General features: G+C 32.9%; 2 protein-coding genes across 2 annotated transcripts; both read left to right on the top strand.

Annotated features, from left to right (window-relative positions):
• The first annotated feature begins 42,754 nt into the window (after positions 1 to 42,754).
• Positions 42,755 to 74,721, top strand: LOC129223000 (uncharacterized). The gene is made up of 10 exons (XM_054857564.1): positions 42,755 to 42,837; positions 44,186 to 44,303; positions 46,787 to 46,990; positions 48,841 to 49,063; positions 50,564 to 50,795; positions 54,861 to 54,984; positions 56,058 to 56,240; positions 70,000 to 70,009; positions 72,381 to 72,710; positions 74,504 to 74,721. The coding sequence occupies exons 2-10, from the start codon at positions 44,190 to 44,192 to the stop codon at positions 74,719 to 74,721; spliced, it is 1,638 nt and encodes a 545-aa protein (XP_054713539.1). The 5' UTR covers positions 42,755 to 42,837; positions 44,186 to 44,189.
• A 1,726-nt stretch (positions 74,722 to 76,447) lies between these two features.
• On the top strand, positions 76,448 to 100,087 carry LOC129222742 (uncharacterized). Its single transcript, XM_054857273.1, has 10 exons — positions 76,448 to 76,511; positions 82,129 to 82,248; positions 83,182 to 83,385; positions 84,066 to 84,288; positions 84,893 to 85,127; positions 87,772 to 87,895; positions 91,095 to 91,280; positions 92,409 to 92,424; positions 97,499 to 97,721; positions 99,515 to 100,087. Exons 2-10 carry the CDS (start codon positions 82,132 to 82,134, stop codon positions 99,861 to 99,863), a joined length of 1,677 nt encoding a protein of 558 aa, XP_054713248.1. The 5' UTR covers positions 76,448 to 76,511; positions 82,129 to 82,131; the 3' UTR covers positions 99,864 to 100,087.
• The last annotated feature ends 44,092 nt before the right edge of the window (positions 100,088 to 144,179 follow it).

Raw genomic sequence — 144,179 nt, 5'->3', positions numbered from 1 at the left:
TCCTTTGATCTTCCGAGGTAATATTTTGCTGAGTAGACTACTTGTGTTACTACATAGTTAAAGTATTAGCAGACAGATGGCAAACAGTAAATACAGTCAATTCGCGATAACTCGAAGTCCGATAACTTAAATATTACTACAACTTGAAGTTTTTACTAAGTCCCGACCCCATTGTCTTTAATTCAATGCTAGTTATTTCCAATATCTCAAAGTTAACTTTCTTTAACTCGAAGGGGTTTTTTTTTTTTTTTTTTTTTTTTTTTTGTTTTTTCAACATGACTCGAAATTAATTTTGAAAGAACGAAAAAAAAAAAAAAAACAATTGACTACGAGAGAAAAAAATTTCCACCTTCAATTGCAATTCCTGCACAATAGACCTCTAAAAGCAAGAAGAGCCAAAGAAGAGCACCTGTTGAGCCAATGTGCGATAAAGGATTTACACATGCAGAAATGAGTTAACTTGTTTTCTTTTGTCGTTTTGTACTGTTTACACTTTGACATGTCGCTGGATTGCAAATTTGCTTTTAAGCTGTCAAGTTGTCAAGTCTGGTACTGACTGCACCTTTAAAGGCTGACCTATGTTAAGATGCGTTCCCCTTCATTCTTTAGTTCGATCATTTGCTAATAAGTTCCTGAGAGATAGAGTGAGCTTTCTTTACTATTAAAGATGTCTGAGCGAGTACTCTGTCAGTGTATTAAAAGAAAAAGAGAAACTTCTAAAGCGGTAGAATCCATGAATCCGAATTTGAAACGAATGAAAATGTGCACCTTTCCTGAAGTAGAATCAGCTCTATTCAAGTGGTTCCAGCAGTATCTAAATCAAAACCATGCTTTTGATTTTTTTCTCTGATTTAACTGTTCATATTGTACTTATAAACGTTTAAGTTCTGTAAGTTCGTCAAATATTAAACATTAATTAAAATCAGGGACGAAACCAGAAAATAATTTCGGGGAAGGTTTAAAAACTTTCATGCAGAGCTTACGAACTATAAAGAAAGTTGTGCTTATGTTCAAGTCGTGGGGTTGTCTTTTATGAAAGCGTTTAATGCAATTAATATACATATGACAGAAACTTGAGTTTTGGAACAATATTTTTTGGAAATTTTTAAATATAAACGAACATTTAAATGTCAAACCGAACTTTTCACCCGTCCCCCTTGTATACGGCTCTGATTAAAATATTCGATGGTTTTTAATATTAAAATATTGAAAACTAAAATTAGTGATTAGTTGAACTTCCGGTAAGTCGAAGTTTTTCGTTGGTCACTTTAGGTTCGAGTTATTGCGAATTGACTGTATTTCACTTTGCGCAGCTAATTCACTTTGCTCCAAATTCCCCTACATCGTCAGGTTTTCTCTGTAGTTTTTATTGTTCAGAATTGACCTTAGCTCAAGCATATGTTTAAGTTTCCATTTATTAATAGCTGACTCAAAAGATAAAATATTGTTCTGTGAGTATAATTCTAACAATTTCATTTGTTTTCATCTGCGTTGGCCCACATTGATTATCCGTTAATTTGATTACTTTGAAAGGTTTTCATAACGTGTTGCCTATTTGCCTGTGGCACAACTATGTTTACGTAAAGTATGAGATTATACAATTTCTCAAAATAGCATACTTCAAATAGAAAACAGTCACTTATTGCTGAAAACCTTACTGATGTTTTCCAGTGAGAGGTCCTTCCTGTATAGTTCAATTTTTCTATGATTTTGAATTCAACGAAGAACGAGAAGAAACTTTATGAAAGAAATTGTTTCAGTTTTACCCATCAAGCAAAAGGTAAGGCCAGGGCACAGAAAACAAAATACACTATTTAATCCCAATTTTTCGTAGGTACAAGAATTTTTAAAAAATACTTAAGCATCCTTTATTAAAAACAAGCCGTTGTTTGATTTTTGTCTAAAACTTTAATTTAGATTCTGACCGTTAGATGAGAATGTGGTAGAAAAAAAAAATCAGTAGTTCGAATTTTACTAATCACAGCATTTGTTAAGAGTAAGCTTTTTTTTCTCTAAAAAATATCAGTCGTTGTACATAACTTCGCAACTTCGAAACACTTGAAAATACTTGTAATGAACGGGAGAATATACAATTTATGTTGGTGCTAAGTACTGTAAAATGCTGACTACTTTCAAGAAATTCACACCGAAGTACTCTAGATGTTCACTTGATTCTAAAATCATTCAAAGTTCCATAGACTCTGAAATCACGTGTGAACATTACACTTTACATCAGGTAAAGTACTGAGACCTTAAAAAAAATTCCGGAAATATATTTGTTTTATTATTTCAAGTTTTTTATGACTAAGAGATCTACGGCTTTAAGCATTTTCACTTGCCCCTTCCTTTCGTGGCTCAGTTTAGGCTCGTCACTGGCATTGTTGTCTCCCAAAATACCTTCATCGTTTTCGAATTATTTTAAGTCCTTTCTGCAGTCCTTGTGGTCTGGGTCGGATCATGGATGCTGACCATCTCTTCATTTACCTTGCTCTTTCCAAACGCTCTCTTGCGGACGGCTAATGGGAGGCCAGGAGGCTTTTAGAATCACAGTGGACTCTCTCTATTCTGAACAATCATGGAACCGAACAAAAGCGTCCAGATCATGGAGGTGTTCAGTGTTAGTGGACTATGTTCAGTACTTAGTAAAGTGAGCTATACCAGTTACTAAGATAGAGGTGCTGAATGTTGGATCGGTGGGTAGTGCAACGTCTAATTCAACACAGTAGGACCTTGACTCATGCATTTATTTATTTATTTATTTTTTCATTTTAAAAAATGAACGTTTCATTAAACAATAAAATATTACAATACAGCTATCGATACAATAACTGAAAAAAAGACAATATTTTTAATCTGTTTTTGTATTGTATATTTTTTTGCAAGGTACGAGTTATCATCCGGGCGAAAATGCTTCCGGGTGATTCTCAGCCGCATTTTGCTTTCAGGTGATCATACTTTAAAGATATTGAATGTAACTGAATACAATGGTTGGATTTTTGAAATATAGTTCAGTGGCAGAACTTTCATGCTCATACTGCTCAGCTAAATGATTTCATGTGATGCAGTAATATCTTGGAAATTAATTACTCTTCTTCATCTCTTCATCTTCCCTTTAATACCCTTCAATAATTGTGTTCATTCATGGGAATTCCTGAGCACCTATTTTGAACTTGTTCAGTATATAGAGAGATAATAATATAACAAGCTTAAAAATGGCGTTCAGAATTCTGGGGTGCTCATATTATAGGATGTTCGGAGTACAGAGAGTTCAGCCTATGCTAAGTTTATGGAGTTTCGCCGGGACCATCAAAATGTGTTCAGAATATCGGGGTGTTCACATTAGAGAATGCTCAGATAGTCCACTGTATAGATTTTTGCTACAGAAGACTTTCCATTCATGTATATTTTTTGTATCTTTGTCTATTTGTTCATATTCTTATTCCAGTTGCTCTTTTGTATCTGCAGTTGTCTTACAATTTTGCCATTAGAAACAAAAACAAATTCAAGTTTTTATCTGCAACAAAATCACAACAATAAAAGGCAAAAAATAATTGAATATGGAAATACACTTTTGTAGATAAAACTATACCATAACCTTCTGTAAACTTGCATTTTGGATACTAATCATATGCAGTACATGACCTATCAAACAAAAAGACATATTTAAGTTGCCAAAAACTTTTCATGACGCATCATGAAGAAAAATAATAATAAATTGGCAGTGAATTAAAACTTTTGTTATACGGAATTCCATTTTTCAACACTTTCTTTCAAGAATGTTAATTCCTGTGAGTAGACACAAATAGGTGCAAAAGTATATAAACAAGATATTTATTGCACTTCCGTTCATAAATAATTCAGTTCCATACCGTGGTATGAATTATTTATCAGATGTCTTCCTTACAGAAACCAATAACTTTATTTTTATGAATCAAGAAATGATGCGTCCAAGCATAAAATAGAATGATTTTTTAAACACAAGTTACACACATATTTTTTTCAATTACAAATTTAAATTAGTCTTTCAGAATTTCTTCCAAACTAGCCGCCTTGCATGAAGAAACCTATGTTGACTAAATATCTTCATTTTTGAGTCGAATTTTGTTGAAGGTGATTCCTAAACTTATATGTCAACATTGATATATTTCCAATATAATGATATAGGTAATTAGCCCTTTAAAATATTAATTAAAGTAATTAGTGAAGTGTAATAAATAAAAGCTGTTGCTCCAAGATCTCTAAGGAGGATCGTTAAATTGACAGATTTTTTGCGTGTCAGTGACACAATATTTTCAGTTCTTATCATACTATTTAATAAAACATTGTGGGTTCATTAGTAAAATTTGTGAACAGTTTTCAAAAATGTATTTTTATTTACAGTTTATATTATAACATTTCTATTAGACGTTCCTTACAAATGCTGAAACTGAACAATTATTAACGCGTTGAATCGTTATGTTTTGTAAATTAAAAGGAAATGCGAATTTAATTTATAATTCATAATGTTTATTTATTTACAGTTTATATTATAATATTTCTATTAGACGTTACTTAGAAATGCTGAAACTGAACAATTATTAACGAGTTGAATCGTTATGTTTTGTAAATTAAAATGAAATGCAAAAATATGTACGAATGTTTTTTATTTTTTCAAAAAAAAATCATTTGGCGGTTAAACTTCGTAAAGACATAATAATGGGAGTGTTTAATTAAAATTGTGGTCATGTCTTTGAATAACAAAAAGCTAAGTCCACAACAGTTCTGTAAAATTGAAAATTTTGAGCTTGGTAGTTTTTTGAGAAGTTGTAAAAATGCTTTGTGGTTTTATCAGAAACATCAATACATATCTTTATGCAGGAATCTTTAAATTTCAGGAATCATTTTTGCTATCTTCATTGTTAAAACGTATAAAGTTAAATCATAATAAACTCTTCTTCCTGTTTCAAGAAGCTTGCAATTAAATAATATTTAAAAATAGTGCATCATGCTGAGGTGAAGTACACAACCTAAATCATTTTAACTGCCGAATTTATTTTCAAATGTATGCAATTATATAGTGATCAACTCTGTGTCCTGTTTCAAGTATTGTGCAATCAATTCATATTTAAAAATAATCCACCATACTATGAAGCATGCAGCTAAATCATCAAAGCTGCATCCGAATATAAGAAAATAAATATATTAGAAATTTTGTTAAAAATAACTGCTCATCAATAAAATAATTTTTCAACACATTTAAAACTTGATTTTAAATATTTTCCAGTTTCAATTTCATGAAATTTAATCAAATTCGAATCATCGAATTACGACTGGAGATGAATCATTTTTATGAGATCAAATTCTTAAACAATTATTACACTTCAATATTACAGTTGTATTTGATTTTTTTTAACTGAAATTCTAGAAAATAAGCGGTTTCATATTTTTTATCGGAAATGACTGACTAATGATTTTTTAATCCGTCTGCCCTCACCATTAGGATGTACTACAACTCAAAAACCTTATCCAAACTACATTACCCAAGACGCATTTGCGAGACTATTTCATGCTCTATTATGCATACTGACAGATCATATGCCTTTCATGCTAAGAATATACAAGTAAATTATGGTAAAGGTATTTTTTATGACAAAAATTTCTCAAGGTAAAAACAAAGAAAACTTATACAGGTAAGATTTTCGACTTGTACCACTTTTGTTTTGACACACAGTCTGCTGACTTATAAATGTGATCAAGAAAAATTAAAACATAGATGCTGTTTCGATCTTAGAAAGTTTTAAAGTACAGTTCTTCTTTTTATTAGCAAAATAATCCTTACATTACAAGATGCATTTGAAAATGAGAAAGTAAAAGTTAATCTTCTATGACATAAGGTACATCTATTTCACGTTCTGTCGTTTAATGCTTCATTAAAACTATTTTTACGTGAATAAGTAAATTCTTAATAAATTGTGAAATGAGAAGCTTTCAAAAAGCATGTCTTTATTTTTAAGGATCAAAAGGAATTTATTTCAGAATAATTGATGTTCTGTTTTTTAAACATTACGGGGGAGATCAGCAAATCGGAAAAGGCAATTTACAATTTACGAAAAAATAACATCCCCATGAAATTACAGTCGAGTCCGCTTATTAGAATATCGGATAAAAGAATATCCCGCTTTATATAATACATTTTCAATGTACCAAACCAATGTAATGTGTTATTTTGATCCCGGTTAATCGAATATCCCGCTTATTAGAATATTTTTCCGTGGCAAAATGGCTGTTCCATTAAGCGGGTTCGACTGTATTTATAACTTTTTTTTCGCTTCTTTTCTAAGAGAGACTTTTAAAACAATTTGAAATATTTTTCTAGCTGTAGATTCTAATTTTCAGCGATTTCACGCTGAAAACAACAATTAGCAAACAAAAAAACTTTGAAAATAATAGTGTGGACGAAAAGATGAAGTAACAAAAATTCACAGGTCGGCACAGAATTGAGGATATTTTTTAAACTACCAAAGGAATCGAAACCACACGCAAAAGAAAAAAAACTAATAAATGGTTTTTTTATTGTCAAGAACCTTCAAAATGTTAAAGCGCCCTAGATTTCTCTGAGAAAGAAAATTTTTGCTGATTAAAACATATTTTAAAATGTCTTTGTAACTTATTTAAAAATTGACAGAAGTCCTGATTTTTTCCTCTTTTGAAAAAAAAAAGGAAATTTTCCCCATGTCTTACATTTTAAAGAGCTATCTACATCAGCCCAAACAGAAGGAATTGTTTTTCTGCAATTAAGAGAACATTTAGGATAACTTTTAATTTAATTAAGATATAGAGTAAATTTTGAAAATAAATACATTTGGCTTCAACATGCTTTTCCTTTAATGTTTTATAATCGACGAAAGCTATGTGTCCACTTTCAAAGCATTAAAAGAATGACTACTATGACTTACAAACTGTGTTGCTTGCATTAAAAAAGAAATGTAAACAACTGCTTGCCTTAGTACCAATTTTAAAACCATGTCATTTTTTTAACTATAATGAAGGAATCATTATTAGTTCAGAAGTTTCCTTTGAGTTTTCAATTGCTTCATTGTTACATAAATGATTGGGTCATACTCAGTGTCAGAAAAATTGATTTATTATAATTACTTTATAGGAATACTCTTTAAAAAAATATTTTTGGTAAGAAGTACATAGTTTTGTACCTCGGATGAGTACAAGCAATTGTTTACGTTATTTTAACTATGAAAACAACATAGTTTGTTGTACAGACATTCAACACATATTGTACACATCATTCTCCTTCCGCTTTGAAAGTGAATCGAGATACGTATAGCTTTCGTCGATTATATAATGTTTAAAAAAGGCATATTTATGCGGATTACATTTGTTTTAAAAATTTACTTTATTTCTTAATTCAATTAAAAGTTATCTTACACTTTATTGTCTTTATTGCAGAACAACTTACTGAGCTTCCTTTAATACTTTCTGTTGTTTGAGATTTCTTTTCAAGACGTTGTCAGATGGAACACATTTCCTTTGTATCAAAAGATGAGAAAATTAGAATTTAATGAATTTTAAAATAAGTTTCAAAAATATTTTAAGCTATAGTTCAATAGTTATGTAAGAGGAGCGGATATGTTACATGATCCAAAGAAGATCACGTTATGAAAACTTTTCAGTCATTATTTATTTATTTTTTCCATTGTCTTTTAATGTCGTAAAAAATACAAAAAAAAAAAATGGCCGTTAGAAATGTTTTTTTAAACAATTCTTTTATTTTAAAATTGTTTTGTGTTTTTTTTTTTTTTTTGTTAAGTCTGGAACGGAGGTTTTTTCACAATTATTTTCCAAAGTGAAAATTTTTAAACGATTAGCGCTTGATACAGATCGGTTGTTATTCTTCGGTTAATTGCTCTGAAATATTTTTGGGCTTTTTTGATCTCAAAAGGGTTTAAAGTTATTAAAAGCTTGTATTTGAAGTAAATTTTCTGCAATAAGAATTTAATTTTTTCATTTCGAAACAACAAAAAAAAAAACTTTCTAATTTTTTCTACGTAGTAAGAGAGTGATTAAATCACAGTACAAAAACATTTGATGCAGATATTAGTTGGTTATCCGAAGATATGAATTATTAAACTGAAAAAGCATAAAAACTGACTTTAGAGAAGGAGTGACTAAACTCCACTACTCACAGAATACTTCCTCTTGTTTATGGATCATTCTTCAAAAAGTGCAATTTTTCTGTCACACCCCTTTTACAGTAAAAACTTTAAGGAACAATTCATTTAACAATGGTTTTTAATTCACAAAAAAATGTACCTATTTAAACCTGCCAACAAATTTTTTAATAATAATTTTTATTTTAGTATATTTTTGGTTCACAACATGTGAATTCTCACCTCCGTGGCATGTCACATATCTTGTGTGACTGTTTATGCTGCTCAGTAACTTGTTTAGTTAAAAGTGCATACTTATTTATTTATTATTCCATTCACAAGTGTCTCAAACACGAATTGTTCAAGTATATTTAATTTTTTAATATTGTGTTTTAGTTCGTTTTAGAAGGACAAGGAGTCATATCACACAATAAATTCTAATCTCCGTTACCTAAACACAAAATGCCATTCCTCATTCACACGTGGCAGTAATGACATCAAATTTTATTTTCCATGATACATGGGAGCCCCCTTGTCTTTTTTTTTTTTCTTTTTTTTTTCAGCCATAGTTGAAATTGTGAGATTTTTGTGGAAAAACAAGAAGATATATTTTGTTTTAGAAACTTAATGTGGTTTTTCTGACTTCTCAATTCCGTGAATTTCCGTGTCAGACCTTATCAATGTCTTTATTTCTGAAGTGAAAATAACTGATGGAGGGGAAATACATCAATAATAGGCATTCTACTAAAATTATAAATTGCCAGTATATCCTCAAATTAACTGAAGATTTTTTTAAACATACATTTGAAACTACTAATTAGGTCGTACTTTAATTAATAGAGAGATTAATATTATATTCATACTATATATAATCATTAAAATAGCTGATTGTTCGCACAATTCACAAAATTACTACTTTGATATTAAATTGGCCTCGATTTTTAAATATTAAAAGTTTTTTTCCTTTTTTTTTATTTCACTGAACAAAACATTTTTTATTTTTTTTACTTATGAGTAAAATAATTGGTACTTAGCTGAGCCATTGTTTATGGTTACTCTTTCATGTAAGAATAAAAAAAGAAAGAAAACAAAATGTGTCGAAATTGAAAAATATTTGGGTTCAATAGTTACGTTTTCTGAAGAATGATCCTTATACTAACAGAGAAAAGTATTAGTTTGAAATTGATTCACAGGTCTGTTCTGGGAATTCGGCACAGAGTTGAGAATATATTTTGTGCCGACCAACGAAATCAAAAATAACAGGCAAAAGAAAAAAACTAATAAAAGTTTATTTTGGTATTGGAGTGAGCCTTCAAAAAGTAAAGGCGAAGAATTTCTGTTAAAAATTATAAAACAAGCTGTAGTTGTTTTTTTTTGGGGGGGGGGGAGGGGATACTACAAATCAGGGCTTAATTTCAGGTTGGTAAGCGGCCATTCATTAATTACGTAAAGATGATTTTTAACCCCTCCCCCATGTAAGGGTATGTAAGATTTTTCAATCCCCCCCCCCAATCTTATATAAAATTCAATTTCGTTTTAATGAAATAACGATTCTTACGTCATTGGAATCGTTATTACATTCACTGTTGTTGATTTTTTTTTTAAACCTTTTTGTGAAAAGAAATAATAGCTAAATTACTTTTTTGGACAAATATTTTTTATTTGATGCGAAACTGATTAAAAATAAGACACGCTATAGTCTTATTTAGCAGAATGGGATTCTTTTATTATATTTTACCCTATTCATTTTTTGAAAAACAAGTAAAAAACTCTTCTCAATAGGTTTTTTACCTTTCAGAAGCAAATGAAATGTAATCCCTGCCAACCACTTGACCGCGCGATTTCTCGACTTGGAAAATATTACGTAAGAATGGGTCTGAGCCCCCCCCCCCCCCAAGTAAGGGTATGTAGAGATTTTTCTAACACCTTCCCCCTCGGGACCCTTACGTAATTAATGAATGGCCCCTAAGCACTATGTTGACGTGGATCGGTAAAGCTCAATATCTCTAGAAATGATGCTCTGAGGTACTTGAAAAAATGTCACAATAGTAACATGTTGGAATTTCACACTTTTAGCGTACTTTATTTTCAGCATAAACTGCAGAACGTGCAGATACTTCGCTTTACATTTCCACTGCAGCCTTTAAAACTTAATAGGGGGACTGGAAAGTAATGTCGCTTTTTTTCCTACAAATATAAGTTTCATCAATATTCCAGAGACCATCGATTGTCATTAGAAAAGACGTAATTCTGAACTTGATTATGCTAAAACGCGTTTCTCAACCCTGAAAACTGGATTGCCTCATCCACCACATTTGCCCGACATTGCGCCATCTGATTTCATTTCCTCTTACCACTATGAGATTTTTAAAATCTTTTAAAATTTTCTGATAAAAAAATGCTATTCCTTAAAAATTTTCACTAAAATCAGTGGAATTTTAATGACCCGGGTTTAAAAATAGGCACACTACATGGCAAAAGGTTATTGGTAACGACACGACGATACTTGCGCCACTGAGAAAAAATAAAATGTTGCTAAAAGTTTATTTACTTGACCAAAACGGCATTACTCTTGGATTACCCAAACATCTATGGGTAAATAGCCTGAAATAAGTCCAATAAAATTTTACATGCAAAACAAAATGCAGTACTAGAGCTCCCATACAAAATAAGCACTCTTAAGCATTTTTACACCTTCTTAAATAGTTAATTATAAGTATTTATTTATTTCAAAGCTAGAATGATCCTTAAAATTAAATCCCTCTATGTATTACTTAGTGAAGGTATGAAGAAATTCCAGAAACTTCGCAGTCTGAACGTCTTGAAATCGGTACGTTTTCGAGTTTAATTACTTCCGAATAGAAAAAAAATTTAATTGTTAGATTTAAATGTCTGAACAAACAAAAACTGTCTCCAATTTAAAATTCTTTACAACAGACTGATCATTCCTATTTCCTTCGAAGTTCAAAAAGGAAAAAAAAAAGAAACTTTTTGTTTCGTCGCAATTTCTTACAAAATACAGTTCAAGTAACCCGCCTGACACAAAGACTTTACAAAAATTCTCAGTGGAATAGTTTTGTATATAAAAAAAACTTTCTCTTGGCTTTATAACTTAAACACTTGCTGTTTTAAAATTTAATCTAAACTTCTTTTATTTCTCAAAAGAATGTTCCGTTAAAGAAATTTGTAGCTGCTGATCTTATTTTTTTTCTTTTTTTTTTTGGGAAGTATTTAGTTTAAAAAAAATGAGAGTTTAAAGCCCTTGTAAAAGGAATTACTTTTATTTTATACCTTGTGAAATAGGATTTTAATTAATGGAAGTATTTAAATGAATTTGTGCGTTTGTAATGAATGTTTTATTTTTATTTTCAGTACTCAACAAAACTCGATGGAAGTAAGCTTTATTTCATTACCTTATCTCACTTATCTCTCTCTCTCAGGCATACGCATCGACTAACTTGCTCATAACGAGCGCGAAGGGACCGCAATATTTTTTCGTAAAAAATTAGTGATTCCAGTTAACGAGTTCGTAGAAAATGGTGATGAAAACCCATAAAAACGTGTTTTTATAACCCCATTGGGTAACAAGGAAGGAGGTTCTAAGTTCGACATGTCTGTGTATCAGCAGGGGCGTTTAGAGGGAAAAGAAGGGACACCTGTTGGCCCGGCCCAAGCATGAAGGAGGCCCGAGATTTTTAAAATGAGGGGTAAAATATATGTAGGGCCGTAGAGGTAAATAATACGGAGGGGGGTGTAAAACTCATTTGTGACGGACCCCAAAAATTTCTCACCATGCCCAGTGTACCTCTCTGCGATGCCGTAGCTACTAAAAGGATGAACCAATTTTGATAATTCTTTTTTTGTGCAAAAGGAGACTGGACCAAAAGTGTTCTAGGCTAGGTATCGCCTTTGTATGACTTTAATTAGCATACGTAATGATGTAAAATCTCAAAATTATAGGTTTTTTTTTTTTTTTTTTTCAATTTTCGTTCTGAAATCATGCTCGCAAATTTAATGTATTATTATCAATCAAAAGAATGAATTATTCTGTTTTTGGCGGAATTTGTTTAAAGCTACCAAGTTATACAAAACTCAAATTATAGCAGATTCGAGTAGCAGATTAGAGTGACGGCACCAGTAACAGACAAAGGTCCAGTAATAGACAGTCATAAGTTTGGATTTAAATAATACGAATTTTAGGCGGGTTAAACTGATGTTGCTGTGGCCAATGAATACAGTGCAGTCATCTAGTGTTATCAGAGTGAATTTCATGAGTCAGTTGGTATTTACAAGGCAGTAGTGGAAGGTTATGAATAATCACCACGAGATTAGCTGGTGTTTCATGCTGCAGAAAACTGTTTACGTTAAGGTGAGTGTTTTCAACCATCATTTTGCATTGTAAAATGTCGATTTGAGTGCATGATGGAGTATTTTTAGTGTTTGAACTATGCTCTTTTCGGTTTTCACATCGTTTTTCGTGTACAATCACTTCTTATGTGAATTTTATATATGTCTGTTACTCATTCCCAGAAAACTCATTTTTATAGTAGCAGATATCCATGTCTGTTATTGATCCTTGAAGCCTAACTCATTTTTTCCTTTTTTTTCGCGCCAGAAGAGATTATTGATTGATTTGATTGCACCCACAGGTTCAATATTGAAAATCGAACAACGTGACTAGTCTCAGAGAGGATGTCTGTTACTGCTCCAAAAGGGTGTCTGTTACTCATACCATATTTTTTGGAACCTCAGAATAGTGAATACACCTCTTTTTTCAGTTCAGGATGCCCGCTCCTCCCCCTGCCAGGAAATTCTGTTACAGTGAAGAACAAATGCGCCTTATTGGATGTAAATAGTAATGGTATGAGTGTTGTTGTTTCAACAAGGAAAAATAGAATCCCACGAGTTAAAATTTTAAACAAAATGAAATGGGTTTATCCTAACATCAACAGAGTGGGTCCGGACCCAGTGCTTTCCAGCGGAGAAAATACTTACTCTGGATAGCCTCATCATCTAAAGCAGGGTTTCCGATATTAAAAGAAGAATTTTTCGAGAGTGTGCAGCTGCTCTCAAATGAATTGGGAAGAAATAATTTCCTGATGGAAGACCTGGGAAATCATGGTACAATGGTTTTCCTAAACGGAACCCTTCAGTCCCTCATAGGAGTAGTGAAAACCTCACATTTTCCCGTTCAAAAGTAATTACAGAAAGCTTAGGCAACTGGTTCAAAACCGTTTACGACTATTTAAAAGACAACAATCACCTTGGCACTTTAGAATATCCAAATCGAAATTTTAATTGCTACGAAACTGCATTTTTTCTCAACCCAAAGGGATTCCTTGTGCTTGCAATTAAAGATGACAAAAACGTTTACGAAGTTGTGAACAATGTTGAAAAATGATGTGTCACAGTTTTATTCACTGCAAACGCTGCTGGGCATCATCTCAACAGTGGTACATAAAAACGTAAGAATCCCAGATAGCATTAAGTGCATTATGCCCCATGGTTGGGGATTAAAAAAGTCGGATTCAAGGTGGATAACAAGCAAGATGTAGTTTAAATTTCCGGTCAATGTATTTCAGCCATAGATAAAAAGTCAAAAGGTGAATAGAGAACCAATAATTTTATTTGTAGATGGACATGTGTCTCATTTAAAACTTGAGAATAGCAGATTCTGTGACAAAGTGAAAATAATTTTTGATTGCCTTACACCCCCCCCCCCCCCCCCCCCCCCAATGCTACTCATATTTTACACTCATTGGACGTTTTTGTGGATTATATCCAGCTCCTTCAAAATAAGTCCTTGTTTGGACTCCCGCAGCTTCTGCTCTTACCAAGAGTGTAAATATAAAATTTAATAGCAACAATAGAACACAAGTAGTAGTTATTAGTTCAGAAGAGTGGCAAAGCGACGTGCTGAAAAAAATCAGAAATACAAACAGGAACAAGAAGAGGCTAAGAAGAAACGGGCTGAAGCAAGACTTCAAAGAAATCAGGAACAGGAAGACATGAAGAAAAGAAAAGCAGAAAGAAAGATGACGAAAGTGAGATAACAGAAAAAAACAATAAAAAAGTCACGAAGTTACAGAAAGAGGAATGCGTCATCATCTATAGAAGAAGAAGAGTGCCGTCCATCTTCGACTTCAGAAAGAGGTGAAGAATTATGAGGAAGACTGATTACCTACGCATTTTTTTATTTTCACATTTGCATAGTTTTGTAAAGAGGCTGCTAAAGAAGCTGCCTTCCTACTTAGGGGAGACTAGGGATACATGATCCCACAGCCAAAAATGTACCAAAATCATTAAGTAGAGATTTGAAACCTGACACTTATATTAAAGTTATACTTGTACAAAAAACTGGCAACATTTTTTTTTTTCGGCCATTTTGCTTTAGTTCAAGAAAAGATTGTCCGAATGTGACAGGGGAAACTTTTTTTTAGGAAAACATTCCGCAGTTGCTTGCATCCGTTAAATATAATCTCATCAAAAACAATTGCGTTTGGTGATTGTTCACTGTGAGCAATTATTAGCGACACGTGAATTGTTTATTAAGTAAAATATTATTTTCGGCAAATTTGGCGAAATACGAAACTTTGCTGTGGTAACCCTAGCAGTGAAACAATGAAAAATCCGATCCAAAATGGCTAAACTTAAGCTGGTGGTCGGCCTATCTATACAGCGGCTCTATCTCAACCTATTCTCATAAATATAGTTGTGAATTCACTGATTGAGTAACGCTGACGTCATCAGCAATGAAACTCGCACCATAGCATGATAACTTGATAATATTTTTTGGTAATGTTTGACATCAAGGAATATGCTTTATTTTGACAAGGCTGATCTGGATCCGGTAACTTAACTGTTTTACTGGTAAAGGTAAAACTGATTTTAAGAGAGTCAAGAAACGAAAAAGTGATTAATAATGAACGCTGGAGTTTAAAGTTAATCCACTGGAGTTAGGATTAAAATTTTGCTTTTAAAATATCTACAAACAGACAATTGCTTCGTTTAAATGTAAAAGCAATTTTCACCTATCATACCTTGACGAGCGATTTTCTAGTTCATAAAAAAGCTCATTTTAAAAGGTTTTTTTTTTCTTTTTTTTTTTTTTTTTTTTTTTTTTTTTTTTTGCCAGTTTCTATCTGTTTACCAATAAAATATTTGAAACGCTTAAAAAATAAAAGCTTTTAAAAATATTTTCAATTTTCCTTCTTGTTCTTACTTTTGCAACGAGAAAACTTTACCAATTGTGATTATTTCGCCTGCTCCGTGTTTCCCATGTCACCTAGAAAAACCTAAATACATGCTGTTTAATTGACTAAAAAGTTTTTCTTTAATTCATGTTTGAAAAACAAAAATTGAAACACTAGAAGCATATATTCTCAAGGGATTTATGCTGCACTGATTTTTCGACAAAATCAAAACGAGAATAATAAATCACCATTAAAAAATAAATAAATATATAACGTAAAAAAAGTAACATCAAAGATGGAAAAGCTTAATATAAGAAAGCAAAAATTAATCGCCCATCAAGAAATACTCAGAAGTAATAATTCTGTTTGTCATACAAAGAATATTTTGAATGCATTTGTCAACAATTGAAATCTTATTTCCCGTTCCCGTTATCATTTTCCTTTTTATCCCGGAATGGCTGATGTCAGAAACATGCGTTTATGGTACATGATTCATAAATCGAAGACATTATCAGAGCTGTTGGTAATGTTTCGGAAAATGTTGCAATGACAGCTTTTATTTTTAACTCAAAACTTGGTCTTTTCAAACACTTTCTACTCCATTTTTATTTTAAGAGTAATGTTATGAGAGATAATGTAATTCGCATGATTCGCATCATAATAAATGGAGTTAACACCATTTACGTTGTATATATGTCAGCGCCATGTCGGCATAATTTTTGAAACTAGTCGAGTGGAACAAATAATATTTTCACTTTTCAATATTTCACTGATATTTCTTGTGACATACATATGCATATTTATTTATTTATATACTAGCTGCGTCACCCGGCTTTGCACGGTCTACCTTGAAAATAAAAGTTACGTCAAAATGATTCATAAATAACGTCACGGGAAATCTTAATGTATCGAATAAATTAAACGCAACCCTCCAGTAATACAACTAAAATCCTTGATCATTTTCTGCTGGCAGCACAAAAAGAGAGAGAGAGATAAATGGCCAAAAGTTAACCAAAAGGGGAAATTTTTAACTCAAAGCAAAGGCAAGAATTTCTTTTACTCTCAGTCGAGAGGGAAAAAAATGGCAACAGATCTTTTTTCACAATGATTTTATTAACTCTAATTAGAACTGAGCTCATTGCAGACGAGAAATTTCCGATTTGATATTGATGTTCTATTACTCGAAAATACCTATAATGTTTCTCCTGCTAATTTTATAGACTTTTTTTTTTTTTTTTTGAAATTCGAAGGAAGTAAATCTATTTTAGGGGTATTTTTCTCATACTTTCGAATGAGACTGAAATAAAAAAAATCGTCTGAATATTTCGGTTTTGAAAGAGCCATTTAATGCTACTTTCTTATCCTAAAATTGAAATTTGAACGGTTCAGCACTTTTTGGACATTCGAACGCCCCTTCCCTCTTTTAGAAGTACTTTTCGCCGTACACAAACAACCTAGCGTAATGCAAAAAGATCGCCCTCTTGTTTTCACAACAATAAAAATCCTGGATAAATTAGCAACTAAAAATGAAAATGTTACTATATAACTAAAATAAAAGTGTCTCCCGGTCATCTGCTATTAAATAAAATTTTAAATTTCAAGTCTACATTTACATATACAGTTCCCGTAAAACCCTCATATTTTTCAAATGCCTCTATAATCAGGCATACTCAAAAACAAAAGATTTCCTCTTATGGAAATGAAGCACTTAATAGTACAGATTAAGAGTTTAAAAAATATATATTTTTTTAATTAGCTTTTTTTTTTTTTTAAAAAAAGAGGTCGTAGACAGAAAAATTGATCACATACGTCCAAATCGTGCATATCATTCTTAAGATAAAGTCACTAGCTGACCCATCAAACTTTTTTCTGTTATATAAATATTTTCTAGTGCATATTTTGGTTGTAAATTAAGAAACACAAATCTATTGTAAGTTTAAGGGGATAATATCTATGATAGAAAGAGGGATGGAGCGCTGTGTAGAAGATGATCACCAATAAAAACAAAAAAAAAAAAAAAAAAAACAAAAGCCATTCATTTTCTCAATACAGTAATACACACACACACACAAATAGACAAAAAAAAGTTCTATCGTTCAAAATTTGGCATGCACTGCTTTGGGTTACTAAACAAATGCATAATAAAATGTCAAAATGACACAATGCTCCAGCAAAACGTCGGAAAACTCTCAAAGATTTTTTAAAAATTATGATGTAATATTCTGTTGGTCTACAAATAAAATGTATATAATTCAAGCAAGGCTTTTACAATGATTTTCTGATTTTTTCTTAAAGATTGCAGCTGAAGAATCATATTTACTTAATTACTTGATAATGATTAGTTTTGTTATTGATTTAAAAATCAAAAATATATAATACATGAACTTATATTTTGCTTTTAAATTTATAAATGCAAAATAAATAAGTAACAATCTGTGTAAAGCACATTTATAGAAAATTTACACAATTTCTGTAGCTGTTTGAGACTTTCCAATAAAGGCAATCAACCGCTGACTGCGCATAAAATAGCTTCTAAACATTTTTTCAACGCATACTTCAGTTATTCAAAAATGATCAACATTTAATTAACAGGTAAATCCAGACTTAATATGAAAAATTTGCAATTAACCATGTTTTTGAAAATGATAAAAACGTTTTGCAACATTTACTGATTATCTCATTATGTAGCTAATGAGGGTGCAATCGATTTTCTGCTTCATTTATCTAATGCGAAGAGAAATACGTATTAAAAAAAAAAGAAAAAAGAGTTTCCTTTTTCTTCATTTTGCCAGCATAAAATATGCGCTGCAAATTTTACTCTTCTGCTTAAAACTGTTTTTTTAATTAAATCGTTATTATAGGTTGCACTTCTTAATAAAACTGATAGAGGGTTAGAAAAATTGGCAAGAATTTATTTAAGAAATGATACAACTTGTCGGTAGAGTCCTTAAAGGTTTTTTTAATTTTAGGAGAGCTTATTTGGCACTTAAAAAACTTTTCGTAATTTTGGATCTCAAGTTTTTTTTTTTTTTTCGCTTTTAGACTGCATGTTGTAAGCATGTCTGTAATGTTTTGAATGTAATCTCCACATTTGATGTAGGAGAAGCAAAAAAATATAAGTGGCAAAATTAAATTTGGAGAAAACCAGTACAAATGATAGGTGAACCTCTCCTCCTGAAGATAGGGGGCAAGAGATGACTGATAGGGGCAAGAGATATTACTAGTAGCCCTTGTAGGCTGTACACCATGATTTCGAAAAACTTTGTAGTGAAATCCTACCTAGGACCTTATCTTTGAACGTGTTTTACTCAAAACTTGGAAGTGTCCACTTACATCCCTTTGCTTCTCACTGCTTCATATGGTCAGCACGTGAACAGGCAATAATAATGTCCTTATTTAACACGTTTTAGTATCCATTAGAAAAGTAAAAAGTATTCATTTAAGCATTTTGCAGATTGCAGTTGAGCAAAGAACATTTTGGAAAATGCAAACAATAATTTAACCACCGGTATCAACCGATATGAATCTAGTAGAAAATATTTGGGACACAATTGTAAGGTAAAAAGTCCAACCTCCACAACACTTTTACAATTATAGATCATTATCGAGTCGGAATCAATTAACATTTCTTTAGGCAGCTTCTGACGAATTTTGTAGTCGACGCCTTGTCGAGTATATCACGTTGAGTCACGGCTGTAAGTAAACATTCTAACTCTGAATAAGTGTACAGAGAAAAAATAGCGAGAAAATCCTTGATAGCGTGCTGTTTCATATTTAGTTATTCAAAAAATAATTTGAGCTCAAAGCAAATGTTACATCGCCGGCTCAATGCTATAACTAAGTAACTGAAAACGTGGAAATAATAGAATGCTTCAGTTTTGATGAAAACAATTGTTCGAAATACGACATAAATCTTTCTAATTAAGTAAAATTTAGAAGTGGTTGTCGAATAACATTTAAATCGTGCATTCACATTCCCTCAAATTCGTGAGCAAACATTAATTTCTTGACTTTTTCTAAGAGCAGCAATAGGAAAACTGAATAGCAGCTATTTACTTATACCCCCAGTTATTACTACGCTACATAACGAACATACTGTGCTCCTGCAAAATAAAGACGTGTCTCAAAAAGTTGTGATTCTAACAATTTGAAGTTTCTACTACTAAGTTTTATTTAATCACTGTAAGCATATTTCCAGCAGCATTTTATGTGTTATAACTCACGGAGAAAAAAGAAAAAGGAATACCTCAATAAAACATTTATATCTCTCCCTTCTTGCTAAAGAGAGAAAGCAGAATACATCTAAACCAATTCGTTTCCCGATTTTCGTTCAGCAAACATGAAGATTTCATGCAAATCTTTTAAATTGCTCATTAAAAGTTTGGCTAGACTTGTCATGCAGTTAATTTCACTAAAATGCTAATTTGCCAACTAGAATATTTTTAATAAAATAAAAATATTGAATATATTTTCCATAAATAAAATTTCTGACAGTATAATTTTTTGCTCCATTCGAACGTTGAATGAAATAAATTTCATTTTATTTTTCTGCAGTACTGAAAAAAAAAAACCCTATAAAACTATAAATATGATATCCTCTACAGCAGCATTTCTCAACCTTTTTCGACCAGCGAACCGGCAAAAACTTTTGAAAAAAAATCAAAGAGAGGTGATTTTTTTTTTCAAAAAAACTTTTATCTTGAAGACCGTTAAATATTTGGGGAAAAAATTGTGGACAACTGAAGTTTTTCCCCCACTTTTTACAAAAAATATAACAATAATACGTACTAAATGATTAATAAATATATAAATAAAACTTGTGTGTGGGTGTTAAAAAACTGTTTCAAAAAATATTTAAATGTTAAGAATAAGGTATGTAATTATTGTAATAATTATATAGAAATAATAAGCATTGCCGAAAAGCCATAGAAAAATACGAAAATTTATCACAAAATTCAAGTCCAAGATGTCGTATAGGACATTATTTTTGTTGCATGGTGGTCCAATGTTTTGGACTAAGGAATTTTTTTTAACGTGGACGAGCAAAAATCTCTTAAGACCGACAAAATTTTCTGCTAACCGGTGCCGGTCCGTCGGACCACCGCACAGTGGGGCGAAAACACCAAAAAGCGCTTAAAAGTGTTTTTAAACCTCTCTCGCTTGTTCGTTTACACAGGCATGTTATAATGGATTTTCCTCGATTTGTTTGGGATCAGGGTTCAAAGTTCGCAGGTTTACGCAGTTAATTCCTTTTCAGGGTCATTCTACAGACCATTTATGACTCAATAATATTAATTTCTAAGAGAACATAAGAGGACATTTTTTGTAGTGTTTTGAAAACAATAACCTTGAATTCCGAAGTTTTTGGTGCTGATCAGAACAGATTCTCGGTTTGAGAATTCGATTACTCTTTTTTTTTTTTTTTTTGTCCTATTACTATCGTTGGACACGTAAGAAATTAAATATACCCGACTTTAATAACAATAATAATAATAATAATATATATATATATATATATATATATATATATATTAGATAGCAATATAAGGATTGAACAAGAACGAAGAAATCTTTTAAAAGAAGGAAAAAATGAAAAAATCCCAAAATACCCTAGGGCCTCATCAGGGGGTACTCCCCAAGGGTAGGTAAAAACCATGAGATGTTTCGCGAGTGCTGCTGGCGAAATGTGCCTAAAAAAGCAGCACTAGTCCCCGACATCTCACAAAACAAGCAAGTGGGTTACTGAAAGTCCAGAATTTCAGCATGACATGAAATACAAACATTGCAACTTTTAAAACGAAAATAAGATTTATATAAAGAAAATAGAACAACATTTAAAACACAAGAGAAACAAAATTCATACCTGAACTCAAAATCAAAAGAACGAACGGGCAACCATCAAATTCATGGAACAGAAAAATTAAGGAACTGTTTATTGACTATCGCTAGTCCTCCACAAGACTGCAAATGAAATGCTTCGTAAGATGCTCGGGATATTGGTTTTCAGTTAGGGTAGCAGTTAAAATTCAAATCGCTGTTTTCAGATTTGTTTTATTATTGCATATTTTTTTATATCTAATAATTTGTGAAATGATAATATTTTTGAACACTTTTCTACTGACACAACTGTGAAAATGAATTGAAGAATACACTTTAAAATCAAAATCCTGACGTTTATCATACAAAGCTATACTGGGAACTTTATTATTCATTTGAATATTGAGATCAAGGAAATTAACTGACTCATCCTTATCTCTTTGTTTCAGCAGTAGTTCATTTGGGTAAATTTCTTTGTGTAAATTGTGAAAATCATTGTTATTAAAAATAATAATGTCATCAATATATCTAAATGCTTCTATATTGTTGTTTATTAAAAAAATAGATTCATAAAAATGAAAAAATAGGTTTGCAAATGCACTAGAAAAAGATGTGCCCATCGGTATTCCATTGATCTGTCTGTAGAAATTGGAACCATTGTATAAGTAATGCTCAAAAATACAAAATTTAACAAGGTTAATCCAAGAGTGTTTTTCTAAATTGATGTGTTTTTCATATCTGTCAAAAAGTCTATTTGAAACATCGATTATGAGTTTGTGGGGAATGTGAGTGAAACGATTTTCAAAGTCAAAAGTATTAATACTATGAATATGGTATTTACCACTGTTTATGAAATTCAGAACTTTCTGGTTATTCAGAATTATAAAACTTTTTTCTTCTGCAATTTTGGCCAAGATATTTTTTAATTTTTCGAAAAAAATGTTCTATGTATCTAAATATTGTTCTGTTTTCTTTAGATAAAACTTGTATTTTTCGTTTTAAAAGGTTCAATGTTTGTATTTCATGTCATGCTGATATTCTGGACTTTCAGTAACCCACTTGCTTGTTTTGTGAGATGTCGGGGACTAGTGCTGCTTTTTTAGGCAAATTTCGCCAGCAGCACTCACGAAACATCTCATGGTTTTTACCTACCCTTGGGGAGTACCCCCTAAAGAGGCCCCAGGGTATTTTGGGATTTTTTCATTTTTTCCTTCTTTTAAAAGATTTTTTCGTTCTTGTTCAATCCTTATATTGCTATCAAATGTGTTGTCTACCAGTATCATAGAGCAGCCTGTGGCGCCTATTGAACTGAGTAGTGAAGTTCATTTCGGTTGACTTGTCCAGATTATAAATACAATATATGATAGTGTTTCTATATAATATATATATATATATATATACTGCTTAAAAGCAATTTTTGTAAATTCCCGCACTCATGGTTCTTCAATTTTCTAAAGGCTCCCGTCAGCTTTGTAGTGGACGAAGGGCTCTAAAATTCCAGTTCTGATTGCCTAAGGTAGGCTTGTGCAAATTTATTGTTCCTCAATTGGTTTAGTAAAGGAAAAAAAACATTTATGAGCGCTTTTTGGAGTTTTCGCCCCACTGTGCACCGAGTGGGAAGAGGTATTTTTTATTGTTATTATTATTATTGTGTTTTAGGTATCATTTAATTCTATTTTCACAAATTAGTAAAAATATGACAAATTATTTTATAAGCAGCATAAGAATAAAACATAGAATTTTCTTTTTTTTTTTTTTTTTTTTTTTTAACATTAACTAAACAAGATGCGCACCTTGGATTTTGTGTCGAGCACTGCCCTAGTCAAATACATTGCCACATATGCTCAAAGTTTTCCATCCCCAGAGATTATGCTGATTCTTCAACTACTGTTATCGCTTTAGAAAAACCTTTTATTTGTCAACATTACTTTTCCGTTACATTACAAAACCAGTCATGAATGAATTCCACTTTCTGTGTCTAAAGCGTGTAGTTTAGAATTTCGCACAAACAGCAAGTCTGTTCTTATTCATTCGAAGCAATTTATTTTATTGGAGAAGAAAATACCGCGTCACATTTCTCCCAAAAAGCCACGTAATCCTAGAGTTTTTAGCAGGGTTACTGTTGAAAGCGAATGAGCGAGTTTCCTAAAAAGGAAAAACATTTTTAAAATTTTTATCTTTCAGATTTTGCAGTTTCAGAAACACTGAAAGGAAAATTGCAAGTGAAGCATTTTGTTTCTGAGTTTGAGTTAAGCAAAGCAAAATATTGTGTATAGTCATTGCATGAAACTCAAACTTTAGAACATGATGTATTTATAAAACCGTATTGCTGCAGATGGAATTGCTTTTATGTCTGCTTTATCTCGAGTGAATGTTAAATACAACAGGAAAAGGTAATCCATCACAATTTTGTACCATCAATCTTCGAGTTGAACCGCACCACTGCTGCGGTCGCTCATCTGGTTTTCTAATTCTGCATTAGCTACCAGTTTGTTTGGCTCTCTTGGCTCCCTTAAGAGGTTTTTCACCTCCAGCTCATGTGATTCCTATTCCGGGCTGATGAGTGCTATAAAGCACGAAACTGCAGTCTTCGGATGGAATAACTGAGCTGGCGGTGTATTTTAAGAACCCATCACAATGTTTCCTCGACGCGACGATATGAAATACAATTGTCGTTTTTAAGTTTATACACTAATATTGATTTTCAAAAAGTTTTGTTGATGCTTACATATTTTATAAATTACTAAATCCTTTTAAGAAGTCTAAAATATTTATTTTTTTATTCTAATGTGTGTATATCTTACATACATTACAATGGCTCTTATTTACCAACATTATTTTTTAAAGTTCGCTTCCACCTCCTTTGTATCAAACAACAAAAACCGAGGTATGCAAATATTGGCTCAATCGGACAACAGCGTGGGGTACCTCACTGTACATGTACATGTTTTCGAATTTTTGCCGAAACACTCCTTTTTCAGTCTTTTTTCAGTTATCTTATCTTCTGTAAGACTTGCAGTTTCGGCGGCCTTCTTTCATGTCATGCGTTTAAATCTACGGAAAAATTTCATTTCTGTCTCATTGTAGGCGTTTTCCCACCTTTTTCTTTCTCTTTTCAAGAGACGAAGTGGACGATCTCTTTCATTTTACACTATGCAGATGCTTGGGACAGATGGAAAAGGGAGAAGATGATAATTTCTTAACGATTGAATTCCAAAAGGGACGATTGGGCACTAAGATTGGCGCATATAAGAAACCAAGATGCATTATGATGAAATTTACCAGGGAAAAGGGAACTTTTGAATAAATGGAACGACAACTTGATTAGTTATTATCTGACATCAAAACATCCTGAATTGTGGTGGTTTCGACAACAGTAGCAAACTGTTCTGTCATCAAGAAGCAAATAGTACCAGTAAATTGTACAACTGTAGTAATGTTTCCAAACAAAGAGACGCACATTGCAACATTTCATTTCCCGCCTTTCTAAAGCATTTTCATAGTTCTAAAACAAATGACGCCATAGAAGCGTTTGGCTTGATACTGGAGATTTGATCAGAAAATTTATCTTAAGCGCTTTGTAAAAGAAATTAAGACATGCACATAAATTCTTTACAAATGTAACCTAAACTAACTTAATCTAAACTACCATAACTAAAAACTTATGGTGACCAGAACAGGACCTCCAGTTATGTACGAAACTGGAAGAATAATCAACGCCTTAAGAGACAGAGTCCACTTAGCTTTGCTGAAAGTGAGGATTTCCTTCTTAATGAAGTTGAATATGTTTCACTTACTTGTGGTCTGGATGCTGCCCCATCATTATATGAACGAGTTTTCTTCAAACCTCACTTGTGCTCGTACACCAACAAGAGCTCCCAACACCCGGAGTATCTTAGACAACTTGCTTTGGAGGTTATTCACCAAATTCCATGTGATGCATTGCAAATATATACCGACGGTAGCAGGGGTGACGGCGCTATCTCCGGTAGCGGTGTTTATATCAGGGAAGGAAACGGCATTAAGATTTGTATTAAAAACCCCGATTTTTTCTCCGTCTTCCGGGCCGAACTTCTAGCTATTGAGGAGGCTCTGAATTATTGCGTCACAGAGAGTGTCAGTACTGATATTTGGATCTTGAGTGATAGCCGAAGCTCTATTCAGCATCTGTCTGAATGGTAGAAACAAGGTGACAAAACAACTCTGAACATAATCCAACATCTAAAACACTTGAGTAAATGTCTCACCATTAATTTTCAATGGATACCGTCACATGTTGATGTATTTCGAAATGAGATTGCCGATGGGCTAGCTCGTCAGGGGAGCCAAGAGATTTCTCCTCATAACGGCTGCATTTCTTTTTCAGAAATTGCAACCCGTGTTAAGCAAGGCATCAGTTCCTCTTGGAGACAGCCCCCTATACATGAATGGTACAAAGCATCCCGCCCTGGTGCTGCTTTACTTCGGGCAAGTAGTAGAGAACATCAAACCGTCCTGGCCCGACTGAGAAGTGGACACACTCGAGCACAGCGACCTTGTGCCCAAAATGCAATTTGACTCAGGCTGCTCCCGCCCATATTTTCTCTTGCATCGGCTGTGACCTGAATCAGCTGTATTCCGACCCTTCTGCTGTTTTGGCGGGACTTTGTTCGCACGACTTCATGGACTTGGTATGATGTTTCTGTCTGCCAAGTGGGACAAGCAACAACAACAACACTACGAAGAATTTGGGTTGCACTGAAATAATTGCTCTCTGTAGTCTAAACGTTGAAAAATTGATAGACTAGCTGTAACCTTTCAAATCAAGGAGCAGTTGTTAGGGTCTCTTATCTTCAGGAAAAGATAATCCAATGACTTTACCAAGTGTGAAAAATAGTTCTGTTTGCGAAATTTTCTACCCCTTCAATCTTGTCGACAAAAACTCTTCGACATGGAAGAATGACAGGTGCTGCAAAAATTGAATAAAGAACTCATTAAATTGTTTCTCACATTCTCTTTTTTCAAGAGTATTATTGCATCCCTAACTTTGACTCTCAATTCTAAGGTATTATTCACAAAAATGTTTTCGAACTTTTAATTCAACTTTTGTAAACAACATTTGTTAAAGAGCAATTTTGTGGGTTGAGTTTTGTTCAAAAATGAATTAATTTGATACTTTATATTTTATCTCACAAAAAACACTCGAACCAGAAAAAATCGAAAAGAGTCGGTTTTAATAATTACGGGTAAATATATCAATAAAAGTTTTACAGTCATGTATGCGGAGATTTTTAATTTAAAATGATCTTATAAATTTCTGAAATTGAAATTGAGCTTAAGGGCGATTCCACGTGACTCACGTTACCGTTTGACGAAGTTTTACAAAAGTAAATGCTATATATATATTAAAAATATACCATACCTGACTTAAATATGGGTATTTACAGACACCTGGCATACAGTAAGAAACTAGGGATATCATTATTTTAAATACAACCAGCTCAGAGCTCTTGGTACGCAAAATTGTACCTCTGTTTACTTCGAAAATTGGCGTAATAATCAAAGGCTCAGAAGGAACAGTCCCTTCTCAAATAGCAAAACCTTGACTTGAGGATTCAGAGGAGAAACCCTAATTACTGCTCTGTGTTCCGTAGTGAGCTAATAACCACTGATGAAGCCCTAGACTCTCTAGAGCTTCTCCCCCACGAAACCGAAATTTGAATTCTATCTGATAGCAGAAGTGCAATACAGCACCTGACCAGATGGCAAAGTGTGAGAGATAGTGTAGGAGTTTCAATACTCAACAAACTAAAACAACTTTCCGTCTATCATCAAATTCACATGCAGTGGATCCCTTCCCATGTGGAAATGGAGGGTAATAAGATCGCGAATACCTTGGCGAAAGCTGGTGCTGCTGAGGTCTCAGAGCCAACGGCATCACTCACCTTTCAGGAGATCCACTCAAAGATTAAACACAGGGATAATATCACTTGGATTGTCCAGTCAGAACACCATTGGTACAGATGTTCACGACCTGGTGGCTCCCTGACCCCTGGGTTTGACAGACAAGAACAAACAACTTTTGCCCGTTTTCGTAGTGGACATCTTAAAACTTTAAAATTTTCAGAAGGGTCGAAAACCTTTCAGACTTGTTCCAAGTGTTCCGTTGAGCACTCCTCGCCTGACCATATACTGTCGTGCGTGGGGCTCTCCAAGAGGGATTTGACTGAACACCAAGTGACGGTGCTGGATTTCTTGAGGGTAAACAAACTCATGGACCTGGTCTAGCTCCGCTGACCATGGGGGCATGCAACAGCAGCAACAACAACATTATTTTAAATTTCAATACAAACGGATGGTATTAAAACCTGAGTTTAGTACCGTGACTCACGTTATAAAAAAAGGAACTCAAGTTTTGTGGACTACTAAAAACTTACAATTTCTGCTCTTTAAGAATAATAATATCTGAAAAAACTGTTTCATGGAATAAAATACATTTCTAAGTTATGATGTACGCAAAAATTTCATTCATTCTAAAGTTGCTGATTATGTTAATCAATATTTTGAGCGTGACTCATGTTACATTTCCAACTTGAATCTTCGACGTGGAAATATTACTGATTTCAAAACATCTTTTTTTTTTTTTTTTGTAATTTGTTTTGCAATTTCACTTGATTTCATTGTAACTAATGGCTAATTGCCTATTTCAGTGAGTCAATAAATTTTAAAAAATTAATTTTGAGTTAAAATTTTATAAATATTAAAGTAGGTTAATGCTACTAAAAGTCACTTTTGAAAAAATAAAAAAAATACAGTTATGCTATAAAAAGAACAGCGGTACAAGTGTAAAATATCATCTTGAATTAATAAAATTTGAGTTTTTAGTGCATTAATCAACTTAGAGTATAAAATATTCTTTCCTTGCTTACATGCCCGCCCAGTATTTTCGTATTGTTTGCATCGTAGATGATTTCAAATGCCACCTTGATCTTGATACAACTGGGAACTTTTGCAGGTTACAATACACTATAACATTCCAGCTAATGCCAATTACATTTAATATTGCGTAATGGTTTTAATAATTGTAGGCTGTTAAAAGTAGTTTCATCAAGGAAATTACTTTCATCAACTACGACTGATGAATAGTGGATATTAAACACCTCAAATAAGAATAAATGAGATGTTGAGCTTGCTTTTCAAAGTTTTCACAAAGCTAATCTCTGGTTAATCCATTTCTTTCCTAAAATTCTTAAATTCAGCTTCGATTTTCTTGGGATAAAGAATTTTCTTTGGATGAGTTCTCTGGAAACTGAAACCTTCTTCTCAAATGCATTTACTGATGAATAACTTTCTCGCGATTAGAGCTTTGAAGCGATGAGAGTTGAACAAATGTTTACTTGTTTTGGATTGTGCCTCTCCTTGTGTACTTGTTGAGGCAATTTTAAAGAATTTAGCCACTCTTTTACTTGAAGTTTTCTTTCTTTATATTTGAGTTTATCTTGAATTGCTTGAAGCAACTTCTTCAGCTTTCAACTTTCATCTTCCTATACTCCTTCCTCTCGGGACAATGTTTCTGTTTATATGCATTACAGTTTTTTCGGCAGTACTGCTGCCGTTCTGCTGCTGATGCTCCTTTGTTTAAAAACTTCTTTCATATTGGTATATTGGTGGGAACAGACTTTTAAAAGTACAGAAGACAAAAATCTTCATGCGGAACACATAATATAAACAGATTAGCAATTTGAGGGCAAAAGTATTGACTCTTGCAATAATTAAAACATTATGAGGGTGATTCTCGAAAAAATGTCTCGTGCGTAACGCTAAGTTTTTTATTTTAATCAAGTAACTATTCATTAAATATGGGATTAACTGTTATGTTTTAATAGTACATTAAATCATGTATTATTCCCCAAGAGCAATATTTTTTGAAGGCTTTGGTTAGCTGGAAAAAATAAAAAACTTAGCGTTACGCACGGGACAGTGTTTTGAGAATCGCCCATGAAGCAATAGACCGATTAAAATTATGCTATTTAAGTAATGTCAGTTGCATTATTGATCATATCTATAGGCGTGTATATAAAGGCCAACCTTTCATTAGCCCCAAAAATAACATTAGGGTACATAATATATCACTAGCAAGTTAATGTTATCTTGTATTGACTGTAACACAAATTACGCGTGACTCGCGTTACAAGATAAATATGCTTATTTTCAAAATATAATATTAAAAAAATTAAAATTGGTCGATAATTTCTTTTTAGTTACATAAATGAGTAGAAGCAACAGTAAGGTTGTTTTAATTTACAAGCTATAAAATTATAAATATTAAAAAATTCAATATTTCGTGACTCACATTACATATAATTCAATGATTTTACAATCAATATTTGCTTATAATCCTTTCAAATATTTTAGGAGAAATTTTAAAACCTACTACAAATATGGCTCCTTGTAGAATGAATTTCTCAGGAAAAAGGTAAATAGTTGGCAGAAACAGGCTAAAACAATAAAAACATGCCAGTTTAAAATTACTTGTAGCAGAGAGAGAATTCACTTGAATGTAAGCTCATAAACCAAGCCCTCTCACGAAAAAAAAGCCGTTCACCTGGATTTACCCGATCCTAACTTATAAACTTCAGCTAATACAGAGAACATACAAAAAAATTTGGGGCATTTTTTCAAGATTTTTTTTTAACACAAAGTTCCCATGTTTTGTGGAATTGTCCTTAAGTGTCGTTTACTGGCTAGACTAGTCTAATATGTATTCCAACGTTCAACTATTATCATTTATGAATGTGTGGTGTAGGTTTTTTCACTCTTTTATTTGAAACAAACTTCTAAGCACAACTATTTTAAAAACTATCGGAAGCAAAAGTGTTATACAATGGTGGGCATAGTTATGAGACACCTATCTAATTTTACAAAGAGTGAAAGAAACAATTCAGAACTTCAAAATGTTTTATCAAATACGTAAAAAACATAAATTTATTCTGTTATCACACGCAATAGTTTTACAGAAATGATATTTTCATAGAGTTTAATGAAACAAACTAAAAATACCATGGATAAAACTATAAGACACCCTAACATTTTAATTAAAACAGCTTCTTATTTTTCTTCTAAAGCAGACGATAACCGACTTCACGCATTTACAAACATGCCACGTGGTGCAGAATTAAAAGAAAGTGAAATTCGCGGACTTTGGAGATAAAATGGAACTTGTGCTTCAACTTGTAACATTTCAGAAGTTATTAAACGCTTTAGAAGTGCAATTAGAAATGATTTGAAAAGAGGAATTAATGGATCGATGATTAAAAGATCTGGACGTACTCCATGTCTGTCCTCAAGAGACGGACGCCATGCACTTTCGCTCGATACACAGAATAAGATACCAGTAGATTCAGTTTCAAAGCAATAAAAGTGCTTTGAAACTGCATTGCTCAAAGAGAACCATTCGCAGGGTGTTGCGAAATTTTCACATGAGAAATACAAAAAATTGAGGAAAAAAAAAAACACCACTTCTAAGCTGGTCAAAATAGAACCTCCAAATGGTACTCTGTCATTTTTTGATGAAAAAAAGTTTAACCTGGATGGTCTTGACGGGTTTCAATATTATTGGTATGATTAACTAGTTTAACTTTAGTCTGTAGTAATGAGCCGCCAAGTGGATGAAGGCTCAATAATGGTTTGGACTGGTTTTTCAGCTCTAGGGAAAACAGACATTGTTTTTGTGCATTCAAGAATGAATTCCGAAAAGCATAAGAATCCTCTTAAAGATCAACTAACAACATACGGAAAACTTCTTTGTTGCGAAAACTACACTTTCCAGCTCGATAACGTGCCGATTCATGCATCATACGAAATAAAAAAGTGGCTTTCAGAGCAAAGTATCAATGTTCTCCCAAGGCCTTCTCGCTCCCCAGACTTAAATCCCATCGAAAACTTGTGTTTGATCTTAGCTCGTGCGGTTTGCCAAAATGGCAGGCAGTTAATTTGTATCGAAAACCTAAAGATTGCTATAAAATGTGTTTGGAAAGAACTGTCTTGCGACATTTTATTAGGGTTGATAGATTCGATAGCGAATCGTATCTTTCATGTTAAAAAAAACAATGGCTACTCCACCAAATATTGAACAACCATGTTAGAGGCTTTGCTTTTTGACCAATAGTGTCTGCTAATTATGTAGACCACAGTATTTAGGAAAAACGGTTGGTGTCTTATAATTTTGTCCATTGTGTTTTTAAGTTTTTTCATTAAATAGTATGAAAGAATCATTCTTAAAAAATAATTGTATATGATAACAGAATAAATTAATGATTTTTACGCTTATGATAAAACATTTTTAAGCTCTGAATCTCTTCTTTTATCTGTCAAATTAGATAGATGTCTTATAATTATGTCCACCACTGTAATTATATAATCTCATACGTATGGTTGCACACAATTACAATATTTTGCTCTTTTTCTTCCCCTATCTTTCTGTCTTTCTTTCTTTTTCTACTTTTTTTTTTCTTTTTTGGAAAATATCTGAAAATGATATCGCTATAAAATATTACAATTTTGAATTTTTATTTTAATGGGATTGAAAAAAGAAGTCAGAAAACTTTATAGAACTGACTTAATATCTCACTCATTTATGAAACCTTTGGTTCCAACTTTTTTTGATTCAGCATCTGACTCATTAAAAACGGGGAGGGGGGGACATTCCAGATAGAAATGAAATGTTTTTCAGTAGTTTTAAAGTCATCAACTCTGAGTAAGAATTACCTCACGTTGGGTTGAACCGTTGAAAGCCAAAAAGTAATATAAAACTAAAGATAAATAAAAATTTCTTTGATATCAATACAAAACATGTCAACACATTTGATAAACTCAAAAACATCATCAAAAATTAGATCTTTACTTCAATGGAAATCAGAAAGATAAAGCGTCACATATGCCCAGACAACCACCTATCTTTAAAAGTTATCTACAAGAGATCCACTAGCCATAGAACTGGATATGAGCCAAATACAAAACATGTGCATGGGATGTCCGAATGTCTAATTGAATATCCACCAGTGGTCGAAAGGTTGAAAATTTTTAACTTCCAGTGACATCCAAAATATCCAGACGTTCTGCGGCGATCTCAGAGATATGAAGGGGATATTCTGGATAGCTCATGCACATGTAGAGGATATTTCTTTCCTATTCATAGGATGTAATGTCCAGAAAGCTTTTGGATGTCTTTATAACTGCTTTTAGATATGGATTTTTGATCATATAGATGTATAGGAGATATTAGAATCGATGTTTTATAGATTTCATGTTTTTAAATATATTTTAAAGCTGGAAACAAATTTACAGGTTTAAAACACGCAACTTTTTGTGTATTAAAAAATAAGTTATTTGGAAAATATCTTAAATTTGCTTTCTCAATGCAGTGACGATCCTTTTTACTGATAAATATGAATTAAAGTGTTATATTTGCAAATAACTTATTTATTGATACACAAAAATTGTGATTTTGAAACCTGTAAACTTGTCTACAGCTTTAAAATATATTTCAGAAAAATTAGTAATAAGTTTTAAATAAAGTCTTCAGTCATAAAAGTCATTTATAAACTTTTCTTCTTTTTTTTTCAATCTTCAAAGGAGGAATTTTCATTCCATACCTACCTATAAAAATTTTTTTTTGCATACTGTTCTAGATTTTTTTCACCGATTGTCATGAATATAAGTGTTATATTTGCAAATAAATTAATCTATTGATATAAAAAATTGTAATTTTTAAACCTGTAATCTGTTTACAGCTTTAAAATATATTCCACAAAATTTAGTAATAAATGAAGTCTAGATTCATAAGTTATTTACAGACTTTTCATTTTTCAATAATCATCAAAGGATGAGTTTTCATCCTGTGGGTACCTATAAAAGGAGTTTTTACTTTTTCGCATACTGTTTCAGACTTTCCAAGTAATTTGCTTTAACCAATTTTACAAGTTAAAAAGTAGCAACTCTTTGGTGTCGATGAATAAATCACCTAAATTTAGCATCTCTGCTAATAATAATTCGGAAAAATGTTAATAACTGTAGTTAAGTGCGAAAGCTTTAATACTTTAAGTAACTTATTTGGCACCATGAGTAAGATCTGTTCCTGATACTTATGAATAAAAGTGTTAATATTTGTAAATAACTTATTTGCTGATAAAAAAAAACAATCATAAAACGTGTAAGTTTGTCTATAGATTTAAAGTATATGCCACAAAAATTTTAATAAAAATAACATTCTATTTACAGGCTTGTTCTATTGACTTGATGATCCTCAAAGGATGAGTTCTTATCACTTGTGCACTATAAAATGTTTTATTGCACAGTGTTACGATTTTTTCCAAATACAGTCAAGCTCGCCTAATGGAATAGCCAGTCTTCCACAAAAATTACTCTAATATGCCGGATATTCTATTAAACAGAATTAAAATAGACATAAATGGTTCTGTACATTGAAAATGTATTACATTAAGCAGGATATACAGTTAACCGATATTCTAATAGGCGGGCTCGACTGTATTTCCCCCCTCCTTTCCGCAAAACGGTTCCTATTTCCTCTAAAAAATGAATTAAATTTAATCTTAGTTTGCAAATTCTAGTTTTCTGAATTTTGAAGTATCATTTTCTTTTTGGAAGTTTTATACTTAATAAAGCATAATACTTAATAAAGTTTAGTTTATTTGTTAAGTGTTCAAAAAGAATTAACTATAACACTAAAATATTATGATGCATTGTGATTAATGCATGTATAATCTGAAAAAAAATAATAGACAAATATGAAAATATTTATTTTGTTTCATATCTCTTAAAAGATGTCGAATTTCAAATCTGAAAACTGAACTTCAATAAAATTTTGATATTCCTAGGCAAAATGACCTACCTTTATATGTTCCTTCCTTTACATGAGTTACACACAGCAAATCTCTACTTTTTTTAACTAAATTCTACGTAGTGAAAAAAGCTTTAATGTCATCAAAATTACTGTAAAATGTTTTTATTGACTAACATTTAAAAAAATGCATACAAACAAAACATCACAATTGCATGAAAATTTGACAGGGACAAAACATCTATGTTTGTTTTCAGCAATCAGGAATTGCTTCTTGTTTCACTTCACCGGTGAATGATGTTAGTCCTTTGATTTTTGAAAAGGAGCCTCGGGAGTACCACCGTTAACTGGCTCAAGTCCTGCTTCTCCAGCAAGCACGGTCTCCATCAGCAGCACTGACCACCAGAATCCGCTCCTGCTGTGCGGTTGCTTCTGTATCCTACACACACACCTTCAAACATACACACGTCTTTACGCACACACACGCCATCAAACATTCACATATCTTTACAAATACACATACACAAAAACACACGCACCAGTACATGCACACTCATGATTGCAAAAAGCTTAATTTTAATTCAAGATGTCAAAAATTCAGGTTTATTATTATTATTTATTTAATTTTATCTAGTCAGGTTTTGATGTGCCGCAACTAATTTTTAACCACAACTTTCATGGCAGAACCTGTTGCCCTAATTTTGATTAATACTGGGAGAAAACCAATTTATAAAAATACTTATTTTGGCAATGCCAATGCAACATCTGGAACTTTGTTAATACATATTACAGCAGGAAAAAATACTTAGAATTTAATGCAAAAATTTAGAATTTCAATTACAATAACATCATGACATTTGGAACTATACTTGCCTGCAACTCAAGTGGACAGTGACATCATCACGACACACAGAAGAAAAACCGTGTTAACAGATAAAACGTCACACTTACTAGCTTCCTCACCCTACCTGCTTCACAAATAAGAGGAGATCACCACCTGTGTATGAGCTGCTACTGGCTGGCATGTTTGATTCAAATGGTTTTAATGTTCCGCGCTGCTTCGCTCGTAAAATTGAAAATATTTAAAGATTGACAGAAATTATGACTAAAAAAGGTAGTACGCGTGGGTTTAACGAACAAATCTGATTTCTAAACGGTAGAGCGTAATTTCACCCGAATATCGGAAAAGACACAATGAACTATTTCCTTCATTTGGTCTCATCTTATTTCTCCATTGTCAAGTAAGCTTGCAGTCGAGTATACAATACTCAAGAAAATTGCAGCCATAACCACAATTGCAGATGTAACTGGCGTGAAGACCTTTTCACCAAAAAGTCCAAACTGTTCCAAAATATTTGAATTAAACATCTCCCTTTTCTAATTTTTGTTCTGAAAAACTGCCAAGAAAACCTTTTAATTCAAAAAATGAGAAAATTGCAAAAATAATGGACTGATGCTGCATAAAGCATGTGTTTTCACATTTGGAATTATTAAATTATAAGATATACTTACCTTATATGTTTGAGTGTTAAAAGATATAATTTTAAAAGATGTCGAAAACACAGAGAACAAACATAAAAGAGAAACTACATTAATTTTAATAGTTCCTCCTGAATGTTTTTCTCAGTAATTTTTCCGCTTGGTTTTTTTCTTCTCTGCTAAAATAAAGAAATAAATATTTGCTATCTTGTTTTTCATAACAATTTATGAATTATATATTTACATACTTGACAAACACAGGATACTGCAATAAAAAAAAAAAAAAAAAAACTGGCTTGACAGAGAAGGAACATAAAAAAGAAACTACATCAATTTTATTAGGTAGTCGCGGTAAAATGTTCCTCTCCGGATGTTTCTCATTCTCTATTTTCTCTTTCATACTATAAAATAATTAAATATTTGCAAAAGAATAATTTGTATATTGTATTATGAGTATTTAGTGTCATTCTAAGTGCTCGGTAAAGTGTATGTCAACAAGGTTGATGCTCTGAACTCGAACTAAGAGCTACTTGGTACGGCACTAGTGAAACCTACACATCAAATACATACAATGTGAATTTTGAAGCCAAACTTTTATGAGTAATAGTTGGCAAACTTGGATTCATATTTAATTGTTGCAAAATTTACAGCATTCAGAGACTTATAAAACATTACACTAATTTTAATATGTTAGATTTTCCAAAAACTTGATACTTAATAACCCCGTCAAATCCAGAAAACTCATCTACATTCTGGCAGGACGAAAACACCTGAGAGAAAAACTTTACATATGCACTCTCATTAACCTGGCATTTTTAAACAAAACCACTTTTTAGTCAACAGTGGGCTGAGTTTTCAAGCAAATATAATACCATTTGAATTTAAATAAAACAATCGGGAAATTGAAAAAAAAAATCATGCCAAAAAATGCTTATTATTATGGAGGAGAAGTGAGACACTTTTAATACATTGGTAAAACCAAAATTCCAGCATATGAGATTTCATAGCTTTTAGGGAGAAATAATATTAATAGTAGTGCTCATCTTGCTAATGTAAAAGTAGAGGTGCTAAAACATGAATGCAAATAATAAACCCAGCATTGGGCCTTTTTGTGCCATCCAACAACAAGGGGAAAGACTAAAATGCAATCTTTATCTTTATAATGCAAACACATATTCAAGCAATGTGCAATTGTAAAAATTAACAAACTGGATAGATGTTTTGGGGGAATGCATGCTTAAATCGAATGGTTAAACTGAACATTCATGAACATAAAAATTTCTAGAAAATAAGCCTTAAACATTTCCACAAAACAACTTTAGAGTTTTAATTCTTTCAGCAAAGTAACACAACACATGCAAAGAAATCTAAGTTAATACCTAGCCTACTTGCAAGATAGATTTTTATGTTTAAAAAAATGAAAAGTTAACATTGTGGAAGAAATGCAGATCGAACATACACGAACAGAAATCAAAGTTAGGGTACCTGTGAACTTAACTCCTCATTAGTGAAAAAATTATCATGGAGTAAAAAAAAAATACATTTACCAGAAACAAAGAAACATACCAATAAAGAAAAGAAAAACTTCAAAACAGTTTAATACTCCACTAAATTTTTAAAACAGCAAACAAAGTAGCAATAGCCGACATTCAAATCAAACGGAAAAGCGGTAGGTAACATACAAACACTTAACTTTTGCTGACCAACAAATGTTCTAAAATGTGAAAAACACAAAATCAGCAGCATCTGAAACACTTATCTGAGAAAAGAAAATAGCTATATTAATTAATGTAGTTACAGCAAAGAAAAGTATCCAGTACAAAATTGTTACCACCGAACTCACGCCGCATCGCGATCGCGATTTTGTTGATAAACAATGAAGTTTAGAAGAAGAAGTGTTAGTTTTCTCAGTTAACCACATTTTAAAAGGAAATGAATTTAAGAAAAACTCACCTGAAATCAACAAAACTTTAAATTAAAAGAATTTTGCCACAGAGACCTGAATATAAACAAATCAAGTAATATCCAAAAGTCAAATATCTAGCAGATATCCATAAATGAGACTTAGATGGATATATTTTTTAAACATTCAGGTTATTGAACAGCCATCCACAAGCTATCCAAATATCTATATCTAAAACATGTAGAAATCTGGATAGCTAGACGACTTGCGAAAATCCATATCCAAAACCTGGATATCCATAAGCTATCCGAATATCCACATCCAAAACATGTAACCGTTTGGATGTCTTGAAGATATACCAGAAATCCATATCCATAGACATAACCAGATATGGATATCCATCAGCTGTATGGCAAATCCAATGGATATTTGGATATGTCATGGACCTTTTTGGATGTCTAAGAGACATTTGTGTTTGTCTGGGTGGGGCTCTAATGATTCGGATCTTTTTTTTTTCTTTTTTTTTTTCGGATTTTGTATATTACGTAGGACTTTCGAACTAGGAATCGTCTTAGCATGTATAGTACCAAGCGCAATGCTAGTGAGCTGTATATATACAAAGCCAGAAACTGAATTAAGGGAAACAGGTTAAAAATTTATTTCACAAAGACGATTTAACACAACATTTTAGTGTTGAGAAGGGTTTCAAGCAGTTGTCAAAATTTGCCGCCCGCAGCTGCATTACATGCATTGCAATGAAATGACAGTTCATCAATGATCGCAACTACTGTATGCCTTGTGTGGTGCGTAAATTCAAGTTACTATCCGCAACTAGAACTTTTAACCCTTTTTTGAAAGCAAAAATGTTGCACACAACAGTCTTAGTGCATTAAAATTGTAACCTGTTATATTTTCGTCTTTCTGGCTTTGAGTGCGTGCAAGTGTAGCAAGTAAGCATTCCGTTAACAACTACATTTTACTATTTGATTCTTTCTTCTAATCGACCCTTTTATTCCCTCTCAAAGATTATCTCATGACTGTATAATCATCTTGTATAGACACACAGTAACTCGGAACTTATATAGCGTATGCAACACATTCACTTAAACTGAAATTTAGAAATCTTTATTTTTACCATTACCAAGTTTGGCCATATTTAGGTGAGCTGACCTTCTCCCCTAAAAATTACAAGTCTTCTATTTCTTTTATCTAACGTTTCTGGGAGGAATGTGTACCTAAATCTTATAAGCAAAGTAAATTACAAACAATATACCGATTCCCTGGTTATGACATCCAGAAATTGTAGTTTCAGCCTTGTTTTTTACTTATCTGTCTGGAATAGCCAGTAACAGGTCTGGAGAGAGGTGTTATTTCAATAGAAGCAGAAATTATCAGCAAACTATTGAGAGAACATCTCCCACCAGCTCGGTTATCACTGTTTAAAATTCAGGAAGATTTTTAGGTAATTGTTACTGTAAAATGGCGGACTTAACGAATCGCTCATTTTTACGGTAATTTATACCGGAAAAATAAGCGATTCCAGCTCAAATTGGTTACTGTGGCCTACCGAGGAAACCGTAAAATTTTACAGTAACATCTGATTTTTACGGTAATAGTTACTGGCAACATGGATGCCAGTAACAATTACCGTAAATTTTCCGGAAAATTTTTAGAGTACATAACAAGTACGAAACAGAAGTCTGTGTGTGTCAAGACCGGCATATAGGTACATTATATGTAGTTCCTGCTTATCCCTAGCATAGGGTGGTAACTTACTTCTGCTTATCAAAACGAATAATTTTATGCAAAAAGAACACTAAATAGTTCATACGGAAAGAGTGTCAAATTTGTTCTCTAAAGCCATTAAAATTTATGTTTTAAAAGTAATATCTAGCTGTATTCATGCGTCTTTAAGGATAAATTCTCAAAGTTAATTGCTTTTAGCTTCCAAAGTGTGAAAGGATAAACTAAAGTAATACAAAAAATGCAACTAAATTGCAATAATTGCCACCTAGTACAAAATAATCAACTTATAAAGTTTTCATTCAAAATTTCCCCAAAGCAATTTTAGGGGTTTTATCGGTTACATTTCTTATAGGCGTTTGGATAAAAGTATTGGAATTTATGTATTGTAATTTAAGTTTTCCGAATATGTCTTTAAATGTGTATTCAATAAAAAAAATATCGTTATTTCTACCTGTTTTGCCAAAAATATTTGCAATAAATTTAACTCGAAAAAACAAATCTAGATTTTAACCTTTCGTTCAGTTTTATTTATATTTCATTTTTGCCACGAAAGTGGGTTTAAAAAAGCGAACTTTTTACGAATTTGAAAGGAATTCTCTTTATTTTAACAGTTAAGGGTTTGTGTACCTCTTAAAACCGATAGAGGGCAGCACAGAAACTGTAAAAGACGGTTAGTTTTGAGACTAAGTTTTCGGCGCTGCCATCTAGTGTAATGAGAAGGAACCAATTGCTGTTTGTCATTAAATTTCAGCTATCATTTATCATTTCGGCAACAAGGAACCACAACCATTCGCGTATAACTTAACACAGCAAAGAAAATGCAAATACGGAACTTAAGGACAAAAATTTACTTTCCAAAACGAGTTTATCGCTTGCATAGTAAAACGAAAAAATTTTATTGATTTTAAAGAGATACTTAAAAATAAAAAAAACAAATGAAGTAGAACGAAATAAGACAAAAAAAAAAGAAGGATATTTTGAAAAAAAAAAGCAAAATAAAAACATCGTCATAATGCAGGCGAAAGGAAGAAAGAAATGAGAAACTTAAGCTGACAAAAATGATAACCTAAAAATTTGGTAATTCAATAGAGAATTGACTCGATTGTTATATTCAGAAGCTAGAACGCTTAACAAAAAAAGACTCGATAGCGCACGTTAAGTTGCTGGAAACCATGCTTGAGAAGGGATAAAAGACCGAAACAGCTCGAACGAAAACAACAACCAATTTTGGTGCCTCCATCTAACTGTAAACTATTCGCGGCAGGGGTTGATTTCTAGCAAACGAAATTATGAAACCTTATAGTAGTCAGATCTTATTTTTGCAGGTAAACTGTCTGAAATGTTAACATTTGCTCGCAAAGAAGTGCAGGAGCTCTAATCCTACCAGCTCCATACAAATCAAGCCCCCAATAGCGGCAAAAAGTACTCTGAAGATCGTCAAGCTTTTATTTTCGTATGAAAAACGAAGTAATTTAAGCGCCGTAAATTGCCATATTTTATTTTCTAACTGACTGTATCTGAATATAACAGTAAATTCGAATGCAATTAATAGCATAAGCACATAAGCTACGATTAGCGTCTCTGGAAAATCAAGGTTCTGTCAATTTGAAATTTCTTTCTGTGAATGTTAAGTCTACAAACTCAGTCAGATTCAGCCATTTTCCTCGTTATCATTCGAAACTATTAATGTACTTCATATGTAATCAGTGCACCAGCACAGCCAGAATTTACCAACTGTATGAGTACTTTCGATCATATCCTAACAGTATTTGCATTACGGAAAAAAAGCAGATTGTTTAAAACCGAGGGTTCTGTGTTGACCTCCGAAAACATCTTCGTTGCGCTCCCGATCAGGAGCAGTTGCTGACTGAATCACATGAGTTTCGTATTGATTACTACTCATTAAAGAATCAGTAATCATTGTTTTACAAAATGTTGAAAACTTATCCTTTTCAGAACAATTTCTATAATGATCTAACGATGGAAATATACTATCTTCCTCTTAATTTAATGGAACGAAATGCATGAAAAATGCAACAGACTGCAAAACCATTTTAAAACAATTTCACATTTTCATAATTTTTAAAGTTTTTTTTTTCTTTCTTTCGTTCTTTTTTTTTTTTTTTTTTCGTTTGCCAAATGCCATGAAAAAAAAGTTCTTTTGAAGTAGCTTTTGCATGTTCCTTTCTTAAGTATTGAGTTTTAACTATTTTCTCCACACTTTACTAGAAAGCAATTACTCAACTGACCAATATGCGAGACAGAGTTCAGAGAAAAATCTTATCAATGAAATTAAAGGTAAGTAAAACAAAAAAACAAAAAAAAAAAAAAACAAGTATTTTCCATACTTTGACAATGTTTGTTAATATTATTTCCTAGCATCAAAAATAACACACGGGTAACCCCCCCCCCCCTTCCCCCAAGGAAGATGATGCACCATCCTTAAAAATTACGGGTCATCCCCAAGAATTAGAGATCTACCCGAAAAGAAGATCAAAAGTCCATTTAAATCACCCCTCTCTCTTAAAAATTTTAATGACACAATTATACCATGGCCAACCTCCTCCACCCCTTCAACCCAGCCCCCAGTGGGGCACCCTTGAATAACGTTTATCTATTGGTAAGAAAATGAATACTTTCGTTCTCCAATAAGAGTTCTCCTGTGAAAGTTCTCATATCTTCCATCTTTACTTTTTAGTGATCATTATTTATTTTTTAAATTGAAAATTTGTGTAAGGTTTTGAATTCAAAAATTTTGCTATTAAAAAGGCATTACTTCTTTTTCTTCCCTTAATTTTTTATTTATTTATTATTTATTTATTTATTTATTGTTTGATTCTCGTTTTTTATTTTATTTACTTATTTATTTATTTTTTATTGAGCAATCACGGTTGCTTATTGCTTTCATTTGACTGTTTTGATGTCCTATGATTTTATTTTCCCACCAGCACCCTCTGCAGCATCACCGTCGACCGGCTCCTCACGATGCTGCTCCTATAGCGAAAACAATCTCCAGGTTGCGTCAATATCCTACACACACACGGATACATACACGCACGTACACACACACACACACAAACATATACACACAACACACACATACATCCCTACACCTACACACCTGCGCACACCTACACACACATACACAAACACATATGCCTACACACACGTACACATTCCCCCCCCCCCCCACACACAAACACTCATACACACAACTACCCACACACTCATACCTGCACACAGACACAAACACACATGCCTACACACATACACATACCCCCTACACACAAACACACATACCCCTCCCCCCCACGCACACATAAATACACACGCCTACATACACACACACACTCGTGATTGCTAAAAACATAATTTGAATTCAAGAGGTCAAAATTCAAATTAATTTTTCTTTTTTTTTTGAAAGAGATTATAATAGAGATTATATGTTTTAGTTTTTTCTATTTTCTTTTTTTTTTATTCTTAATGAAAGGTAGAGGTAATTTTTCACTGATAAGGAACAGTTGTGTCTAGATAAAACATTCAATACAGCCGCTTCTTCCCATCACATTCAAATCACTGTTAAGTCAAGACTTAACACTGATTTGAGAAAAGAAATGTCAGACGGGAGAAGAGAGGATTGGGTTTTAAACGTCCTCTAACAGACTGCATTTATGTCCCATCTTAAGCACTAAAGCCGTAACTGAAAATAAGCGTAAGGTAAGTTTTTCTAAATTACCTTATTATATAAAGTAACTAAGAATTTTAAACTTATTTCCGTGGTCTATATGGGCAATTCTCTTGAAGAATATTATTTTGGCACACAGACTTTTCATTTTTTTTTTTTTTTTTCAACTTCTCACTAGGGGGAATTTTTAGTAGGACAAGATAAGTATTTTTTAAACTGAAAAAGTCCACAAAACACCTTCTTTTATTTTAGATTCATTGAGGGTGTGTTGAAGATACATTTAAGTTTTTTTTTTTTTTTTTTTTTTTTTTTTTTGTCTTGACAGATTGTTAAAGTCTGACCTTAATCGAAATTCAGACTATGGACAGTGAATGGAAATGACATTTTAGTACTACACTAAGCCTCCATGCTAGTCATGTTTTACTTTAGAAGTTGACTAACGCATAATTATAAAAAAAAAGAACAAAATAGAAAACGCTTTTCTATGGTTACCATGTGCCTGGTACAAGAAAATGCATGTTTCTAAAGAATGTCTCATTCGGGAAAAATTTGAGTCTTTGATACTTAATTGGTTACTTCTTTTTTTTTCAAATTCGGGGATGAAAAAATCATTACCATAAACAACTTCGCTACCTGCTTAACTAGTTTTCTGAAGTAAAGAAATGATGCGAATTAATTGTTGATGCAAAAAGTAAAATATTTTAAAATCTTGAACAGTTAAAAACATATTTTACAGTTGTCATTAAAAGGATGGGAGCTGGTTGAACTTGGCAAACCAGATATTGACAATACACTTATCCTTACAATTTATGAAAACTATTAACCTTTTTCGATAAAATGAATAATTTTTGATCACAGGGTCCAACGTAGACGAATTTAATAAAGTTTGCAAGAATTTTACTAATTATTACTGAAAAATTTAGATTGCTAGAGATCAAAAGGACAAATTACGATCAAAATTGCAGTTATATTTGTCAGCAAGTTCCTCAGGAAAAAATTTAAAAAAAAAACAATGCTGTGAAAAAATTTGTAAAATTAGTTTTGCAAATTAAGTCAGATGATTATTCACCTGTTTTTTTTTATCCTATCTCAAAGCAGCAGAATCTCGTGGTTCAGAGAAAAGCGTGCTGCTCTCAAAATGGAGTAAAAAATTTTAGTTTCCATTTTTCATAGTACAAACTCTCACTGAAATCCGAGACCACCTTTTTAGTGTACTTGCCACTATACTGCATCACAGACGATACTTTCAACTCGTATTGATTCAGAGTACTTCATTAAAAGCGCAATTAGTTTTCACGTACATAAATGCATTCATAATTTCACTCACATTATACGTACTACTAGAATATTTAAATATGTATCAAACATTATTGTCCCCAGGACAATGATCCTACGCATGATGTATATGCTGCCAATGATGTTGGGACGCACCTTTGATGTGAGGACCAACTTTGTTGGAATGGACATCTTTCCTCAGACGCAAGTAGGCAAGCCAAGGGTAAGTACCCACCCTTAATAAAAAATTTTAAAATAATGTTTCATTCTTTTGAAAATATATAGTATTACCCCGCATTATCCGACATGCCGGAAAAAAGCGAGGTTGACCAGCATGCCGGGAAATTCGTATTTTCTGTAATTTGAGGTTTATTTTGCAACAAAACAAAAGTAAATTTCCCCATTCAGTTCCAGTCAGAAAGCAAACCACTGTAAGGAAAAAAATAAATAAATCCCGAAAGTAACCTTCTTTCCAAAAAAAAAAAGTGTATTGCATATAATGTGTGCTTGTTATTTATGGTAGTTCATTATTATAATAGATTTAACTATATGCCAATAGAAAAATCAATTCAGAAGCAATCATCGTTACTGCAATTTGTTCATAAGTTTTTAAAAAAATATATTTCAGGTTCCTTTTAGAGAGGCAAGTTTAGTTTTTATTTATTGAATAGCTGCGGTAAATTCTTTAGTACTGATATTGTTGGGCGGTTACTTACTGCTTAAATGTTTGCTTACTTAGTTTTAATTTAATTTTTATGAAATTATTCGTTATTAAACAATATTTTTCCTGTTAAAATAGCAAATGACATTGCTAGTAAATATTTTTACAAAATTAAACTATTTATTAATGCTAATAAGATATGTATAGAACTTATATTCATTTTAAATCTGAACATTTTTTTTTTTTTGTCCTACTCTCCATTTTTCCGACATGCCGAAAAGGACCAGGCAAGTGTTATTGAAAATCTAGTGACCCCCGAATTTTGCGGCATGCCGGATAATGTGGGGTAATACGGTATAGATAGATAGATATATTAGGGTGGTCCTTATTTATATGGGAATTTTTTTTCTTTTTTTGGAATTCAACAAGTGACGCCCCCCTAGTTTTGTGACACTATAATAAAAAGTAATCAGTGCTAAATTTGAACTCGATCGATCAATAATAACACATGCCCCTAGGACGTTGAACTTTAACACTTTTGATAATTTTCCCACAATTCTTCGAGTTTTTACTTCTCAACCTGTACATCATTTCTCCTAGGTTTGAAAAATATTTTTGCAGTGAGGTAGCACTAAAGTTAATCTTTTTAATTACTTGATATCGTCTAAAGATTTTGCATTGAATAAGAATGAATTAGTGCTTTAGAAACTTTACCTTAATCGTACGCTTTTCTAAGTGTATCTCAATCGTGTGCTTTTTTCCGATAGTCTTGGACTATCTATAAAAAAAAATGCTTTTGTCACTCATATTTGGTAAATTTATTGTGAAATTCTACGATTATTATATTACTCTTTCAGTTGTATCATTCACAACTTTTGGCATTTTAACGATATATCTTCCCTTTAAATAGCTCACATTTCATTTTGCCATGAATCAGGATCAAATCATCAGGGAAACATCTTTTGGTGTTTGTAAATTATCAAACAGTTTTATTGACTAGTAATTGATTCTATAAAGGAGAAGATCTTTACTAAAAAAGTATTCAAAATCAGCTACTGTTATCTGACATTCATTATACAGTCCTCAAACGCGTCTTTCTTATCAGCAAGCATTTTCTGGAGCAGTCTTTTCCTATCTTCAAAGTTAATTAATTCATAAAATATGGACAAAGCTACTAGTTCTTCCCTTAAATACCGTAAGTGATTTATGAATTTTCTAATCACTGCTTCTGTTGCATTATATTATTAAAAACTATATATCAAAAAGTTTTAACAGAGTTTTATATAAACCATCGATAGGAATTTTACAAAACAAATTTTTGAAGTCGAAAGTATGAACAGATTTGGATGTACATTGTATTTTTCTAATAATTTCAAAGCTGTTGTCAATATTCCAAACGTAGCTAGTATGCATATATTTGTTTTTTTTTTAAAACATAAATTTGTTTTAAAATAAGTTGCAACTTAATGTTGATATTTCTACCGAAACTTCCAGTTGTTGAGCAAATGAAACGGAATTTAGTTGGTGATTTATGGAATTTAGGTGTCATAAAAATAAAAGGCAAAGATCGACAATTTGAGATGGGAAAGTTGTAAGAAAACTTGGAGTTGCATAGCTTTTTGTATGCAATGAACTGCTTTAGAATACTATCCGTGTTGAGATTAGATTTAACGTAATCTGTCTATTACGTTCAGTCTATCACGGTGAAATGAAACAGACACCATTCTGCTATATGTAGTTTCATCTTCAAAGATTTGTCTGTTTTTTTCTATAATGACTGGAAGCAACAAGATGCTTAATAACATAGTTAAAATATTGGCAGATAGATTTCGCGGCGCCAGGATAAAATATTTTACCACTTCACTTTACCCCGCTTTTTCACTTTACCCCACATTCCCCTACTATTAGGGGGGATTTCAGGATTTACTCACTATTAGGTCAAGTAAATAGCGCTTAATATTTTAACCGCACTTGCAACAGAAGTGCAAAAATTCACAGAAAGTGCAAAATAACATTTTTACTAACGCGGCACATCTATCTGCCAGGTGAGCGAAGAACCTTTTTTCCACTCCCAGTTCAAGACTTTGGAAACGTCATCGGACGTGAAGGACGTGCTGGAGATCAATGGTGACTTGTCTCTCAACATCAAGGCTGGGACGTTCGCCTTCAGAGGGATGGGCTCCTACGTCATGGAGAGCCTAGAAGCAGAGAACTCAGTTGACATCCTCACCAAAGTCAGTTTTCGAACGGTGAGTTCATCCGCCGTGTACCTTTAATTGAAGTTGATGTTTATCTACGGTAGTTATGCTCGATGGCTGTAAAATAAGAATTAATTTAAAGCAATCAGTTGGGGTGGTTAAAACAACGTTATTATGTTCAAAACACGAGACGGGGGTAAATAGAATTAAGACATTTTCTTTCTTGCAAATACTTAAATCTCTCATTAGCGTTACGGATTTGCCTGCAGTCCTCAAATTTTTATCTTTTAACTCTTTAAGGTCAACGGGTCATATTTATATCAGTTTCTTAAGTTCAAAATTGATTTTATAAATTATCGAACAGAAATTATTAATGAAAACAGTGATTTTTTCAATGTTGTTAAGAGAACAAATATTAGAAAAATAAATTAAGTTAATTTACGCATTCATGCTCAATGGCAGCAAAATAAGGATTGAGTTAATTTGAAGCAAACAGTTGGGGTAGTTAAAATAATGTTATTATGTTCAAAAAAAACGCAGATGGGGGTAAATAGATTAAGAAATTTTCTTTCTTGCAAATACTTAGTCTCTTACTGGTGCTACAGACTTGATTGCAGCACTCAAATGTTTATCTCTTAACTCCTTAAGATCAGCGGGTCATATTTATATAAGTTCCTCAAGTTCAAAATTGATTTTATAAATTATCGAATATAAATTATTAATAAAAAACATAAGTTTTTAATGTTGTTAAAAGGTCAAAATATTGGCAAAATAAATTAATTAATTTTTCATTGTTTAAAGAAAGTACTAGAGTTTCTTTTGAAAACCTCGTAAATGGAATACACGTACTATCAAAGTGCCATGCTTTTACTTTCATTCAAATTGATTTTTTAATTGAAGATTAAATATATGTAATGTGAATAATTACACAAATATTTCTGAGTTGAACAGTAAAATAATCAAATTTTAAAATGTATGTATTTACATCTCAAATGTATTACAGTTTTACTTCCTGAAGATAGATATGCCCCACCAATTGTTACAAAATCTACGAAATCAATTTCCACAATTTAGCATATATTATTGATATCAACATTTAATAAGTTTATGCTTGAAAAATATCCACATTCTACCCCACAGCTTGTGGTTCTTAAAGGTTAAATTCATATATTACATATTGAGAGCTTTCAAAGAGAAGCTAGTTTTGTTCTACTTTTAAAGCAAATCCTAACGCTGTATGAACTGTTTCTGAAAAACCATCATTTTGTTGATCACATATGTTTCTGGAAAGACGCAGAGGGTCTGCATGGCCCGTCTCATAGTTTGTTTTAAATAAACCAAATAATATCTAATTGAATATGATTGAAATTTCTCACTTTTCTTATTATTTTTTATTTTTTGAACGCTTATTTAGTTACTTCGTCATTAGCTTCGTCGTAGTGTAAATGTTGACCATTATACCAAGAAAGCCTCTGAGGGATTTTACTATATAAACAGAGATTTTCTTATCTTTATCCTACTAATTGTAGCATGAAGAACTGCTATTTACTCCAGTTTCACCTTTACATTCATATTTTTGCATCAAATGGAAGTTCAAATTCTAATTACGGTCGACTGTCCCCATCAGAAAAACTTCAGCTATTGTTCTTCGAAAGAAACTAACCCTTTACTTTCTCGGGGTAGGGATGGTATTTCAAACATTATCATGTATTCAGTTTTTATTAAGTCATAGGACAAGATGCGTAGCCATGGGGACTCATTCAGAAAGAAATTTTAAAGGAATTCACTCAAAATCAGATATGAAACAAACCGACCTCTCCCGCCTTTCCCTTTACACAGCAATTTTCAATATTTCAAGTTTTTTTTCCCCTTTTATTTTTCATTTTATCTTTCCTTCTAAGGTATCCAAGAGCCTTCCCCATTCGGCCAGGCCGAATCCAGCCTGGACTTCTATAGATAAAGCGTACCTGGGCACTCACTATGTTCAGACTGTCATTTATGGAGGAGATCTGATAGCTTGCGTCAGATTCCGTGCCACCCGGTCTGAAAATTTGATGGATATTCGGGGTACAGTGAAAGCCTCCTTGGCCACCAGTGGAAGTGCGCTTGACTTGGTCAGCGAAGGTAAGCGAAACATTGTTTTATGACTTTGTCGGGATAAGGTTTTTTTTACAAAAGGTAACCTCTTTTAACTAATAAGACGAACGTTCCTCCGTTGAGCTGCTGAAGTTTTTTGTTCCGGTTTAGACAAACTTAGTCATAGATGATGTGTAAAGTAAGCTTTCTCCAGTAAGGCACATAAACATCAGGCTAAATCACACGAAATAAATATTATACGTCACTGTAAATAAATCAATCGAAATATGCCGTTAGTACTGTAAAATCAAACTGCAAAATTTCTAATCAATCAGAATTCTAAGGTTAAAATCCTTAAAGAACTGAAAAGATTTCATTTTACATCTCTTACATTGAAATCTTAGACAAAAACTCATGTTTGTGTGGATAATAAGTTAAATATGACATTTTTCGGGTACAGAAATTTCTTCTCGGGTAAAAGTAATGTCACTCGTAACAAAATGCAATTTTATGAGAGATTCTTTGGAAATAAGAAATAATTTTCCCTCTTGACAGCTAGAACTTAATTTCAGAATGTTACATTTTCGAAGTAACTGATTTTTATTATTTATTTCACCTGACTAATATATGGTTTGCGATTTTATTCGTTTTCAAACACGAAACCTACTCCCAATTTTATGAATAAATATATGAACATATCAAGAAATAGGTTAACGAAAGAAAATATTATTCTGTATGCTCGCAAAAAGAATTTTTTTTTTTTTTTTTTGATACTTCAAACCATTTTTGGACGTCTAAAGATAATTCTGAAACCTAAAAACGGCTCCTACATTGATACATCGATAAAATTCTCTATCAAAATAATTATAAAAGTGCATGTCTACACATTGACTAGCTACGTTACACGGTCTATCTCGAAAATAAAAAATTGTATCAAATGACGCATTTTCACATCAGATTTAAGTAGAAGAAAAAAATAGGGTAAAATTTCCTATCAATTTGTATCGGGGGGGGGGCTTTTGTAGGGCAGAGGGGTGTAATGGAGGGTTAGCCTTCCATTGAGGGTGCAAAGACCTCCAATCTGAACTCTTGAGCATCTAAGGACCTCTTTGCTAAATTTGGCATAATCTGACTTCTTTGTAGGTTTGTATAAACAACATACAAATACACATACACCATTTTTATAGATTTATAATTGATTATAGCAAAACGTTGTCCAGATTAGCGTGTTTTCTACTAAGCCTTATTTGGATTAAATAACGTCCAAAAAGTACGAAGTAATTTTATTTATCATGATTATTCAACAAATAACGTAAATTGTACAAAGTTTTACTCTTGGTATCAGTTAGAACTACAGCATTAATGTAACTTACAGAAAATTGAAGGTGGGAAATTCCATCGCAAACACAAGCAAATTTCTTTTGCAAGTGTAAGGAAAAGGTCTTTAGACACACTTTTAGACATTTAGAAAATATTTGATCAAAAAAGAAGATGAAGTGAATTTTCAAACTCATCATCCATTGTTTAACAGATTTTTTTCTTTCACAGGCAAGTTGGAAATGCTGGAGAGGGAATTGAACGGAACCGCCCGCATGGAGATACAGTACTTTGCAACTGTACCCCTAGAGGGGGTGCCTCATACCATTCAAGGATTTCGAGACTTGGTGAAAAACTTCGAGAGTCATGTAAAAGAAGTGAACGGGGGATTAGGAGCTCCAGTCGAAGTTGAACTCGAAGAACTCTCTACCTTGGATGAAGACTTTGAATACCTCAGAAACTCGTAAGTATTTATGAAACATATCATTTACCATGAGCAAGGGCGGATCCAGAGATGTTTCAAGGGTGAGGCGATTGATTTTCATTACTTACATTTTACTATGTATGCTGCTTTTAAAATATTGATCACAAAGGTTTTGGATTAGAATTTTTAAACAGTTCCGGGATAGGGTCCCAAACCAAAACCTCCCATCCCCCAACATCTATGAAACTAGTCTAAATTTAAGTTTTTGAACTTCATTTTCGAAATATTACCGGTGGAGAGTCCTTCAAGGGAGGAACTATCGCCCCCACCGCCCCTTCCTTGTATCCGTCCCTGACCATAAGTTGATGATGCCGAACTGTTGAGACATTGCATTTCATTAATTATCAAAGGGTACCCTAAGAATTAATCCATGAGGATTTTGGAGGTGGAACCGAATGAAAAAAATTTACTGTAAATCTAAAAGCAATATCTTACATTGAAACATTTATTAGCAGTGCTTTATCAGATACAGTCATCAAGGGTTTTTGAGCCATGTCGGTGAACTTTTTTGTCCGTTCAGTTTTTTTTTAAAACTATATTTCACATCAGAAAAAGAGCATTAAAAGTTTCAAGGCTTCAACCACCTGGCAAGGTTATGAAATAAGTTTTCTAGTCCTTACGTTATATATATAAAAAAAAGTTCACAATGTTGTTTGCAACTAATTGCATCATTTAGCAATTTTGGAATGACTGTTTGGAAGCTATTTTTGTTGAAAATCATCATCCAACACTCAAACATTCTGTACAGTATCACGAGTGATGGGAATAGTTATTGACGTGAGGTACAAACGTTTTTAAAAATTTAGATATTATATTTTTGCTGCATTAAAGTAGCACTTTATTACTTTATTCATGTTTATTAATTTATTGTTTTATTTATTTACTTTACTTTATTTTAGTCTTATTTACTTAATGCATTTTAATTTATTTTACTTCATTTTATATTTATTTATTTGTTTTTAATTTAATTTTACTTATTTATTTATTTATTGCATCTTATTTCTGACATGACTCAAAAATTATCCCTGGATAGACAATAACCAGGCTAATTATTCATATCAAATGGCTTTAACAAAAGTAATACTTCTCAATTTTTTGATTACGATTTTAATAGTTTAGAAGTGTTTCTTCCGTTTTAGGCGGAAAAATAGAACCAGATTAGTGAAATGTGAGGGAGGCAGCTTAAAATAGAGAAATTGTGGCTCAAAATAACCTCTCAATGACTTTACCCAAACTATTGCTACGTCACTAATCGTTATCTCCTTAGAAAGAAACAATTACGAAAACAGTCTAATCTTAGCGAATGAAGTCGACAAGCCAACTTCGTAAATTCTCAATTGAGAAAGGAACTCTGTAAATGTTTTTTCACGGCCAGCACAGTCTAGATGCAGTGTAAACGACTCCGGCTGCGACAAAATTACGGGTGGGAAAAATTTAGCTTAACTAATATTCTGGTAGCAGCATTCTTATTCAGCAGTCTGTGAAACAGATTAAAACTCAACAAGAAGTTCCGTCCAGAACTAAACGAACCTACTTTCCCGTATAACAATATAGATTTTCTAGCATCTGATAAATATTCTCAAAATTAGCTAAAATTGCAAATTATGTCAAACGTAACTGTTTAACATTTTAACCTGATTTCTAGAAAGAAAATATGCCTTCCTCGTCTGAAGAAATAGATGCGTAAAAAATAAATAAAAGAAGAAATAAAGTAGCATCCCCTTTCAAGAAAAGCAGCTAATACATTTTTTTTTAATGAAAAACAATTCTTTAATCGCTTTCAAAAAGGGGAAAAAAGAATCTAAATTAATAAGCTCATTAAAATAAATACATTATATCCTAAAAAATATTTGTTTTTCCTCTGTTGTCAAAAAATAATTTAAAAATGAATTAAATATGAGGCAGTGAGAAGCAAAGGGATGTAAGTGACAAAATTAAAAATTTGGAGATAACCAGTACAAATAGCAGATGAACCTCTTTTTTGCAATAGGACAAGAGTTAGTACTAGTAGCCCTGTTAGATGCTGTAATACAGCATGATTTAGAAAAACTTTTTAATGAAATCCTACCTAGGACCTTACCTTTAAACGCGTTTTACTCAAAACTTGAAAATTTCCGCTTACACACATCCCTTTTGCTTCTCACTGCCTCAAAAGTACTTTTAAAAATAAATAAAAACAAAAAATGTCAACTTAAAGAAATAATTTTCATTATCAAAGAAAAAAATCATTTACGCATACCGTTGTGTAGAAACATAAAGGACTCCGAATTTCTCCGCAAAAAACTGAATACATAGACTGAAAATAAAAACAAATCATTTTAATAATATTTATTTCACAGTAAAAACTATGGCTGCAGAATCGAAGTCGGAGTTAATCTCATTTTGGAGCAAAAGAGTCCGAGTCGGGAGTTAAAGGTTTTTAATTCAAAGCCTCTGAGACGGAATCGGTCATTTTCCAAGTCCGTAACTCTGCTAATGTTTGCGGAGTCGGAGTGAGATTTATTTTGGGGTAAAGGAGTTAGAGTCGGAGTCGAAGACTTTAAAATTACAAGAGTCGGAGTCAGTACTTTCCCCTGCCGTGTCTATTTTTTTTTCTTCTTGCCAAAACTGCGGAATCAGAGTTGGAGTCTGACAGATTTTCGGGTACAAGAATCGGATTCGGAGTCGATTGGCCTAAAATTCTACGAGTTGGAGTCGGGAGTTGGTCATCAAGAGCTATTTCCAACAAAATTTGTTCGAAATAAATCCGCCTTTAAGTTCGGGATCTATACAGACTTTTTGTTTAGCCATAGCAGCTAATGTTAAGGGACCTCAACTGTCCAAAATTGAACGGAAAATTGTTCAAATCAGAGATATTTTCTATGTGCATGATCTTCTTCAAATATTTTTTCTTACAAAGTTTGTTTGAAGCCAATTCGCCTACCTTTTCAATTTTTAATTTTTCGATACTTATTTAGTTATTTTATTTATTTATTTTACGATATTTTTTAAGATTCATTAAGCCTTTTCTCCTGATTTTTTTCTGCTTTCTCTGATTTTTACTGGGAAAAAAAGGCTAGAAAGAGTCTGCTAGATAAACCAACATGATATTTGTCGTAAAATTTGAGTCAGCACCCAGAAATGCTTAAAAGTCAGATGCTAACGCAAGTCCATGCTACCTGTGCATAAATATTTGTTTAGTGGTCGGAGAAATTTGGAAGGAAAACAAGGTAAAACATGGGGCGAATGTACTACGTAACTATAAGTGTAAAGAAAAACTATTGAGAAAAAAACTTACACCTCAGTTTATACTATTTGCAGAGAGATAAAATTTATTAGGTTAATTATGCATACATGAATTGTTTGTTGCTTGCGCCCCATATTTTTTCCTTATAAATCTCAAAAGTATTTTGATAGCTATTAAAAACTCACAATTACAATTGTTCCAGACAACCTGTAAGAAATTCTGAAACTGTATGCGGCTTTAAATCTACAAGAAGGTTAGAGAAATTATTTTATACTTTTTAGTTCAATTTAAAAACATAGTATTTTAAAACTTTTATCTTTCAATAATTATTTATTCAGTGATTGAGTCAAAATTTTCGAAAAATTTGAACAGTTATTAGCAATAAAATTATTAATAAAATTGTTATCAAATCTATTTTCTAAATTTATGCGTGCGTAAATTGTAATATCAAGACAATTTAGAAAATAGTTCGTAAAATTCCCCCAAGAGCGTCAATATACTATATTCGCCTCAAAGAAACAGTAGTATTATATCTCTGCTTTGATGTCTTACTGTTGCTCTGAGGTGGCTGTATATATTAGCAATACTATTCTTTGGAACCGCAAACTACAAAACCGAATTACAGTACAAGTTCCATAAGCACAAGCATTCAAAAGTTTATAAATAAAAGGAGACATAAAAGATAGACTTGCTTATCTTTTTCCGGCACTCAAATGCTGTAACTTAAATGATTCAAATGCAGTAATATATTGTATGACATTTATTAAATTATTTAGAGTCTAGTATATTCTATCTTGGAATTTATTTTAACTTTTCAGAATGTTTGATATTGAGCTAAATTTTTTCGAGGAATATTTTGATGATTTACTTTCCACAAAATCTCGTCTCAAAGCTTGGATAGAGACGCTTCCAGAAACGTTGTCAAAGGAACAAGAGAAAAAAGTAAGCTTATATTACCATTACCATGTAAGCTTATATTTACAGTTGAGTAGACCGGAGCACGTTTACGCAGTGCCCTTTTTTCAAAACGAACCATAACTGGAGAACCAACAATCATACCATATTTTGATGCTGCTCCCTAGCAAATATCCTCACAAGTTCTTGAGCATCAGTAGAGCTGCGGTCTAGCATGTAGAAAGAATAATCTGTTTTCTACCAAGTCGAAACAATTTCGAGTTGAATTTTTTCAAGCTTATTGTGAATAAATAAAACTTAGTTAAGAAAGAAACAAATATATACAAATTAGCAGAATTTTATCATTTTTTGAGAATTTTATTTGTTTGAACCGAAATTTTTATATATATATATATATATATATATATATATATATATATATATATTGCAAGTTAAAAATATATCCAAATTTGGCGACGGGGCAAGTTTACGCGTTGACGTCTGAGCAGCTTTACGCACGTTTTTACTGTGCCTTACTTTCAAACGTGCTCAGACGCTTTTTTCGCTCCGAACTGTCTCAAAACTTTTTAGTATTTTAAGACTACGTATTTAGTTTTGAAAATGACCATTTAGTTTTTTAATTGAGTTACAATCTCGTATCTTATAGCTTACTAGCTTACAATCATTTAGGGCTATCTTCATGCCCGTTCAGCTTTTACTTTATGCACTATTCAGTCTGTAACAAATATGCTTTATTTTAACGATGGTAAGACATTTGGTTCAAAACATTAACAGAACCACATTAGGTGTCAAAATAAATATACGTAAACGTGCCCCGTGTACGGGGCAAGTTGGACCGACTTGGACTCAAAACTATTTTTTTAACGGTTAAAAACCCAAACTGAGCAAAAACTGAAGATACCAATTTTGACTCCATTAACTGCTCCATAAAACCGCAATGTCTAAAATTTCTTAAGTTAAGGCATAAAATTTAGAAAATTCATTAAAAAAAATCCGTGTAAACGTGCCCCGGTCTACCCCATTGCGAATTTGTAGTATTGTGCCTCTTTAAAAGTAAAATGCATAAAAATTAATTCTTTATGTTTTGTTTCTTTGCCTAGATAGCCACATTCATTGAAAGACTTTCTAGCATTACTGGGGTATTTGTGGACACTGTAGCCAATTTGGATTTGGAGGCCGGCATTGAACAGTTGGACAAAGCTACTGAAGCATACATGGAAGAAAAGAACTACGCAATGACTGGGAAATTCCGGAGGGAGTTCTCCAGGATGACGCAAGATTTTGTAAGTTTCAGACTAATTTTAGTGTGCACATCGTAAATCAGAATGCAGTTCTAGATGTTGCAGTAAATATTAATGGAAATCGTGGTTATTTTCATACTTTCATATATTACTGTAGTATTCAGAAATGTAGGAAGGCAAAAGAGTGGCTTTAAATTTCGAACTAACTTTTATTTTTGATAATTGTATAAATGGTACAGATTTGAAATAGTAAAGTTTCTTTAGTGTATTTTTGTTTTTGTTTATTGATTAGATAGCAAAAAATTTAAAAAAATGACAGCATGTTATTTTTTTAATACATAAGTATTTCACTTGGGGATTTCCAGTTGGGGGCCACGACACCCTTAAGTGCCGTAGAATGAGAAGAAGGGTGCCGCGAAGTATGCATGGTATCAATATATTTATGTATGTACACTATACAGTTGGTTCTCTATTTAACGACTTTCAAGGGACCACAAAAAATCGTCTTTAAGTAGAATGCGTCCTAAAATAGAATGCTTCTAAAACTACAGTGGAGCATATGTTACTGAAAGGTCGTCTTTGAATGGAGAAAGTCATGAAATATAGCGTCGTTAAACAGAGAACAAAGTGGGGGAGGGGGGTCTCTATTAGAGATAGACTAGGGTGTCGGGAGAAAATTATAATTTTTCTAAGGGCGACGCGAATCTAAAAAGTTTGGGAGCCCCTTGTACATATTTCTATACATTAAATGTAAAACCTCTTATCTTGTACCAACATCATCATGCAGCCCGTTCATAGAGCTACTTTTTCTAGTTGTTGTACATGAATATGTTTTTATAGTTATATTGGTTGGATGTTGTACAGTCGAGCCCGCTTAAGGGAATAGCTTTTTTTTTCCACGAAAAATTATTCTAACAAGTGGGATATTCCATTAAACGGGATAAAAATAATAAACATCAACGGTTCAGTACATTGAAAATGTATTACATTAAGCTTGATATTCTTTTAACCGATATTCTATAAGAGGGCTCGAGTGTAATTTTATTTAATAAACAAAGCGAATGTAGTGTTGACTTCCCTTGACTTACTTCTATCTAGTTTTTAAAATTGTTAACAACGGATAGTTTACATATTTTTCTACTCTGAACTTAAATGTCATGACTATTTTTTGTACTAATGTCTAATGTCATTTTATTCCACCTTTTTATGCGTATAATTGCTTACCACAACAAATATAGTACACGAGCCCGGTCGGAAAATGGGGGGGGGGGGTCATTTGACCCACTGGGAATCTTATTGTAAGCCGTAGTGTAGTTCATAAAAAAGAGTTCAAGCACCACGCCGTACATTTTGGGTGGTACATTCGACTACACCGGTAGCAGGAAGTAACACATTGGGAAAAGGTGTTTTTGGATAAAATGATTTTGTTCGGATTATAGTTAACTTTGAAGATGATCAATTAAAAGTAGTTTTTAACTTATTGCGGTACAAAAAAAAATCGGTCTGGAAAGGCCCAAACGTTTTGGCTTTCCAAATAATTTTCAGAATTTTCAGATTTTATTGTGTACGGCATTAGCATATTTTACTTTCTTTTTATATGTAATTTCAATTTTTTCCAATGCCGTATCAATTTATTGGTACGGGGGTGAATATAAGGGGGTGCCAACCCCTCCTTTCAGATAGAGGATTGCAGGTCATTTGAAAATGTACGGCAATAGTTGAGAAGCATTCTTAAATATTCAAAATAAATTTTTAAAATAATGCCGTCTAAAAATTATGGTTCATGATAATATTATTAAAAAAAAAAAAACTTTAACTTTATAATAACAATTAATTTTTTACATTGTTTCATTTATTTCTGTACGGCAATAAGTTTTTTGAATACAGGCCGGAATATATTATCTTTCTATACTATTGCCGTTTAAAATAAAAGGTACAACAATATAATAATTAATTTCAAACAATGAGGTAAAATTGATAAATAGAAAAAAAAAAGTTTAAATTCAGTGTGGTTGACTGAAGGAGTAAATTGATAATATTATACTGTTTATGAGATTACCTAAGGTTGAAAAAGAAAATAATAATATTTTTTCAGTAAAGGGTTAATGAGTTTTTCAACGATTTTTTAACGGTATTTTTTGTCATAAATTTTTGTACAGCATTAACATTATTTAATTAACAATATGTAGTTCTTATTAAAAAAAAATTCTTGTGCCGTACATTTTGCATGGGACTTTAGTGGAAATTGCAGAATTCGATTCTGAATGGGGTCGTTTCCAAAATTTTAAAAGTATTTTTTCTGAAAGAGCATGCTTAAAAACATAGGAGCTGACCGTTTCTTAAATAATTTGACTAAGTTTAATATTTTTAAAAAATTACTTTAATCGGCGCGCTTTCATTGTTTAACGCTTCTGCTGATGACATCACAAATGATGAAATGCCATTCACTAAGGCCCCTATATATACGAGCCGACGCATCAGCTTAAGATCAGCATTTTTGGATCGGAGCGCGTGTTTGAGTGGTTGTCTTTTCTGGCGAGTAATCGAGTTTGGTGATTGCTCACTGGGGCGGCACGTGAATTGTTTATTAAATAAAGTATTATTTTCGACAAATTTGGCGAAATCCGAAACTTTGTTATGGTAACCCTGGCAGTGCAACAATGAAAAATCCGATCCAAAAAGGCTAAACTTAAGCTGATGCGTCGGCCTGTCTATATAGCGGCTCTACCACTCACTGTTGTCATTCAGAAGAGCACAATATTTAATTCACATCTTTACTCACGTGTACTGGCAACGATATAGTTGATAGCAAGCGTAGAGGCAATTTTTAATTCGCTGCTTGATTATCATAAAGTGGAAACTCAGAAAAAAATGCGCCAAAGGACATAATTTGTGACGTCATAAAGACCACGCCTTGTTTGAAAAATTGGACATTTTAAAAAATTAATTAATAAATAACTGTTGGGAAAATAAAAGTATTTCTGGGTCCATGTTTTTTTTTTTGCTTATTCTATCAATTTCTCTGACTAAAAGTAGTACTTTTGACTGAGGGAAACAACCACATTCAACCGATGCTGTGACGTCATAGCTAGAAGCCGCGACGATCGTTTTCTTTTTCTCCCTACCGAGCGTGAAGGATCTGTGGCATTGAGGTCTGTGGTTGTTCTGCTTTGAAAAATCGTGGGAAAAAAAAAAAAAAAAACTTGCATAATTTGGAAAAACTTTTTTTTTTTTTTAATGAAGATTGCGAAATGTTGTGTACTATGAGGTACCTAAGTTTTGAAACAGAAGCTTTAATACTTTGTGTTGGATGGTTTTAGGAAACGCCACAGGCCGGAAAAGTACAAAATAAAGGTATTTTTCACACCTTCATAAAACGCGCAAAACTCCCTTTTTTCAATGTTTTTTTATCTTGGTTAAAATTAAATTTCCTACACTCGCATATGAAAAATATTTCTGTTTCTCAATTACTCCTCAGCTTGTGAAGTAAAAAATGCTAAAATTAACAAAAATCGCACATCACCTTAAATAACATTTTCTTTCCAAATACATTATCAAAAATCGGGCTCCGAGGATCATTTACGGTACCTATTTCCCCAGTGTACCAAATGGTATCTCTCTAGTCCTTACCGTTTTCTCTGGAAGTGCATCACAAATACGCACATACACACATAGATACACACCCAAAACGTTTTATTATACTATATGTATAGATTGAAAACTTTCAATTTATTCAATTAAATTTGAAATAAATATTCTAAATGTTATTATTACAGCTCGATTCGTATGCTTACTTGATTATTATTTCAGTGTAATAATGTGTGTCATGCAGCAAGAGAACTGAAATCAATACACACACACACACACACACCATCGTTTGTCCTTTTACGTCTAAAATATATCTATTTTACCAACAATTCATGCATTTCTAAAACACTACATTTTTATTAATATACGAAGAGGACACTTTAACTCAAAACCAGTTTCATATCCTTCAATAAATTTTGAATAAAAATATCGATGTAAGGTATTATTCGCAATCTAGTCTCTGCAAATACTCGTATATACGACATGACAAAAAAAATTAAATAATGCAAGCGTTCGATTTAAATTTTGAAACACCATACTGTACATGTTATCTGCAGCAATCTATTAAGTGATTGATTTATGTGATTAATAAAAAGGTAGAAAACTTTTTTGTAAGGAGTAGGTACTATTTTTTTCAGGCGGCATTTAGTTTTTATTGAATTTTATTAACATCACTAAAAATTATGTATATGGCACAAAAAAATATTTGACCGTATTTCCTCCGTCTTCGCGGCCATTTTTTTTTTTTTTTTTGGTCACATATACCATGAAAAATGTACGGCATTATATCAAATCATATTGTTATTTAAAGAAGTTTTGTAATCTTAAAAAATTATGATGGATCAAATGACCTGCAACCCTCGGTCTGAATGGAGAGGTTGGTACTCCCATGTTTTCACACTCGTTCCAATAAATTGGTATGGCATTAAAAAAAAAAAAAAAACTATATGTAAAAAGAAAAGAAAATATGCTAATGCCGTACATAGTAAAATCTCTGAAAAATATCCGTAAAATAATTAGAAAACACAAAACTTTTGGCCTTCCTTGACCCTTTCTTTTTTATACGGCAATAAGTTAAAAATGACTTCGAATTGGTTGTCTTTATAATTAACTCTTAGCAGTACAAAATCTTTTTATCTTAAAATACCTTTTCCTGTTGCATCACTTCCTGCTTCTAGTGTCGCCGCATGAACCATCCAAAATGTACGGCATTATATCAAACCATATTGTTATTTAAAGAAGTGTTAGAATCTTAAAAATTTATGATGGATCAAATGACCCGCAACCTTCGGTCTGAAAGGAGGGGTTGGCACCCCCATATTTTCACCCCTGTACCAATAAATTTGTAAGGCACTGCAAAAAAAATGAAATTAAAAATAAGAACAAAAGAAAATATGCTAATGCCATACATGGTAAAATCACTGAAAAAGTCGGTAAAATATTTGGAAAACAAAAACTTTTAGGCCTTTCCAATGCCGTACAAAATCTTTATCCTAACACCCTTTCCCGATGTGTTACTTTCCTGCTACCGGTGTAGTCGAATGTAACACTCAAAATGTACTGCGTGGTGCTTGAACTCTTTTTTTACGAGCTACACTACGGGTTACAATAAGATTCTCGGTGGGTCAAATGACCCCCTTCCCCCTTTTTCGACCTGGCTTGTGTACTAATACATTTTAAGGGTTCGTTATATCGTGTTTCTTAATTCACACTTTATCAAACAACACTTTATCAAATCAATTGAGAATGATTTTTTATTTATAACTATTTCCAATTTTGGAACCCCATCCTTGTTTTATCTCATAAGCAGAGCCTTAACAACACCCTTTATCTTTACTTTTTCACGCAGCATTATAAAGATATGTGTCAAAGTCTGTGATTTACCGAGACTAAATTGTGAATTTTTAATTCCATCTTATTATCAGTCTTTTAGTGAATAGAGAAGGGATATATTGATTTTTTTTTTAACTTCTCAAAACAGTGAGTCTTTATTTCTGAAATAGAAGACTGAAAACTTGGAGATTTTCAACCATAAATTATGAATTTTTAACTTGCCACTGCCAAAAATGAGAAGTATACTGTCAGGTGCTCTCAATCTTTCAGGGCTCCGCTAATCCTTTTTAGATCTGACCCACGGTTACGAACCCTTCCCCTCCCCACGCTTTCGGGTAGTCAATACAATCAGTACAATTGGATTTTAAACAAGCTGGTTAACAGAACTGATACTTGTTAATAATTGAAAATTTAACCAAAACTTTCCACAAAAATCTTATGCTACTTCAGGTACACTGCAAATAATCAAACCCTTTTTGAACACTTTTTTCACATGGACACTTGTCTCCTTTTTTAGAACACTTATTTCGGAACATTTATTAGAACCGTTGTAGGAACACTTTTTAAAGCATTTTTCGAACACGTACACTTGTCCCCTTTTTTAGAACACTTTTTGTGGGTCAGTTTCCAAAACACTTCTAGAAACAAAGTTCGGAACATATATTTAGTTCAGCATTCTTTTTAGCGTACTTTTTAAGCACTTATAGGATCGCGTTAAAGACACGTTCTTGAATACTTCACTGAACATTTTGTGGCACACATAAAGGTAGTTTCTATAGAATGCGTTTTAGAACAATTTCTTCGCACTAATATCATCCGAGGATACCTACCTCACAAGCATAAAAGTAGCTTTTAGAAATAATAAATATGCACTAAATTAGTGTTCATTTTGAGACTGCAGGCTGATGATGGTTTAGGCTTTGGATGAATCTAATTATTAATCAGCACAGCTACTATGAAAATTTAAAATACAATAATATTTCTAAGATAATTGAATAGCTTACAGCAGAATTGCACACGAACAATGTTTACTAATAAATAGGTTGCAGGAAAATGTAGTGCACAATATTACTTAGTACAGAAACTGCATATATTTAAAATATTAATTTCCACATTTTAGTTTTCAAAGCTAATACATACTGTAAAAAGTAATCAAAAGTGTACAAACAAAGGCTCACATAACTTCAGTTTGTTGCTTCATAAATTTCATTTTCAAAAATTTTAATTTCTCAAGATCAAAATAAATTTGCCTTCATTGTTTCAATTCGTGATACTTTGCTATTCAGTGATCTATTGCTTGGTATCTGATCAATGACCTTAAACAATAGTTGTGTTCTTTTAAAAATGTAAGTGCAGTGGAATTCTTTAATGATTAATTATTTCCTTGAATATTAACTAAAACGATGAGTGCCGGATCTGGGGGCGAAGGGGGGAGTTGGGACCCTTGCCCCCGTGAGACAATTTTTTGGGGACAACAAATTTGTTCTATTTCCGTGGGGGGGGGGGGGGGGTTGAAACTCAATATAAAACTTGAAGGAGAATGAGTAGGAGCATCAGTTTCAAGATTTGCCCTAGCTCGGAAAAATCGTATATCCGGCACTGACAATTATCAATTAATTATTTTTAGTTTTGGTTCCTTGCGTAAGGAATATTTTATTCCTAGAAATCAGCTTAAAGTATTTTTAAAATCTGTTTGAAAAAATTTACGATTTTAGCTATTTTTGAGAATATTGATCAGGTACTAGAAAGTAGTATGGGTATACGGGAAAGTAGGCTCGTCTAGTTCTAGACAGAACTTCTTGTTTACCATTAGTAGCCGCTTTATTCAAAACATTTATTTATTTCTTGAATGAGGAAAAAATGTACTACATTAAAACATGAGTTGCGGAAAAGGTATTACCGTATGAGATCTAACTGCAATTTCATTCATTTGCCTTTTTTCTATCCCTTCCCCCCCCCCCCTCCCGCCAAAGGTGAGTACAAACCTTTTGTATAAGCTTCCAAGTTTGTGCTTGTTTTTAAGGTGTGCGGTTTGGATCCTGAACTTAATAATGGCCTTTATTATTGATTGAAAGGCAACATGTAATACTAAGGTTGGGATTGTCCTTACATTGCAAACTAATTGCTTCAAAATAGAAATGATTTGTGTATGAAAAATCATTGGTGCAAAAATTGTGTGGCCGTTTCGGTTTTTAAGACGTGACTGGTTGAGTACTCTTTTTAGCTTCTATCGTATGGCATTTAATCTCCAGATGGCAACAAATGCCATACATTCAGGTCTAACTCAATCAGACAGTTAATATCAAGTTCATTAACTAATGCAGCTAAATTTAAAATACGCATTGGATTTATGTTTCAAACTTACACACATAACACTGAACTGAGTTTATCAAACTTATCTAGTCATTAAACACAATATGTTTAAAATGAATTTATTTAACTTTGTACATACACATTAAAAAATTTACATAACAATGCTTGAAACTATCATTCTTCTACAACCGGATAAACCATTACCTAAAAAATATAAGAAAAAGCCTTTTTTTTACAAACATACGCTTAATTACGAGAACATAAGCAATACGTTATACATTTATTTGTAGGCGGTAGGGGAATGCGGGGCAAAGTGAAGTGGTGAAATAATTACTTTTACTGCCAACAATTTCGTAATATTTTAACTATATAGTAGCACATGTACTCTATTCCAGTCAGGAAAAAAATACATCTGGACCTTAAAATTAATGATAATAATGGCAATTTTCAAAGAAGGACATTCATATTGTAATATTTTGATGTAAGTCAAAAATTATTTTTGTAAGAATAAAATGATAAAATTATTGTTACTAAAATTTTAAATATTAATTGAGACCTTCTAATATTGAATGCGGTATTTTTTACTTTTTTCAGTTAATTTTAAGCTTACTTGTATTTCCAATATTGGTAAAGTGAATGGGACAAAGTGAAATAGTTTATTTCGTTTACTCACTCAATTACACTGTTCGGCAAAAAAAAAAAAAAAAAAAAACCTTCAAAATGTTTCTGACATTTCGCAGGCTGATTCTTATGTAAAATGACCCCCCTGAATCCGAATATTACCTCCGTTTTCTCCCTATAAATACTACATTTTTTGAAGCTCCCCCCCCCCCGCAAGGCTTTTTTAATTTTCCTTAGTTTTAGAGGTTTTTTTTTTTTTTTTTTTTTTGAGGTGAAAGGAGCTTTATATTAACTGCTAACATAGTTTTGGTGGGCAAGAGAGGTTCAAAGTTCAAGATCATGGACACCATCGCAAAAAAGGGGGACTTGGGGAGTTTACCCCCCCCCCCCCAAATATTAGAACCCCTACGATCATTTTGTTCTGCTTTTTTAAAAAAGATGTTTGTAAAAAACATTTCGGTGTAGAATGAGAGTATAAGACTCCCTTCTATGACTCCTATGTCCAAAAAAAATTTTGCGATGTAAAAAGAATTTAAAAAAAAAACTGTCTTATGAATGTCGCACGTTGCATACGAGTTGAATCGCAGGGCTTCATTCAAACTGATATTCTTCTGGCTGATTCTTATATAAAATGACTCCTTGTTTCCAAATACGACCACCTCTTCCCACATCACGCCCCCTTTTTAGAACCTCCCTCCGCCCCTGATTCAAAGCCATTTATTGATTTAAATTTGGAGGGGAAAATGAGCATTACAATAACCGTAAACATTATTCTGAATGACTAGAGATGTGAAAAGTTCTAAATCTTGTGCATATATAGCAAAAAAAAAAAACTTGCCCCCCCCCCCCCCCCCCAAATAAAAAGGGGGTCTACAAAAATCGGTACATGTAGGAGGAAAACGAAGATCATATTAGGATTCAAGAAGTAAATTTGCAGAAGAATCAGGCGGAATAGCCTCAGAAGCATTTGAGAGTAATTTTTGTTGCACAGTGTGTTTGGAGGGGTGTCCCCCCTGTTTTCCTTTTTGCTATATATGCATAAGATTTTGAGCTTTGCACATCTCGAATCATTCAGAATTATGTTTACGGTTATGTGTTCCCCCTTCAAATAAAAAAATGGCCGGGTAGAGGAGGGGAGTAGATTCTAAAAAGGGGGCGTGATAGGGAGAAAGATGGTCGTATTTGGAAACAAGGGGTCATAGCGGTCATTTTATATAGAAATCAGCCAGAGGAATGTCTTTTTGAATGAAGACCTGCGATTCAACTCGTATGCAACGTGCGACATTCACATGATATTTTTTATTTATTTATTTTTTTTTTTTTACGTCGCGAAAATTTTTTTGGACATAGGAGTCATAGAAGCAAGTCTCATACTCTCATTCTGCTCCGAAATTTTTTTTTTATAAACATCTTTTTTAAAAAATCAGAATGAAAAGATCGTTTTTCGTGATTTTTCTTTTATTTTGAGAGGTTATACTCCACCCCCCCCCCCCCAAGTCTCCCTTTTTGCGATCGGTGTCCATGATCTTGAACTTTGAACCTCTCTTGCCCACCAAAACAATGTTAGCAGTTAGTATAAAGCTCCTTTCCTCTCCAAAAAAAATTAATAATAATTGTTCTAAAACTAAAGAAAATTGAAAAAAACTTGGAGGTCCTTTAAAAAACATTGGTACGTATAGGGGGAAAACGGAGGTCCTATTCGGATTCAGGGGGTCATTCTACATAAGAATCAGTCGACGAAATTTCAGAAGCATTTTGAAGGGTTTTTTTTTTTCTTTTTTCGTTCTGCCGCGCTGTGTTATTTACAAAATCACTTACGGAATCATTTATTAATTTATTTACATTCTTTCATTTATTAATTCACTTATTTATTCATGCCTTCACCCATTTTCTTATTCATTCACTATTTTATACGATCATTTATTTTTCTTCATGTATTAAGTATTTTATTTATTTAAGTACTCGTTCATTGTTTCATGATCTTTTTATTATTCATTCTACCCTTCTTTTACTCATTCATTTGAAGAAATATATTTTTTATGAGTAAACATTTTTCATTCGGAAAAGTATTTTATTTTTCACTCTTTCTATAAAAAAAATAAAGGGAAAATTTTCCACTTTTTTTTTTTTTTTTTTTTTACAATGTTCTTTTTTTGTAAAGTGTAATTTTCAAAAGAAATTTCCAATTTGTTCATTTAAAAAAAACTTAGCCAGCTTAGCAATTTCACTTTACCCCACATTCCCCTACTATTTTTTCTATAATAATAATTTTTCCGAAAAAAGCCCATATATACCTGTATTCCTCCCTTTCTCTTTACATCATCAAAAGATAGCTAAAATGTTTTAGACGCATCAGTTTTTACAATTTTCCGGAGACCATCCCCCCACCCCTCCAACCAGAGTTTCCTTCCTCTAACATCAACAATGATAGCTTTGAACTATAGTTTCAAAAAAAAAAAAAAAAAAAAAACATTTTCAAAATGTTGTGGTTAATAATACCTTTATTCCTCAAGTTGCCTTACAAAAATGTTTTTAACACTTTAGCTTCAAAATATTTTCAGCTGAAATGAACCCCGGAACATAAAACCCAAAGTTCCTTAAAAATGCCCTAAATGTACAGTTTTAAAACTGCATTCTTGCATTTTTTCCTAGAGGTATCCTTCCCCCCTCTCCATACTTTTCCCTATCTTTACATAATCAAAGACAGCTTAAACATATTTTGGATTAGATAAATCTCCGAGGGAGATCTCACTACGCCCTTTCCAGAACTGTAAAAATGGCTTAAACTTGCGTTACTAATATTGAATTCGGCATTTTTCTCAGAAAAAGGTCTGATATTTCCTGTTTCCTCAGTCTGTGGTCACCCTTAATCTATCTCTCAATGTAATACCTGTAGAACATATAACAACTAAATTACAATTGAAATAGTTTTTACACTGCAACAGACATCACGTTTAGTTATCCAACAATTTTTCTAAGTCTTTCATGGAACTTTTCATGGTTCAAAAAAAAAAAGTTGTTTTTATGTTTACGTTATCAGGTTGTACCTGTTTTACAAAGAACTAAAGATTTTTTTTTTCAAAGAAATAAAGGGTGAAATTTTTTATTCACATGTTTTTTATCACATGGCAAATTAAAAAGTGGGATTAAAGAAAAAAACTATTAAGCATTTTTTTCTGAACTAGCGGTTTTAACTATTTTTGTGTCAAGCCTCGTTTTTAAAAACATGAGATCCGATACATGTATTGCACGTACTCAAAACACACATTTATATAAGGCACCCTGTTTGCTCTAATTGCTTTAATAATTTCAAAAATTTGACTAAGATACTTAATAAGATTTTTAGCTAATGTTTTAAACTCAGATTATTCATTCGAACAATATACTTTGCTTGGCATTTCTGCAAAACATCGATCATGAAACTCAAACTTCATGATTTTTTTAACTGAAACAGATAATAAAATTAATTATCTATAAATAAGATGCTAAATGGTACGCAATATTTTATCCTCAAAATTCAAGATAAAATTGATTGATATGAAAGATAAGACAATATATTTTGTCAAACATCATTACTTAGAAGAATCTTGATCTCTGGACCTAGGTTCGAATCTCATTCATACTATTGTGGTAGATTTTGATCATATTCAAGTTTAACCTAATCTAAGCCGCAGAACCTCCAGCGATTCATTCTTTTTCGGTTTGTTAAACCAAAAAGTTGTGCACAAAATGATAGATCTTATGAGATGTTTACAAGCAAAAATACTAACGTATCAAAAAATTGCTAACCAGAAAAATAAAATCACCTGAACTATTTGTAAAACAAAAAGTAGATGACAAAACTTATAAAAAGCATTTAGATGAAAGAGATGCTTTTTTTAAGATTGAAATTGAACAGCGTAACAAATGCCCTTCGACCTTCATTAGAAATGTTTTTGGGTCATAACCTGTAGTTTAGGAGCCCTTGTTTAAACCTCTACTTCCGATGTTCTTAAAAAATTCTAAATCTAAAGATAAGGACAGGAGCCCTAAATCAATCGTCTAGTTTCAAAATTAGAATCGTAACACGTTAGTCTTAACGTAACCACACAGTTTTAAAACACAAGATTTCATTTTAGTTCAAAACTTAAGCGGTATGGTAAATTATTAGTTTATTTAAAACAAAAGTATGAAGCTCAGTAAATGTACAAATGCAAAAATTATCTGTAAAGAACATAAAAAAGGAAAGTGGCGTACCTTTTGAGCATTCAAAAATATCACGGAAATGATCGCGGCCGATCCAGATTGTTTCCAAACATGGCGTGGCAAAGAAAGCAGTGATTTCACAAGCACTCTTAAATCTGCGCGCGATGTGTTCTCAAGTGTATTCCCAAACTTCGGCTGAATAGAGATTCCCAGCAAAACACATTCGGTGCACGTTTGGAACGTTTTCTTTATAACGGAACAGATTAGTAAAACATTTCAGCTTCATTTCTTTGTACATAACACATTCGAAATGCATTTTAGCACATATTCAGGCAACTGGAGCACTTAAAGAGTTTCAAATGTGTACCGATTATTTGCAGTGTAACTTTCTTTCTAGCATATTATTATCAATAACACATAAAATAAAAGAATCAGAAACAAAATACAAATTAGTTTAAGGTATTTAGGTGAGATGGATTTGTAACGCCAGGCACTTTCATAACATAGATAGGAGGGTTGTCACTTTTCCTTTAACAAATGTTTGAAGATTAGTTTGCGACTACGACAAACCACACCTCAGGTCACTTTGGTGGTTTAGCTCCATATTTTGTCTTTGTACATGCTAAAGCTAAAAAATCCAAATTTGCAGAGATTTGTGTGGATAAAAATAGAACTAAAAACCTCAAAAATAAAAGGATAATCGTAGCCGATAGATAAACGGTTACATTAAAGCATTGATTTTGACTCTAAATCATAAATATACTACAGTGAGATGTTCAATGGCAGTATTTACAAAAAAAAAAGAAAAAGAAGAAGTTTTTGAGAGATTAGAAAATTGGAATCCTACAAGCTTTGTAAAAATTGAAATTAGGATACTAGTAAAAAAGAAAAAAGAAAATTTCGGGAGGGAAACAAATGCGAAAGTATGTACAGTAAAATTGAAGTAAGCTCCAAGACAAAAAGAAAAGAAATTAGAAAACAAATAAAGAATTAAAAAATCGTAGATAGTACCATTTATTTGCTAAGACCATTGTACATATTTCATGTTCAACTCCGTAATAAGATATTTTTCTTGTTAAGAAATTTTTAAAAAATGCTCATCAGCAAGCACAAACAGAGCAACTCGAAAAGCAACTCTCTAGTGAAATTTTGAAGAGTAACAATATTTAATGTTGTTATCCAAGCTTTCTCTTTGTCTTTGAAAAAGTTACTAATTATTTTTGGATCGCCAATTTCAATAATATTGTGTTTTTTCTTCTAGGAAATTCCAAGTAAGTAACGAGTTGTTTCTGGACCGGATGTATTGTAAGTCAGAGCATTCATGTTCCAAAACACCTCGTTTTCGCTGTGAAAACTGTTGAAAAAGAACAGAAACAAAAACAGGTATCCTATAATTACCGCTAAAAAGACACCAAGCAAATATGTTCTTTAAATATAACAATCGCAGCAAATGCTCCACTCACTTACCTTCCAGAAACAGTAAAATACATTTTTTTTTAAATTTATCTTTAAAAAGGGCAATATTTTGATTATGTTACACTTGGTAATAACTTTTTTTCTTTTAAGGTTTCTGTTAGATAACGTTTCACCCCTGTAATTTTTGGTGCCAACTACATTCTAAGAAATAAACTGGCATTAAACTTAAAAGATCGTCCGTTTTTTTTTTTTTTTTTTTTTTTTTTTTTTTTTTAATACTGACTATTGTTTAGCATCAACTTTGTTGCCTGAAGAAACAATGATATTTATGGTTGCCTTTAAATTAATTTTTACGCCAATAATTGTTTGGCTTCAACTGCATTTCATGATGAAAAAATCTTAAGATTTTCATTTTTAGCCATTTTTCTGAGTTTGTTGCATTTTTTAATGCGCATTTTGTCATCTAAAAAAGATCTACCTCAATAAGAAAACGCTTTTAACCCCTATTAGAATGTAAGTGTTAGAAACTGTGCTTTAATTATTTTTGTACCCAAAACACGGGCTACTTTGGCCCACATTTTGAAACATTTTTCATCTTATTCTCCATAATTTTATAACTATTCATATTTATAAGATGTGGAAACCTGTTTTACTCAGCCAAAGTTATTATAATTTAATTTTTAAATACTGATCACTTTGTTTCAAAATATTATTACCCTTTATAATTGTCTTTAATTCGAGCCAATGTTACCCTTACGTTTGGATCACTTTGACCCAAAGTGACTTTCCCTATTTAAAATTATTGTAGAACTAACTCGAGCCAAAGAAAGACGTGTGTTCACAGGAAGAACTGTTTATTTGAAAGAATTTTTTTTTTTTTTTGATAAGTTTGAGTCACATTTTTGTTTTAAGGATTTTTTTTTTAATGTGTGTTTATACCTAGTTTTTTTTTCTCAGACATTACCGACAGAGAACAGTCATCTTTTCAACAGGTTTGGAGATTGAATAATTTTGTTCAGATAACACCATTCGTAAAACAAGGGATCCTAATTTTTTGGTCACTTCCAACACTTCTTGGTACTTCCCATGCTCTCTCAACAATAACTTCTTCTTCTCTCACATCAAGAGCCTTAAAACCTGAGCCCATTCCATTCTATAACAATAAAATTCCGTAAACTTTCCAACAAGTTTAACAAAATTTGTTAGAATTAGATGCAACTGGGTCAACTTCTTTTAAACCTCCTACAACTTTCAAGTTCTCTTCATCTTCCATAATAAAAGCCATGTAACCGAACCCTGATGAATTGAATCTATAATCGCTCTCTTCGTCCATTGCTGAGAATTCCAGGCTTTTTCTTGTGTTTTTCCTTTTGAAGCTTTACTTTTAGCTTTTCTTTTTTTTTTTTCCAAATCTATCTGGCAGATTTTTTAAAGTTTTTATGCTGGGCCAAAGTAGGTCGTAATTTCTAGGTTAGGACATATGCTTTTATTTGGATTTTTTAAAATAAAAACCCCAACAGAAATGAGAAATAGAACTGTACTATTAAATAAAGCACTAAACGGTACATACATTGGTACTTAACAAACTCTTAACTTATGCAGAACTGCTTCTACATGTGAAAGTTTGGGGAGTTATAAAAGAACATGTTAGCGCAAAGAAAAAAGAACCACTCGTGTTGCTTATTGAGCACAGCTATCGAACCTCTTGTTATACATTACTGAGTGCTTGGGACTGCTCTCAAGTGGAATTTGTCAAAATATGCGTAAAAATTGCTTCCTGAAGGTTGATAGAGAACGATGTATCTTTTTCTCCATTTGAGCTAAAGAAGGATCCTTATGTCAAAGTATCCCGCGTTTACGGTACCTGAATATTCCTTTACATTAAAAATCATTTACGTATACAACTTTACGAAGTCTATACCTTTAAACTATAACGATACGAAGAATACCGCCGAACCAAAAGAATAAAATTTGATTTGAATTTTCGCTAGGAAAATTAGCAGTTTGTACATGCGTATTTTAAAATAGAACAAAGGAAAGATTAAAAAACTCAAATGCATAAAAATCAAATTTGAAATCAATTAATTCCTCTCCATACGCTCCGTTTCTTTTTATTGACACCCTCCCCAAAGAAAGATAGTGCAGCTATTGAAGGGGATATTTTGAGGGAAATAAGCACGGATTTTGTCTTACTCATTAACCGAACCCAATTTCTTTTCATTTAAGAGTCCGAAGATGAAAACTCAGCCTATTCCGTCTATGTACAATATGGCTCCAACGAATGCTCAGGGGACAATGACACGACCACCGTCTACTCTGGCTATGTGGCATCCTCTCCACGGCACCAATCGGGTGCGGGACACAACTACCTGTGCCTACCGAGTACCCCTCAGAGCAGAGAAGAGTCCAAGGATGGAATGAGCATCATTTCCGGTGTCAAGTATGGACTGCTGAGAGACAGGCCCTCTAACATGCATGTGGAAAATCTCGTTTTGAGGAGTGTGGTCTGTTCCGTATGCAAAATCAGGGATAGACCCTCTTTGATTACTACTGCAGGTAAAGTTTGTAAGGCGGAAAAAGGTTTCGCAGTCTAAATCAGTGACAGAATCATAGTACCTATAAGAGTTAAAAGTTCCAATGATGACATTGTCATTACGCATGTGAAATGAAGCTGGAAAAATTGCTAAGTTAAGCTTTAGTACCCAAGTGGTTCAAACCAACAAAAGGCTCCGTTAAAGCGTCCATACGTTTATTTTCAGCCCAAGTAATCCTTTATGTAACTATATATAAATGCACATGAGCAGAAAGCAACTTTAATACGGCTGTTGATTATCCTTAGAAAATAAAATTAAGGAGAGATAATCTGAAATCTCATGCCACCATTTAATTCTTTAAAATCTTTTTGATAAAAAAACAGATAAAATTAATAATTGAGAATATCGAAATGAACACTTAAAATCTTTCCATGAAAAACTAAATGTAAAAGCATTTTGTTAAATATTGGGAAGCGCTTACGTAAAAAAAGTCTTATCAGAAAAAAAATCTCACCCGAAAGTTTCAACAATGAACTACTGCTTTCTAACGACAATGCAGCTAAAAAAAATCATTTTTGTGAGACTCAATTATACGGTTAAACTCACACATGTGCGTTTAGGAATAACAAGAAACTTCTTTTTCAATGAGTTGCAAATGATTACTGTTGTACTCTGACTGCACCCCAATAAAGAGCAACACATTCTAGCACAAATAAAAAAATCAAACGTACTACCTTTTCAGAACACCACACGAATTGCATATATGAAATCGGAAAACTTATTTATTTTCTAATGCATGTCTCTTAACTATTTTTCAGAAATTCTCACTTCAAATGAAGGATTTTAGGACAATTTCGCCATGGACATTTAAAATTTACATACCTCCAGTTCAAATGTTTTTATAAAAACAGGCCCTGAAATGTGTGCTTTTATTTGCGTTGTATGCAATTTCTACCATTGGATGATTAATCATTAGAAATGAAAAAAAAAACTCTATTGCGTGACATTTTATTAATTCTTTTAAAAAATTAAATAGCACACGATGGGCTCACATGAAAAGAGATAGGGACCCGTGGGTTAAAACATCATCGTAAAAAACTCTCTTCATTGCTGTTTTCAGTTTTAGGAATTGAAAATAGTCACACAGTCCGAAAGATGCTCGCGGAATACGGAGAATGGTCGTGGACACATGCCTATTTTCTGTCCCCTAAAATGGAAACGGCAGTAAAAGGAGCTTCTTACGCTCCAGTCATTCAAATCGCATGACACAGGTGCTGAAAAACATTTCTAAAATCGAATTTAAAAGTTTGGTTGACCGATCAAAACGTTGTATTGAGTTAAATTGACCTTATTTTGAATAAATATTAAATTTAAAACACATTTTATTAAGCTTATTTTATACTACAACTAAAACGTTCGGTTATTTTTATATGCACTGTGTTTCAAGGCATATTCTACATTAATATGAGGAAAACTAAATGAATTAAGATTGCATAAAAAGTTTTCTTGACCACTTATCGTCTTCGCCGTCTGTCGACAGTTGAAATGTTTAAATGAAAAGTAGAAAATATTAATATCAAAGATATTTTGTAACTTGGGGCAAGATTCCCTAAAATCTATCCTCAGAATCACGCTATGATGTTTAATTAAACATTATAGCGCAATTATAATTGCACAGTATTTACTGTGATAAAAGATAAAAATAATATAGACGTTATTTTTATCCAAAATTTACAACTCCCCTGTTGTATATTTCGGAAGTAAAAGTGACTTATAACTTATGAATATACGTATACGGGTTTATATCTTCTCTAGATCAGAAAGAATGCCCAACGGGATGGATTGAACAATACAGAGGATTTCTCATGTCTTCTTTAGACGTCAGTAGAGCAGAAAACCTGTGCGTGGACTCGAAATTTCAGGCATACCATTCTGGCTCCATGGGACCAGATGATCAAAGTCTTTCGTTTGTGCAAGTGAATCCTGTCCGGAAAACCCCTCATTTTGTACAGTGCATTGTTTGCACTCAATAAAACTACCATAAATATAAAGTTCTCTTTTTCACTGCATTTGTATTTTTCATTAGATACGAGTACAGTTGAATCTCGATAACTCGTAGCTTATAACTAGAATATTCCTTCATCTCAAAGCTTTCATTGGGTCCTAAACTCTTGAGACTTTTGTGGAAACTTCCCATAACTCGAACTACCAATAACTGGACCGTTGTAAACGGTCTCCTGAGGCTTCGAGTTATCGAGAGTTGACTGTATATAAGAACTGAACTGCGTTTCAATGCTTTCCTGGAATAAACAACTTCTTTTCGACATTTACAAATTTGTTCAATCTGCGTTGTCATTATCAGACTCGATGCCCTGTTCAGATTCTTTATTAAAAATCTGTTTCACAGATAGGTCATTGTTACATCCGTGAAATATTTGCTACTTTCGAATTTCATCTAATCGATATGCTGCTATTGATACATAAGTCAATGTAAAATACGGAGCTACCGTTACATAGCTACTAGCTTCAAGTTTAGTGTATTTTATTTGATTAAAGAGCAAAAATATGATGATTTTACTAATTTTTTAAGGACATAATTTGTCTTTGAATGGTTTCTTGATTCACAAGGAGACCTTACGGTCTCAGAAATTCAGATTGGATGAAATTCAGCAGATTACTAATACCCCTTGAGAGTATCTTCATCTCGTTATCAAACATATCAATGCCAGTACATGTGAGTAAAGAAGCGAATTAAATATTGCGCTCTGCGCTAGTGGCATCAGTGAATGGCATTTCATCACTTGTGATGTCATATGCAAAAGCGTAAAAAGTAAAATTGAATCTTTGCACCAATTAAAATGATTGTTAAAAACTATTAAACTTTGTCAAATTATTTAAGAAGATGATTAAATCCTTTGTTTTTAAATATACTCTTTCAGAAAAAAATACTTTTAAAATTTAGGAAACAACCGAATTTCTCTAACATTAATGTTCAAGAAAATATGATGCACTAAACAAAATATTTCATTACCTAGAAAACTTATGAAAACGCTGGTAGGTTAGGCATGAAGGAAGACGTATTAATAATCCGAATTCCTTTATTAACTATTATTGTATTAGTTATTTTGGGAGAACTTGGGTCATTATTTTTCCTTCATGGGAAAAATTCTTAATAAAGACAATCCAATTTCTACGTTGTCCTCCAGATTAGTCGTGGCTTTGTTTAAACGAAAGGTAAAGGAGGTACAATATTAAAACAGAAACTAGTGTTTGACTTGGAAATAAGCAGAAAACCAATGTTCGTTTTCTATCGAAATCACCTCAAGCAATAAGTACGATTATGTTTCGCAATCTATTTCTGCAAATATCAAATTTGTGATCAACTTTTAATAAAGCATTTAAGTATTACACACCTGTTACGTCAAATTATTTTAATTTAAGTTCTCTAATCGATACGCACTATCTGCTGAAGATTTATTTTTTTTTAAGTTTTGTGAAAACTACCGTGTATAATTTTATTTTCACAAAACCAGTTGATAATACGTACTTTGAAAAAAATATTTAATAAATTTGTTGCTAGTTCGAAACTTTTCCATATATTGATAGCACTATTTTCAATCAGTTTCAAAGAATTTTGCGTGGAAGAATATCTTAGCACAGGATTAATGACACCTGGAAATTTTCTCGCGTCACTGATAAGATAATTAGAAGTAAAAGCGATTTTTTTTTCTGTCATAGAATGTCCGCCTGAACACGGTGTATGCTACATGGATCGATGAGATTTAGAACCCGAGTTTAAACTACAGTTGTATAAACAATTCCAGTAAGTACTCATTTGATGTAGTAAATTGATGCTTTTCATTATAAGTTCATTGCTAAGCATATCTTACTATCTATCTATTGTGTCTGCTAAACTAAATTAAATTTGAAGTCTAAAAAACTTGACAGTTATATTACAGACATAAATTTTAAAGGACCTTCAGATATATGGTCAATGCAATTGAACTCCAATTCTTAAGTTTGAAATTGCAGATCAGAACTCCATGAGGATTCTCCAACCACAGGCTGATGGGGTAACGTTTTTGACAATTAAGCACTATATTCAATTTTTCAATCAATCTTTCATCTGAAAATTTGTAAAGTGAATCTTTAAATCTGGAGGTTAATGTGCTAATACTTAGACGTATAAAGCTACATAATAATAAAGAAAAATGCAATGCTCTTTTTCCACAGCCAATCTTGCGGGTATCTTAATTCCAAATTTTAAATATAATGTCCATTAGTTCTGCAGATATTTGACGTTTTTATTCTTCATCCGTCAAAAAATATGATAGATGAGAGGGAGTTGTCATTTATATCTTCATTTTAAATCATAGCTTATTATCAAAGCTGTTTTCGATCAAACTGATTCTATAACTGAGTCAAACTGATCTATTCTTCTCAAACTTTTAGACATTGAGACCCCACTTTTCAGACTAAGTATTCTGGCGACCCCCCCCCCTCCAAGTTTTAACTATGTCTAAACCCTAAAACAACAACAAAAAACTACACAAATGGTTGTTTTATCCTTAGAAACGCATGTAACTAGTAAAATAAAAATGGTTTTTTGTCTCTTGAATTATTTTAAGATAAGTAGCCCTTACTGATTTTATAATCTGAAATAAATTATGAGAATCTATTAAATAAATAATGAGTAGTATTACGAGCGAAATAAAAAAAACTGATGAGTTTTTGAAAAGACATTTTTCAAATAGTGACGCTAGTGAGTGTGCGAAAACATAGTGCCGCAAATATGACCAAGTCATACACGCAATTCGGTTTTACTGAACTAGCAAACATACCTTAATGTGTTTTATAGAAGTGAACTGTTGTCTGCCGAAAGCATGAAGTATCCAAAAATTAAACTTATGTGTGTATTAAAAACTTTATGTGTACTCTTTTTTTTTTCAATAAAAACACAGCAATAAATTAATTTTCTTTAAACTTTTCTTCCACATCTCGCGACACCCCTGGACGTATTCTGCAACCCCCCTGGGGGTCGCGACCCATCGTTTGAGAGCCCCTACCTTAAGGGAAAAGCATTTAACTTCAACTAAAACTACAAAAATATCGTTTGGTTACATTCAGCAGGGCTTTTATTTTATTTTTTTAGATTTCATTATTGCATAGCTGTTATCAAAAAGAAAGTGGGGTCTGGTGGGGGAAAGTGGTTAATGGGGTAAAGTGGTCATAATTCAAATAAATGGCTATAACTTGGAAATTAATGTTCGAATAAATGTGAAAATTTTATTTTATGGTGGTGCATTTATAAACTATATTTTGAATACAAAATTTTACAACTGGCAAAATTTTATTTGGTAAAAAAATATTTTGCGTAAATATGAAAATTCTTAAAATCTTAACACCTTTTTTAACTTCCTTGGGAAATTTTGTTTGTTAGAATTATGAACAGATTGACTGCTCAGGAAGCTTCCTACATGTCTCAAGAACTCTTACTCATTAGCAGTTAGCTGAATCTATTTTGAATATATTGTTAGAACAATTTAAGTAAGATGGGGTAAAGTGGTCGTAATATTAGGCTTAACGAATATTGTTCTTCTAAAGTCACTAAATCTTTAAGTATAAGGCAGATATAAATTAAATATTAATTTCACTTAATATGTATTGTTTTTACAATGAACAGGGTTAAATATACGAGTATATGCGTATGTATACGCATATACTCGTGTAGGCACGTAAATATACGTATTCACATAAATGCACCAATAAACACGTATTTGGGTACCTGCAAGTATTTTTTATCTATACATATTCGACTGTACACGTATATTCCCGCTTATATGCTCGTATATATACGAACAATTTTATACTCAGGGAGACACGTATATACGCGTACGTACTCGAGTAGACACTTGCATACAATGTATACAGGGTGTGTCTAAACTCTTGGTCAAATTATTAAAAGGTGTTAGACGGGAGGATAAGAAGGAAGAATCATAAAAAACATCCAGAATCAAATTCAAGGCTGACGCGCTACATGCACGCAAAGCCAAAAACTGATGGATACAAAACATGTCACAAATTTATTATACAAAGACACTTTTACACAACATTTTAGGTTTTAAGAAAATTTTAAAGTTATTGATGAAATTTGCGGCCGGCAGCTGTAATACATGCATCGCAATCACTCTGTTGCAATTACGAGACTTTTGAAAAACATTCATCAGTCGCTGCACCTTCGTTGCATGCGTGTATTAGAACTACTACAGGCCATAATTTTTAGCAACTGCTCTAAATATGGCTTAAAAACTAAAATGTCGGGTAAAATAACCTTTGTGTAACAAATTTGTGACCTGTTTTGCTAACGTCAGTTTCTGACCTTTTGTGCATGTAGCGCGTCAGCCACCATAAGTTCTTTGTGATTCTTTGCTTCTTATCCTCCCCTTTCACACCACTTTTTCACTTGCAAAAAATCTTGGATTCATTCTGTAAGCATACATGTATATTAGCGGATATACTCGTGGATATACGTGGATACATGTTACTGGTGTATATACGTAAATGCACATATATACGTCTAACAGGTATATAATCGTGTTTACACGTAAACATACGAATAATACTCTTGCTTTCCTAAATATTTACGTGAGTAGACACGTACAAACACGCACTGGATATATCCACGAATTAACTCATGTATACTCGTATAAGTATGTGTGTACACTTATATATGTGTATATACGTCGACTGTACACGTATATACTCGGGTATGCACGCAAATACTCGAGATACAAGCGCAAAACACGCATATGATGTTCTTTTCTACGCTTTACTTGCATATACACGTGATACGTATATACTCGTGTAGACCCATATACACTCCTATAGGTAATCACGTATACATGCGTGAGTATATACGTGTATACACGTATATACTTGAGTAAGCATGTGCATACATCTGATGTATACATGTATCTATTCATATATGAACATGTTTACTCATGTCTACACGATACGTATAGTAGACTCGTGTATACCCGTATATACTCGTACATATACTTGTAACTATAAAAATAACCGAAATATACAAAAATTAGGGGTATTTGTAACGGTTTTGCAGTTTTTTTAAACTATGGCCACTTTACCCCATGCTATGACTACTTTCCTCCATCCCATGGGGGAAAGTGGTCATAAATACAAAGGGAAATGAAAGTGTTATAAAACTACTTAAATTCAATATTTTTTCCTGAAATGCAATGCACCGTGTTCTTTAATAATGCAATGTAACATAACAACAAAAAAAGTTGAAATGTTTAAAGAATTTATTGTTTTTATTATCCACTTAAGTTGAAAACCTACGATTTTATGACCACTTTACCCCACCAGACCCTATAGTTCAAGACAATGTATTGGGAGGGGGTAAATGTTTGTCTGTCGGTCCTTCTTTCTGCCCCCATTCCTAATGACTTTTGATAAAATTGGCTGATTTGAACAAACATTTTTTGCTAGAAAGATCTCAGCGAGAACAACTCATTCCCATATTTCCCTTTCTGATATGAATTTTTCTTTTAATTATAAAAATCTTAAAACCAGCGCCTGTGGGGAAATTTAAGGCAAATATAGAGACCAACTTAAAGACCGATTTTGTTCAAACAAACTTTATTTAAGTAAGCTCTTGATGATTAATATTTAGAGAAAAGTTTTTTTTTCAATTTGAGCAATGTTTTGTTCAGTTTTGAACAGCTCAAAAAACTTTTACAAAAGCAACAACATGAAAATTTAGGGAAAATATAAATCCCGAACTCAAAAGCAGATTTGCTTTGTTGGAAAAAGTTCTTGATGAAGAAATTTTTGAGTTTAGTTTTGAACAGTTCAAAAAATCTAAACGTTAGTGCCTACGGAGAAATATAGATCCCGAACTCAAAGGTGGTTTTGCTTCAAACAGTCGGAAAAATTTCTTTGTTGGAAAAATTTCTTGAGAAAAAACATGTATAGAAAAAATATATCTTTCTTTTTTTTGCTTTAATAATTTTTAGGGTATTTTTGAACAGTTCAAAATTTTTATCATTGAGGACAATACAAAAAGTTATTTTTTGGCACACAAAAATGGCAAAAACTGCTGATTCTGAATATATTCTGAACTTTGGGTTTTTAAGAAATAGAAAGAAAAAAAAATGTCAATAAAAATCGAAATACCATATCTCGTGGATTTAACATTGACGCATGTCAGAAATAAATATGACTGAATCAATATGAAAGGAATCCAAAGCGCAAATGCTTTTTCCAGGGCTGCTAAGTCGGAAGGAAAATGACCCACTTTCAACTCCGACTCCTTAAATTTTAGATCATTTCCGTCGACTCCGATTCCGCTACCTGTACTGCAGATTTAGTCGAACTCCGATTCTTACTCTGCAGATTTGGCAGAAATGCAGGCTCGGGGGTGAGGTAATCGACTCTGACTCTTGAAAGTTTTAAGTTTTCATCTCCCAACTTCAACTCTGACTCCTTTATTCCAAATTCAATCCGATTTTGACTTCGACTCCGCATTCAATGAGAGTTGAGAACATCAAGGGAAACTGACCGACTGTGACTCTTTAACCCCAAAATCAACCAGACTCCGACTCTGTAGCCCTATTTTTTACTGTGAAATAATGAGTGTTGATACTTTTTTTATTTTATTCTTTGAAGTTTCAATTTATTTATTATATTTTGGCAGCGAGAAGTAAAAGGAAATTCGGAGTCCTTTATGTTTTAATGGAAAGATCTGCGCAGGTGGTTTTTTTTTTTTTTTTTTTTTTTTTTTTTTTTTTTTGAGGCAAAATGTATTCATGCATGTGGACAATTTAATATTTTTATTCATACTCTAAAGCATATTTAATATTTGTTTCAATTTTTTAGTAATGGGGGGGGGACAAAAATCCGAGACGCTTTATTTTTACCCTGAAAAAAGAGCTTAACTATTAAGTTTTTTTTTTTTTTTTTTGGTAAAATGTTATTTGCTTGATGAGCTTTTAATTTTTAATATTTTTTTCTTTTCGAAAGCGATTTAAGAACCTTTTTATGAAAGTAAGGTATTAGCTGCATTGGTTAAAAGGTGCTAGTACTACTTTATTTGCTTTTTCCTTTTTTTTTTTTTTTTTTTTTGTAATTTTATTTATTTATTTTTTCCCTATATCTATTTCATCAGTTGAACGAGGCATATGTTGTTTCTAGAAATAAGCTTAAAATGTTAAAAGGATATGTTTGACATTTTTTGGTGTCTTACCTAATTAAGATAATATAAATTAGGTTTTAGAAAGGTGATATTGGTATACGTAAAAGTAGGCCATCCATAATTAAATTATGGATGGAACTTCTTGTTACATTAAAAGGAGCATCAAATCATTGCTAGAACCATAAATGCTGAATTTCGTACTTTTCACATGACTACCTATTTCTAGGATATGGGCTCCTCCGTCTTGATGTACGTCATTCCCATGATGCTTGGGAGTACGTACCACCTAGGGAAGGACCAGCCTGGCGTTCAGATCTTCCCTGAGACTGCTATCAAGAATGCGATGGTAAGTGGATTATTTGACTCGCACCATTTCTGGTTAAACCTCAATTTTGAATAATAAAAAAATATAGCAGCCTTTTCCACCCATGATTCTTTGGAACCTTAGGGCTTCGTTTACAAGAATTCCACAGCAAAGCAAGTCTGGATGAACTAGTACTTTCTATAGTAAAAAATAAAAATATTAAAAAGTTTTAATTTGATTAACAATATGAATGTAGTATTTTTTCTACATGATGCTTATATAAACTGCTATGATATTTCAGCGCCGCCTACCTTGTCTAGTGGTCAGAGAAGTCTGACTGTGACAGGAAGGTTCGGGTTCGAACCCCGGCACGGGCTTGGACGTACTTTCTCTCACCTGTCCTTGTCCTTCCTTTGTGTGAATGTGTTGATATGCTGTGAATGGTTGCCTAGCCTATAAACGGATTCTTATGGCATGCGTGTACTGTGGAAGTTGGACTTCACAAGAAATTACGGTACAGTTGGAAAAGTGAAGCAGCGCACCCCTAATTGCCTGTTTCGCTGGCACACGACAAGAACAACGACATTTCGGCAGCTATTGTTTGCACTTTTTAAGCAGTTTTCTAATGAGTATTCATTTTGTAGAATCAGAAAAGATAAAAATAGCTCAACCTTCTAAACAAGCACTTCTTTTGAGCTGGTATTTTGAAATTTACCATAGAAATTATTTTGAAATATGCACTTATACGTTTATAACTCTTTTTCGCTTTTTTTAAAAATATTTGGCCTTTTTTTCCTTTAAAAAATCATGTTTCTTTGAAAAAATCTCAAAACCGGAAAATATTACAAGTAAAGTTATTTTCAAACCCACACGAAGAATTAATTATCAGAGTAGCAGCACGGTATATCAAATTCTGTAGAAAATCGCTTTTCAGCTGATTTTGCTCTCTACTTTTCTTCTTTTTTCTCGTTCTAGAGAATCGAGAACCACTACACGGACTCCCAATATAGAATGGTAGAGAACGCAGAAGAGATCAGAAACTTCTTGGACATCGACGGAAGGTTGTCCCTCAAGATAAAGGCTGGCCTCGTCAATGTTGGAGGAGAAGGAAAGTACCTCAAGGATAGTTCCTCAAAATCAAACGCGCTCGAAATACTTATAAAAGTACATTTTGAAACGGTGAGTCAGACTTAGTTTGACTATCTTTTGCGTGGATTTTTAAAACAATGTCCCTGGCGGCTTAATTAACAGCATGCTGATTTAGAAATCTGATGAAGTCTTGAAATAACAACAAAATTTTGAATTATATACAGATCGCATTTGCTGGTTCAGTCCTTTCCCATTTTTTTAATAAGGCTGCATTGAAGGCACTATCTTTTATAGACCTCGTGTAAGTCTCCGATATAGCATCCTTCCTATCATGTATCACCACTATCGGCGGACGCCATTACCAGGAAAATTTTGACGTCCAGTTTCTCAACAGATGGAGGCAACTGGGATCTATTCGATGCAAAACTGCACAAAGAATTTATTTTTGTCAATGGCACCCCAAGCCAAACGAGTGCTCAAGGGATCTTTTACAGCTCACATAATCATACGACATGGACGCTGTCATTTTATTTATTTATTTATTTATTTATTTATTATTTTTTTTCCATCTTGGAAATCTACCAATTTGAGCTAGGTTTGAACCTGTGCCTTTGGGTGTAAGAGGCCGATATCTTACCACTACACCTTTCCGCCAACTCTTTTTTAACATTTAAGTGCTAATTTACGTAAAAAAGTTATTATTTTTTAACTAGCATACAAAAGTAAAAGTTATTAGCTTGTAAATTGATATTTTCAATGCTCTGTTCCAGATGACGGAAACATTGCCGACGTGGTTGTCTCCAAGTCCTGGTTGGAACTCAATGGATTCAAAAGTACTTGGAACACATTACTGTCGAAGCATCACCTACGGAGGTGACTTAGTGGCATCGGTGAGAATCACTGCTTCTAGTAAGCAAGACCAACAGAAAATTCGGGGGGCATTTGAGGGAGGAGTGCACACCTCGGGCGGAGGATTTGGATTAGATCTTAAAGGTTAGATTTTTTTTTTTTCTAAAAATCAAGCTTTAAAAACTGAAAATTGTCAAAGCGAAAAAAAAAAAAAAAACAGCCACTCGCTGATGCCACTTTCGAAAATTGAAATTGCTTTGAATCAGCATGACCATTTTTATTCGACATACGACAGGGGATATTTTGATTTTAACAATTACAAGAACATGCGTCATTGGACTACTAATAACCCTCTCATTAATTTGATTCATAACATAAATTCACGACCTTATAATACTAATTGAGCTATCCGTTGTTTATTTCAACTTAAAGGAGCATAAATCTTTTTAAGTAGGCGTTCATCTGCACTGAACTATTAACTTTTTGTGTACTTAAATAAAAAATGCAAATGAGAAACTCGTAAGGAATTTTTGTATAAAAAGAATATATACGAAAAAAGAAAGAAAGAAAGAAAAACAGCCACGAAGTTTCCTACTTTTTTTAAAATAAAGTTTCGCAATGTGTTTTTATTGCCATGAAAAAAAAAACATTTGAAAATTTGAAAGACAACGAATTGAAGTAAAACAAAGTTCTTGTTTACTTCAAAAAAGACTCAAAATAAAGTGCTCACATTCTTATTATTTCTTAGGTAAACTGGAAATGCTTCAAGCTTCTGGGCAGGATGATAGCTCTATCGAGATAGAATACTATGCATCGGTTCCACTAAATGGCGTGCCGCACACAGTAGATGGACTTATTGAGCTGGTGGATGATTTTCCCTCTCACGTTAAAGGAGTCAATGGAGGTATGGGAAACCCCATCAAAATGGAACTCTACCCCCTGAATTCCCTCCTTTCAGGATATCCACCTTACTTACAGGACAGGTAAGGAATTTCAGGCCATGCCATTCTTAACCGCAACATATTTATGCCTCACATTTTGAAAACGTTTGAAAACGTTGATCAAAGTATGAGACTTATAGCTAATTCGACAGATAACTATTAATGTTTTCTAAAGTGATACATTAAAGTGGAAAGGTATACACATTGCACAGCTAAAGATTTTTCTGTAAATTGATTCATTGGGAACACAATATTGAATTCATCATATATCATTCTAAAACACAGCATTTCAAACCTATCAAACAGCTGGGGAATATAAAGCAGAATGAAGTGGTTAAAGTAACGTGTATGTTGTAAAATGAAAAAATTCTAAATTCGTTTTTAAAATTACAGTACAGAAAGAAAGAAAAATGTATTTTATAATAAAACTTAGATTGAAATATTACTCTTCATTTTTGGCAGTAAATTTTGGTCCTTCAAATAAATGTGGAAAATTATTACTTTAAATTTTAATTATCAATTTGTGCCAATTTAAAATCAAAATATTTCTATACGAAATATTTTCGCTTTGTTTCTGGAAAATATTTTTTTCATAATTAGCTCAGTTAATGAATGAATATTAAGGTAATAAACAATAAATAAATACTACACTGAATTACTACTCGAACTACTCGAATAATATTTTAAATGTTAGTAACAAGAACTTTATCAGTTAAAATAACAAAAATACTTTTGATGTACCACAAACTGTTACAATATGATTGTAAATTTTGGAGTTGACTCATATTATCATAGTCCTTGAGTTATTTTCATTTTTTTCTGTTTCATTTTTATTCATTTTTTTTAAATTTATTCATTCATTTATTTTGAGGCTTCTAATTTCGGATTAGAATCAAGTAGGTACATTTTTACTTTAATATCATAGCTAAAATAGTGCAAGATAGGAGATGCTGCAAACTGTCTAAAATATTTTTCCATTTCACTTTGCCTCACATTTTCCTACTACAACTGTTGCATTGCCATTGTCTATTACAACCTTGCGGATGTCTTTTATATTCAAAAAAAATGTTCTTATTCTCCTAGAAATACTCTCACTTTTACGCTCCAGACAATCCGAGGTATTTCACATTGATTATCCATTGTGATCGCTCCCTGAGATCAGATTCACGTTTCATTAGTCAATAAAAGAGTATCAGAGCGAATATAAAAACACATCCTATCCTTGTTCTGCAGTCATGGTGGCCAATTTTCCTGGATATTTCGGGAGATTTCTTTTTCTTTGCTGTTTTTTGTACAAAGCTGAAAACTCTAAACATCAAGAGGAAGGGGAATAATCTTCTGCAGTCTCTAATGATCTCCATTCATAGAAAGAGGGGGGGGGGGAGATGTACAGAAGAACTGAGATCTGAAATAGTTGTTGAAGATATTCATTTATCGGTTTCCCTCTCGCTTTTTATGAGCTTTTTTCGCCTCCAGCACAAACAGCCAACTGCGAATCAACTTTCACAAAAGTATTAAATTCGCCATCGTTTTTAAGGCCCCTTGTGTTTCTTAAATTATTTCTAAAGTTTGAAAAGTTATCAAATTATGAGTAAAATCTAAAAATTCATTATTCATGGTCGTTTTTTATCTTATTTCGATTTGACTTTTGTAAGAGTAAGTGTCCAATCTAGTTAAGCTTATCCAATGTCTTCTTCTATGGTACTATTAACAAAGTTTATCGTTGAAATAAAAGTAATTATTTAAACTTTTACAACATACTAGTCGACCCGTGTGGAACTCCGCACTGTACTTCGAATCGTTTCATAAGGTATTTCGCTCTTTAAAAATTTCAAAGAAAGAATATTATGAAGAAAACCGAAAAAAGTAAACAGAAAAAAGTAAGCGCACAAGAGAAGGCATGTAATTTGAAGACATCAGTAACAAAACCTCGTTAAATACAACGTTGTGATAATTTGATCATCGTTCCCCTTTTGGTTGTACGTATTTTCAATGCAAATATAAATATCATCAAATGTGTGGCTGAGTGACACGTGAAAAATCAGTAATTTTGCATGTGAAAAAACAGGTTGTGGCAAATACAGTCCTGCCCATGTGAGCATCTGACGGAAAAAAAGAAACATTAAAGAGATATATAGTGGCACGGATTCGAACTGGCGCCATTCTGATTAATAGTACGACGCTCCAACAAACCAGGCGAACGCTCTGCCGATCAAGCTATTCAGCTCTGTCGGTAACAGTGCAAGCTAAAGTTATAAATTTAACCGAAAACCTCATTCTGGTTCTTTAAAATAGGTTTTTTTGCCCGAAAAAAACAATTTTTAGACCGTGGGTCTATTTTTCGTCAGTTGCCTGCACGATAAGCCTTAAAATAAGGTGTAAATCAAAGAAATCGATCAAGAATTGAGGAAAATCTCGCGTAGAAACCAAAAACAGGCTACAGAAATAATATATAAGGATAAATACAGTGAATTTTCGTTACAACGAATACCAATAAAACGAAATATCCGTTTCAACGAAATAAATATTTAGTCTCGATTTAACTTTCATTGCATTATTGGAATTCCATCGCAACAAAATTTCGTTACAACGAACAAAACTTGCGGTCCCTTGAAGCTCGTTGTAACCGAATTTCACTGTATATACAATCGGTACAAACATGATTGTTTCCTAATTTTAATTTCAGAGCTCTAACAGACGAATTAGATGACTTGGAAGCTCATTTTGACGATTTGACGGAAACTAGAAGGCAGTTCAAACTGTGGTTGGCAGCTCTACCTCCTGATGCCCCTGAACATATCAATGCTAAAGTAAGAAAATCAGAAGGCAAAACTGTCTCTTCCAGGAATAACTGACACATTTAATTTGAAAAATTATCCACTGATGATTTTTTATACTTTAATAATATGGGTGTGCCAAATAAGGCCATGTAAATCAAAAAGACCAAACTCACATATTTTGACTTAGGATAGCAAAAATTCGTTTGATCGTCATCTTATCGAGAGCAAAAATAACTATACATAGAAAATTATATACCACCATAAGCTAACTGATGGTGAAACGTTATCAACAAGCAAATTATTATTAAGAGATTAAAGTATAGCAACAGTTTGACAAAAGAATCTTGTAAAATTTTCTTGATTTTATTTTACAGTAAGTTTTGTTTCTTCCTAGTTCACTGCAGCTTAATAGCATCAAAAAGCTTAACAATTTATGTAGTTGACGAATTCAAAACGAAACAGGTCGTTGTGTAACGCCCTTTTTGGCAGTGATTTGATTACCTTAAAAAGTAGATTGTATCCAAACAAGACCATGGTTCGCTTTATTAACACTCGATAGTGTCCTTATTAGGACCTCTGGTGTCCTTATTAGGGCACAGGAATATAATGAGAAGAATAGGATTCTTTTGCTTCATTACTTGAACGAACTGTGCGCAGGAATTGTGTGGCCAAAAACAGAAAATAACGACTCATCAGTGAAATGTGTCGATTGATGACGATTCCTTGAATCGATTGATTCGATTTCTTCGAATGTGAAGTTCGAAGAAATCGAATGTGACGATTGATCTTTCTCCTTTCCAATACAGTAAATGTGGAATTTTTGATAATGTTTTGAGTTTATCAAATGTAGTTTGATATGTTTTTGTATTGTCAATAAACATTATTTTTTCTAGTTTGATAATATTTTTTGTCCTTTTTTCAGAGTTATCCTTGTTGGGGAATTGTGTTCCTAATAAGACCAAATCGCCTTGCCTTGTAAAAACTGCTGAAAAATGTAACTGAAATGTAAATCGTCACGTGATTTTTTTTTTTTTTTTTTTTTTTTTTTTTTTTTTTTTTTTTTTTGAGTCATGGGATGAATGGGCAAAACTTCGAGCCAATCGAGTCATAAATGAGCGATATACTGGGCCATGAATCTTCGGGTAGCTTTATTTGACGCACTTACGTTCTGATGTGTTTAGCTACCAACAAAGGAAATGTTGCGTCTAACAAAAAGAAATTTTTCTTGAAATTCCAAAATCATTTTAAATATATAGCTCTCACTATTTAAAGCAAGAGGAGCTTTTTTCTTAATATCAGCATAATAATAGCATAAATAATAATGATGATTGTTTCAATAATCATTACATTGATTTACGCATAATTTTAGTATTTATTATTCATAATTAAATGATATCATGTCTATGTTCTTGCGTTGCAAATGATTTTCAAGAGGCATAGTGACATGTCTCTTGAAACAGTCTTGACACAAGTTTTATTTCCATCAAGCAATGTAAACTAATTGAATTGAATAACTATCTGTGTGCTCAAAAAGTAAAATAAGAAATAACAAAGTTAATGAGCACAAATTACAAATTACTGCAGGGAAGTATTTCGGCGTTACAAGGAACGCCTTTTCAATGCAAAAGAAATGAGCTTATTGTTAAAATGACATCCGATAAAAGCTTTTTCCTGATGTCATTTCATCCCTAAGCTCATTTCTGTCGAAAAAAGCGTTCTTTGTAACGCCGAAACACGTGTCTGCAGTAGTCTGAAATTTGTGTTCTTTTATCTTGTTATTTCTTATTTTACAATGAAAAATAATTTCACCTGTATTTTTAAATATCTCATGCCTTTTTTTTTTCTTTAATACGATGGCTGCTATTTATATTTCTGGCCTTGGAAACAGAAATCATTGCTAGGCGACAGCAGACGATTTAAATAGGAAGTTCGATGTTTTTAAACATAATTTCTTCTGAAAGATTTGCCATTTTTGCTTGATTTGTGTTGTTTACAGTAAAAGTAAAAATTTATCTCGCTAAAAAAATGGAATTGACTCGTGAAAATTTTCGTGCGATTTTTTTTTTCATAACTTTCGACGTGAATTGTCAAGACAAGATTGCTTTGATGAACTTAATTCTTTATACAGCGATAAAACACCATCCTGCAGCACTGTAAAAAACTGGTATAACGAATTTAATCGTGGTCGATGTTCGATCTAGGACGAATTCCGTGCAGGTCGTCCGAAAACGGTTGTTGTGCCAGAAACTATCGACGCTGTGCGCGAACTGATAAAGCAAGATCGTCATGTGTCATACCGTGAGATTGAGGGAGCTCTGGGCATTAGTATGACAAGCATCAACAAAAGTTTACATGAACATTTGACCGTAAAAAATTTTGTTCGCGTTCGATCTCGCATAATCTGACAAACGTTCAAAAGAAGGCTCGTGCCGATTGGTGCAAAGAAATTTTGACAAAATATGTTAAAGGGGTATCAAAGGCTGTTTATAATATATACACAGGTGACGAATCATGGATCTATGCATATGAGCCGGAAACAAAACAGCAATCGATTGTATGGGTCTTCAAGACGAACCAAATCCAACAAAAGTTGTTCAACAGAGAAGCACATCGAAACAAATGGTTGCCTGTTTCTTCGGAATTACCGGTCACGTGGCAACAGTGGCATTAGAGCAACGCAGGACAGTCAATTCTGAATGGTACACGACAATTTGTTTGCTAGAAGTCACCGGAGAAATTCGAAATAAGCAGAACAAAAGGCGAATCATTCTGCATCATGACAGGCGAGCTCTCACACATCGGCTCAAACAAAGGAATTTCTGAAAGGCTAAAACATTGAATTAATGGGTCATCCGCCGTACAGCCCTGACTTAGCACCCAATGACTTTTTTTTATTCCCTTACATCAAAAATAAATTACGTGGACAACGATTTTCGACACCTGAAGAAACGGTTGATGCATTTAAAATGCATGTTTTGGAGTTACATAAATCAGAGTGGAAAAATTGCTTCGAAAATTGGTTCAAACGTATGCAAAAGTGTATAGAACTTCATTGAGAATATTTTGAGAAACAATAAAACCAATTTTGATGATAAAAATTTGTTTTTTCACTATTAGGCCAGAAATATAAATAGTAGCCTACGTACTATATGAATCAAGGTGTATCAACATGATAATAACAGGATTTTGTTTCTGTTTTAAGTAAACTACTTTGTTTTGCTTTTTACAGCTTTTAGCATTCTCAACCAAACTAAATGCGGTGTATGCGGTTTATCTGCGAACCATCACCGAACTAGACATATCCAAAGGAGCCTCTACTGACCCGATCAGAGTTGCTTTTGAAGCTTACAAGGACGGAGAGTATCTCTTTCCCCACAAGTATTCCCGGAAATTGAAAGCACTGCAAAAGGAAATTGTAAGTTTTACTCATAAGAATATAAATTCAGCTAACATGATGAAATTTATTTCTGCAATTAATTTGCAACAAATCATTAAAAATTCTAAATTCAATCTCAGAATAAATTATGTTTTATCTAGAAAGTTATAAAAGCTTAAAAAATTAGTAACAGTCACTGAATAAACTGCTTCAATGCTGATTTATTAACCTACTAGTAGTATCCGCACGGCTTTGCCCGTAATAGAAAAATTTAAAGGTATTTTGGTTCGCCTGTATATTTACAAAAAATGTATGGTGAATTTTTTCGCCAATTGACTTGTACCCATGTTACGGTTCCATGTTATGATAATTTCGTATCTCGCCAATTGGCTTGTGCCTATGTTACGGTTCCACGTTATGATAATTTCTCAATTTACTCGACCATCTTATGATGATTTTGTTCTTAAAAATGGACTAGAAAAATAACCACATCGAATTTTTGACAAATCGCTTCGAGGTGCACAACCCTATGCTACAAACTAATTTTGTGCCAAATTTCATGAAAATCGGCCGAACGATCTAGGCGCTATGCGCGTCACAGAGGTCCTGACAGACAGAGATCCGTACAGAGACACTTTCAGCTTTATTATTAATAAAGATGAAGATGAAGAAAATAACACCACTGATACCTTCTCACTTTTTACGCCTAAAATTTAAGCACGTAAACCGTAATTAAAATTACAATCCATTTAAATGCATCGATTTTTGTTGTTTATTTGTTCTTCAGAATTTATTAAAGAACGAAAACTGTTAGAGAACTTTCCTAACAACAAAAAAAAAAAAGAAAAAAATCAAAGGAACGACTGACAATCACGTTTTTGTAAAATGCAATACAAGTTGCTTGAAACACGATACAGACAATGCATAATATTTCATCCCATAATTGACTTAAGATCAAGAAACGGCTTTCATGGTAAATGCAACAGAAATGAAACACTTATTTTAATCATTAGAGTATGTTTTTCTACTAAAAATTATTTTTTGTTAGAAGTTTTCTTTTCCATTTAAACTCATTTCTATAAAATACACAATTAAGTTTAGTTCGTTTTGCACTTAATGTATTCATTTTTTTTCCTTTTGAATAAAAAATTGTTTTTTTTTTTTCAGTATCAAAAAGCGCCAGGTAAGAATTAATATTCTCTCTCTTATAAAATTGTGTGTAACTTTATTTTGATTTATTTAATTAATTTATTTATTTATATTTTATTTTATTTTATTTTATTTTATTTTATTTTATTTTATTTTATTTATTTATTTATTTATTTATTTTGCTCATTCAATAAATTATTGGGTGAAATATACTTTTTGTACAAAATCTTCATTAGCGGCTGCAAAAACTTAGTTTTAGAGTATTTAATTTCAGTACGGTTGGTTGTCTAAAAAAATCAATTGCTGTGGCTTAATACTGCGAAATAAATTAACAAAACGAACAAATTCGCAAAAACACATCCCCAACTACAGCACGCGAAATTGCGACTACACTGAAGGGGACTAAATTAATAAAACATGTTAGCACCTTCAGCACGCGAGTAACTGAAAGAAAGTTCGAATATGTACACGCTCCGATACCAATATGTTTGCTGCGTAAACAAAACCAAATGTGAAACATTACCAAATGTATGAAACTGAACCTTAAACCAATCTCAGCGTTGAACATGTAATTACGAAAACCTCGTGCAGCTTACAATTTTACCGCGATTTAGTAAAGCCACGTGTGGCAATGTGTCTGGGTACCTCCGCTTCAGTTACCGATACAATCAATCTCAACAAGCAAGTTTCATTAATGGTACGCTAATAAAGGTTCTTCTGTCTACTTATACTTTTTCTGATGGAAAAACTGTAGTCGTTAATAAAAACCCTCATTTTCTCACTTCAACTGAACAAATATTTCTGTTAAGTATTCACAAAATAAAGACATTATCCAATATATCTTTCTTCCAACGTAATTAGACCCTTGCGCATATTAATGTGAGCAAGGAAAAATCTCTCCAACCGGCAACAGACTACGTAGAGTTGCTGAGTCATAAACTATCACCAACATCATACGTCTTGTGTAAGCTCCAAAACAGTCTTAAGAATCTATTTTTCAATTTCTAGTATGAAATTCTACGTCTCAGGCACTTGTACGCTTTCAGTAGCAATCACCTTTCCAACCAGGTGAACTTGAATCAGTCACATTTTGTTACTTAATGATTTTAATGACGGAACCTTGGCTTGTTTCACACTTTTAAGCATCATGTTGTATAAGAGTATTGTTTTGTGAAGAGTATTCACATTGCCAGAGCTTTCAACAGCGATATTCTTAGTTGTGACAATATATAAACGTTTTCTTAGTGTCAAATCAATTTTTAAAATTACTTAAAAACAACTTACGAATACAGTCGACTCCCGCTGCAACGCGATTCGACTTACGCGAAATGGCTATAACGCGAATTTTTCACGAGTAACAAATTTTAAAGCTAACGCGAATTTTTCACCCACAACACGAATTTGCTTGGAAGGAAGTATCAGCTCCGTTATTGGCAACAAAATTTTGATTTCTGGAATGTTATTACATCCCTTTAAGCATCACTGACAGCTAAAGTTCGCACACCAAACTAGTCTAGTGCATCAAATAACCACTCAGCATCTTTTATTTATTTTTTTCATTCTAAATATAAAAATTGATGAAATATAATGGCACCTTAGTGTCACCTTCATCTAAAGTTTGTGAAGATGGAAAGAAAAAGAAAGTATCTGATAAAAAAATTTAAAAAGAAAAAAAGACTACGATTCTCGATATGCTTGAACAACTACAAAACGCCGACGGTAGCGCGACAATAAGTACGAGTGAATCTTCCATACGTACAATTAAAAGTCACAACAAAAAAGGTATCCGTAAAAGTTCAGAACTTAGTTTCAATATTGAAGCTTGCAGGGTAGTCTAGTAAAGTAAATATTATGAAAATGGAAGCTGCTCTTGTATTGAGGATTAATAAAGAGATCAGGAATAGGAGATGTTGGCACAAATTGAATCGTTATAAAAGAAAAGGCGAAGCAACCGTATTTAAAAATGTATTAGATAAGAATAACGATCCGATTATGGAGTATAAATCATCACTGCCTTTATTTTTTAACTCTTAAATATTGTTACTGTATCTACTGTACTATTATAGTGCAACAGTTCAATTTTACTACATTCTGTGCGTACCGTGTTTTATTTTGTCTTTCATTCCCATTAATCATTCATTTTGTGCATCTTAAAATATTTCATGTTGAATAAGTGTTATTTATTTTTTTAATACACTAAAAGTTCAGTTCTTTATGCAAGAATTGTAATGTACGGTTAAGGAATGCTTTAGAGCAGTTTGGGGAATGTTTTTAAGTGTAAAAAAGTATTTGGTAAAGTTTAAAAAATGTGTACACATATAATTTTCCACAACGTGAAATTTCGACTTACGCGAGGAGTCTTGGAACGCATCCCTCGCGTAAGTCGAGACTCGACTGTAGTACTCTCAATATATAAGAACGAGCATTCTTAGAATGAAAAATTCGTAATAGCGTAAAATATTATAGCAAGCAATACACATAAACTATATAATGTCACCCTCATATAAATAATAGCGATGATCGAGTAACCCGTGTGTTTCAACAGTGAAACTCGAGCCACGGCATGATAATTCGATAATATGCTTTGGTAATGTTTAACATGCAAGGAAAGGCTTTATTGGGACAAGGCTGAACTCGATCCAGTCATTTAACTGTTTTACTGGTGAGACGTCATTTTAGGGAAATGAAGAATCAAAAAAGTGGTTGAAAATTAACGCTATCCATTGTAGTTTAGGATTCATGCACTGGAGTTAGGGTTGAAATTTCAGCTATCAAAATATCACCAAACAGGCAATTTCTTCGTTAAAATATAGAAGAGTAGAAACAATTTTCACCCGTCATACCTTGACTGGCGACTTTCCAGCATACAATAGAAAGAGCAGTATACTGGTGAATTTATCAATTAAAAAAATTCACACTTTCTGTCAACACTATACTGATTCCCGGTGGATAGTAACTGATCTACTGAAACATAACTCTTTTTTGAAATCGAACTCTACATTAATTAAGTTTGCAGATCTTTCTGAAATAATTTTCTTGTTTTTGAAGATGCTCTAAACAGTCAGTTATGTGGTCAAGTCTTGCCTTATTACGAAATAGTTTTCTCCTCTGTTTACTTTTTCATATTTTCTTCTGACAATATCATTTTAAAGAGTCTAAACTTTTTACAAATTTTGTTGCCATAATTAAAATGGTACCTTTATACAAACTCATTGAATCACGCGATGATCATACGTAGGAGCCTGCCATGATAGAGATCATGGGTCCTTTGACAGGAAACAATACTTATCGCGTGCTTTGAAAGACTTTTTTCCTCTCCCATCGTATTTTGGACAGCTCTCTTCATAGGTTGCTTTTAGCCAAACGACATCTATTCAATTTGTGCTTCATTATTTTAGGTCACGATTCCTTATATCTTGAGTGAATGTCAAATGGAGTTTAATCCTCTTTCTGAAACCAGCTTTACTGCATTTTCCTGCTTTGGTTAATCAGGTTTTCTCAGAGATAACTAGAATGAGTTATTAGATTTTAGGTTTAATCTTCTCTAAAGTTGTCAACAGTTGTCTCATTACGAAGTTTGAGCAATAAATGAACAGTAACTCCCCAAATAATGTTTACTACTTAAGAAAAAATTACGCATATGCTTTGCGCACAGTAGTTTGTGTGATTTGGAATATTTTATTCGGTGTGAAGTTATGCTCCTGCAGTGTAAACACTGCATTTTCGACCACAGAGTCTAAAATGAGGTTGATCATTATTTCTTGATTAAATCACACTACTGTGGACAAAAAGAATATGTGCAAATAGTTTAAATTCTTAATATGTTGCTCCTAAAGAGGTGAATTTTCTGGTTGCATACAGCACATCTTTCGTTTAAACACATTTGTTTGAAATGAATTCATTTAAGACGTACAACGTCAAGCGCAAGTAAGCAAAATATTTTTTCCTTGAAGACATCCGTGCTTCAAGTTCCAGAAATTTGTGTTTAGGAAGGCAAGTACGGTTTCATAATTGCACAGAAATAATTTGCGCCATGTGCAATCTTTTGACCTGCACAATGCCATCTACAATGGTATAGCGCCATTCGTAACATACGTTTAATTTTATATTGGGAAATTTGCCGGTTTTATATTTTATCTACTTGTTTTGACACCTTTGGTTAATTTCTTTTTCTATCATCCTGTGCAAATTTTGTGTAGAGTAGGGGTTGTCGAAGAGGGACCTATGTCAAGTCTTTGCCTCTATCCATTGTTGTTGTTGTTCTAGTTGTTGTTTGTGCCACCTAGACTCTCCATTGGAACCACTATAATAATGGTTTTTGAAAGTCAACATCTTTAAGGTATAATAGAGGCATTGGTGAGAAGCAAACGAGCGTAACTATGATTTTTTGAATTTTTTTTTTTTATTATTTAGCAATCACGAATTGCTAATTGTCCTCATTTGACTGAAGTTGTCCTTCCGGGGCAGTCCTCTCTTGGGGCTGTAAAAATATTTTGTCTGTAGTTGAAATTAATTTCGAATTGGTGTAAGAATGTTTGATGTACATTGATTGCGGGAGAGCATGAATCTAAACAACATTGAATGAACGAGGGATAGAATACAGCATGGAAAGCAAAAGCCGTAAAGAAGACGAAGAGCAAAACAGGTTTTTGACCTGAAATTGCAAGTTTTTATACTATTATAGCAAATGCAAGAAAACATGAGCATTTAGTTGGTAGTTTCAAGTATTTAACTTATTAGTTTATTTTTATGATTTCAGCATCAAACTTATAAAAATGAGTTACTACCTGATCATTTTTAAAAGCTTTGGATTATTTAAATCATCAAATAGTTCACTTGCAATGCAAGTCAACTTTAGGAATGAGTAACTTTCCAAGAAAGTCTAATGAAAGCTTATTTTTGGTAATGGGTAAACTTTCAAGCAGTTTCTGTGTCAGCTTACAGGTAATTCTAGAGTAACCTTACACATAAATTAGTAACACGTTACAACATATTAACTTTACTATGGTTTAAGGGAGAGAAGTAACTTTAACTTTAATATAACTGAGATCGCGTTGCCTCCGTATCAAGGGGGGCCTTAGGATAATAACTCATATTATATATTTCAGAATTGTTGCCCAGGATTGGAGGTGCTAATTACATTCACTGGGGTCGAAAACAGTGTCCATCTAACACAGAGACGGTTCTATCAGGAGTCACCATTGGTTCTGAAGTAGGTCAAAATGGTAGCTCCAGTGACTTTTTGTGCTCTGAAAAAATTCTGGAAGAAAGGGATGGTTTCGAACAGCTCGAAGACGTTTCACGGGATCGCGCATTGATTAGCTCTCTCAAGTAAGTTAACGGTTTGTTGGTTTTATTTGCATTTTTAAATCGCGTTATTAATACAAAAGTAAAACTTATGTTTAAAAACGTTGAATTTTACTTCAAATTTTTTGATCGTTATGTAGTATTATTTATATGTTATGTGTTTTCAATAAGACTACGCTTCCTTGAAAGAGTCATTATAAAAAATTGAAAAGAAGCTTTTCAATTTCTTTTTAAGTAATTTGAAGGAAACAGCGACTGAAAAGGATTAGCGAGAATATTTGATTGCGAGTACTTATCAATACTAAGATTTGTTTTTATTTTTTAACTCAACAAAGTCAATGTTTCTTTATTTTTTTTATTTTTTTTTAAGCTAACAAACTGAGCAAATGTTGGAAATGCTTTTTTAAAAAGCTTCGAAAACTCCAAAGTTAAGATTAGAAATGAAGTTTAATTCTGATTTTATGTATCCGTCATGGACATTAATTGAATTTGATGTTAAATGAAAATTTTGGAACGGCTGAAAAAATGCAACGAAAGTAACGAAAAAGTTTAAAATTAACGACTCAACCTATTTGATGTAACCTGCTAATGAAGCAAACTGATCCAAAAGGTAGCTGGATAACTTTTTTTTAACGATTTTGCACAAATACTCTTACTGATAAATATCTTAAAACAACGGTTCATGGGACGTGAGGCAATGTAAAACAACATGTTTTTCTCCCTCCCCCACCCCCACCTTTTTTTTTTTTTTTTGAGGAAAGATAATTTTAAAACTAAATACTCGTAAAACATGGTTACCGAAAACCATGATTTTTCAAGTTATCAAAACATCTGAGTCTAGGCAGCACATTCAACACATCATCTTTCATAGAGTATCAAAACTACCTGGTTACAGGATTAAATATTTCAAACGAGGCACTATAGTAAGTCATATGACTTCGGTTTTTTTTCCCATGCGATTTCATTAATCTAGAGATTGCAAAAATTACTTCTAGTAGCTAATACGTATTTACTATATGATCAACATCACTCTTGGAAATTATTTTTTTTTTTTTTGCTACAATGCAACTTTACGTTTTTTTTCCCAGCTCCATCGGAGATATATTGCTTAAAATCTTTCCATAAGATGGTAGAAGCCTCCCCTACCTACTTTTGTACTAAAGCCAGGCAAAAATCAAGGCAGTAGAAAAATTACATGATTCACTGCTTTACACAGCACTCACTCACTATAAATTATCTTTCTTCACTTGAAATTTCTCTATATAGCTAAATGTTTTTGATTTTTGAGCAATCACGATTGCTTATTGTTCTCATTTGACTGTTTTTGGCGTCTTTTGATTTTTCTCACCGCCACCCTCCGCACCATCACCGTCGACGGGCTCCTCACGATGCTGCTCCTATAGCGAAAGCCGTCTCCAGGTTGCATCCATGTCCTACGCACACGCGCGTACATACACAACTACACACACGCACACACACACAAACACATACACACACATACACACATACAAACACATACACCTATACACACGCATACATACAGACATCTACACATACACACAACTACCCACACATTCATGCCGGCACACAGACACAAACACATATGCCTACACACACATACACATTCGTACACACAACTACCCACACACTTATGCCAACACACATACACATAACCCCTACACAAAAACACATGCCCCCACACACAAACACACGCGCCTACATACACACTCGTGATTGCGAAAAACATAATTTGAATTCAAGATGTCAAAATTCAAATTATTATTTTTTTCTTTTTTTTTACTTTTATTTCTTTACAGATACCAGGGTAAGCTGCAAAAATTTTTCTCAATGGCAGAAAAGAGCATCGCTTGTTCGCATTGCAGGTCAAGCCGCAAAAGTAGAGCAATGATGTTTGCAGCCAGGACCGATTGCCCAGAAGACTGGACAAAGGAGTATGGAGGCTACCTTATGGCTCCCAGTCTCGACAGCTCCAAAGGAGAGTACATTTGCGTAGACGAGGAAATGGAAGAAGCAGCGGATGAAGTTACCACAGTGCCAAGGATAGTCCCCATTCAACTCACAGAAGTAAGCAGCCGATGTGGATCTCTACCCTGCGATTCATTCGAAAATTCGAAACTGATGTCTTGCGTCGTTTGTTCTATTTGAAGAAGTCATTGGTGCAACTCTTGTTATAACGACACAAACCATAGCAAACTAACTGTAAACTCTAACGACTATTACATATCAAAATGCTAAATATTATCAGTATGATATCTTTTTAAAAACAAATTATTCGACATATATCAGTCAAGACTTCAGAAAAAATATGCAATATTTAAACAGTGTTGTTATGGGTGCCGTGATAGGAAAAAATACAAGATAAATGTATGTTGTACAACCTAGTATTTCAATTAGTTCTTGTATAGTTTTACAAAGAATACACAGTATTTAAAAAAGTTAATAAATGAATTTATTTTTAAAAACTGAATATTTCATAGTTTCTGAAGAGCCAGATTAATGCTGCTACTTTACCTTGCTTATATCTGAAAGAGCTTCATGTAAATATTAATTAATTAATTATCACAAAGATTAAATGACAATATCAAAACTTATTTAACAAATTATTCAATAGTTCCTTTCCTTTTTTATATGTTTTCAAATAGAGTGAAACAACAATATAAAAAAATATCAAGAAAACTTAACAGAAAGTAAAACAGCAAGTTTCTGGTAGTAAGTACGGTTACCAAATTCAATTTGTTCGAATCTTTCGTTTTCTTAACCGTAAATCGGCGAAAAGTTCGCCTAAGTAGAAATTAAAATGAATGGTGTACAGCTGAAATCATATAAAATGCATATTTTAAATCATGAAAAAGAAAGGACTCCCTGTCGGAAAATCGGTTTGAGAAAGGGTGGATTTGCATGATTTCAGTATGAAATGGTAGATACGTCAATCCCGGTGTGGGATGGATAGAAAATACCTCACGTCTTCTTACGTTATCTCCACCTGAGTCGTAACTCAAATTGTGCTATTAGTGGAAAACGTGTCGGTTTTCCATCGGATCAGTGTTCCGCGGTTTAGGATTCGGAGTAGATCGTCAAATCATTCGCACTGATAAAGGAAAGCTTTGTAAACCATTTACAAGGATTCCTCTTGGAACACGTAAAGGGCTAACTCTGGATTTGTGTCTTGGGGCTACTTTGATTTAATAGCATTGGGAATTTTTTAGAAAGTAGTTGATCTCTGTGTGATGTAGCTCCAACACATTAAAAATTAATATCACTTCAAAACTTTTGGAAAGTAGTACATTGAATGCTCTATTGTGTATTGTTTTTTTTTTTTTTAATTTTTACAAGATTTAAATTTTTCCCTTAACTGTAATGTTAATTGGATTTCATTTACAGATATATTGTAATTAATGTATTTATTTCTTCATTTAAAACTAACACCTGATAACTACTTCACAAAACCAACTTCAGATTGAAACATATTTCTTTTTTAATATTTTGGTTCTCACTTAAAAAGAGTTTTTTTCAGAAGGTTAATACACTTCTACGTACGCACTTTTCGTATTTCTGAGAAGAGTCAAGCGATTTTCAATTTTACGCCAGTCAGAATTTGCCTTCTGGAAAGTGAGGGTTTGATTATAACAGCCCTTTTATGAATATAAACTGTCGTATTAAAGCATAAAATACGTGCTAAAACCAAAGGTTAAAGGGGAATGACCACCAAACCACTCTGGCGGCGGGCGTCCCTGTAGTTTTTTTCTTTTGCAGACATTTTCAGTTTTCGATGTTAGTGCCATCTACATTCCATTAGCTAATATTGTAAAACTGCGGTGAACACTTCATGAGATGAGCATCAAATTATAAAAAAATAAGAATTATGTGTTTATCTAAAATATATTTTTTAAAATAACTTTTTTCTATCAGTGCAACACCCTGTGCGTTTATCATAGAACTAAATACATGTACAAATACATGTATATGCTCGTTGATAACAAGGAAAATCTAACAGATTCAATTTCAGTGCAATAATTCGACGAAAAACTCTTATTTGTAATTAGCTAAGTAAGTAAATTATTCATATTTTTGCACTGAAAATATGAATGATAAAAACTGCATCATTAAAGCACAAACTTTGAAAAGGATTGAAGACGAAGACGCATGTACCCAGTCACAAGAAGCTGTTTTTAAGTTCTAAAAAGTGGGTCTATGGAATAAAAAGGAAATTTTGTGGTTTGTTCTTCCATCACTAAACACAAATTTGAAACGTGAAGTAATTGAAGATTTATGATTGGAACAAGGGTGCCCTGAACTCAAAATTTTGGAAAGGGGGGGGGGGATTCTCAATACCGAATGAAACTTACCGAGCGGCAAAATACAAGTATGCACAGCCCACTAGCGCAGCCAGAAATACCTTCCTACAAAAATACAGAAAAAGAGGAAAATTTTAAAATTTGCAGTTACTGTCCTTTACCTGCCCACGAAAATGTAACACCGTCCACGAATTATTGTTAGAAACTTTGATTCCTTAAACTTACCAATTATCAACCATGAAATTCAGTTCCACAATTAAGCTCCCTTTAATGACTGAAGCAGTGACACCGATGATCTGCACCAAGAACAGTAAACCAATACCACCCGTAGATGAACAAAATAAAACGTCAGAGTTTGTTACAAGCATTTACTAATCACTTCACAGCCGAATAAGCTTGTTCTAAAACTGCGAGGGTTAATAAATACCCCAACAGTCCCTTCCATCTTGTGGCCATCTCAGTTTCTCATTATGCACATTCAATTACAAAGCACTCGCGCTACCCGACGCTTCGTCTCTAATTAAGCCACAAGCGAATTCGATGTTGATGCCTCAATTTCTCACAGAATAAACTCTTGGTGAAGACGAACAAGATATTCTTCTCCAAATAATAAAATAAATTCTTGGAGGATATGAACACTACGAGTAGGAAGGTATTTTCTGATGATCTAGTATTTTATATCAGCAATTAGCCTTCTAATTATTAGTACAGAATCCTTCGAATTATTTTCAATAAAACTGAACAACATGTTCAGTTTTATTTACTTAGAAATATGGTTATCAATATAGTAACGCAGTATCAAAGAAGAAAGATACTTACGATTTAAGAAGTTGAAATTCTAAGAAAGATGAAATTTTTCAATAAATTATTATATTAGTGGCTAATTTAGAGATCTTCATCCTTAGGTATTCTTAGATTGTGAAAAAGTTATAATACTTTTGTTTTAAATAAACATTTTAATTCTTTAAGTTTTCATAGCCATCATTAGGTATCTAAAGTAGCAAAAATAATGATTAGAACCACTTGAAGCAATGCCATCGGTTCATTACACGTACATTGTTTGAAAAATTGTACAAAAACAATTTTGACTGTTTAGGTAATAAAAAAGTTTGCGCTCGTTTCAAATAATTCATGCTTGTGCTTCCGCACATAAGGAATTCGATTGGCTATGCAGTTGCATGATAAGTAAATACTGCTTTCATTTTCATAAATACGTAATATTACACGGCAAAAACGTGCGTGCTCAAAATCAAGAGAAAAAAACTAATAACACAACCCACGTTTTTGTTGTCTACTTTTCATTTCATAAATTGCAGCTTTATACACCTATTATTTCGGTTTAGTGTTTTTTCAACTATGTTAATAACAAAAAATATCAGTGTATCTTTCAATTTTGTAGATAATCAAGCAGAACAATTTACATCACATATACCTCCGAAATACCCCCGAAAAATACAGTAAAACCTGTCTACAGCAATGCTGTTTGGACCTAAAAAAAATATCGTAATAGTTAGGTTATCGTTACAGACAGTTTCATTATTCATGCTGACATTTTGCTGGGGCCAAAAAAAAAAATATTGTTATAGACAGGTTATCGTTATAGACAGTATCGTTATACACAGGTTTCACTGTAGTTGCATTTGAGTTACATAAATTCTACGATTAATATACGAGCCAATTTTTGCCCAGATAGAAGCAAACTAGATTAAAATTCTGCCTCAGAAGAAATGTATTGAAATTTTAGCAATTCGAGATATATTATTTATTAAATATCTACACAATGACGCATTAAGGGCTCAATGATGCTCCTTTAAGGCTGAAAGTTAAGCTCGTAATTTTCACTCGTTATCCTCGTTTGAAATGCAACAAAAATCATATGACATCACTACCCTAGGGTCAAGTACCTGTCACCGAGGTGACGTAACAATGTACGGGCTCCCGAAAATCATATGACAGCGCAATCACATTTCACATGAGTGTATCGTATTACAATACTATGACTTACATTTGCAAAGGACTCAAATGACCATATTATTCTTGATACTTGTTATATGCATATGTGACACTTCAAATAGTTTTACCATAAGCTATAACTTTATTGAGGAAAACCAGTATGAAATCTATACTCTGATCACTTTATTGCTTATGTAAAAATAGAAGTGTTTGTTTTTGTAGGTTACAGTAAAAACTAGTAGCAGACTCTTACAGTGCTGGTAAAAAGAAATTGCATCACCCTCACATTTTCACAATAATGGGATTATGTGAGAAGTTTTGGTCGATCGATTAACGATGAATGCATGTGAAATTCTGTAAAACTTACGAAACAAACATTTAACTGCAGGAATCCGATAATTGTTTACGTAGATCGGGGCTGTTTCCCGGCCAAGGCGAACCGCTGACCCCATACTCATTTTTCCATTTCTGAACCTGCGTGCGAGTTTAGAGAAAAAAAAATTACTTTACCCTATGTCAATTTAAGTCTAATAACAGGACAAAGGTTTTTGAGTTGTTACTTACCAGTTTTGCCCTATGGCACGGAGCAGAATCATCCTGGAAAATGAAGTTTGGAACTGAAGAAAAGTGATTCCGGATAATAGGAAGCAATTTCTCCTCCAAAATGCCAATATACACCTGAGAGTTTACTGTTCGTTGCATAAAATGAAGCTGACCAACTCCTTGATCCGATACACATCCCCAAATCATCTGGGATACAGGATGCTTGACTGTGTGTTGAATTCAGTCGGGATGATGTTCCTCTCATTTGCGGCGAGGGTGAAGCAATTTTTTTTACCACCACTGTATATTATCTTCGTCTTTAACTAAAAACAGGTCACTTTATCATAGGGTTAATTCTTGAAGAACTAAATAATATGGATAGGAAATATACTATAATCAAAATAAAGTAATGGAAACTCACCAATCATTGCAAAAAATGATGTTTTAAAAACAGTGGTTTGAAATATTGAAACCATTAATCATACGGATTCACCACGGTGGTTACTTTAAAATAAAAACAGCATTGTTGAATTTTGTTTCGTAAAAATATTATATTTTAAAATTTTATAAATTATGAAAATTTATTATGCATCGTTATTTGTCTATCTTTAGTTTTTTTTTTTTTTTTTTTTTTTGCACTTTTGTTATCGTTTTCATGAATTAGTTCATTGACATAGGTATATAGTAATAATATACTATAATCATATTTACTGTTCATATTGAATAGAAGAACATTTTATGTTGCACTAAACTCTCATACATCACACTATACTCAATATAGAAAACACTTAGCATACACTAAAAAACAAATGTTAACGAATTTTCTGTTCCTCAATGAACTTTAGGTATTTCTCATAGATTTTAAGGTACTGAAAATGAATATGTTTGCAAAAATTTTCTATCATCCTTCAATTTTAAGAAGTTTAATTTATGAGTTTTGGATTAGGCTATCTCATAGCAGTTACAAGTTTACTACATTTTTCTTTTAGATGCATTTGATCCATAGACACATGTTTTTTTTACTCATTACACTGATAGAATATATAACAAGAAAGTAGAAACCGAATTCACTTTGATAAGTTTTATTTTTGCGACTTTGAGCAGATTGCGGTATGTGTTCCGTATCATTTCGGCTTCACGCAAGATCACGGTAGTTGAACTTGTCTTTCAGCACGTGAAAATGCCCTGCCATCGGTTCCCATATCTTATTCTTGCATATTGAAAGAATATTACAAAAATATGAAGATATTGCTTCAGGAAATTGACTAATCACATCAGAATTGGAGCATATGGGCGGTTTTTGAAAGTTGTTGCCATTCTCATTGGTCTGCAACTAGATTTACAAAATACTGCTATTCTCTGCGAGTGAGATAGCAGGGCAACACATGAACACATATCAAAAGAAACCGCCAGAGAGCAAACAAATATTGCAGGTGGAAAAACGATCCAAAACATTCCTCTAATCGATTTAAAAAACAAAATATTCCTCCTTTACACATAAAGTTATAATTGATGAAGAATTTCGTCAAAGCAATGGATAAAAAAAGTGGAATATTTGCAGGAACAGTGTCTATCACTCATTTATGCAAAAATTGAGAAGAGTATTTTCATTGACCCGCAAATTCGCAACTCCAATAAACTATAGGGGGCACTGTAGCCATCGTCTAATAGCGGATGAAAAAGGTAAAACAAACGCATGCCGTAGCGTATAAAATGCTAATACGCTTAGTAATTTTTGTTTGTATGCATGGTTTTTTTGCTTTATTCTTTTTAAATTATTTTTTAAAGTTTTGTGGATATTCTGGTCCACGTAAAAAGAAATGAGAATTCAAGAAGCATTACTAAACGTCGGAAATTAATGCAAATTACGTTAGTTCGTAGTTCTAAGCAGCCATTTCCACGATGTTGAATTCGATATTTATCAATTCTTGATGGAACTCCATTTTCATTGTGGCCATAAGACTAACAAGAATAACATTAAATGCTAGATAATTTAATTATATGACATTACGATTGATTATCAAAAGAGGAAGATGATGTTTCTTTGTCATGTTTGGCTAGGGTTACTTGTTTTACATTTGTAGCTGAATTATTTCTCAAAATGCCGAATCGGTTAATTTTGATTTTTTCTGTTTCGTATGTTTCTAATTTCTGAATTATGATTTAATTCTGTCATTCTACGCAAATCATCAATAAAATTCTCACGGGTGTGTGGTGGTAGTTTTCTTTTTGATTGATCTTCCATTGTTTCTTTAAACTTATCGAATTCTGTAATATTTATACCATTTTAATACACACATAATAAAAATTTAAAATAGTATAACTGACATGCGAAATTTCGCTAAGGGTTCTTTACTCGCACGATACTAAAAATATAACCGTAAACAAACTTTTGGGGAAACTCTTAAGCTGATGTAAGCAATAAAGTAAAAACTAGGGGGCTATCGCCCCCTGCTCGCTATCGCTCGCCAACCCCCGGAACTGCTTACGCAGTTCCCTGTGGATCGCTTCGCGATCCATGCTCGCTTCGCTCGCTCGCTGTATGCCAATACATTAGCCTAGCTAAAATTTTCCGTAAAAATTAAAGTTGGTAATTGCATTTAGGTCACCATCCATTTAACCAATATGAAAATTACGTTCATAATGTTAATTTGTCTGCTTTAGCCAGATTTTCGACAGTTTAACTTTGCTGTATGTAAGATGACTGCCTTGGCAATGTGCACAACTTTACCATTATAGATACAAAAGTGTCTGTCATTGCTTTGGAGAGATTGCACTTCTACCTGTTGGTCCGCGGAAGGTATTTTATTTCCCTTCTACCACCCATTGGAAAACCAATGAAGGCATTCCCCTATCCGCCACCTGGGGACGCGCCCTCTAGGGGTTACAGGCTCCCCCGAGGGATGTATTTACATTATTTACACTCTTATATATTTACATATTTACACTCTTATATATTCTAATCTGAGAAAACTTCCTCATATACACAATTAAAAATGTCCCGTTTGGGAGCCACAACTGACACTGCTTCAAAAGATCTTGTTCTTGATAATGCCACATAGAGCTGGCCATGACTAAAAAACTCGCCAAGGCTACTTTGCTTGCACAATACTAAAACTACTATAACCCTAAACAAATTTGGCGAAACCTTTCAGCTGAGAATAAAAGGAATAAAGTAAATTCTTTCTCGGTTATTCATTTTGAACTGAACTGTCGTACTGAAGCAGAGAATAGACGACGCTCAAAGCGCCTACGCGTTCAAAACAACATTGCCGATGAACATGATTGTGGAGCAATGTGTGAAGAATGCGAATTTTGTGGTGCTCTTTATTGGCAGAAAGAGCGTAATACTGCAAATAAATATACTAAATGTTGCCATGACGGAAAGGTGCGGTTACCGGCATTGTGTGACGCCCCTGATCTGTTGAAGGAACTGCTGACTGAAAATTCCCCAGCCGCTAAAAATTATCGGCAGCGAATCAGAGAATACAACTCTGGAAATGGCTCGTCTTAAATTGGATTCAAGAACGGTTTCCTGCCTTCTTTGAGCTTTTCTTTGCTGATTAAGGTTGAAATGGGCCACAGCCCGACTCAAACTCATCTCAAAAAAAAAAAAAGTTCGTTGAGTATTCTGTGATTCAAGATTTCAAAACAACGTAGAAGTTTGTTTACATGATTTATCGGCGAAGTGTTGCCAACAGAGGTTTAGAAATTCACCCCTTCATTTGCCGGCACGTAAGAGAATTATATATATAGATGGCGCACTATTTTGGCGATGAAAATTCTCAGCTTTTGTTTTTGCAAATCCTAACCGTTCTTTCTCGGTTAAACATTTTTCATTTCGGTCTGCGATAATTTTTTGAAAAAAACAAATTGCATACAGTCCATTCCAATTAAATGCTACAGTAAAATAGGGTTAGTTAAATTAATTATTTTAACACTAGGTGGAGATGAAAATCCTAATTCTTATGCTAATGTTATCAAATCGTTCTTTCGAGCTTAAGATATTTAAAAAAAAAAACATATCTTACAAATTCACACAAAACAATTAAAAAAAATTTACCTGGTATAACGTTATCCTCTTTAAAAAAAAAAAAAAGAAGCTTCGAACAGACGAGCATATTCATTGTGAATTTCTTGTAAATGCAAATTTTATCAATCCAGAGTTTTCTTGTGTTTACGCTTTCGCCATTTGCGACAATCAACTCAATTTTTAGAGGGAAATAATGAAAACTAACATTATTTTGAGAAGCTCGAGAATACCAGTAAGAGACGAAACAATTTCTGTTGCTGAAAGCAGTCTAAGACACATCGAATGCGTTAATAAAAATCACAACAATCTGCCTATGTTTACCAACAGACACACGTGGAACGCAATGTTTTAGCTTTTTCTTTAATTTTATAAATCACTGCAAGGTAGCGTATTCGAGCACTGGAGTTGCGAATAAGATAGCTTATGAAAGAAAAAAAAATGAAGCTAGTTTAAGTGATTCAGGAAAAACAGCATAGATTGATTTTTAAAATGTTTTGACACAATTCTAACGAAATAATTGAAGTCCTAACTGTGAAAAATTAGTTAAAAACGTGTTAAAAAGCTACAAAAAATTAGGATGATCAATGTCATTGAAAATTTATTTTTTGCCATCCCACTTAATTTTTTCCCTTGAAAATATTGGAACTGTGAACGATGAGCATTAGAAGCGCTACTTCGAGGATATTTCTGCAATTGAAGAGCGATATCAAGAACGATTTACTAATGTTCTCAGGATTACTGTTTGAATCTTATTAGAGAAGTTTGTGATCTTGGTTTTATTCGAGTATCATTATTTTTTTCATCAAAAATCTCTTCCATTCTTCTACAACTTTTTAAACGATATGTATTTTTTGTGTTTTATATTAGTTTTAAGCTTTGTAATTGTTTATATAAAATGATAAATGACAAAATAGTGTACACGTGTTGAATAAATGTCATTAAATTGATATTTTAAAATTTTGGCTTTTTCAAAAATCATTATTTATTGTCATATTCAACAACCCCAAAAATATAAAAGTCAAAACTTACTGAGGAACAGAAACCTTGTTTACCAGTGTTATTAAACTAAAACACTTAAGTGCTAAGAACACTTTCAATGAAAAGAGAGACGGAAAGGGGTGCAATAATGTCATGGACGAACAATGTATGCAATGAAATCGTGTATTGAGAAACAATACCATCTTGACGCTGTCAATTTTCCCCAATTTGCGGTTCAATATCTCAAGAAATTCGATCTGGACTGAATACAGGAGGATTTGGGCATCCAACAGGGGCGCTATCATGATGTCACGTGTCAGTACCGGATATCGTATGTCGTTGTGAAGAGGATGCATGAGGGAAGATCTATGAACTAGGATGGAGGAGTGCTATTGTTTTACATGATGATCCATGAAAGATCAGTTGTTGAACAAATCCTGAAGCAAAGGTGCACACTTGCTGCTGTGCTTCTTAATGACAAAGAGTGATCTTTATTATGTAAAATAATCTGCAATACATTAGTGACATAAATATTTCCATACTGAATTGTTTTGCACTCAACATTAGAAAATACCTGGTTTAAACCATTACGAAACAGTTCAGTAAACCATGGGATTAGTTTAGAGGTTTATTGCTGCCAAATTAAGGCATTTGTCACAGTTATATTTTCAACAATTTTTATATTTACAGTAATTTTGAGAATTTGCATGGCAGAAGCAGAGCAAAGCTGCGACGTACGTCGCAGGTTTTTAGAGAAAGTCAGTAGATTATTTCTTAATTAGGTGAGGAAAAAACCTAAAATTTTTAAAGAGCAAGAGTTTTAACTTCAATTTTCAGCTATATTAACTTTAGTTAGGGAAGATTTCTACTGTATTTTCTAGGTTGTAATTCACAGGTAGCATGAGTTCAGCATCTTATTTTTAAATCTTTCTTTGTGCTAATTTTGATTTTACGATAAATCTAACGTCCTGTTCAATTTGTCAATTTGGGTCACAGACTGTTGAAAGAAATTCTGCTGCCAGGAGCAGCACATTAAATTAGCTTTTAAGTTTCTATAGGATGAAGCAACCCCAAAATCTCATGAAAAGATCTTTAAAGAACTTTTATGCATAAATTTTCCAGAAAAGCGAGTATTTTTCAAATCATGTAACAAATCTCATACACAAAAAAAAAAGGTTGGATCAATTTTCATTTATGTTCGTTTATTATTTACCAAATCGTTTGCACTGTACTCTGGACCAGTTGTACCCAATCTACGGCAAGCAAAGCTTATCTTTGTGGTCATTGTTTTAGACAGTTTTGCTACTAAAAAATCACTTATTGATAATGTCACAGATTTGGACCCAAATATTGAGAAATTGTTTTCTGAAAAACAGATGCAATTAAATAAGCATCATGTAATAAGACCAAGAGTTCTTATTTTTTTTAATTTTCTTTTTCCCATGTTTTCTCAAAAATTTAAATATTTTGAAAATGTGTATGTGCTCTGGCCCGCGAGAATCCTTTTTATATGAAGTGCAGTCATCAGGTTAAAAAAAGGATGAGAACAACATTTCTACACATAATCAATAAAGTACTACAGGTAAATCTCGTTACAACGAAAAGGGTAGGGAGGGGCTACTTCAGCAATTTTTCACTTGGGCGGCTATAGCTCCTCAACGATACGCCTCAATCGATTGTTATGCAACCTGATGGATTAATAATGCATCCCTTTTCAAAAGTGTTCATAGTAATTTTTTCATAATAGCACAGGCTCAAGGGCTACAGCTGTCGGAATGCAAAAAGTCAAACGTGCTCAACGTATCCATGGGGCAAGTTGAGCACTTATAATGTCCAGCCAAACCATAGAATAAATGATAGCTACAGATGAAATAAAATTTCTGCTTGACAATCAATTCTTTATTTATAGTCTTTTGGTGACAAATTAACAAAACTTAATGGTTTTTTTTTTTTTTTTTTTCGAATTAACTGAAATGATTCTGGTTTTCGGATGGATCGTTCCGGATTTCGCTTTAAAAATTTTGTAAGCTAATCTTTTCCGGCCATCTCATTTAGAGTCCAGGCGGATCGAATTTTAATGCTAAATTTAACAGCACACTTGTAGGCAAGGCGACGAAAGTCTTTTAGGGAACATCCATAATAGATTGATGCCATTTGCAGCAAGTATTTTTTTTTTTATAGAGTCCTCTTGCTGGGAAGAAAAAAACTTGCCGCGGTTTTGCATAACCCATGGATAAAGCACAACCTTTTAATTTCTTCAAAAATTTTGAGAAGTCATCCGTTTGATACCGAATTATTTAGCTGCGGCATTAACTTTTTCCCTCATCATTGACGGCCTTTGCAGCATTATTCGAGTCGTCAGTAGTGTAAAAACATCATGTAGTTTTCCTTTTATAAATCCGCATCCTAACAAAAGCAAAAATTATATTACTACTTTTATTTTAAGTCGTAGGGGGTCAGTTGATCAATACTTGCTCAACTAACCCCAAACCAAAGTCTTAAAATAAAAGTGAGATTACGAAAAAACGATACGAATTATATACCTATAATCTCTATACATATCAAAAGTACAGTAAATTTATGAAAGAATAAAACTTGCATGACAGAAAAGATATAAAATTCGACTAATACAGACATAAACTTGCATTAAATGAATTTTTTACTTTTTTTTCACAAAATAAATAATGTGCACGTATACTTCACTCATTTTATAAGCTGCAATTGAAGATCGCGCGATGAGTTCCCCTCCCATAACCCTTTATTTCCGCCATTTGATGCCTACACGTATGGTAAATAGTTTTCGGGATATATCGATTGCTCAAATTGCCCCTATGCTCAACTAGCCCCGCCCTACCCTCCCAATACAACGAAATATCAGTTTCAATGAAATCAATTTTCAGTCGCGATTTAATTTCCATTGGATTGTTTGAATTTCATTAGAACGAAATTCTCATTGCAACGAACAAAATTTGTGGTCCCTTGAAGTTCGTTGTAACTGGATTTCACTGTATATCTACACTCCATGGATTTATTGATGTTTTAAATGAGGAATAGGATAGTTGAGACAAGTTCCAGCTTATTTAATGTTAAGTTGATACAAGGGCTTTAATTCTCGAGTGCGCATCTTCCCAGAACTAAGAGTCTTGTGAAGAAGTAACAGTCTGATTCGACTGGCATAAGCGGAAGCACCTGCCTTTTTTTTTTCTTTGAGAGAGAGAGAGAGAGTTATGTATGCTAAAGAAATCGTTTATAGTGTACACAGATGCAAATTGTTATGGTTTGCTTTCAACTAGAAGTGCAACATCGATGGCAAAACATCGATGTTTCCGAACATCGATGTTTTAAAACATCGATCTTTTTGTCAATATTTAACATACATTTTTTAATATACTACACTACAAACTTACATAGATAATAATCTCTAACAAATGTTTCTTAATGGATCAGGGAATTCGTTTGGCATAGCGTCTAATTTAAGCAATACAAAAGAATGCGAACCCCAAGAATATATTGAAACTACTGAACTGCCAATCATGAATATAATTTAATAGGAACAATTTCGCAACATCTTGGTACTAAAATGAGACAAAAAATGATAATAAGACATGCAACAATTAATACAAACTAGTTAATTCTGTGAAAAAATATATCATAGCACTTACAGTCAGGCGTATGATGAGAAAGAGTTGTGCAAATTATATTAAACGTACAAAATTAATTCTGACAATTATTATTAAGAGCAAGAAATATGTTTTGCACTGTTAGTGCTATATAATTAAACACAAATTGTGAGTAATTGAGGGACGGATTGTTGAGGGTTGACACAGTGGCGGATACAAGTGAGGGGGGTTATACCCCCCCCCCCCCACCAACCCGCAAAAGTATTTGAATGTTTGCTCGAAAAAATAAAAAACTTGATCGAAACCGTAAGAAGTGTATACAAGGAGGAGGGGGGATCATGGGGTTCATGACGCCCTCCTCACATCAAAATCTGCGACAATACTTTGTCATCTGTTTCAAGGTTCATTGCATTTGATTAGTGAAAATGACTGCTTGAAAAAAAAAGGCCGGACCGAAACCATAATAAGAAACAGTCAATAGTTTTCGATTTTTTTTTGGGGGGAGGGGGGGGTTATTAACTGTCACTTTTCTATTTATAGCATATGTATTTAAAATATGTAGACATTAAAAATAGCTTTTCTTGAGACAGTTAGTCTGCGGCGCTGGGTTCAGGAGCCAGTATAATGAAAAGTAACAAAGTATCTGACGCCCGTTTGCTTTTTATAAGCAACAAATTTAATCAACGATAATTTTTGTAAAACCATATCCAAAGCTTCAGGCATCGTTTCAATCGATAAAACATTTGGGTCAGTATTTTTTTTTTTTTTTTAAATGTAAAGTCTCTATAGACTAGAATTTCTTTCTGTTGTAATTTTTAGATAGTTCAGTTTTTAGTCGTGCTGAGTTTATATTTAAATGTGCTGTAAATTGTTTAAATCAGTGTTTAGAATTTATTATCGTGCAAGAAATGTAAAATTTGAGTGTCGTGTTAGCGCAAAACCTCATTATACATTGGTTCTCGCTGGGATGCCCACCTAGGCAGTGGCGGATACAAGGGAGGGTCATAGGGGTCATGACCACCCTAAAACGTCGACAATATTATCCGTTCGCATTGTATTCAAACACTTTATGGATAAAATGTAAATGATTTCAGTTTTTGTTTCAGTTTTTGAATTATTTTTAAAAGTAAATACGTGAAATACTATTTCTTTTAATTGTTTATAAAATTTATACGTGAGATTTTTGTCCTATTAGGTGCCATATTTCTGACCGATGTGGTTTTTTTTTTTTTTTTTTTTAAACATTAAAGCAGTTTCAGAAATTTTTCATACCAAAAACCATAAGTTTATTCGTGGAGGAGGAGGGAGGGACACTCTTTAGCATGACCCCCCTAAAATGTTAATCTGTATCCGCCCCTGGGTAGACGATAAGTAACTCCCAATATTTGGTGTTTAAGTGCATTTCTCTTTTTGCTGACTATTCCGCCAGGCAGAGAAAAAATTCTTTCCGATGAAACAAAAGTCGCCATCACTGTCAAATACTTCGACACAGCTTTTTAACAGTTCTGAATTTTTACAGTTATAATATTCACCGTATTGATATATAGGATTCTCCTTTAGTTTAAGAATTGGAGCCTTAGAATCGACTGTAAGTTCTGGCAACAGACTACCAGTGTCGAGTTCTTCCAATAGCTTTGACCTCTTACCTCATCCTCCAGTTATCTTTTACCATCTTGTAATGATCCTCCCAAAAATCATTCTTTACACAGAAAAATCGATCTTTTTAAATATGCGCAAATAAATGAAATTTTTGGAGCAATTCCATAAGTAAACTTAATTAACTAGCGAGAAAATTGGAGCAAATTTTACTATAATTTTCAATTATAATACAAAAACATCAACATCGAAAAAACATTGGAACCAAAACATCGATGTTCCGAAAACATCGAAAATAAAACATCGATGTTAAAAACATCGATGTTTTAACAAAAACATCGATGTTTCCGAAACATCGACATCGATGTCGCGCCCCTACTTTCAACTGTCGTATAGGATAGTTAAGTAATTATATCATATTAAACAAGATAGGGGAAGGTCGTTTAGTATCGGACAGCGGGTAGTATCGGACAAGGACTGCTTCTTAATTCTGCCGCCAGGGGTAGCTCGTACGGGTCAACATAGTGTGCCGTATTGGAAAAGAAGATCCCAGACGCCATATTGGTTCAAATCAACCGTTCGTTCTGGTGTGCAAAGCTAGTTGTTTGTTTGTTGAGAGAATTGCAGTGCACGAACTTAACTTCAGGGGCACATATTTACACATAGAGTAAGTTATATTGTTTCATTGTTATACCTTTAGAATGATAGTATATTTATCTAAGTATTATGAGCTATAAAAGTGTCTAGATTAAGTAATATCCTAGTGCTAGTTAAACAACTGTAGCTTCACAGTCGGGTTGTATCGGACAAAGTTACTGGCATTAAAATAAAATACTGACGGTGTTTTTCTTTGTCCTATAGGTTGAAATGGAAAAATCATGACATAAATGGGATGAAACATATGAAAGAAGTCATTGAAAAAGTTGGCTGTATTTTTCAACTTTAAAAAAAAAATTATTACTTATTTTCATTTTTAAACTTGTATACTATTCTAAGTAACCAACTACTTCGTTCGTTTCATTTTTTTGCACATTAAAATGTTATTTCCGAACTATTTGTTTTTATTTCAACATTTTAATGTTTTGTCCGAACAACCCTCCAAAATTTAAAAATGACCAAAAACAGAGTTTGACAAAAATTTGTTTAAAAAATACGACTCCATGTTTTTTAACCAAACAATTAAACCAAATTATTATTTATTTAACCAAGTTATTTAACCAAACAATTTTTTAACCTTTACAATTTATGTTAGGTAACTTAGTACAGCATAATTTAGTGAAAAAACTAATTCTTTACAAATAAAACAAAAAGTGCTATGATTGAAATGGCTTAGGTGTCCGATACTACCCGACCTTCCCCTACTATTGTCTTCCTTGACAAGATTTTACCTCAGAGAAATGCTGATGTTCGCAGCTGCTTTGTCACCGTTTTTGAGTTTAAGTAATGTCGTTGTTTGTACCAAGTATATACATCGTGCATGGATCAAGTTGATACGTGTAATATTGTAACTCTGAAATTTTAAGTGACTTTTCATCTTTCAGAAATGCTTAAAAATGACCAAAAAACTTAAAAGTAGGAGATTCCTCTTGAAATAACGAAAGAGCGTATTCCAGAAAATATATCTATACTTTTGCGTATATTAACTGTAAATAATGTTTACGTTTTTTATCTAACTGCGTCGAAGATTTTACTAAACTCTTCTCAAGAAACAACTCTTAAAAACTTTATTTCGTTGCTTATTATGACAGAACGAGAATTTATTCATTTGTACCTCAACTTATCCCAATTTGCGTCAAATTGATTTCGAAAAAAAAAGTAGTTTTTCTTTTCAGATGAAAAGAGTTACGGCAACAAAGGTTTTGAAATTATTTATCAGAAGAGAAAATAGTGTAATAGTATTTACATGAAATTTTATTTTCGTACGTAATACTCGCAACACAAATTACAAAAATCAAAAAAATATAAAGTGAAATAGAATAAAGTAAAATAAAATATCAAACGTATTTTATTTTCATACGAAACATTAGCAACAAAAAATAGAAAAACCAAAAAGCATGAAATGTATCAACTGTATTTCATTTTCGTACGTAACATTAGCAATAAGAATTAAAAAAATCAAAATGCATAAAGCGTATCACCTTTACTTTACTTTTGTTCGTAACATTAATAACACAAATTAGAAAAATCAAAAAAGCATAAAGTGTATCAAATTTATTTTATTTTTGGGCGTAACATTAGTAACAAGAATTATAGAAATCAAAAAGCATGAAGTGTATCAACTGTATTTTACTTTCCTAAGTAACATTAGCAAGAAGAAGTAGAAAAATCAAAAAGTATAAAGTGTATCAACTGTATTTTATTTTCGTACGTAACAGTAGCAATAAGAATTATAAAAATCATAAAGCATAAAGTGTATCAACTGTATTTTATTTTTAAGCGTAACCTTACAAACAAAAATTAGAAGCATCAAAAAGTATGAAGTGTATCAACTGTATTTTATTTTCGTACATAACGTTAGTAGCAAAAATTAGAAAATCAAAAGGTATCAAGTGTATCAACTGTACTCGATTTTCCTATATTTAAAAATATACTTTATCCGATATGAGCTACGTGGCTTTCCCCACCGGTTGCGTGCACCCTCAACTGTCAACCCCAGTGAAATGTCTTCAATCGCGCAATTATAGTCTAAGTTAGACCATGGAATGAACCGATCCATCAGTTAGGCCTCCATCTATCACGTGACACTCCTACGGAGGAATCTCTGGCGAAAAGTTTGCATCACCCAGAGACAAGGCAGTAATGGCTCCTAATTGAATGGCATGGCCCGGATAGCACGTGATCTCCCGGATGATGGATGAGACTTTGAGGACCGCCGATTATCTCCGCACAGAGTCAATAAACAAATAGATGAAATTTGCCAATGAACCTTCCTCGATCTTACTTTCAATGCGATCATGACAGTCCACGATGACAGCCCGAAAACCGATGAATGACATAAACCCGTCCAATGAGAGATTATCCTGATTGCTTTATAATTTGATATGGACTCAAAAATTCAGTCCTTAATGTCGAATTGCAATGGTCGTCAAAAAATCTCCATGAACTAATTACTTAAATTATCTTTCTGATGGACATGAATTTAGAGAAATTTGCTTCCTCTTATTTCCTATTGGTGAGCTTTCTTTGGATCTTTTTCACTTTTTTCGATGTAGAATATACTTTCCGGTGGTGTTCATGACGACAAGGCTTTAAAAGGAAATGGAAAACGCTCTTGAGCTCCTTTAGACATTCTATTATTTATGCTATCTTGTTCCCACAAAAGCCAAAGACGTTTCCTACTTTCAAAACATGTCCAATTAATTATAGCTTTTATAAACTTTATTTGCACACTTGATGAGGTCTGTTTACTTCACTAAACAATCCTCTGCTGACTAGAGAGGCATTGTCTCCCGATTCGATAAATCACTGTACTTACTGTAGAACATAAGTTTTTTCCCCCCTTTCTTGTTTATTTTTTTATTTATTTTCTTTAACTTTTAAAAGTTACATAAAGTCTGCTGACACTTCAACACTTTGGTAAGCTTGTCAATTCCGATTTTATAGTCGTTGTATGTAAAATAAATATAGGCTTCTTCTAAAAAACATTTACAAATTTATATGAATTTTGTAGACCTACATTAAAAATTTGAGAAACGGTGCTGCATTTATGCCGTACATGGTCTCCACAGACATTCAGTCTATTATTTACATAGATATTCAGAAAACCCTTGTTAAAAAAATCCTTTACAGTGACATTCGTCCAATTGAGACTTTACAAGGTATATCAACAGCACACAAAACAACACAATGGTGAGATAAATTTATTTGATTCAGCATTTTTCGAAAAATAAAATAGTAGAAACCCAACACTGGAGTTCGAAAAATGTAGACAAAATTTAATGTAACATTTGTGTGTATGGGACTTTTTTAGTCAAGTAAAACATTTTCAACTTTTCGTTTTTGGATTACCGTTAATTTTATGGTATCAAATTTTTTATTACATTTTCCTCTTATATGTAAGACCTTTTACTCATAGGAAGGTTTCAAAACCTCTATGATATACTGATTGAGAGGAAAACAACAGTCCTAAAATCTTTTTAAATATAGAATTAAATAAAAACCTTGTTTTCTGTCTTAGACCTCAAAATATTATCCTCAATATAAAACTGCCTGCTTCAAAAAAACTGCTCTTTTAAAACTAGAAATCTCTATACGTCATTAGAATGTTTTCTGTTATAGGTTCCTATAACAGAAAACATTCGAGGAAGGTTCCCTTTTACTTATTGGAAAGTTTCAGAATCTCTATGAATATACTAATAGAAAAGAAAACAACAGCCATAAATCCTTTTTAAATATAGAATTAAATATAAAGCCTTGTTTTTTGTCTTAGACCTCAAAATATTGTCCTCAATATAAAACTGCCTGTTGCAAGAAACTGCTCTTTTAAAATTAGAAATATCTGTCCGTCATCAGAAATTTTGCTATAAAATTGATAACACAGGCCTACATGTTTTTTGGTGTTTTGAATTTGATAAGTGTCCTTACTTAATACGAGTACGCCGGTTCTGAATATGAAATTTGTTTGAGCCCATCACATCAAGATTTTTCACAAAATTAAAAAAACCTTATGAGTTATTTTGTACTAAAGCAAAAAAGTACCTTATTGATATTTCCTAAATTGCATTGAAATTATTTTTTTAAATGTTCTATCGCCAAGAAAATCAAACGTCGGCCACAAACAAAACCAAATATCCACCGCCAAGAAAGACGAAAGAAAATAAACACGCGACTAAGTACAGTTTACATGACAGAACAAGTTGGGTTTTTCACCCCTGGGTATCTCAACCCCATGAAGACCCCGGAGTTGATTTTTGGTGTACTTAATTTCTAGTGACCCCTGACGAAGCCTTGATACATCGATTAAAAATATTTTAGTATAATGATGTGTTTATTTCATCTCAGTGACAACACTTTTTCATTTCCGCATCTGTCGAAGTCAACCTGATGGCATCGGCAATAGTTTACGAAATAGTTAGCGTCAGTTGTTTGTTGCATCGAGTAGGGTTATGTTTTCTGAGTGTTTAGTGCGTCATGATGTCATCAAGAAAGTTTAAAAACAGTCCTAATGCATTTTGTTACGTGTGTGGTGATTTAACGATAAAAAAGCATCGACGAAACATAACAGCATTTATCGAAAAAGCTTATCACGCTAACTTCGGTGTAAAGCTTGGTGATCAGGACAAACGTTGGGATCCACACAAAGTGTGCTTGGCTACTGAGAAAATGGACAAAAGGTACACGTAGCTCTTTACTCCTTGGCATTTCTTTGGTATATAGGAAACCAAAATACCATAAAGACGACTGTTACTTTTGCTCCTGCGATGTCAAGGATTTCAATTCGAAAAATAAACATACTATTTAGAATCCTGATTTACCGTATGCTACACGACCTCTACCTCATGGACCAGGAATTCCCATTCCTCCACTTCCAACCACTCAAAGCAATCATCAGATGAAAGACCGATGAAGAAAAAACAAAAAAACTGATTTTATTCAAAAAAAAAAAAAAAAACGATATTGTCTAACGTAGATAAAACTGCACTGTATTTTTCTTATGAACAATTCAATTTTGTGGGAACTTTCTATTGAATATAGTTTTAATAAATATTATTTCAGTATTTTTGGCAGTTTCTATGAAAAATTTCAAACACACTTTTATTGAAAACCTGACGTCCTGGGAAAAAAACTAAGCTCAGATTCATGATCAGAACACTCCATTTACTATAAGGCACCTATTAAACTTGAAACACTTTTTCATGAAGAAAACAATGTAGGCCTGTGTGAGTAATCGTTGGATGAAAAAAATTAAATAAAGAAATAAAGAAAATTAAGAAAAAATAAATTTAAAAAAAATAATAAATCTAGAATTTCGTTTTAGCCATGAAATATTTATTCTTTTGAGTTTTGACCACACTTTTTCATTAGGATTATACCATTCTTACTGATAATACAAGTAACAAATAAAAACTTGTATCTGAAAGAAACAGATTCTGAAGTCTTTAGAAGTGTAAAGAGAGTGCAATTTCTAGGGGCTAATGCATTCATTCACTTATCGTTTTTTCACGAAATTACCACTTCAATGGCAGAACTAATAAATGAAGTTGTCCGGACAACAAATGTATCGATAAAAGTCAGGGCATTACATCGATCCCTATGGCATAAATAGCCTCATGCGGGGGTCCAATTGTTAGATTAAATATAAATCACGCTTCATTCCCTTCCTCCACAGAAAAACAACTTCTACTTTCACGCCCCGAGTGAGGCGGCTGTCATCTGTCGGCGAGGAAAGGTCCTAAGCCCCCCTGAGGAAACAGGCAGTAATGAAACAATCACGTATCGATATGGATTGAAGTCCAGGTACAAATGACGGCGGGAGGGAAATGTCACGAAAGTCACTGGGGACCTCTGGCTATTGTGAAGAAGCGGAATGACTGGAGAAGGCTGAATACTGGTCAAAGGTTCCAAAAGAAGAAAAATGTGAACCAGCACGCACAAACACATGAATATTTGAAACACCTCTTCCATTCAGTTGCATGTGAAACGGAAGATTATATCGAAAATTAAATACTTAAGTATTTTTCTGCCTGAAAATTGCCTTTCTGGAACGATTGCCTACCACATAACGATCATTAGAAGAACTATTGGTTGTGGTTCGCCACTAGAAGTTCAGTTCTCGTTTTGTTGCTGTTCGATGACGCAAAGGTAACACGTATATGTTTGCAATTACTGCGACAAAATGCTGCTAACAAATGAGATGCCTCAGCTAAAAGATTTTTTTCTCGTGAAAAAAATGCATCTGTAAAGGTGAATAGGGAGATAATGACATATATAATTGAATAGGTGATTGGGGTGATCAATTTTTTATGAGAAACAAATCGAAAAAATGATGACTTTGCCGAATTTCCACTATAAAACTTCTTTTTTTTAATGATTAATCAATTTTGCTCTAGAAGTACTGGTATACTAATGACATCGTCAATATCCTTCTTTAGACAAATGCAACATTTAAATATGTTAGTGGTATCGGAACCCTCTATATAAATAATGTTTAAAAGGCACTTTCAATGTATATCTTTTTTGTAAATCTTGCAAAAAAATTCCCGCAAGTCAAATGTACCTTTATGCTGAAATAAACATTCTATAAAATCCTAATTTAATGTTTTTTAATGATATCTGATGTTAGCTGAAAAAACAAAAGTTTTTAGCGGAAAAATAGTTTTAAATTTGTATACATTATTTTTCTAAAATCCCGTTCCAGTAAATACTGCAATACATAAAGAATGTGTCAAGTAAATTTTACAGACATATCAGGAATGCGTTCTGATAAAAACTACGTCACACCTTCAGAAATCACCATTTGAAAAAAAAAAAAGCATTTTTGTAGTGAAAAAAAAAACTGCACCTGAAAATGTGTTGATGATTCATTTAGAGCGAAGTTTGATGTTCTGATTCTGATTGCGATAGAGATTAAATGAGGATTTTTTTTTTTTTTGAAAAGGTAATGAAATCAGCTTGAAAAAATCAATAATCTGAAATGAACGTTTTTTTTTTTTAAACACGTTTGCTGCTGATAGACTGTCTCTTTGTTAAAACTCTTAAAGACAACTTATATACAATACTGATTGAAAAGGTGAAGCTGTTCAGCGTTACGCCCTTGAGCAAGATCGGCAGCGAAGTGTTAAAGATTTGTATGTTTCAACACTTCAAAACCGATTTTCAATGTTCAATTTAGCTTTATCTAGTGTCAGACGGTTAGCTATGAATGTTCAAATTTTAAGGAGGTTTCGAGAGCAACTTACATTTTCGAACAACGGCTGAAGTTACCAAATTTTTCCAGAAAGTCTCAATACAAAGATACCAATGCCTATTTGTGGATTCCATCACTCCACAGAAACAGTTTTCGATTTTTGATTTAGTTTTATAAAACGTTTCAGGCTTAGCTATGAATGTTCAAATTTCAAAGAAGTTCGAAAGCAAGACATACGTGGTCGAAACCCAGACGAAAATTACCAAATTGCTTCCGTACGTCGCAATACAATAATACAAGTGCCTGCAAGTTGACTTCATGAGTTGAATGATGACTGCATTGTGCAATAGCTATGGTTGCGAAGACAAATACGCGACGATTGAGCACGGCCATCGAAATGTGCGCCCAGATGTCGAAAATAACTTATCACCCAGGGCGCAACTCCGGGACAATTACTCAGGCTAAGCCCCTCAAATGGAAAGAGATCCATTTATTTGCGAATTACCATAGAGCCTGGTTTCGGACGGCGTGCACGAATCATCAATAAAAGGAGACAAAGGGTTAAAATGGCGGACCTCCCCCCTCTTAATGACAGCGGACTTAGAGGGAACTTTACCTTTTCCTACGGAATATGAATGGCTAATTTCGTTTCGGCCCTGTTAATACCTTTTAATCCTTTTTTTAACCCATGTTCGTCGTTTTCTGAGCACAGTATTCATCTTGCTGATTGGGACGAGGCGAAACTTGTTGATTATTTATGTGCGGTTGGGAATGTGTTTCGCTCCCAAAACGTCCTCATCTATTTGGTTAGAAAAGAAACGTCAATTAAGGGAGACTGCGTAAGAAGAATGTTGGTAGCACTTAAATGGTTGGCAAAATTGAAATAATTATTTATTTGAAACACTTGTATTTCTATTCCTTGTCATAACTTGTATTGCTTCGCATTGAGGGAAGCAAATTTTCCCCAGTTATACCAGAATGAGTTTGAACTAATCAGTATAGTTTCACTTCAATTCAATTCAATTCAATTTATTTTATTTCAATCAGGGTAATATTTTTCAAAAAAATGCATTTCACAGATAAAATAGCAGAAAAGAAATTATATTAAAAAAAAATATATAATTCACCCTGTCTATTTGAAAATCCCTGATTGAATAGGTGGGAGTAAAGGCTATAACAATAGCCTGATTAGCTCCCACCACTCAGAAAAGAACTTAACTTAGAGTCAGTTTATAACATGAGAATGTAATAACAAAAATAAATGCATAATCATACAAGGAACACATAAACACAACACACTTAGGAATATTCAATTAATAAGGAGAGTTTCTCCCAGAACTAAACGTTAGCACTTCCTCGTACTCCGGCATTGATTTTGGATCATTTAAAATTAGTCATCCTGGATTTTTTTATCTCTCAATTACAGTAAAAACCCCTTTTAACCGACACCTCTCAAACACGGACGCCCCTCTTATGTGGACAATTTTTTATTCCCCAGTTCCAATGCAAATAACGTTATTAAACCCCTGTCCTGCGAACACCTTTCCATTGCGGACAAAAAAAAATTGTCCCGTTAGTGTCCGCATCAGATTGATTTTACTGTATTTCATTTGTTCCTATTCTCATCGGTTAAAATAATTACATCAAAACGAAACATAACCTTTATGTCTATTATTTCCTAAAATGATAGTTCATTTTCTCTCTAAGTTACTCTTCAGCTTGCAGTAAATTCCTACTGTTATCATATTTTTAATGAGAAATTTACTTACAAATACTTTAACGCAGTGTATCAACATGAATACGTCATAAAGGTAAGAAAAATGAAACATACAGCTGAACTAAGTAGAGGATAATGGGATATAAGTCTTTAAAAGTGGAGCTAACTTGAACGCGATTTTTTCACCGGTAAGCAGAAACAGAAATTTTGTTTTAAAAGCAATAAAAAATGGAAAAGAACTCATATCAGTGTTTCATTCCAATACCAAAAAATAACTATTTTAAATTAAAATAATACAACAATGAAATAATACTGTCAACAGAAGTAATTAAAATTTATACACCTCAGAAATTATTTGCAAATAAAATAAAATGGTTTTTAGCACTTTTAGATTACACGAAACTAAAACCATATTTCATTTATTTATCATTTTCTAAAATTATTCTTTATATTTATTCTTTAAACAACGAATGAAATTCGTGCGCTAAGAATGAGAGAATAAGAATGCTTAAAATCAATTTATTCGTTTCGAAACTTTAGGGTAAAAATACTCCCTTTTTTTCGTAAACCTTTGTCTCTTGCTCTGAAAATCCCTCAATAGGCTTGAAAAAAAGTTTTTGGCAAGTGTATTTTTTTCAGTATTAATTTATGCATCAGAAACTTAGACATTAACGGGCATATCTGTACAAAAGCTTGAAACAGCACAAAGAAGCAGGGTAAAATGGATGCTAACATTAACCCGAAGAGCAGATAACGACGCACATACATCAAGAAGCAAACCAATTAATCATTTATAATGTAAAAAGGTTGAAATGGTACTTGGTTGGGCCCCCTGCTAGAAAGAACATCCATAGATGGACCGTCAAAGTGATGCATTGGGAACCGAGAGATAAGAAAAGGACGAGGAATATGTGGATGGTGGGAATGATACTTTGTAAAGTTTTTAGGCGAAAATGGTGAAGAACTGAAGAAATTAGGGCGAATTGGACAGGTCTTTATCCTGCAGTGACTTGATCAAAGTAGACGACAAGGATGATGATTTAATAAAATATATTGTCAAAAATGAAGAGAAGCTAAAAGTTTTTTTCAAAGCTTATTCAAATGAGCTCAACCTGATGAAAAATTCTGTCTGGCAATGAAAGCTTGTTGTTCCCACATCACGCGAAGCTCAAAGTAGAAGATTTTTTTCTTAGAATTATCTTTTCTCTAGAAAACACTCATTAATTTGTAAGTCAAGAAAAGACGTGGAAATATAATTTATCCACACCAAAGCCCTTTTCCAACATGTCAACAAGAAACTGCTAACGGAAGCTGGAAACAATGCACAAAAGCCAACACCAAAAGGATTTATAGCATTCGTGTTCCCTACAATTACTTAACTGTCACCAAAAACACATTAGTTGAAGTGCGCACCGATTCAATCACCAGCGAAACAAGACAAATTAAAATGAAAAAAAAAAAAAAAACCTCGAAAAACCTCACCTCCATTTGCGTGACTGTACAACTGACAGGAGTCCAGCAAGTGGGGATAAACAAGAGTGAGATCTATTTGAGTATTTTCGACGAGAGATAATTAAAATGCGAGGATCATTATGCAAATGCCGAAAAGAAAGCAGCATAAAACTCTTCATCTAATCGTTCCGGTCCGACAAGGAACATTTATCTCTCTTCCCTTCGCTCCAACGGAAATGTTCGAACTTCGCTTACAACCCCCACCTTCATATTAACACAAAGCAACAGGACTCACTGACTCATTAACAGAATGACCCTACCGTTTTGCGAAAGGGACTGTGGTGTACTCGAGAATGGCTCGACGCATCAATTCAGGAATATGCTTTATCTTCAAAAATAGAACTTAGAAAAAGAAAATAACTTCTCTTAACTAAAAAATATAGTGTTCTGTAAATAAAGCATCACTTTAAGTTCAAAATTGGTCCTCCTTTTTGTGAACATGAATTATTAGGAACACTTTATCATCCTGCACTTTTCCATTGGTATTGAACTGGATTTCGGTTCAATTTAAAATGATTTTTTTTAATTCATAGCAAAACTTTTAAAAGTGAGGAACCTATAGTTGGGACCAACCTACCTTGAAAGCGTTTTCATGTTGTGATTAGGACCTGAGTAGCCTTCACAATTCTGAGAGGTTAGGTTAGCCCCAACTATAGAAAATAAAGAATTAAAAATGTATTTCGTGTTTGACTTCCTTTTTTTTAAAGAATTTCCCCCCCCCCCTCCCTCCAATCCCTCAAAATATTCGCAAATACTGCTTCTATTTAATCAAAACATAAAAAGATATGTTTCTTTTTACCATACTTCGTATAGGAATTGCTTTTTATAAGTGCAAATTACTTTTTTAATATCTGTTACCAAAAATTGCAATCATTTTGCTAGTTTACGTGTAAGTTGCAAGTGAACTTCGATATCTAATAAATTATATGGCTTCAAATTAGCTGTTTTTACCAATTAGTTATCTGTCAAAATATTGTTACATAAGTTGAAATGTTTAAGCGATATTTTCAAGAATTAAACGTAGTGATAGCTTAATGAACGTTTCAATCGTCCCAATATTTATATCTGTGTTTTAGTTCTAAAATTTTAAATTCTGAGAAAAGCACATTACGCCTTTAGAAAGTTTAAATAGTGCAAGATGTTTACCGGAAACAATAAGCAAGCAATAAATGAGACTATTAAAATAATAACTATCTATTAAATATAAGATTTTCTTAAATAGCAGAAGCAAGTATCTCTACAGTTTGGCACAGGATATGAGATCTCCATAAACAAATAATAACACTTAAATAACTGAAATATAAAATGACATTTGCTTCACTGTAGTTTAGCATCTTTATATCTGTGATTGGCTGGTAAGCGATCTGAAAATTAATATGGTGGTAAACTACAAAAGCTCAGCCAAGAACAGGAAGGCAAAAAATGGAACTCTGGAGAAAGCCATGGTCCATTTGGGCCTGCCGCGCCAGTGAAGAAGATGAAGATAACTATGTATTCTAGAAAAAACAAATTGCCTCAGTCGCAAACGCGTAAAAGATAAGACTTTTTTTTTTTACTGATATGGTCATTCTTTAACCATGGGCCACAGATCTTATTTTTACATCTACAAAACATATATGACGCATAATACTATATGAGACTTGGGAGAGTACACTTCACCAGTTTGTGCTTTTTATGGATTTTTCATCATTTCAAAACCACTCCAGGTGTTTTAGACTTGATTTCTTCTAAGACAAAGCTGAACATAAGTGAAGCGAAATAGCTCAATCTTCAAAGACAAAGCCTGTTCTGAATTCTAAAGTTGCAGACAATCATTCCTTCGGACCAATCAAAAGAGTCTCATCAAAATGAAGAGCTCTGGTTTTGAAACAAACACCCTCGTGGAAAGCGGATAAAAAGCAGACGAATATTTATGGGATCGGTGTGGCAGGGGAGGGGTGTCGTAAAAATCGAGCCTCGTCTGTATTTTTACGTGAAAAACAGATACGCTCGTAAAAATGAGCGCTCTTTTCGTTTGGAGGGGGAGGTCACTAGAGGGGTGGGAAAGGCAAGGACTGCTCGTAAAAGGGATTGTAGCTCGGTACCCGATGAGGAAAGAATTGGGATTAAGAGGACCATTCATTTCTTCAGTTTTGTTTCAATCGAATTGTTGATAGCGAAAAAAAAAGGTCTCTGGGTGGAAGCTGTTTATTTTCACGGAGGAGTTTATTCTGCTTTGTCCAGTCGCTGTAACAATTTATTTCTCTTGTTTTTGAGAGTGTTTTTCCTGGATATTTCCTAAAAGAGTAGATAATCATCAATGTAAGTTCCGCTGCAACTTCATGAAAAGGAAGTTCTAATTATTCGTAGAGATAAATCAGCATGTTATTTTATTAGTGGAATCATTACAGCTGCAGAAATGTTTTCCGCCTGTAAAATGCAACGTTTATGGTATAACATTTGTATTTTTCTGGAGTGCAATTTCTTTGTTCCCGGATGTAGTTTTTCTTGCTAAATCAATTGCTAATATAATGTGACATACTTCACAAATGTTTTTTGGCAAAATAAGTTTTCGTATACTTTAAACTAAAAAAAATTCCTCAAAAGCAACATTTTTATTTTATTATTCCGCATAGATAAAGCAGTTTAGAAAAGAAAAAAACTTTTTGAAGCTATAGGTATGAAAATTTTCAAAGTTTGTTTATTGTAACGATCGTGCTTTAAAAAACTAATTTTTTTGAAGAATTTTGTTACTGTTTGAAGCCATTAGAATGTAAGTAAAAATTAAAAATGATATTTAAGCCCTGGAATAATGCCATGAATATTAAACAAAACCCTTTTTTTTCTCGTTTTAAGTTATATTTACTTTTGGCTCAATGAAGATAAAATTTTCCCATAAATCAACGGAACTGGTGGTGGTCATTCGCTGGCACATTAATGCTTACTAACTAATTGCTACTACTTTTTACTTTCTAATGCTCTTAGCATTGCTATTTTCTTACTATTTAGTTATTTTTACTTTATTATCCAATAATATTACAAACCTTCTATTTTTTTTTTGCCGTGGAAAGGTGAAGGGCAGTACCCGCATTTTTTTTTAAATTTATTTATTTATTTATTTATTTTTAATTTTTTTTAAATCATTTATTGCATTTTAGTTTTTTTGTTCAAGCTTGCGTGTTTGGTTTCCGCTTAAAACAAAACACGGAAAAAACGTTAACGTCAAATTTTAACTTTTTCCTACTATTAGTATGGAATTCAGAAAGCGTATCTTCAAGTATATCAAAAACTCATTTCAACAGATACTACTCTTTACCATCCCACGGCAGTATTATGCTGTCACCACTTCGGTATTTACTATTTTTACTTCACGAATACGCATTTTGCTTCATCAAGCTATCATCGATAGTCGGACACAACTTGACAACACAAAAAGTTTCATAGCCATAAATTTCACATGTAAGCACTTGTTCTTTTCAAGAGTAGTCATCGGGGACCCATAGGTTTCCCTGCTTCTCCCTTCGGATGCATAACCCCTTGTCGAATGCGCCATTAAACGGTCTCGATATGGCGCAATAAATGAGCGACTTTCATTCAACTCATGCGTCACCTTTTAATTTACCTTTTCGTAATTAAAGAACTAGTGACTGAATCTCAGAGGGAAGCAAAAAGTCGATTAGCACAGGCCCCCAAATCAACAGGTATTAGTTGATTGCATTTAGCTACCTCCGATGTAGCGCTGTTCGGATTCAAACCTCCATTCTGGTTCACTAAATGAAGTGTAGCTTATTTATGCAGATTTTTTGATCACAATACTTTCAGAGCTTTATTATTGTTGTTGTTGTTATTGTTATTATTATTGTTGTTATTGTTATTATTATTGTTATTATTATTATTGTATTTGTTGTTATTATTATTATTATTATTATTATTTTATTACATTATTATTATTGTAATTATCATCAGCATTATCATTCTTATTATTATTACTATTACTATTATTGTTTTTGTTATAATCATCATCACTATCATTCTTCTTGTTATTATTATTATTATTATTGCTATTATTATTATTTTTATTATTGTCTTTATTTATTATTATTATTATTATTATTATTATTATTATTATTATTATTATTATTATTACTATACTCATTATTATTTTTAATATTATCATTATTGTTAATTATTATTCATGTTATTATTATTATTATTATTATTATTATTATTATCATCATTACTGCTATTGTTGTAATTATTATATTTGTTATTACCATTATTACTATTATTATTATTATCACCAATGGTGAGTAAAAGTAGGTCGAGGAGAGGGAAAGAGCCTAAGTCACAAGCTCTTATTGCTAACTGGCGTAAAGCTATAAAAAGAAATTACCTCTAAGTGTATCACTCACATACACGTTAACGCTAATGCTCTCACTCACACATCACATACGCGTGACCGCTAGAAGATTAATTCTACTAGTATTTTGTTTGATGAAACAAAATGCGCAGTTGGATCACCTTTGTTATTTTACCTAGTTGATGTCGTTTTGCAGCTTTAAATAATTCATCTTAAGTTTAAAAAAAAATTGATTTATTAAAATAAATAACTAAAGCTCTGTCAAATGAATCCAAATCGAAACTGAATCAGCTTAACTTCATTCGCTTCCGGTTTTAAATTCTTAAGTTTATCTTTCAGCATAGAAGATGGAAGAAGAAATAAAGAAGTGTCATTCCATTTCAAATCAGGCAGGCAGGTATGAAAAGTGTCGTATGACTATCACCGATTTTTTTGAAAAAAATACAGTAGTTACAACTAAGGGACATATGAAATATCCCAAAAGGATTTTGCAAGAAAATTTTTTTTTTTCTTCAGTTACAGCCTATTAAAATTCTGCCCAAAATCCGCCATTTTGGAAAAAAACGGCAAAACACTCCATTTCAAATGGACATTATTTCAAAAGTATTTACCCTATTTGAATAATTCTTCTTTCTAAAAATAAATAAGGACCCATATATCCTATAGACATCGTTTTTGAAAGTTTAGTTAGGTTTTTTGATAAAGAAAGAAAATCATTTTTCTCGCGGAAAAACTGCATTTTTACCGATTTTATGAATTTTTTTTCTCTATGAAAAAAAAGTTTTTTTTACTAAACGGAGATGGCAATCTAAAGCACTTATATGATAGTTTCATAACATATTTTATTATAATCCTTGGATGCATACAGCCTCGGAAATAAAATTTGAATTGAATCGCTGAAAATTAGCGATTTTTGAAGTGATTTTACTCAAAAAACCCATTTTTTAAAAATCTAAAAATTGGCTCACTTGAACCTCATATAATGCTTAACAAGTGGGTAGACACCGCATCCCGTATTTTGTCCCATAAAATGTTTTATGATTTTTTGAAAGTGACCTTATCGCCCATGGCATGCATGTAAAATAAAACTGTCTAATAATTTCAGTAACTAAAATTCTGGTTATATTAATGCCTAATAACTACAATAAAGGTGCCCTTTATCAGGAACAACTAAAATCTTACTAACTTTTAATAATATATCAGTAACAAACCGCTGTTGATGACCTAGTCAATTCGTCTTTTCGTAAGACTCTGTGTGTAGCCTTTAGATAGAAGAGCCTTTGGTGATTATATTAATGATTAATAGCTACGATAATGATGTACTTTATCAGTAACAGTAAAAATCTATATATATATTTTTTTAAAATAAATATTACTTTATTTTGTCTCCAAAGCTATGCATTCACCGTTACTTTCATATGCAGCAACGAATCATATTTTTTCTCTTTCAATTCTCTCTCTTCAACTCAATTACGCGACAGGGGAAACCATCAAAGGGAAGAACAATACAATGCATTTAAAACGATTAATTTTAATTTCGTGCTTTGGTTTGACATTGGCGAATGTTGTCACATAATTTTTGGATCCTACCTAGTATGATTACTTTTATACGTAAGAATATGTATACTAAATTCATACCTCAAAACTCACTTGTAGTTTAAGAATTTAAAAAGCCCACTGTTTTATGAGAGAAATAATTAATTGAACATGGTTGTAAGTTGAGGTAACCAAACAGATCTCACCAAAGGTAGCTATTATAGCCAGGGATCCAATTTCTAACAAAAGAAGGTCAGGATCCCTATAGTCTTCAGAACATATTTTATTGCTTAAGTGGCCTGAATTCGGTCAAAAATACAAAAATTTGAATGAAACAAATAAGGAAGTGTGGGATCTCAGCTCCCATAACAATTAGGCGCTGATCAGCAGAAAAATATATTCATATAACGAAGTACAAAAAGACGAATTGACTGGGTCATCAGAAGCGGTTTGATACTGCTACATTATTAAAAGTCAGTAAAATTTTATATGTTGCTGATAAAGTGCACCATTATTGTAGCTATTAAGCATTAATTTCATCAGATTTTCAGTGACTGAAATTATTAGAAATTTTTATTTTACATGCATGCCATGGGCGATAAGGTCACTTTCAAAAAATCATAAAACATTTTGTGGGAAAAAATACGGGATGCGGTGTCTACCCACTTGTTAAGCATTATATGGGGTTCAAATGAGCCAATTTTTAGATTTTTAAAAAATGGGTTTTTTGAGTAAAATGACTTCAAAAATCGCTAATTTTTGAAAATTTTTAAAATTTCAAATTTTATTTCCGAGGCTGTATGCATCCAAGGATTATAATAAAATATGTTATGAATCTATCATGTAAGGGCTTTAGACTGCCATCTCCGTTTAGTAAAAAAAAAACTTTTTTTTCATGAAGAAAAAAAATCATAAAATCGGTAAAAATGCAGTTTTTTCGCGACAAAAATGATTTTCTTTCTTTATAACAAACCTAACTAAACTTTCAAAAACGATGTCTATAGGATATATGGGTCCTTATTTATTTTTAGAAAAAAGAATTATTCAAATAGGTTAAATACTTTTGAAATAATGTCCATTTGAAATCGAGTGTTTTGCCGGTTTTTTCCAAAATGGCGGATTTTGTGCAGAATTTTAATAGGCTATAACTGAAGAAAAAAATTTTTTCTTGCAAAATCCTTTTGGGATATTTCATATGTCCCTTAGTTGTAACTACTGTAATTTTTTCAAAAAAAATCGGTGATGGTCATGTGACAGACCCTGCCTGATCTGAAATGGAATGGCTCAGAAGTTAACTGAAAAAAGACCAAACATGGTGGCCAACGTACGCCTGCTTCGTTGAGTCTAAATCCGTTGCCAACCCAGCTGGTGAAAATTTAATTGCACATAATATTTCGCAACATTTCTGTACGCACCATTTAAGAAGCCGACACGCAGAAGTCGCGTTCGAAATTCCCTGGCTACTGTTTCCAATGCCCAGTAAGCACGGAATGCAGTTATTTGGGCTTAAGAGGGGGTGTTGTCTCTGACACTCTCTACAATTCACTCAAATCTTCCCCCCATTACGCACGCCGTGCCAAATAGAAATGCCTCGTAAGTGGTTGTGGGCGAATCACACGAAACGATACATTGCTTACGCAAAATAACGACAATAAAAGGGAATTCTGGAAATAAAAGACCGGTCATTAATGTAATGAAACGGGAATTAGAATGACGGATTTTTATTGCCGCATTAAGATATTTGCGTGTTTATTTTTTAACGAGGGATAATTTCAATCGATCCAAATAATTAAATTGCCCCTAAAGGAAAAAAAAATGGCTGTTGAGGCAAATGTATAGGTATTGATATATAGGATTATTCGTGATTCTCCATGGAGTTTCGAGGCGCCATAGAAAAAAAAGAGACAAGTTACAACAACAACAAATGTGTCGCGTAAAGACACATGATAGAAGTGAAACTTTTATCTTTTTATTCTTTACATTCTGATCTTAGGCATATTTACAACGAAATTGTATATTTTAACGAAGAAATTCGATTATAAACAATGAGAAAACTAAACAATACTCGAAATCCGCTTTTTAATTGCTGTCAAAAACAATGAAAAATAATAGTAATTATAAAGTTAATCCTCATATAAATAATGAAAGCCGATGATCGAGTAACCCGCGTGCTTCAACAATGAAACTCGCGCCACGTCATGATCATTTGGTACTATGTTTTGGCAATATTTAACTTGCAGGGAAAGGCTTTATTGTGACAAAGCTGAACTGGGGTCGGTAACTTAACTGTTTTATTGGTAAGACTGTCATATCAGGGGAATGAAGAAACGAAAAAGCGGTCAACAATGAACGCTATCTACTGGAACTTAGGGTTAATCTACTGGAGTTACGATTAAAATTTCAACCATCAAAATATCACCAAACGGGTAATTGTTTCGCCAAAATGTAGAAGAAGAGAATCAATTTTCACCCGTCATACCTTGATGGGCGACTTTCTAGTTTCGTAATAAAAGTTAACAAACCAATTTCAAGACTTAACGTAAGTAATTTGAATTACGCTCTTAAATTGATAACTTGGCTTGCATCAAAAAGATCTTCGAAAACCTGCATTATTTGGCAGGTTTAAAATGCCCAAAATCTACAAATATATGCTTGCACACTTAGAACTCATGCAAGACAGGTAAATAAAACTTGAATTGTCTCTGTATTCTTTAAAATGTTTGTTTTTGCTGTATTCGTGTTAGTTTTTTTTTTACTGTAACACTTCCCCGAAACCCCGGATTGAATAATGAATAACCCTGTATACAAAAGAATCGGTTTGTGTGTATGTTTCCTATAACAGAGTCATGCTATCTGATGGATTGAACTGACATTTGGGACAGAATTCAATCGCTTCCAAGAAAAGTAAGCTCTCGCGGTTCAATTCGAAAGTTCAAATAGGTTTCTTATTCATCTCGATTTAAGATTTTTTTCAACAATATTAAATTGAAGAAATGTTTCAACCTTTTCAAATTTTACATCGTTTAGAAAAATAAATCTCTGAAAAAAAAAATTGTGCAAGATGAAAAAAAAGAAGAGAAAATTGCTTAATAAATAGAGCAAAAGGTAAAATAGACTCTTAAAAATCTTATTTTATCGAATGTTCAACGTGGATTTGGCGCAGTATAGCCTATTAAGGCTCTTGTGCCAAAAAACCGGTGTTCTCCCAATTTTACCGGCAAGAAGTTTCCTTCCCCCCTGCTTTTCAGTTTCAATCATACCCAATGTGGGAGGAAATTTTAAATGTCGCCGGAACTGGGAGTAAACCAAAAAAAAAAACAATAAAACTAACAAACTTACGTGGATTAAGTAATGCCTTTGTGTTTATTTATGATTTTGAAAAAGAAAATTTTTTTAAGTATAGTTTAATAATATGCACGTGAGTTTGTTACAAATTTGATTAGAGAATCCGCTGGCCAGGTTTAGTGCTTCTAACGCTGTAATTTGCACTTAAAAATTTTATGTCTACCAAGAAGTAAAAGGTGTCTTAAGGTTTTAGAGACACCAACTTACTAGTAAGTTGTGGCCATCACGAAACTTTCTTCTATATTTTTCTTTTTTTTCTGATCCCTCCCCATGCTTGACGAGGAAGCAATATTCCCAACAAAAACAAAATTACACATGCAAAAACTTGACGACCATCCCAATGTCTGAGTTATTGCAAAAGCAAAGCAAAGAGCGAAATTGAAAGTTATTTTAAAAGCCTTGCTTGAATTAATTACAAATATTTTATTTGTTAACAAACATAAGATTGCAACAATTAAAAATTTTAAATCATTGAGATAATATTTCCGATTATTTCCATACAATTAAAATCACGAGAAATGCGCAGACGACAATCTATTACGATTTATCTTTCCTATTGTTGCATTAATAAAACTATTTTTATTCGGAAAAAAAATCAACACGTCTTGGAGCGATTGGCGTCAAAATTGAACCAAAGCCTGTTTACATATGGATTCACATATATTCCAAATTTCAACCAGAACGTAGCATTACTTCTTGAGATAGGGCACTCACAATGGAAAAAAAGAACGGGCGATTGCGCTACCCCATTTTTAGCTGTTGACACCAAAATAAAATTAGCTCTTATACCCACTAAGGGCTACTTGCCGATAAATTTTTCTTTCATTCCGTTCATTATTTCTTGAGATACAGCAGTCACAATTGACTACAAAAAACGTTCTATAGCTCAACCCCGTTTGAGTTATTGACGCCAAAATTGAATCAGCACCTGTTCCTGTTAATGGCAACATATGGACCAAATTTTGTTTGATTCCGCCAGTTACTTCCTGAGGAATAGCAAGCACGCGTAACTCAAAAAACTTCCCATTGCTCCCCCCCCCCCCTTGGAGGAATGGGCACAAGTTCACATAAGGGCACATGTGTACCAAATTTCGTTCGATTTCGTGAGGTTGTTTTTGCTGTAGAGCGACCACAAAAAACTGGTCACACACAGACGTGACACACACATACACACACACACACACAGACAGACAGACATTTTCCAAAAATAGTCGAAATGGACTCAGCACCCCTCAAAACGTTCGAATCCGTCAAAATTCGAAAATTTGCACGAATACAATACTTTCTTCTATACATTAGATATAGAAGAAAGTAAAAATGCTCGACAAATATATTATTAGCACTAAATATTGCCAATAAATATCTTAAAGTCTTAACGCTATCTTTTTCTTCTTTAACGTTTTTATTATTCTACAAAATAAAGCTTTATACATTAGTTTGTCATTTAGTTTATTTTCTTCGAGTAAAAACCGTAAGACGACAGTTGCCAAGCTGTATTATTCTCTAAAGAAAAACTAATGTATAACTTAAAGCATGGCCCCTCTAAATGGTGCTGACACTTTTGGTCTTAGCAATTTATGACTTTTCTGTGCTAAACCAATGCAACTTATGATCTGCTAGGCATCCACCAATCAATGTCAACGTTTCGAAGTTTATTTATTTTTGATTGGACATCCCTTATTTTGACCACAAGACGCGCTGCACAGAACCCCTGCATGCATCAATCAATGACAGTGTAATGGAAACAGGGGTACCCTGTAGCGTCTTCCTTGTTGCCATAATTTTCAGCGATTGTCAGAGCCTATAAGAATTAAGTGGAGCCACGCTTAAAGCTGTCTCTAAATTTATTTTTACGACAACTGCATTTACTGAGAGAAAGAGGATGAAAATACATAAAATTATAATTTTTTAAGGCTACAATCGAATTTATTTTCAAGCCGAAAATTTTTGGTACCAACTGGTAATTTTTAACAATGAAGTACTTAAAAATTGCGTAATCGAATAAAAGCTGTTTGCAATCGTGCCTGTTTACGCCAGAAATTTATAAATTTGCAAGTTCAATATAAAGGATGTCGTTTGTGTATGCGTGTGTGTGTACATTTGTATACAGTTCTACACCGTGCAATGAATGGACTCTGAGCAGAACGGGATAATTTAGTTTTTCATATAAGTGGTAATAGATCAATACCAGATTTTACGCACTAATGGCAAAAGAAAAAAGTTACACCATAGGGTTATTTATTTATTTACTTATTTCCAAATTAGCTTTTTGTTAATTTTGTTCAAGCAATTTTTCCGAAGTTTTTTTGCAAAACACAATTGAAGCGCAACACGCATTGATCGAATTTCTTTTCACAATATTATTATTGAGACGGACAAAGCCAGGCAATTTTCTAGTGAGACATAAATTGACTCTCTTGTCCACCATGCTTCAAATCTCTCACTCTAATTAAACATCATTAGTAATAACACTGCAAGTGTCATAAATGTCGCGTGCAAACAAACAATAAATTTTTTTCCAATAACTCTAGTGTAACAACTGACTATAATACTGGACAGTAAGGCTGAGCTCAAAATGCGAAAATTATGATTAAAGTTTTACACCTTAGTTTAAAGCACATTTTTCCGAAGTTGTTTTTTTTTCCCTTCAATGTTAACCGCCGAGATAGAATCAGAAAATTTTGAATAAGGATTGAAGAAGCTAGTAGAAACCACTTTGTGACAAAAATTCAATTTCGTTAAAAAGTGCTGATACAACCTTGTTCATAACACGACACCTTAATAAGATCAAAAATAAACAAAGGTGTAGTTTTTATTATAGACATGATAAGATTTTAAACACGACTTTCTTCTTTCATATGCGACTTACTTAATAGCAGCTGCTAAATTTAGAGTAGCTTAAAATCAACTCAAAATTATAAATACATGCCTTTATGTAAATAGAGGCAATTAGATACAAGCGATAAGTGACAAAAAAAATAGCATATTTCTTATTTTTGTGAAAGAAAGAAGTACATTTTTGATATTTTTCATGTTTAAGGTAATTTTATCGATTTGTGAAAAGGAAGCGATCTGATTGAAGTCAAATTTATAGGTACAGGACCAAAATAGCATAATGTTTTTATAAATAATATGAATAGTAAAAGAGTTAATATTTTAATAGTTTGGTGTTGCATTTCACAACAATTTAACTTGAAACAATTGCCGCGATATTTTTTATAATTCAGCTTTCTATTCGTTTCATCGAATTAGTTGCGAAGCTCTTATCACAGCCTTATTTGCCTTTTTTTCTGATTTTCAATCAATCACGGAAATAAGAAGTAATAATTTGCCTTTCGATCTTCAACTTCAAGCATTTGGTTCTGGCCCGTGAAAACATCTTCTGCTCCTTTTTCATACATCGTGCTTGATAAGGAATTGATCAAATTTCCATCATTTATCGATTCAATATGATTTTGAAAACGCAAAGTTACATCTACTGTATGTAGTGATTCCTTGTAACTCTCAAAATTATAACTTTTTAAGAGAATTTCAAGAAATGTTTTAGGAAGAAATAATTCAACGCACTCCGAGCGATGATAAATTTTAATCATTCAAATAAAAATTAATTTACTAACAGTATGACTAAATACATATGAAGTAAAACGTTATTACAATAAACAAGTATGAATTATTTTTTACTTCTATTTATTTTGCTATTATTGAGCAGTCAGGGAACCATGAATATTTATTTTACTACTTTTGATGAATTGTCTCTACTTGACAGTATTTTTATCAAAACTTCTACCATTCTATGCCAGCACTTCCTTAAAATATTTCTATTTCATAAGTGTGAATTCTTTAATAACAAATGACAGAAACTTTAGAAGAATTATTCGGGTTTCCAAACAAATAAGACAATTTTATTGCTCTAAGGATTGTACCTTATCTATTAATAGATTTTAAATGTAAATTTTTTCTTATCAATTTCTTGTTAACTGAGATTTATTTTGAGAGAAAATGACTAAGTTTAATATTTAATATTTATTGTCGGATTTGGCAATAGTTCAAGTATGGGAAATTTCCGCAAAATCTTTAATTGCAATCTAGTTTTAGTTTTCGTTAATTCATTAAACTTATTTAGAATGTTATATATTTTTTTAATGAGAGTTGATTATGAATATTGATTAACTGAATTAGTTTTCCTATAGTTTTACGTGCATTTTCAATTCAATTTTGCACAAAACTTATAGCAGAAAATCATAGACCCTTGCAGAACTATGTATAATTTTGAAAAAGTCCTCCTAGAATTTCTATGCAACTGTTAATTTATTTATTTCTTTACTTATTTTTAAAAAAACATTATTTGTTTTTGAATCTATTTGTTATAAAATTGAACTTTTCAAATACAGTACATGTATAAAACCTTTTGAACACAATGTTTTTTGTAAAATTTTCGATTAAAATCGATTTAATTTTTTCTGCCAAATCGTTCTGTTTTTACTCGTTTGCATACATAGAGTTTTAAAATGTACGCTTTGTTGATATTATGTAGAATCAAATAAAACTTAACACAAAATTAACACATTAAAGAAATATTAACAAAGTTCATTGCAAGAAAAAAATATTTGTTAACCAATACAAATAGTGATATTGAAAGTAAAGAGATCAGTGACATTTTAACAGATTGCACGATCTTAACAAACGGTTATCAGCGTTCTTCTAAATAGTTAGAGAACTTAAAATTATAATAGCGTTGATAGCATTTAATGTTTCTTTTCAGAGATCCTAAGTTGTTTTCACTTCTGCTGTTAGTGTTATAGTGTTTTTATCATTATCATTATAATTGAAACTTGACCACGTAGAGGTGGTGGATGACCTTGAAGCGGAAAAATCATTTGTATCGTTTTTAATCGGTTGTTTGTTATTATTTTGTAGTAGATATGATCAGCGAGAAAGCGCCTCTTATTCATAAACGTTGCATGCTGCTGTGTAAGGATTAAATTTACTTAATCGATAAAAAAAAATTAGACACTTAAATCTTTGGGGCTTTTGAGTAAGCAAGAAATTGGGTAAAGTAGTGCTCTTGTTAAATAGTGAAAGTCTGATTCAATAATATACTTAATATTATCACCATTATTGTTCATAAAACTAGAAAGTTTCTCGTCAAGGTATGACGGGTGCAAATTGCTTCTACTCTTCTACAATTGAACGAATCAATTGCCTGCTTTGTGGTAATTTGACATTTGAAACTTTAACCCTAACTCCAGTGGATAGCGTTAATTTTCAACCACTTTTTTGATTCTTCAATCCCCTTAAATGAGTCTTACCAGTAAAACAGCTAAGTTACCGGATCGAGTTCAGCCTTGTCACAATAAAACCTTTCCCTGCATGTTAAACATTACCAAAAAATATTATCAAATTATCATGCCATGGCACGAGTTTCATCGTTGAAACACGCGGGTTATTCGATCATCGACTAATATTTATATGAGGATTACCATCCTATGTTTCTTTTATAACTTAAGGTAGGTGCGGGTAATAAGGCCTACCTAAGGGAGATTTGGAATAAAATGGAAAGAAAAGGATCCGAATCAGCAAATTGCAAATTTAATTAAAGTACCATTCAGTTACTACACGAAAATAACAAAAAACGGCCTTTCTTGCCGAAAACAAACATAAAATTAATTATTTTAAAAAACCTTGCAATTAGGCCTTATTATACTACGGTAGGGTAATAAGGCCTAATATTTTAACACTCGTAAATAATCAAAATAAGCTATTAATATTGGTAATTGAGATCATTTGTAACATCCTTAAGCATTACTCATGCTGAAAATCTTCAAAATAAAAATAAAAAAAAAATTAACAACCGTCAGGGCACTCAAAAATATCTTTGTCATCGGCTGTCAAACCGAAGCATTGCTCATGATACCACCTGTTGCATTTTGAACAGGGCCTCATGTCAATCATTTTATCCTCCTCACAAGCGTGACAGTACCAACTAGCATTGTATTTTTTTTATCGTCTTTCTTTGAGGGTTGACGTCATTTTTTGCTTTTTTCTCTTTTCTATATTCTTCAAACAGTTCTTTGGTGACTTTAATTCCTCGATAATTAATAGATTTTCTTCTTAAAATTGATTTTTTTTCAGTATTTTTCACTGGAGTACGCATAAGCTCCTGAAATGCTTTTTTTTTTAGTTGAGCTAGTGGTACATTGTCCTCTTCATCGTCCGAACTAGAACCGTAAACCATGGCGTACGTGGTTCCACGAGGTTTGTTTGGGGTACTATTAATTATTTCATCTTGTGCTGTCGATGTGGAATGCCTTAGGGTTATTGGCGTGAGGAAGGTGCGAGGTTGCGAATTTTTTTCTTGAAATTTGTCAGCTTCAGGAGCTGGAAATTCTGTTAATTCAGACGGAGCAAAAGCTGTTTCTGAAATAGCCTGTGGATTCAATGGATACAAACCAGTGGCTTTAAAGCCGCTTCTAATGTTACTATGTGTCACGCATTTAGACCAGACATTTGAAAGAATAACATTAAACCGTGCCTTGGTGAGCTTTTTGTCTGGGTTTTGTTTCATAAAGGATAAAACTTCTGCATCCCAGTGGTGTTCAAATGATCGATAGACGACTTTATCAAGGGGATGGAGTTCATGAGTGGTGTTCGAAGGTAAACAGTATAATGATATATCGAATGAATCGGCGACTTCAACGATTGTTAAGTCTAGGTGACAAACCGCTCCATCAAATATTAAAAGGAACTTTCCTGCACTTTTAAATCTAGATAGGTGCTTTAGAAATTCTGTAAAAAGTTCATTAGTCATATAACCCTTTGTAGATTTTTCTACCAAAGAACCCGGTGGCAAATTGTCATATAATTCTGCATTCAACCGTTTGCCTTTAAATATTATCATTCGTCGTATAGCAGTACCAACTGCATTTACACATCCAGCTATTGTGACACTTTCGGCGTGTTCCGAAGACTGTAAATGCACTCTTTTAGTCCCTTCTTTGCCAAAACAGTCTGCTGGTGATGAATTGTGAAACGGCAGCCTTTCTCATCCATGTTGTATATTCTTTCAGGATGACTTCTCAAGTCCAGATTATCATAAATCTCATTCAGTCTGTTAAAGTGATCATTGACGATAAATTTTTTAAGCTTTTGAGCTCTGGTCGGGTTCATAAATTGAGCTTTTCGACTAGATATTTCCGGGTGTCTTTTCATAAATGCTTTAAACCAATCTTTACCAGCAACTTTAGCAAGTTTATTAAAATTATGCTTTATGTTATTAAGCTCACAAAATTTATAAACCAAGCGTCGGAGAATAAGTGGTGTCACAGGCAACCCTACTTCAGCAAACCTCAAAATTCTGATGACAAGATCAGCTTCCTGGTCATCACTGAGAATAGATTTTCTTCCAAGTGTCTTTTTCAAACTTCCGGTCTGGAGATGGTTTCTAATGGTTCTCCTGGGAACATTATACCTCACAGCTGCTTTATATGAGCTCAGCATACCTCTTCTTACTGCTTGGACAGCCGACACTAAGTCATTATCAGACCACAGTGCTCGTTTGGGGGGCATCGTGATGTAGGCACTGAAATAAGAATGAACCAAGTCGTAAAAAGCCGCAATTACTAATAAACACTCATACCATGTTGAGAAAGGTTCAAAATAAGATGCACAGCTGAAAAACTACGTTACAAAAAAAAGGAGTATAATAAGGCCTACGGTCAACTTTCGTAGGCCTTATTAGCCGCTGACGTCGAATTTAAAAAAATACAAAAAAGTACAATAATTCGATCATATTATTTCACTCAGACATGAAATATCGAGAGAAGCATTCAAGACAGATAACTGTAGCGCAAAACTATGCATAAAAGTATGATATTACAAAGATTACTTACATTTCAATCTGACGATTTTTTATTATTCGTGTCTTACAAGCGTTCTGTGAAAATGAATCTGGCTCGCTAGTCAAAACAATTGAGCATGGCGTTGCGACCAAATTGAGGTGCCATCTGGGAGTGTAAACTATCTACGATAGCGTTTTTGAGCGGCTACAACCATTTTAAATTATATTTTCGCTGTTTAGGCCTTATTATCCGACAGGCCTTAATACCCGCACCTACCTTAGTTGTTGCAATGATTCCTGGCATATCAATGCCACTATGTGCACTTATGTATATAAAATCTATTATTAGGACTACTCAATTTCTGAGATTCGACTGCTTAATGATTGAATTTCTGGAGTAATAAACTATAGGGGAAAGAATAGTACGATCAGTAAATAAGGTTTTGCGCGATTCATGATTTTAGAAGCAATTATTTTCTGAATTATACGGATCGTGTAGGACTTTTGGAATTTTGAAACTACAATAGCAAGTAACAAATTTTGGCCAACATTTTGTAGCGACTAATCGGTAACGGACGAGAGAATCTTTCGAAAAATCTATTTAAGAGGAAGGCCGTTTTAAAGTCTCAACTAGCTGAAGCGTATCGCAATCAGCGACGGGATGGTTTAATTGCTCTGGACGTTAGATTAGAGAAAGCGCAGCCTTTTCCAGCGCTTTTATACATAAGTTCATTAGAGAATGCGAATAACTTAAGCCATAAAAGATGCTTGCAGCATTCTCACGGCTACTGGGATGCAGCCATAATATTTATATTGTGTGAAATTCGTCCTTAGTTTGCATTGTTTGCTTTATCGCTGGCTTCTCTGTGTTTTACGGCACCTCGCGTGTAAGCATGGAGGACTTCGCTTTTTTATGGGCCTCATAAAACTAATTGTATCAGAATGCCGTGACTGGCCGTCATAATTTTGACGGCAAAGGGGGACGGACTTCAAGTGATAAAAATGAGTGGGGATGGGGCGATACCATTTGCGTGATCCCTCATATCGCCTTTCAGTACCAGTTGAATGTTTACGCGTTGACTCGAAATGCATCGCTGGCGAAAACAGATGATCTGTCAAAAAGCAAATTACTTGAAATGAAAACATGATAAGAAATATTCTTTTTCGAATTGCTCAAAGTTTTTGAAGCCTGCCTGATGCCTGATGAGGATCTGCTTTCTCGATTGTTTGTATAGTTGAGAGTTATAGCTGAGTTACGAATTGGTGTTCGCAACGCATCGTCAATTGTGCTCTGAGAAGAATGTTTTTGTA

This window comes from Uloborus diversus, chromosome 5, assembly GCF_026930045.1.
Source record: "Uloborus diversus isolate 005 chromosome 5, Udiv.v.3.1, whole genome shotgun sequence".
NCBI lineage: Eukaryota > Metazoa > Arthropoda > Arachnida > Araneae > Uloboridae > Uloborus > Uloborus diversus.
The sequence above is the reverse complement of the archived record's forward strand: the minus strand, read 5'-3'. Positions and strand labels throughout refer to the sequence as shown.

Bases quoted from the DNA above. Each gene is read 5' to 3' on its own strand.
- LOC129223000 (XM_054857564.1), top strand. From the start codon at position 44,190: ATGATCCTACGCATGATGTATATGCTGCCAATGATGTTGGGACGCACC. The intron at 46,991-48,840 runs GTGAGTTCATCC...TTTCCTTCTAAG, and splicing joins CCAAAGTCAGTTTTCGAACG to GTATCCAAGAGCCTTCCCCA. The intron at 54,985-56,057 runs GTAAGCTTATAT...TTCTTTGCCTAG, and splicing joins CAAAGGAACAAGAGAAAAAA to ATAGCCACATTCATTGAAAG.
- LOC129222742 (XM_054857273.1), top strand. From the start codon at position 82,132: ATGGGCTCCTCCGTCTTGATGTACGTCATTCCCATGATGCTTGGGAGT. The intron at 82,249-83,181 runs GTAAGTGGATTA...TTCTCGTTCTAG, and splicing joins CTGCTATCAAGAATGCGATG to AGAATCGAGAACCACTACAC. The intron at 84,289-84,892 runs GTTAGATTTTTT...ATTATTTCTTAG, and splicing joins ATTTGGATTAGATCTTAAAG to GTAAACTGGAAATGCTTCAA.